General features: G+C 43.0%; 1 protein-coding gene across 2 annotated transcripts; it reads left to right on the top strand.

Moving 5' to 3' along the window:
* The first annotated feature begins 30,596 nt into the window (after window positions 1-30,596).
* Window positions 30,597-108,393, top strand: LOC139532204 (neuroligin-4, X-linked-like). Of its 2 annotated transcripts, XM_071329521.1 has the most exons (7): window positions 30,597-30,994; window positions 36,171-36,951; window positions 50,283-50,342; window positions 57,725-57,877; window positions 97,574-97,759; window positions 102,157-102,946; window positions 105,972-108,393. In XM_071329521.1, the coding sequence occupies exons 2-7, from the start codon at window positions 36,444-36,446 to the stop codon at window positions 106,864-106,866; spliced, it is 2,592 nt and encodes an 863-aa protein (XP_071185622.1). In that variant the 5' UTR covers window positions 30,597-30,994; window positions 36,171-36,443; the 3' UTR covers window positions 106,867-108,393. The 2 variants fall into 2 exon arrangements, with proteins under 2 accessions (XP_071185622.1, XP_071185623.1); XM_071329522.1 differs by lacking the exon at window positions 50,283-50,342 and having other exon boundaries at window positions 30,599-30,994.
* The last annotated feature ends 15,680 nt before the right edge of the window (window positions 108,394-124,073 follow it).

Below are 124,073 nucleotides of genomic sequence, written 5' to 3' on the forward strand. Positions count from 1 at the left end.
AGGTCAGGGCTTTGTGATGACCACTCCAATACATTGACTTTGTTGTCCTTAAGCCATTTTGCCACAACTTTGGAAGTATGCTTGGGGTCATTGTCCATTTGGAAGACCCATTTGCGACCAAGCTTTAACTTCCTGGCTGATGTCTTGAGATGTTGCTTCCATATATCCATGTAATTTTCCTCCCTCATGATGCCATCTATTTTGTGAAGAACACCAGTCCCTCCTGCAGCAAAGCACCCCCATAACATGATGCTGCCACCCCCGTGCTTCACGGTTGGGCACCCCAATGGTGGAACAAACTCCCTCACGACGCCAGTTCAGCGGAGTCAATCACCACCTTCCGGAGACACCTGAAACCCCACCTCTTTAAGGAATACCTAGGATAGGATAAAGTAATCCTCCTAACCCCCCCCCTCCCCCTTAAATGAGTTAGATGCACTATTGTAAAGTGGTTGTTCCACTGGATATCATAAGGTGAATGCACCAATTTGTAAGTCGCTCTGGATAAGAGCGTCTGCTAAATGACTTAAATGTAAATGTAAATGGATGGTGGTCTTCGGCTTGCAAGACTCCTCCCCCTTTTCCCTCCAAACACAACGATGGTCATTATGGCCAAACAGTTCTATTATTGTTTCATCAGACCAGAGGACATTTCTCCAAAAAGTACGATATTTGTCCCCATGTGCAGTTGCAAACTGTAGTCTGGATTTTTTATGGCGGTTTTGGAGCAGTGGCTTCTTCCTTTCTGAGCGGCCTTTCAGGTTATGTCGATATAGGACTCATTTTACTGTGGATATAGATACTTTTGTACCTGTTTCCTCCAGCATCTTCACAATGTCCTTTGCTGTTGTTCTGGGATTGATTTGCACCAAAGTGCGTTCATCTCTAGGAGACAGAATGCGTCTCCTTCCTGAGCGGTATGACGGCTGCGTGGTCCCATGATGTTTATCCTTGCGTACTATTGTTTGTACAGATGTTGAAATTGTGTTAGAAAGGTATTCATGAACTAAAGTGTATGTTTCCAGTGTCTTTAGTTTTCACAGAAAGGACCTTGAGAACATCTTGGAATTGAGTGACTAAGTATCTGTGATTTCAGGTTGTGTGTGTGTTTGTGTGTCCACACGTGTGAATGAGATCACCTGTATACATACAGGATAAAAAATGTCATTCACCTCAGAAGCTTGAGGCCATGGGTGACTACAGTCGTGGCCAAAAGTTTTTAGAATGACAAAAATATTAATTTCCACAAAGTTTGCTGCTTCAGTGTCTTTAAATATTTTTGTCAGATGTTACTATGGAATACTGAAGTATAATTACAAGCATTTCATAAGTATCAAAGGCTTTTATTGACAATTACATGAAGTTGATGCAAAGAGCCAATATTTGCAGTGTTGACCCTTCTTTTTCAAGACCTCTGCAATCCGCCCTGGCATGCTGTCAATTAACTTCTGGGCCACATCCTGACTGATGGCAGCCCATTCATGCATAATCAATGCTTGGAGTTTGTGTTTTTTTGTCCACCCGCCTCTTGAGGATTGACCACAAGTTCTCAATGGGATTAAGGTCTGGGGAGTTTCCTGGCCATGGACCCAAAATATCGATGTTTTCTTCCCCGAGCAACTTAGTTATCACTTTTGCCTTATGGCAAGGTGCTCCATCATGCTGGAAAAGGCATTGTTCGTCACCAAACTGTTCCTGGATGGTTGGGAGAAGTTGCTCTCGGAGGATGTGTTGGTACCATTCTTTATTCATGGCTGTGTTCTTAGACAAAATTGTGAGTGATCCCACTCCTTTGGCTGTGAAGCAACCCCACACATGAATGGTTTCAGGATGCTTTACTGTTGGCATGACACAGGACTGATGGTAGCGCTCACTTTGTCTTCTCCGGACAAGCTTTTTTCCGGATGCCCCAAACAATCGGAAAGGGGATTCATCAGAGAAAATGACTTTACCCCAGTCCTCAGCAGTCCAATCCCTGTACTTTTTGCAGAATATCAGTCTGTCCCTGATGTTTTTCCTGGAGAGAAGTGGCTTCTTTGCTGCCCTTCTTGACACCAGGCCATCCTCCAAAAGTCTTTGCCTCACTGTGCGTGCAGATGCACTCACACCTGCCTGCTGCCATTCCTGAGCAAGCTCTGTACTGGTGGTGCCCCGATCCCGCAGCTTAATCAACTCTAGGAGACGGTCCTGGAAAGAAAGTAAATATAACTAAAGTCAGGGCGTGACAGTACCCCCCCCCCCCCCCCCCCAAAGGCGCGGACTCCCGGCCGCAAACCTAAACCTATATGGGAGGGTCTGGGTGGGCATCTCCCCGCGGTGGCGGCTCTGGTGAGGGACGCAGACCCCGCTCCACCTCTGGCTTGGCCAACTTTGGTGGCGCCTCTAGAGTGTGGGACCTTCGCCACCGACCCCGGTCTGGGGACCCTCGCAGCGGACCCCGGACAGGAGGGAGACTCTGGCGGCGCCGGACAGGAGGGAGACTCCGGACTGAAGGGCGTCGCTGGAGGCTCCGGACTGACGGCCTTCGTTGGAGGCCTCGTGCCATAACTCCTCACTGGAGGCTTCGTGCCATGGATCCTCACTGGAGGCTTCGTGCCATGGATCATCACTGGAGGCTTTGTGCCATGAATACCTCACTGGAGGCTTCGTGCCATGGATCATCACTGGAGGCTTCGTGCCATGGATCATCACTGGAGGCTTCGTGCCATGGATCATCACTGGAGGCTTCGTGCCATGGATCATCACTGGAGGCTTCGTGCCATGGATCATCACTGGAGGCTTCTTGCCATGGATCATCACTGGAGGATCTGTGCCATGGATCATCACTGGAAGATCCCTTCCAGCCAGGATCTCCTCCCATGTTCAGGATCCCTTGCCGTCCAGGATGTCCTCCCATGTCCAGTCCTCTCCTCCACGCTGCTTGGTCCTTTGGTGGTGGGTAGTTCTGTCACGGCCATTTAAAGGAGTGGACCAAGGCGCAGCGTTTTGAGCGTATATACTTGTTTAATATAAGAATTCGCCACCAAAACAATAAAACATCAACCGAACACGTGAAGCCAACGTAGTGCTCACAGGCAACTAAACATGGACAACTACCCACCAAACCAACATGGAAAATGGCAACCTAAATAGGCTCCCCAATCAGAGAAAAAGATAAACAGCTGTCTCTGATTGGGAACCCACTCAGGCCACCATAAACCTACAACCCGAAGACAATACAAAATCCCCATAGATAACAAAAACCCTAGACAAGACAAAACCCTAGAAAATACAAAAACTAAACAAACCACCCCTTGTCACACACTGACCTAACCAAATAATAAAGAAAGCAAATATAACTAAAGTCAGGGCGTGACAAGTAATTTGATTTCTCTATCTAGCTATCTTTATGCATGGGAGAGAGAGAATGGAAGATTTATCACACCGTTTTCCATAGCCTCAACAGTGTATAAAACAGATTTTTCTCCTTTTAAAACACATTATCCTACAACAATTTTTCTAGCTCCTGTACATTGAAAAGATGTTATCGGGGTTGTACTTTTGAGTGCTTATTCCGCAACCTCCTTATTCCTACCATATCCATCTCTGCCACCGGTTGTATTTAATTGAAAACCTGATAAAATTGTAAAACCTCCATTTGGTACAATTTAATGTTGGCTTTTTTGAAAGCGACTACCCGTGGGACTTTGAAGTTCACATAGCCGAGCAGTGTCTGTAACTGAAAGAGGTCACTGGGTTATCCTTAACTCTATCACCGTGGTAATGTGAAAGAGGGATGGCTTCTATTAAAAAGAGGAGGATCCCATCAGCTTTCTATAGGTTAGGCCTACTACAGTGCATTCGGAAAGTATTCAGACCCCTTGACCTTTTCCACATTTTGTTACGGCCTTATTCTAAAATGTATTAAATCATTTTTTTCCCACCTCAATCTTCATTCAATACCCCATAATGACAAAGCAAAAACAGGTTTTTAGAAATATTTGCAAATGTATTTAAAATACAAAACGGAAATATCACATCTACATAAGTATTCAGACCCTTTACTCAGTACTTTGTTGAAGCACCTTTGGCAGCGATTACAGCCTCGAGTCTTCTTGGGTATGACGCCCCAAGCTTGGCACACCTGTATTTAGGGAGTTTCTCCCTTTCTTCTCTGCAGATCCTCTCAAGTTCTGTCAGGTTGGATGGGGAGTGATGCTGCACAGCTATTTTCAGGTCTCTCCAGAGATGTTTCATCGGGTTCAAGTCCGGGCTCTGGCTGGGCCCCTCAAGGACATTCCGAGATTTGCCCCGAAGCTACTCCTGCGTTGTCTTGGCTGTGTGCTTAGGGTCATTGTCCTGTTGGAAGGTGAACCTTCGCCCCAGTCTGAGGTCCTGTGCACTCTGGAGCAGGTTTTCATCAAGGATCTCTCTGTACTTTTCTCCGTTCATCTTTCCCTTGATCCTGTCTAGTCTCCCAGTCTCTGCCGCTGAAAAACATCCCCACATTATGTTTCTGTCACCGCCATGCTTCACCGTAGGGATGGTGCCAGGTTTCTTCCAGATGTGAAACTTGTCATTCAGGTCAAATAGTTAAATATTGGCTTTATCAAATCAAATAATCTTGTTTCTCATGGTCTGAGAGCCCTTTAGGGGCCTTTTGGCAAACTGCAAGCAAACTGCACATATTTAGTATAAATTAAGAATACTCTGATGGGTGACAATAGTAGCATTTCACTTATGAATGATATATTATCACTTGTGAATAATGCCCAGGTTAAGGCAGGAAAAAATGCATACCTTTTTTCCCCGACTTTTTCAAATCATAGTTCCGCAACTCATGTAGGCTAGCCCAACTAAAGTGGCCAAATAACTTCTTAAAATTAAGCACATTAATTTTCTTTACAATGGGTGTAGAGCCTAACTGGCATACATAAGCAGCACGTGAGTTTGTGGAAGATAATTGTCACCATAAAAACGCACCTTTTTAATAAAAGCATTACATGCTGTTGGCATTTGCTGTCACTTTTGATGGTGTTTTATGCTAATGGAAAATTTGCGTTTATAGCATACTACCATGTGCTCATTGTTGCTCATTGAGAAAAAAGTGTTTTTTATGCTAGTGGTTGTATTAATTTGGGATCTATCGCATTCCACAACTGTTCCAGACTATGTTTGGAACATTTCTTTCTCGCAGAGAATAGGTCAACTTTTGTACTATGGGGGATACTAGATTGACATAGCCTAGTGTTTTTTTCTGTTCATTAGGCCTACTCATCTTGTTGGTTGAGGAAAAGTAAATGTGGACAGTTCTTCCAATATCTTCAATATATGCCTCCGAATTAGATAAGGACGCGTGAAGTTGCGTCCCCGATGTGTTGTCTTCACTTGTAGCCTGTGAGAAAGACCCGATCACATGACGGAGAGCAATGTGAATGAGAGGTGCTTCGGAGCAAGCAGCACGCAGGGAGAAGGGAATTCAATTATTATATTCAGCCCAAGGGCACAATGGCCACTGACCTAAAAGGCATGGATGTTTTTAGGGGGCATGCCAGACAAAGGGATGCAGCTGGGAATTTTGAGGCATTATCAAGTGCCTGTCAAATTGTGAATGAGAGACTGATGAAGTGTGTATAGCCTGCGTAAAAAAACAAAGCAGAGCTCATGTCTTTCATGCAACTTTTTTCAAATCATCAATATAAAGAATGTATTAAAAATCTAAACATATAGCCCACCGTTTGCATCACAACTAAAGTTTATATAAATACCTCTAAATGAAGCATATAGGAGTACCTGTTTCTTTGTTAACCGCTCAACACAGAATAGTGTGCACTACCTCAAATCATTTGGAGAAAATATCCTTTCTATTTTATTCAGCTTTGTTCAATTGTATTCTTCGTACTATAAAATACTACAAAATAATGCCACGTAATTCTAAGCAAATCTTGTCTGCTAAATTTACTAGGGTAGCGCACAACCATATGGCATAGCCAATTTTTTATTTAACCTTTATTTCAGGAAAAGCCCATTGAGACCCAGAGTCTCTTTGTTCAAGGGAGACCTGGCCAAGACAGCAACAATCAATACATTACATAATTAAAACATACAAAAATACAATACAACAACATGATCCAGCCTAAAAAAAGCATGTACACTCCTCTGTGAGAGGGAGAGTCTCCTATCAATATTTGAAATTCATTCAGTGGCACTAACATATCTAGATGAAGCATGGATTGTAGATTATTCCATGCATCTGGTGCACAAGAAGAGAAGGCAGTCTTGCCTAATACTGTGAATGTTCTGGGGACTTCAAGTAGCACCACCTATCAGACCGGGTATGTTAACTGCTGGTGGTGAAGGAGACCAGACTACAGAGGTAAAGAGGGAGTTTACCCAAAAGGGTTTTGTAGATGAAGACATACAAATGTATCTTTCTGCGCATATAAAGTGAGGTCCAACCTACCATTTGGTACAATGTGCAATGGTGGGTGAGTGACTTTTGTAATAAAGTGCAAGGATGCATGATTAACAGAGTCCAGTCTCTGTAAGATGGAGGAGGTTGCAAGCATATACAACAAGTCACCACAATCCATTACAGAGAGAAAAGTATCCTGAACAAGCTTCTTTCTAGCCATAAGCAAGCCTTATTACGAAGCCTTATTATGAAAATAAAAACCCCATTTCAATGTAAGCTTTGTCACAAGATTATCCACATGAACTTTAAAGGACCACTTGTCATCCAACCAAATACCTAGGTATTTGTAGGATGACACTTTTTCAATGGATAAGCCACCTGATGTGACAATGCTAACGTTCTCTGGCAGAGTTCTAGCTCTGGTAAAGGTCATGAATTTAGTTTTTTGTACATTCAAGACCAGTTTGAGACCATAAGGGAGGCCTGCAGTGACTGAAAAGCACTCTGGAGCTCTTCAACAGCCTGAACCAGAGAAGGAGTACATTAATATATGACTGTATCATCTGCATATAGATGTAACTTTGCTGGTTGCATCCCATTTCCCAAATCATTAATAAAAATTGAGAACAACACAAGAGCTAAAATGGAACCCTGGGGCACACCTCTATTAATCTCAAGAAAGCTAGACTTGTGATTGTCAGAATATACACATTGTATTCTGTCAGAAAGATAGTTCCTAAACCAATTTACTGCCCCTTCACTGAGACCAATGTTTCTGAGTCTAGCTAGCAACAATTCATGGTGACCTGAATCAAAGGCCTTTGATAAATCCACAAACAGAGCAGCACAATGTGGCTTTTTATCAAGTGCATTAATGATGTCGTTTGCCACTGCCATAGCTGCAGTCGCGGTGCTGTGCCCCGATCTAAAGCCAGACTGAACCCAGCTCAGTATGTTCTTTTCAATGAAGACGTTTTTTTTCACTAGGGGTTCATAGACCTAACATAAGGACAACTCAGAGTATGCTATTCTGTTCTTCTGAAATAGGCTACATTTTCTTCATGTCATGTTTTTATTTTTTATTTTTAGACATGGCTAAAATAAATAATGGATGTATTAGACTGTATATGTTCCAAAGGTCTGCATCAGTGGCTTGTAGGCTATGTGTGGAAGCCAGGAGATGCTAAATGTGTTTATATTAATTAGCGGTCAGTTATCGTGAGACTGGAAGTTATTTGCTTGGCAATCACCGTCTAACGAAATGACATGACAGCCACAGGCCTATCGCAGCCTATCTGCATATCTGTCAACCATCTAGAGTTTCTACCACTTTGTACAGAACGTGTTGAGAGCTGTAGCTGACAGTCAATTTGCTATACTGTTCTGCTTTCGGGAACATCCATATTTCTCTCTCTGCTGCCCACCCAAATGATTATGCTTGAGTCATGTTAAACTGTAAATTGCAGGATATTAGCTCAGAAACAGACAACAACAAAAATGTATGTCTGCCCTGTGCCCACCCAGAAATATCATCCTAGAATCAGCCTGGCCTATGACCATTCTGTATGGTCAGTAACAATGCAGAAGGAAAAGTTTGTCTCTCACTATAAGTATGAATGAAATTAAGAGAAGATACTTGAGGGAAATTTTCCCATTTTTAAAACAGAATCACTGAGGAGAGCAATAACACAAAATACATCTCTGAATAAATAACCCTGCTGTGATGATGTGGAGTAAGGAGTTTAAATCTGGCTGAATATGGCACTTTTATAAAGTGGACCATGATGTTCTGAAGTGGATTCTATTGTCCCTTAGTACGACCTCTGATCTCCACACATGTTCAAGGTAGTTACAGGAATCAATACTAAAAGGACAACCACGATTCTGTTTTGACACCAACAGAGAGACACTGATACAGAGACTAGATACAATATTGGTTGACGTACCACAGCAGTCTTTTTACAGCACAGAATAATCTGTGCTATTAAAATGTGTGGCCTGGATGACTAGGCTTTGGGAACACTAACACTGAAAGAGCCAAGGACTGTTGCACAAAGCGTTAGTCTCTCTTCTCTCCTTCAAACTCCCTACTTCACGTCACTGCTAGGGTTTATTTATTTCCGTTATTTGTATACTTTCTTTCAATACACAGAACTCTATATAGAGTAAGTAACCGTTGAGTGCGTTTCTGAGAAGGAGACCTATTTTGTGTTTATCACAACCCAATGATGTCTGCCTGAGCCAATGACTCACTTTCTTATTTCCATTGTTCAACACAAAAGGACAGTGTCTAACAACTGCTGCTCAGGGCACATCCATGACAACAGTGACTGTATGGGGCTGTAGCTATGGCTTAGTTTACTCTGCAGACAGTGAAACCAGTGAAAGAGAAAGAAGAGGTTGTTCTAGCTAGCATAAACGCATAACGTGGAGAACATTAGTTTTTTTTAAAACAGACTTTACATTTATAAGCTTGAATGGAAACTTGACATGAGTGAGTCACTATATTTTCAAGCATATCTTTCCATGTATTGAGTGACAAACTGCTGTAGATTGAAAAGCATAGTCCTAACAGAGCTGTAACTAACATCAGCCAACATCACGAAATAATGTTCCCATGGATGCAGAGTATGTTATGTTCTCTCTCTGTTGATATAATTGGTGCCAAAATGAACAAGTCTCCAACTGCACTGTGGTAGCTCTCTGTCCCTGTCCCTCTGACTCTGGTTTTCTCTCTGCCTCTCTCCGTCTCTCTCTCTCACACACACTCTCTCTCTCTCACACACTCTCTCTCTCTCACTCTCTCTCTCTCTGTCTCTCTCTCTCACACACTCTCTCTCTCTCTCTCTCTCTCTCTCACACACTCTCTCTCACACACTCTCTCTCTCTCTCTCTCTCTCTCTCTCTCTTTCAATTCAATTACATTTGCTTTATTGGCATGACGCAACAATGTACATATTGCCAAAGCTTACTTTGGAGATTTACAATATGAAAAAGATTATTGTCATCGGGACAACAGTAACAACAATAATCAAGGGTCAAAATAACCATACATTGAACAATAACAATGGCATAGAGGACATATGCAGGTTGGTTGGTCTGCCAACCCACAGCTCTCTGAGTCCTCCCCCAACAGGATGGGTAGCCTATTCTCATCAGAGAGGTCTAAGGGTTTCACATTTGTGGAAATGACACTCTCTAATTGTTTTATATTTTTGACATTTTGTCAGGAAATGCAGCTCCGTCTCGGGTTCTGCTGTGGTGCAGTGGGTGCGCAGCCTTTCCTCTACAGGGAGCCAGGTTTTCCTGTGTCTACCCTTCCCAATGGCAAGGCTGCACTGAGCCTGTACTTTGTCCAGGATTTTGTTGTTGTTGTTTATTTACCCCCTTTTCTCCCCAATTTCGTGGTATTCAATTGGTAGTTACAGTCTTGTCTCGTCGCTACAACTCCCGTACGGACCAAGTAGAGGCAAACGTCGAGAGCAGTGCATCCTCTGAAAAACAACCCAACCAAGCCACACTGCTTTTTGACACAATGCCCACTTAATCCGGAAGCCAGCCGCACCAATGTGTGAGGAAACACAATACACCTGGTGACCATGTCAGTGTGCACTGCACCCGGCCCGCCAAAGGCGTCGCTAGTGCACAGTGGGACAAGTACATCCCTGCCAGCCTAACCCTCCCCTAACCGGGACAACACTTAGCCAATTGTGCACCGCCCCATGGGTCTCCCGGTCGCGGCTGGCTGCGACAGATCCTGGAATCGAACCCAGAATCTCTAGTGGCACAGCTAGCAACTGTGATGCAGTGCCTTAGATCACTGCGCCACTCGGTAGGCCCGTCAAGGTCTTTCTAAGGTTTCGATCAGTAACCATGGTCAAATAGTTTGCCACGGTGTACTGTTGATTTAAGGCCAGGTAGCACTACATTTTGCTTTGTGCTTGTGTTTCCCAATAAGTAATGTAGTTTTGTTTTGACTGTGTTGTAATTTGATTTATTCTCTCTCTCTCTCTCTCTCTCTCTCTCTCTCTCTCTCTCTCTCTCTCTCTCTCTCTCTCTCTCTCTCTCTCTCTCTCTCTCTCTCTCTCTCTCTCTCTCTCTCTCTCTCTCTCTCTCTCTCTCTCTCATTGTTCATTGTTCAGGCAGCAGCAAGAGAGTAGACAGTTGTTCTGTGCTAATGCTTAAACCATGTATTGTTAATTGAAGTCTTGAAAGGAGTTCTTTCCAATGGGCTGTGTTCCTTCACATCACCCACTGCAAAAGTAGCAGACTACATAGGGAATAGGTTGCCATTTGGGATGCAGAAGAAAGAAGCCAACCCAGGAACTTGGGTAGCAGAGAGGGTGCATTCATAAATAATGCTGAAATTATCTTTAATTAAAAGTTTTCTCTCTGTGTGATCCCAGCTCAAGTGAAGCATATTTTCTTCCTTCCTTCCTTCCTTCCTTCCTTCCTTCCTTCCTTCCTTCCTTCCTTCCTTCCTTCCTTCCTTCCTTCCTTCCTTCCTTCCTTCCTTCCTTCCTTCCTTCCTTCCTTCCTTCCTTCCTTCCTTCCTTCCTTCCTTCCTTCCTTCCTTCCTTCCTTCCTCCCTCCTTCCTCCCCTTTTCCCTCCTTTCTCTCCCTCCTTCCTCCCTCCTTCCCTCCGTTCTCACCCTCCTTCAAATGGTGTGGGTGAGTAATCCAAGGAGAGAAGTTTCATGTTTTAGAAGTGGGGAACAACAAATAGTCTTTGCCTTTATCAATGAACAGTTAGGACTGTTTCCCTGGACACAGATTAAGCCTAGTCCTGGACTAAAAAACATTTTCAGTGGAGATTCTCCATTGAGTTTGCTTTCAGTGGAGATTCTCCATTGAGTTTGCTTTCAGTGGAGATTCTTCATTGAGTTCGCTTTCAGTGGAGATTCTCCATTGAGTTTGCTTTTTAGTCCAGGACTAGGCTTAAAAACTTCTTGTCAATAGGGGGGCGCTGTTTTCACTTTGGAAAAAATTGTGCCCAAATGAAACGGCCTCGTACTCTTTTCTAGATCATAGAATATGCATATTATTATGACTATTGGATAGAAAACACTCTCAAGTTTCTAAAACTGTTTGAATTATATCTGTGAGTAAAACAGAACTCATTTTGCAGCAAACTTCCATACAAGAAGTGAAAAATCTGAAAACGAGGCTCTGTTTCAGGGCCTGCCTATTCAACTGGCTTTTATTTATCAATATGCATGCACTTCATACGCCTTCCACTAGATGTCAACAGGCAGTGGAAGGTGGAATGGGGTGTCTAGCTTCATCTGAGCCCGAACAAGAGCTTTTGGAGTGACAGGTCCGGAATTTGCTTTGTCTTAGAAGGCGCGCGGCGGAGCTCGACACTGTCTTCTGAAAAGCGTTCGGTTTACACGGCGAATATCTCCGGCTCTGATTTTATTTTGATACATATGATAATAACATCATAAAGTAGTTTTTTTCAACCGAGTTTTATCAGTTTATTCAACGTTTATTGGGACTTTTGGAGTTTTCAAGAGAGGATGGGAATGTTAGCAACCTTGGCTAGCATTGTGGCGCGAATTCGACAGAAGAAATGGACATTCTAAAACCAAACAACGATTTATTCTGGACCAAGGACTCCTTGTACAACATTCTGATGGAAGCTCAGCAAAAGTAAGAAAACATTTATGATGTTATTTCGTATTTCTGTGTAAAATGTTGACTCCTATTCTCCGCTGTTTTGGTGAGCGCTGTCTCACAATAACGCAAGCTGTATGTTATGGTAAAGTTATTTAAAAAAATCTAACACAGCGGTTGCATTAAGAACCAGTGTATCTTTCATTTGCCATACAACAAGTATTTTTATGTAAAGTTTATGATGAGTTCTTTGGTCAGATTAGGTGAGTGTCCAAAATATCTCCGGAGATTCTGGTGAATCGATGCTACGTATTCACAATGTATAATCAGGATTTGTAGCTCTAAATATGCACATTTTCGAACAAAACATAATTGTATTGTATAACATGATGTTATAAGACTGTCATCGGATGAATTTGTTCAAGGTTAGTGATTCATTTTATCTCTATTTTGTCGGTTTTGTGCAAGCTATTTTTGCGGGGAGTAAATTGCGTTGTGTGTTTGGCTACTGTAGTGAGCTAATAGAAGTATATATTGTGTTTTCGCTGTAAAACACTTAAAAAATCGGAAATATTGGCTGGATTCACAAGATGTTTATCTTTCATTTGCTGTACACCATGTATTTTTCATAAATGTTTTATGATGAGTATTTATATATTTCACGTTGCTCTCTGTAATTATTCTGGCTGCTTTGGTGCTATTTGTGATTGTGGCTGCAATGTAAAACTATGATTTATACCTCAAATATGCACATTTTCGAACAAAACATAAATGTATTGTATAACATGTTATAAGACTGTCATCTGATGAAGTTGTTTCTTGGTTAGTGACTAATTTTATCTCTATTTTGTCGGTTTTGTGAAAGCTACCTATGCGGTGGAAACATGGTGAAAATATGCGGTTGTGTGTTTGGCTATTGTGGTTAGCTAATAGAAATACATATTGTGTTTTCGCTGTAAAACATTTTAAAAATCGGAAATGATGGCTGGATTCACAAGATGTTTATCTTTCATTTGCTGTATTGGACTTGTGATTTCATGAAAATTATATTATATGATATCCCTGTCCCGTTAGGCTAGGCTATGCTAGTCAGCTTTTTTGATGAGGAGGATCCCGGGTCCGGGATGGGTATTAAGTAAAGGTTATTAATCTATAACCAGGTGTAACGGTTCTCCTCTTCCTCTTCATCCGAAGAGGAGGAGCATGGATTGAACCAAGACGCAGCGTGATACTTAGACATGATATTTATTTAGACACGACAAAACAACGAAGACAAAAAACGAACTATACTTGAATTAACTAACAAAATAACAAAACGAATGTAGACAAACCTGGACGTAAGAACTTACATGTAACACGAAGAACGCACGAACAGGGAAATGACTACATTCGTTTTGTTATTTTGTTAGTTAATTCAAGTATAGTTCGTTTTTTGTCTTCGTTGTTTTGTCATGTCTAAATAAATATCATGTCTAAGTATCACGCTGCGTCTTGGTTCAATCCATGCTCCTCCTCTTCGGATGAAGAGGAAGAGGAGAACCGTTACAGAACCACCCACCAATCCAGAACCAAGCAGCGTGAGTTCGAGCAGTGGACATGGGAGGACGTGTTAAATGGAAAAGGTTGCTACACATGGGAGGAGATCCGAGCTGGAAGAGATCGCCTTCCATGGGAACAGCTGGAGGCGATTAGAAGAGCGGAGGCAACGGGAGAGAGAGACCGGATTTATGAAGGTACGCGGCTAGCACGGAAGCCCGTTAAGAAACCCCAAACATTTCTTGGGGGGGGGCTAAGAGGTAGTGGGCCAAGGGCAGGTAGGAGACCTGCGCCCACTTCCCAGGCTAACCGTGGAGAGCGGGAGTACGGGCAGACACCGTGTTACGCAGTAGAGCGCACGGTGTCTCCTGTACGTGTGCATAGCCCGGTGCGGGTTATTCCACCTCCCCGCACTGGTAGGGCTAGATTGAGCATTGAGCCAAGTGCCATGAAGCCGGCTCTACATATCTGGCCACCAGTGCGTCTCCTTGGGCCGGCTTACACGGCACCAGCCTTACGCATGGTGTCCCCGGTTCGCCTACATAGCCCGGTACGGGTTATTCCACCTCCCCGCACTGGGTGGGCGACGGGGAGCATTCAACCAGGTAAGGTTGGGCAGGCTCAATGCTCAAGGGAGCCAGTACGCCTGCACGGTCCGGTATTTCCGGCGCTACCTCCCCGCCCCAGCCCAGTACCACCAGTGCCTACACCACGCACCAGGCTTCCAGTGCATTTTCAGAGCCCTGTTCCTCCTCCACGCACTCTTCCTATGGTGCGTGTCTCCAGCCCAGTGCCTCCAGTTCCGGCACCACGCACTAAGCCACCTGTGCGTCTCCAGAGCCCTGTACACACTGTTCCTTCTCCCCGTACTCGTCCTGATGTGCGTGCCCGCAGCCCGGTGCCACCAGTGCCGGTACCACGCACCAGGCAAATAGTACGCTTTGAGAGTCCAGTGTGCCCTGTCCCTGCTCCCCGCACTAGCATGAAGGTGCGTGTCCTTAGCCCGGTGCCTCCAGTTCCGGCACCACGCACCAGGCCTACAGTGCGTCTCAGCCGGCCAGAGTCTGCCGTCTGCCCAACGGCGCCTGAACTGCCCGTCTGCCAAGCGGCGCCTGAACTGCCCGTCTGCCAAGCGGCCCCTGAACTGCCCGTCTGCCAAGCGGCGCCTGAACTGCCCGTCTGCCCAACGGCGCCTGAATTGCCCGTCTGCCCAACGCTGTCTGAACTGTCCGTCTGCCAAGCGCCGCATGAACTGCCCGTCTGTATTGAGCCTTCAAAGCCGCCCGTCTGCCATGAGCCTGCAAAGCCGCCCGTCTGCCATGAGCCTACAGAGCCGTCCGCCAGACAGGAGCCGCTAGAGCCTTCCGCCAGACAGGAGCCGCTAGAGCCTTCCGCCAGACAGGAGCCGCTAGAGCCTTCCGCCAGACAGGAGCCGCTAGAGCCTTCCGCCAGACAGGAGCAGCCAGAGCCTTCCGCCAGACCGGAGCAGCCAGAGCCTTCCGCCAGACCGGAGCAGCCAGAGCCTTCCGCCAGACCGGATCAGCCAGAGCCTTCCGCCAGACCGGATCAGCCAGAGCCTTCCGCCAGACCGGATCAGCCAGAGCCTTCCGCCAGACCGGATCAGCCAGAGCCTTCCGCCAGACCGGATCAGCCAGAGCCTTCCGCCAGACCGGATCAGCCAGAGCCTTCCGCCAGACCGGATCAGCCAGAGCCTTCCGCGAGCCATGACCAGCCAGAGCCTTCCGCGAGCCATGACCAGCCAGAGCCGTCAGCGAGCCATGACCAGCCAGAGCCGTCATCCAGCCATGACCAGCCAGAGCCGTCATCCAGCCATGACCAGCCAGAGCCGTCATCCAGCCAGGATCCGCCAGCCAGCCAGGATCCGCCAGAGCCAGCCAGCCAGGATCCGCCAGAGCCAGCCAGCCAGGATCCGCCAGAGCCAGCCAGCCAGGATCCGCCAGAGCCAGCCAGCCAGGATCCGCCAGTCAGTCCGGAGCTGCCGTTCCTCAGTCCGGAGCTGCCCCTTATCCTGGTGCTGCCCCTTATCCTGGTGCTGCCCCTTAGTCCGGTGCTGCCCCTTATCCTGGTGCTGCCCCTTAGTCCGGTGCTGCCCCTTAGTCCGGTGCTGCCCCTTAGTCCGGTGCTGCCCCTTAATCCAGTGGGGTTAATTTGGAGGGTGGCCATTTGGAGGAGGCTACGAAAGCGGGTAGTGACTATGGTGGGGTGGGAACCACGCCCAGAGCCTGAGCCGCCACCGTGGACAGATGCCCACCCAGACCCTCCCCTAGACTTTTGGTGGTGCGTCCGGAATTCTCACCTTGAGGGGGGGGTCCTGTCACGTTCCTGACCTGTTTTATGTTATTTTTGTATGTGTTTAGTTGGTCAGGGCGTGAGTTGGGGTGGGCATTCTATGTTTTGTGTTTCTATGTTTAGGTTGTTGGTAATTAGCCTTATATGGTTCTCAATCAGGGACAGGTGTTTAACGTTTTCCTCTGATTGAGAACCATATAAAGGTAGGCGTTTCACACTGTTTGTTTGTGGGTGATTGTCTTCCGTGTCTGTGTCTGTGCACCCCACGGGACTGTTTCGGTTTGTTCGTTTGTTTTATGTAGTCTGTTCCTGTTCATGCGTTCTTCGTGTATATGTAAGTTCGTTTGTTCAGGTCTGTTGACTTCGTTTTGTTATTTTGTAAGTTATTCAAGTGTTCTTCGTGTTTCGTCTTTAATTTAATAAATTCATTATGGCATCATACCTCGCTGCACATTGGTCTTCAGATCCCTTTCTCCTCTCCTCGTCCGAGGAGGAGGAAGAGCTAGAGAATCGTTACACCAGGAAACTGCACCTTTGCTTGTCTTTCTATTTATACGTCTTTTCAGAAAGTGCTTGATATCATGGTGTACATTTTTTTATTGTTTGACATGGAGTTTTCATTTGTTTCAATGAATCATGGCTACATCTGCTTTTCCAAACTCAACCTGCATGTCAGATCGCATATTTTTCCGTTGTACACTTTTGGGTAGCAAATGTTTTCTTCAGTTTTGATAGAGACCTTGAGACTTTGTTGGTGTCTGCAGAGGCCATTGGCTTTTAATGTGCAAAACACACAATGCATGTTGTATTCATGACCAAGACTGGATATATTTGAAGCATGGTGGATGTAAAAATTGTCAGCAAACGTGATCACTGCAGCCAACAAACACACATAGCCCATCCCCACCTCCTCTTCAAGTTTCAGTCACGTCAATTGCCTTTTACTGTACAGACCGTTCATCAAACATTCAATTGAATCCAGTCTGTCTAAACCTCCTCACCAATGTCACATATGGCATACTTTCCGCCAAATCTTGATCTGCAATGAAAAAGACAATGTTCCATCATGGCTTACAAATGAGTTTTGTGACATCGGGCAGATAGCTAGGCTACTGTTCAGATATAGGCTGTGTACCGAATGGCACCCATAGTGTTTATAGACACTGTCTGCAGTCGCTGCTTCATCCTCATGCTCTGACTCGAACTGAATTAGACAGGCTTAATGCCAGAGGGCACTGGATTTGGGGAGGCTTTTCACACTGTTGCAGATCTAGAACAATGCAAAGCGAATGAACAAAATAATGAATAATCTTCTTTCTGAGAGTTTGAAATGGATATTTCAATGAGAATAAAATGGGCCGGCTTAATGAATTATTATCCAGAATCAGAAACGCTTCCGTTGGGCTATTCTGTAACTTAATAGTATAATGAAGCAAATGAATATCCTTTTATTTTCTCTCATTACAAGCAAAATAAAGTATTGTTGGCTTGTGAGTCATTTGTTGGTGTGAGACGAGGCTAGTTTAGAGACCAGCTGGTGGAACATGGTACCCAAGCCAAATTGAATTATTCTAAAATGTAGACAGCCATAAGATCAATAGCAATTAAAAGCCTACTACAATTCACTTTATTCGGCTTGATTAATAATTAGAATACTGCAGGAACGTTTACAGGGTTGAGTCGCGTTTAATGTGATGATGGATGAACTTGATAGTTACTTCAAAATAAAGAAAAGATCGCAAAGCACATTAGTCCACACATACTTTTTGTATTGGTGGAAAGAATTGATCCCATGATCATGGCATTGCAAGCACTATGCTCTACCAACTGAGCCACACAGGTGTAGGATCTTAAGTTGACTTACACTGAGTACAGTATACCAACATTAGGAACACCTTCCTAATATTGAATTGCATGCCCGCCATACCCTGTTTAAAGGCACTTCAATATTTTGTCTTGCCCATTCACGCTCTGAATGGCACACAAACACAATCTATGTCTCAGTCTCAATTGTCTCAATGCTTAAAAATCCTTCATTAACCTGTCTTCTACCCTTCATCTACACTGATTGAAGTGGATTTAACAAGTGACATCAATAAGGGATCATAGCTTTCACCAGAGAAAGAGAGCTGGGGGAAGAGAAGAGGAGAACGAAGTGTTCAGACTGTGAGAGAGAGAGAGAGAGAGAGAGAGAGAGAGAGAGAGAGAGAGAGAGAGAGAGAGAGAGAGAGAGAGAGAGAGAGAGAGAGAGAGAGAGAGAGAGAGAGAGAGAGAAGCGTTCAGACTGTGACAGTTAGACTGAGAGAGAGGCAGCTCAGCTCGACAGAGAGGGAGAGACCAGCTGCAACACTACTGTCAGCCAACAGTCCAGCTCAGAGATATTATTGTCAACCATTCACTACGGCTTAAGCATTGGATCATTTTCAGCACAATTAAAATAAATATTTGATGATTATAACCTGAAGCATCATAATTTAAAGGACGGTCTCTTGAATTGTGATGACTAATGTGTCTATTCACTGTAACATAATAATACAAAAAGCATTGAATCATTTTGAGTATAATTCAAAATAAATGATGTGTTGATTATTTAATTGTGTTGTCTGATGTGTCCTTGGCTGTGGAAGACATTTCAGGAAGAAGGGGGAGGCAGCATCTGCCTGTCTGTCTTGTGTAATAACCCTACTTCATGGCTGTCAAATCCAGGACATGTTCTGTAATTGTTGACAAATCCGCCTAGCAACTACTATAGTCCACGCGGGGATTAGTTTTCCACCTGTGATCCAATTACTTATTTGCCCATAGGGTTCTGAGTAAGTATCACTGGAACTCCTGAGCATGGGTAGTTCCAGGCACGGTCGAACCGAGTTCATGTAATATCAACAGACTTTCACATAGTAAACTTACATTTGATACTTTCTAGACACAGAACTATAAAGCTGATGGAATTTACTCAGTGGCACTCACACACGCACTCAGAAGTGACTGTTCTAATCTCCACACACAATATCCACCTTCAAATGAAGACATTGTTGGCAGCATCCCCATGGGTTGCACTGTATTTCTAGATAGATCCAATGACTGACCATTACTGGATGGGAGAGTGTATCTGGGGACATTATGCTCAGCCTCTCCTTGTGATCCTGTGGCTAGAGTTGGATAGAGTAATCAGTAATGCCTGTGAAGGATTGGGACACACACACACACACACACACATGCAAGCACGCACATATGTACACACCCACACACACACACACACAAACAGATTGTGATTTATGCAATCGCCAAATGTCTGAATAGTCTGTTTAGGCCCAGTTAAATGGTTGCTATTAGCCGGAGGCTAGTTCAATACTTAACTGAACCTCTCAACCCATGGAGTCTACTATGATTATTCAATCAGGACCATGTTAAGATGTTTCTGATTTATATTGCATGACTTCCACACTCTCCTGTTAAAGTGATGCCTGTTTCCTTATACAGAAATGTCAATGAGTGAAGATTTGTTTGTCTGAAGAGATAACAAGAAGTGGCTAATTCAGAAGCTTCATTTGGCATGAACGGTTCAATGAAATGTGTCCTTTCGAGTCTAGAAGTCACCAGAACACCTCCGTCTGAATGCATCTTGATGGAAGTAATGGTGCTGTACTACTGCTTCCCTCAACGTAGGCTCCTGTAGCCTATAAAGAGAGCCTGGTAGAGTTGATGGGCGGTCCAAGCTAAGGCCCCGTTGCTAGCTCAGCAGAATGGAGACGTTGTATTGGCCAGGTTAGCTCAGAGGGCAAGGCCTCCCTCCCATCACACGGTTCACATATCTGACACCCATTCAAAAGTAGTTAAGTATCTTTGTCTATATGTCACATTTTAAAGAAGCTAATTTCAATAATGGGAGATAAATGATGAAACGTTTGTCTTACTCTATTTTTCCAAGATTGATTATGAATGCACAAGCCAGAACAACAAGTACAAAACAGGAACCAGCGTAACGAAGACGCAGGGAGTCAGGAAGCAAGTGCAGTTGGTGAGTTTAATAACAAGGACATGAAGATATAGAAAACAAGAGAAGCGTACTGGACATAAAAGCAAAACCAATACCGCCTGAAGACTGAGGCCACTGAGGGCCGGTAGTTAGTGGACCGCCGGAGCGGGAATAGGCGTGACAACCACATCCAGAGCCATGACTATACATTAAGGCTATATATGGATCTGATCCCCATTGCCCTCTTAGCAGAGGAAGTTGTAACTGCATGTACAGGGAGCTTTCTCCAGGAGAAGCTGCAGGGTTAGAGAGGCGGCACACAGGTGTTAACGTGAGGGAGGGAGCCAGCAACACATTACAGATGGGTAGCAGGTGGTGACTGCATCGACCCGAACCAAAACCCATCAAGTCATTCCAAGAAAATGTCCCATGGATCCTACACCCTGTTCATGGCTCGTTCTGGATGTATCCCAATTGGCCCTACAATAGTACACTACTTTTGACCAGGGACCATAAGGGGATAAAGGGGCTCTGTTTAAAAGCAGTGCACTATTTAGGGAGTAGGTGTCCCACCCTGACCTTAGAGAGCCGTTTTATTTCTCTATTTGGTTAGGTCAGGGTGTGATGTGGGGTGGGCATTCTATGTTTTGGTTTTCTAGGTTTCTGTATTTCTATGTTTTGGGTATGGTTCTCAATCAGGGACAGCTGTCTATCGTTGTCTCTGATTGAGAATCATACTTAGGCAGCCTTTTTTCCCCACCTAATGTGTGGGTAATTATTATTTTCCGTGTGTGTGTGCACCTCGGTTGGGTCACGTTCATTGCTGTTTATCTGTTTGTTTTTGTTTGTTAACGGTTCACTCCTATTAAAAGATGTGGAACTACATGCACGCTGCGCCTTGGTTGATTTATGACGGGGAGTTTGAGGATAGCGAGCGTGACAGTAGGTTGTCATTTGGGATGCAGCCTCTGTGATCTGTTGTCCCTTACTGATGTGTACTCTGCTGTACATCATAAAAGGACATAAGCCAAGCTATCCTATCCTTCTTTGATGCGTTTGGATGAATGATTTTTCCCCTACCTTGATCGGCTTCTGTGACCCTAGAGTAATATCCTCGTGTACAATATCTAACCTCAAGATGTCATATTACTGCAGACACTACATACAATACACTACATAGAATGTACCCAACAACAGAAATACTCGGTACTCTCCTCATTAAATATAGAAACAAATACACGCCAAGTCGTAAAAAAGAACGTTTTTTTTTACACTGCATACAACTCCCAACATGTTCAGCAGCGTATCCTTTCCTCTCTTGTTTTATAAGAGGTTTTCTGTGTCAGTGAATTTTCTGCGTCTGTGCCCTCGTCCACACACTAACCTCTGGGGCTCAGCTCAGTCTTGTTTTATGCATGTCCTCTCTCGGCGCGGGCGGGCGCGAGAGAGAGGACATGCATAATGCTTTCACAACGGAAGGGAGAAGTGGGGCAGTGCTGCGAGCCAGTTACATGGGGGTGTGGAGAGCCATTGGTTGTTGAGGGATGCTGCATGTCTGAGGGAGTGTTGCCCAAAGCAGAGCCTCTGAGTCTGAAGTGAGGGGTGGGCATTCACTGCCTCTCTCTTTCACGGCCTGGATGGCTCTGAGTCAGTCATGGGCCAGTCATGGGCCAGTCATGTCCTCACATCATGTCATGCACAGTATGAGAGCACAAGGTTCGAGACAACAACAACAACAACCAAAATAACAACAAGAGCTAGACAACTACAGTTACATTGTCCCAGACACATGGAAGACCTAAGAGCTTTCAAAGACTTTATGACTTTATGATGAATAAAAAACTAATGGATAGAGCGAGAGAGAGAGAGAGAGAGAGAGAGAGAGAGAGAGAGAGAGAGAGAGAGAGAGAGAGAGAGAGAGAGAGAGAGAGAGAGAGAGAGAGAGAACTTCTGGGAAGTGTATAGGTTGGACCCTATAGAGAGAGAACTTCTGGGAAAAGTGTATAGGTTGGACCCTGTAGAGAGAGAACTTCTGGGAAAAGTGTATAGGTTGGACCCTGTGCACCAGGTGCACCTTGGCTGGCCATGTTCACATTACCAAGCCATGTGGAAGAGCAGTGCACATTGTGAGTTGAATCTGTACTCCCTGTTAGCTGGTTGTTATGTTTAGTAAACTGACCGTCATCAATTCACTGGTACACTAGGCTACTATAATGCTTTAGCTTTGCTTTAAAGACCAGAACCCATGAGCCCGCTCGGCCTCTACCTTAAAGATGTTCACAGTTGAAGTCTTAAAGATGAATTGTGGGTGATATAACTGGTTTGGTGATGTCATACATGACCAACTATCTGCTCTTTTTCAAAATGCATTTTATAAATAAAAAGTTGGTTCCCTGTGTGTTCGACTGCAGCAAAGAGAGCAGGAATAGTTGAGGTTGAGTTTGTGCTACACAGTATTAGACCAGGTCAGAATGTTCTGGTCAAACGGCGAGATATGAAGAAGCACAGGTTGCGTCACAGAATGGCACCCTATCCCATATGTTGTGCACTACTTTTGAACAGAGCTCTATGGGTTCCCCTACAGGCTCTGGCCAAAAGTAGTGCACTAAATAGGGAAAAGGGTGCCATTTGGGACACAGACACAGTCTATTACACAGGTCTCTGTGACAACATGTATAAAACATGGGAGTGAGATGGACTCCTACAGGAATAGTATACAGCATGGGAATGCCTCAAACCTTACCATTAACACGTTCACAGTGTGAAATACATGACAAGAAGGGGTTGAGGGGTGATGGTTCTTTTTCAGGGAGGCTATTAGTCCCAATGCAAAAAAACACATGCTGGTGAAGGATTTCATGCTTGGTGCCCATATCTAAATATACTGTAGCTTCAGTGCCATATTTCATGGTATTTCACTGTAAATTGATACAGTCATTGATATAGCAGTAATTGTTTTATGTCATGTCTGTCTTTCATAATAGGTCATGGGTTTCTTCTCAACGAGTGGAATAGTGTTGCCAAAACAGACAATTACAGCAGATGATAAATTGGAACCATGTATTTAACGGTGTTTGGTGATCATACTGTATTTTGGTTTTGCTTGGAAAAAATACAAGTCCTGCAGCTATGGGTTTAGGAACCCCTTCCCCTGATCCACGTTCAGTGGGAATCTCTTTTTATTCCGTATATATATATACAGTGGGGAGAACAAGTATTTGATACACTGCCGATTTTGCAGGTTTTCCTACTTACAAAGCATGTAGAGGTCTGTAATTTTTATCATAGGTACACTTCAACTGTGAGAGATGGAATCTAAAACAAAAATCCAGAAAATCACATTGTATGATTTTTAAGTAATTAATTTGCATTTTATTGCATGACATAAGTATTTGATCACCTACCAACCAGTAAGAATTCCGGCTCTCACAGACCTGTTAGTTTTTCTTTAAGAAGCCCTCCTGTTCTCCACTCATTACCTGTATTAACTGCACCTGTTTGAACTCGTTACCTGTATAAAATACACCTGTCCACACACTCAATCAAACAGACTCCAACCTTTCCACAATGGCCAAGACCAGAGAGCTGTGTAAGGACATCAGGGATAAAATTGTAGACCTGCACAAGGCTGGGATGGGCTACAGGACAATAGGCAAGCAGCTTGGTGAGAAGGCAACAACTGTTGGCGCAATTATTAGAAAATGGAAGAAGTTCAAGATGACGGTCAATCACCCTCGGTCTGGGGCTCCATGCAAGATCTCACCTCGTGGGGCATCAATGATCATGAGGAAGGTGAGGGATCAGCCCAGAACTACACGGCAGGACCTGGTCAATGACCTGAAGAGAGCTGGGACCACAGTCTCAAAGAAAACCATTAGTAACACACTACGCTGTCATGGATTAAAATCCTGCAGCGCACGCAAGGTCCCCCTGCTCAAGCCAGCGCATGTCCAGGCCCGTCTGAAGTTTGCCAATGACCATCTGGATGATCCAGAGGAGGAATGGGAGAAGGTCATGTGGTCTGATGAGACAAAAATAGAGCTTTTTGGTCTAAACTCCACTCGCTGTGTTTGGAGGAAGAAGAAGGATGAGTACAACCCCAAGAACACCATCCCAACCGTGAAGCATGGAGGTGGAAACATCATTCTTTGGGGATGCTTTTCTGCAAAGGGGACAGGACGACTGCACCGTATTGGGGGGAGAATGGATGGGGCCATGTATCGCGAGATCTTGGCCAACAACCTATCTTGGCCAACAACCTCCTTCCCTCAGTAAGAGCATTGAAGATGGGTCGTGGCTGGGTCTTCCAGCATGACAACGACCCGAAACACACAGCCAGGGCAACTAAGGAGCGGCTCCATAAGAAGCATCTCAAGGTCCTGGAGTGGCCTAGCCAGTCTCCAGACCTGAACCCAATAGAAAATCTTTGGAGGGAGCTGAAAGTCCGTATTGCCCAGCGACAGCCCCGAAACCTGAAGGATCTAGAGAAGGTCTGTATGGAGGAGTGGGCCAAAATCCCTGCTGCAGTGTGTGCAAACCTGGCCAAGAACTACAGGAAACGTATGATCTCTGTAATTGCAAACAAAGGTTTCTGTACGAAATATTAAGTTATGCTTTTCTGATGTATCAAATACTTATGTCATGCAATAAAATGCAAATGAATTACTTAAAAATCATACAATGTGATTTTCTGGATTTTTGTTTTAGATTTGTTTTAGATTCCGTCTCTCACAGTTGAAGTGTACATATGATAAAAATTACAGACCTCTACATGCTTTGTAAGTAGGAAAACCTGCAAAATCGTCAGTGTATCAAATACTTCTTCTCCCCACTGTATATATATATCGCTAAACTTGCCCAGATCTTCTTCCTTTCTGTGACACTTCACGCTGTTTTGAGGAAGAGACCGTTAGAGTCATTAATAACGAACAACCCAGAAAATCACAGCAACAGTAATAAACATGTACACAAGGCAAATGTAACTGTTAAATGCAATTAAAAGCTTTAAAATCTCTATCGCATTTCTCGGAAGTTTATCTGTCACACCCCGCTCTGTTTCACCTGTCTTTCTGATTGTCTCCACCCCCCTCCAGGTGTCACCCATCTTCCCCATAATCCCCTGTGTATTTATCCCTGTGTTCTCTGTTTGTCTGTTGCCAGTTCTGCTTGTTTGTGAAGTCAACCAGCGTTTTTGTATTCAGCTCTTGCTTTTTCCCAGTCTCTCTTTTCTCATCCTCCTGGTTTTTGACCCTTGCCTGTCCTGACCCCGTACCTGCCCGCCTGACCACTCTGTCTGCCACTGACCCTGAGCCTGCTTGCCATCCTGTACCTTCGCCCCACCTCTGGATTACCGACCTCTGCCTGACCTGACCCTGAGCCTGCCTGCCGTCCTGTACCTTTGCCCCTGTTACTGTAATAAACATTGTTTCTTCGACACGGTCTGCATCTGGGTCTTACCTTGATCCCTGATATTATCGGTGTTCACAAATGTGAAATGAATGAATAAATGAATAAGTATAGCTGTTTTGCTACTTAATTCAGCAGCTGCAGCATTTTGACATCCCTAGATAGACACCACCAATAGGCTGCTTCAACAAATTAGCTTTCAGATTGCTTAAGGCAAATACATACATAAAATATCAGTTTTTCATGGCAGTGGCAATCATAACATGTTTGGCATAGAGCCGACGGTAAGTACATGAGCATTTCCATGAACAGTGTGTTTTCTCAGGTTACAGCCCGTCAGGAACCACTCCAAGTTGCCATGTTTGTCCCGCTGCCCCTCAATGATCTTGACATCGATGCTACTGATCCAAACTAACACCCTTAAACCATCAAACTCTAGGGCCGGTTTGCCAGATACAGATTAAGCCTAATCGTAGACTATAAAGCACTTTAAATGGCGAAAATCCATTAAATATGCTTCTTGCTAGGCTTACTCTGGGTCTGAGAAACCGTTTCCTAAAACAGTGAAAGACAGGACTCTGTGGATAAATGTTGAACGAAGCTGTCATCCACTGAGGCCCACTCTGTAAGACCCTCTCAGTTTTGCCTTTTAGATCATAATGAATAAGACTATATTGACAGAGAAGACCTGATCCTAGATCAGCACACTGTTTTATGTATACGGGCTCAGGTGTTCTGCAAAGACTCGTCATGGAGGCAACAGAACCTGAGGCCTCCTGTGGATTCCACACTCCACAGTCACCTAGGACAAGAGGTGACTTAGGGGCTTAGGTAAGAGCATTGCATGTTATATTAGGTAATCACCGACTGAAGTGGAAGGTACAAGGGTATAGCGCGAACATTCATTTTAGAGGCCGGTTTACACTTTACACGACAGTAATGTTCGAAAAACAATGTATGAAACCATACAATTAAACAAATCTTCACAGAAATATGGATATGGAGAAAGATTGAAGGCTACCCCTGTGACAACAGAAGTCATTGCTCCTAATGATTTTTCAACATGTTCCCGAGTCCAGTCACTCATCATAAACCCCATTTAGGAGGGGATTTTGAATCCACATGGTCAACAGTCCTCGTCATCTCATTCCCCTGATTAACAGAGTCCTTTATTGAGCATCCCAGGCCTTATTCACAGTCCAACCATTGAAGGGGCCTCTCGTTGACAAATTAGCTAGGCTAAAGACTTCCTAATCACCCTCAGAATGGAGGAATTTCACACTCCTCCCCACTGTGTTATAGATCAGGGATCAACATAATCTGGCTGAAAGCCATTTTACTGTAGACCAGACATACAGAGAACTTCATTAATTCACCACACTGTGATCCAGTATGTTACTGTAGGATCCAGATTCAGTCATAGAAGAGGGTGTGACTGGAGATGACTTGTGGTGATCATAGCCAAGTTGACTGGGAAATGGTGAGTCAGTAGAGGTCATGTTTGACCAGGATCCAACATGTACACTATAGTCAAGACATCATAGATGCGGCTAAAGGGGATCAGTGGTGCAGTAAATGAGGAGAGAGAATCCAGTAAGAAATACCTAACAGCGATAGTCAGAGGACTTTGACCTTTCTTCATTATTGTGATCGTGGTCTTTTGTTATGTTGGATATCTACCAAACCTATTTCTATCTGAGTGTATAATAAACCGTGTGTCTATCGTGCTCACTTGCTGTGGCAGCTGCCATTTGTGATTTTGATCAAAAGGTCTGGACTTTCCATGGTCAGAGGTGGGGCTGGGGAAACCCTGATGGGCATAAAATCACTCCAAGTTCATGAGGCTCAGAGTCGTCTAGGAACCTCACTCTCCTCATTCAAATACAACGATCACAGTAAGATCAGGGAGGAGCCCAGGCCAGAGTCCAGAGAAAAAGAACACAATTGAAAATCCAGAAATAGCTTTGTCTTTTAGAGTAAACAGACCACTGACATGCAGGGGCAGATACCAAACAGTTTACAAAGCCCCTTAGCTCCTTACTGTATGTCTACCGGTGTGACCTTTGACCTGTTGTGTTCCTGTTCGTTTTATTAAAAAGGAAAATGACATGAATATTTCATTATTAAAGTAGCTTTAGCATCTCTTTCCTCCAGTAACTGTTTTACTTAACCATTTGCATAACATTATAATCCGAAAGAAACCTATAACCGTTGAATAGTTTCTTGCATTAAAGAATCCCTTTTCATTTATCTAGGCAGAGCAAGTTCATAAATAATGATGTAATCATGAATTCATTCATATTTAACAGACATTCGTATAGCAGCTCTGCATTTTAGATATTTACTAAGCCAAGTAGATACCCAAACTCAAGACTGTAAGTAATTCCTGTTTCAATATAACTTAGACTGGTGAGCGGTCTGGTGTTCAATGCTCAACCCAAATGATACAGCTGTTGGACGTTTTTTCAAACATTATTGTGGAGATAGAATTGGGGTCTATGTTTTATGTAAATCATTCGTCCGAAATAGGAAAAAAGGAAAAAGGAAAAAGTTGTTATAATTTACGCACAATGCGCTTTGCAATGCCGTTGGCAATGCTGCGTTTCTTGGAGAAACTCAAACATCCCAAATATTGTATGAGTGAATCTATGTATGGTGGTAGATACAGTATACACCCGAGGCTGGTGGGAGGAGCTATATGAACTCTAGGGAGCCAAACACACTGTTTCCATTTGTTTGATGTGTTTGGTACCATTCCATTCCAGCCATTACAATGAGCCCGTCCTCCTATAGCTCCTCCCATAGATTCTTCAGGAAGGGGAAACGTTTTATTGAGATAAGAACAATGCATTCAAAAAGTGAAGAGAGGAAATGGTTGTCATCTACAGACTAGGCAAACGTTCAGTTTCAAAGCAGTTAATTGGCTAAAAATGATTATCAGAACACATCGGATTTTGTATTAACATTTTTTTTTTATGATGTCATTGTTAACAAAATGATGTCATTGTTAACATGTGATGAGAATGATCATGTTTATATTTCTGACTAGAAAGTTGGATGGTTCTGCATGACACTTACCTTACATAGACTGTACAGGTGTGTGTGTGTGTGTGTGTGTGTGTGTGTGTGTGTGTGTGTGTGTGTGTGTGTGTGTGTGTGTGTGTGTGTGTGTGTGTGTGTGTGTGTGTGTGTGTGTGTGTGTGTGTGTGTGTGTGTGTGTGTGTGTGTATGTGAGTGGCCTTAGATTAGAAGAATATGTTCAGTGATGTTTTGTCACCTCTATGTTTTAAAACAATGTGTGCTTGGCAGTGGCTTTCAGATTAAAGGGATAGGGATTTTGCCAATGAAGCCCTTTATCAACTTCTCCAGAGTCAGATGAACTTTGTGTCCAGTATGAAGGAAATTAGAGCGGTAGAACTATCCCTTTAAGGCTAGATGTTTCCATAGACTTGGAGTAATTGCGCTAATGCTAGTTGGCAACTTCCTTCAAACTGCACGCAGAGACATTAAAATGATATCCACAAGTTCATCTGACTCTGAGGAAGTAGATGAAGGGCTTCATTGCCAAAATCCCTAATAGTGCACTATGTAGAGAATAGTGTGCCATTTGGGACACATAGTACGTGATTCTGTCCACACTGACCTCTGACTGGCGACACCCATGTTGTGGTGAGGTGTTGTAGTGATTATGAGGAATTTGGCAAGCCAACCCTAGGGGGACATGGTAAACATGACTTGAAGGCAATTCATTAGCCTACTATAGTGACGTTTCCGTGTGTAGAAAGTTCAGATGTGTAGGCCTGAACAGACAAGCAAATAGTGGTTAGAGGTTATTTCAGCACCACGGACAGCGGCACAATTTGGAATCCACGATCTAATGTTCAGCTCCAAAGGACATTGGGCAGCGACCGTAAGGTGCAGTCAGAGGATCCTTGAAGAGAAAAAAAATCAAGAAAATCAATAAGAAACACAGGAAGTCTTTACCTTGAACAAACTCATTCAGCACAGGCTACATGCTAATGCACCGTGGTGAATTAAAGACTGACTCACACAACATTCATTGACATCTAGGCTACTTTGTAGGCTAATCTCTGCCTTAAATGGACAGAAATGTCAAATGTTTGACATGGGTTCGGTGCGCTAGCTAGCTCAGTGGGATAATTGAATGAGGGAATAGAGGGTTTCCTTATTTCCTTATTGCCGTCTCAATAAAGCTGGGCGATGCGAACATGGGGACGGAAGAGTGAACCGCGTGGGACCAAAGTTGGGGAAAGCTGGACTTTATATAAATACTCCGTGACATTGCGTTGCTATTGACCAATCGAAGCTCACTATAGTTTCCTGCCCCTACTGGATTGGCTGTTGATACCTAGTTTGCTTGCTTGCTAGCTTGCTAGCACCAACACGAAGTCAAAGCAAGCTTGGCTATCCGTATTTACTTTAGTCTGCCCGAGGCGACCACATTCATCTATGCTGGAAACAGAACTCAGAGGGAGATCTCCTGGTCCCTTTGATCATGTCTCATGTGGTCTGTTTTTCTGCATGTGTGTGATAATCCACACTATTATACTTAACTTTGACATGTTTTCCCTGCAATGCAGGATAAAATATGTATAGCGTTGGGCCAGTAACAAAGGTTGCTGGTTCGAATCCCCGAGACAACTAGAAAAAATCTAGTTGTCCTTGCGCCCTTGAACAGGGCACCCTAATTGCTCTTCTAAATCGTTCTGGGTAAGAGCGTCTGATAAATGATTCAAATGTAAATGTGTGTTTACATATAATTGTTTCTTGCGTTTTGGCTCTGTTGGCTTCACTCTGCTTGTTGAAAATCCCAAATTACTTTTCACTTTGTGTTATTTTTCAGTTATTGATAGCTATAGGGAACGGTGTCTCCCCCAGTTTAAGGGCAGATTACCTCCATTTAACCTTAATGAAATATATAGGAAAACACTAACAGTTCAAATAAGATATGTTAATGCTTGGCTACTGGATCGATACTTTGCTTAAGCTGAATTCATGTTGCATATCAGGTGTGATGAATTGGCTCATTGTATAGCTGAATAGTTAGTTAATAGATTTTTGATACACGTTTCATTACAGGTACCTACATGGGTCGAACAGCCAGCCTGGGCGAATATGATCAGCAAAACAAAAACCACAGTATGCCCTACTACACCTGCTACCCTCCTGTCCTTTCCTCACGGATGCCAAAACTGGTCCATACTGGCAGCTGGTTAACAGTGATGGAGAGAATGCGGCAATCCATTGGCTGCAGGCTTTGTACATTTCATTTAGTGTAGTCCAATAGCAACTGGAGCTAGAGAGAGGGAGAAAGTGAGAGAGAGCGAGAGAGAGAGAGAGAGAGAGAGAGAGAGAGAGAGAGGGGCGCGACTGAACAACTCTGGTCTTTCCATCCTTTCCAATCTCTCGTCTTTGCTGTCCGATCTCTCCGCGCTTTCTCTCTATTCCGGCAATTAGATTCAGCACAATTGACCGTGCTACTACAATGACTCACTGAAATGACCGTATATGCTATGTGTGTCATTAACAAACGGAAAACTCAATTTTTCTTTTCTGCATAGAACCTGAAGCGGAGTTTGACTCTTGTTATCTGGACCGCACTATCACGTTGGGATTTTCAGAGGAGCGCACACTGTTGAGATTTATTTTTTCCTGTGTGGTGGTGTATATTTTAGTATCACATCCTTTGAAGTCAGGACTACGAGCTAAATTCATACAGTGGGAATACCGCAAAGGTAAGTATTGTTATTAGCCTACAAATAGTCAATAAACCCATTTTCTCTTTTATACAGTTTAGTTGAATGTGTTTGTTTTCTGGCTGTTTTCTGGCGGCTTTCCCGTTATATGGCTTGTCCGGACTCGCGCTGCAGACATTTTGAGAAGAGCTTGCTACCACAGGGAATTCATTCTGTCATTTGCTTAAAGTGCGTGGCGCGCAACCAGTTTTTCAGAAATGTGTATGACCATCATTCAATGTAATTATGAAAATAAGCCATGTGTTGAACGAAATCGCCTGGCATTGCAAAGACGATTGATCCACGTTCTACGCACTTTAAAGACGTGTTGAGTGGTTTCTTTGCTCAAAGCCAGAATGATCAAATTGGGGTTTATTCGCTTCTTATGTAGAGCCACAGCAACATGCGTTGGATTCGATAATGACAAATTGGCTGTAGAGAAAAACGCGCAAAAACGCATAGCCTAAGGGACATGCCATTCATAACCCCAATCGCCTGTGGCCACATTATTTCACACAAGCCCTAGGAAAGGGCTATCTGTGTTTGAACAGAGAGCAGCACCCATGATGTCCAGTGCTATTTAATCCCTGCAGACGACAAAGCGGCTCTTGGCAGCACTGCTATGGAGATGCCATAATTAATGCCATTTAAGAAAATAGACTGCCATGAGTGCAACTGGAACCATACACTCACCATCAGTGTTGAGGGGCCAGGTCCACTGTCTGTCTGCCATCTAGATTCCATACAATAGCAGGCTTTTAGAATGGAAGAGGAGCGTCTTGCAGTGAATGTGTGTTTGACCCACCATTCAGCATAATTGGAACACCTCCGTATACCTATTAAAAGGTGCGAGGTGCATTGTAGACTGCAGATTCCCATCCAGGCTGAAATCTGGCACTACATTACCAGAGTGAGTTCAGCGGAGAACCACAAGATGGTACTGTGGATATCTGGTGGATATTTGGGGATGAGACGAATTGGGTAAAATGGTTTGCTACTGTTTTGAACACTCACCTTAAAGAATCCTGCTATGTTCCGCTACATTGCACACGGGAAACCCTTTAAAAATATTGGTTGCATTCTAGTGAGCCATTTAAGATTTCTAATCTTTGGGATAGCAAGATATCCTATTCTCATGTCTATGTAGGCAGTGACCTACAGTACGTAGGCGGGAAAGCATGAGAGAAGGCTGTCACTCTCCTACGAATGATTCGTCAAGCTGTCATCACGTCTATTCCACCAGCCCCTTGCCTTCTGCCAGATTATAAATAGGTGTGCGCTATTCGAATTGACACTGAGAATAATATTATAGACATTGTAAGAAATGTAACAGTCTTTAACAATATTATTTTTTAATGAATGAAATGTCAAAATTGTAATATTACATCAATATAAAGGCAATCACAACCAATACATTCAATAGGTTACACCTGTTCCCTAATACTGTAGGCCTGCATGCATTTTGATTAGATGTGATGGTAGGCTGAACGCTTTGGAGAGGCATCAGGTCTCAACCTAAATACTTATTGTAAATAATTGGTCTAAGTTGTCATAACACAATATAAGTGTATTAATGCATTACAAGTGTATTAATGCACAAAAAGACGTTATAAAGCATCGTAGGTATGTTCTTTATGGAAAGTGTTACAAAATAGGCCTACTTTTCACATTATTTGAACATTAGGCCTATTTCAAATACACTTTACATATTTGGAGTGACATACTGTCATCATAGCTCTACCAGTTGGTGACATCATTATAGGCCTATTTGAGGCAGGCCTCCCCATCAGATAATAAGACATTTGATTCACAATTGGGAGACATTTTACCTCACTAGTGCAATTTCCCTCAAGAATAGGCCTATGGGTGACAGGCCTATGGGTGACATCCTGGTTATAATATGGCATAAGTGTCAAAATAGAACGTAGACCTGCCTCTCCAAATATTCTGTGCAGCATTTCAATTTGCAATCCAATGTTAGGCATAGTCATTCACTGTAAGACTGCATAAAACAACTGTATTATTGTAATATACAATTATACATCCTTTAGCTAACATTTTTCTCCAAAGTGACTATTGTGCCTGCATACATTTCTGTATGGGTAGCCACAGTGGGAATCAAACCGACAACTCTGGCAAGTGCCATGCTCTACCAACTGAGCCACACAGGACCTACACTGTGTTAGCCTACTGAAGTAAAGTTCAGTAGTTCAACAACTTTGTTCCACGTATCCATGTATATTTGGATGTTACTGGAAGACACATTTTACCCATGTCTGCTGGCATGGCTACGTAGAGCAAGGTTATTACAGTCTCACAACGTCATGATCTATCCTTATCAAATCAATCCTGTTTAAAAAAAAACAAAACAAGTGTCTGCTCTGTCCAAGTTCAACATGAATTGTCAACAAAACTATCATTACAAATGTACCCACATGCACGCACACGCACATACACACACACACACACACACTTTTTTCCAGTGTGGGCTCAGCGGTTGACAATATCTTTGTGTTCAGTACTGTCAACGTTGATAAATATCATTCCTTTATTGGTTGTCAGGGGTCTCTGTTGGCCCTCTATCTCGTTTTAGGGAGGGAGGAAGTCTGGCTTCCTTTCTATTGTGCAGTGTTTATCACCATCTTTAAGAGGCCAGTAAAAGATGTCCTGTATGTGCATCATGAGAAGGTCAAGTAAAGTTCATGTTGAATTTTGTTTTGCGCGTCGCAAATGGCACCCTATTCCCAATGTGCCCTGGTCAAAAGTAGTGCACTATATACAGAATAGGGTGCCATTTTGGACGTCACATAGTGATGTTTTATTTTTTGTCCGTTCAAGGACATTGGGACCTGAAGAGTGTTACAACATTTTCTACCGACTACCTACTTCAGTGAGGAGATACAGCTCCCTGAACCACATGTTCTGTAATAATTAAAATGCAAATGATGGATTCAGCCTTTATTGAAATTTAAAAGACTAATCTCTTGTAATCATACAGAGAGTGAGAAGAGAACACACTCTTTCTTGTGTGTTACTGGTAAAGAGGCAGACTGAATGTATTTCATTTATACAGGAACTGCTGAAATATATGAACATAGTCCATTCCATCTTATTATTTCCTCAATTAACATTAAACTGGACCATATTCTTGGATCACATTCTTTATCCTGTCTTTGTTTAGATTCTGTTTCTGTTTCTCACATTAAACTTTCACTTATTTATTGAATTATTCCATTTTTGATGTCAAACAGAACATAGGAAGTCAACAATGGCAGTTAGGCATCAGATGTAATCCCCCCCTGGCAGTGTGAGTATCATTGCCATGCTGTGTTACAAGAGTGGGAAAGTAATTCATCGACGTCCCTGATTTGACTAGCAGACCACCATCGTCTCAGTCTCAACACCATCCGAGGGCATGTAGCGGAATGAGGCGAGAGAGGAGAGTCTCTTCTTCCTCCCCCGAAATGAAATTACCTGCTGCATGCATAAGCCATCCGCTTCTGACACAAATGTCTGTGAGAGGCTTCTTAACCGGCCACCTCCTATAGCTCCTATCTCCTATTCATGAGGGTTCACACGTAAGCTCCTTGGTGGAGTAAAGTACCCTAAGAGAAATAATCTACTCAGTAGACTGGAGTATATCCCCCCTTGCTTGGCTATGATACTACTAACAGAATACTTATAGGTTGTATTGAAGTGTAGGAGGACCTAAGTAGGCTAGTTTTGTGAATGGGGTGCTCTGGTTTTATATGGATAACCATGAGGGAATGTTTCCTACACTGTGTAGTGATTAGGCACCTTCCCATATGAAAAAAAATATACTATAGTGTATATACTATGGTAGGAATACAATAGTATTCACTGTAGTGTTTGAGGACTTTACTGTAGTATTCACTGTAGTATTTTTGCGACTGAAGTCCTCCAAAACATTACAGTGAATACTGTAGTATTTACAGTTTACTATAGTATAAATACTGTAGTAAAAAAAGACTAGTATGTACTATAGTAATTACTATAGTGTTCTTTCGGACTGTAGTGCGGTATACTGTAATATTTACTCTAGTGTGTTTGGGGACATTACTGTAGTATTTAGTATAGTGTTTTTGTTTTATTATATTTTACATAGTAGTGGGGGGCTTTTTCCTCGAGGAAACCTACTGGAGAAATGCTATACACTGTAAGCACATTTTCCATAACCTGGAAGTAGGTAGAATTGGGTTCTGAACAGAGATTTCAGAGCTTATTCTCTTTTCTATAATCATAGGTTATACAATATATGGTTTATACTTGGCATGTAGGTTTGTCACTTACAGATGGCACAATTTGTGATATGGGAGAGAGAAATGGGTAGGGTATATGCAAATTAAATACTGTCGTATTTATTGTAGTTTTTTATAGTGTTTTTGCGGACTGTAGTGTTTTTGCAGACACTTCTGTAGTATTTACTACAGTTTTTTGTGTGTGTGGATAATACTGTAGTATTCAACAGTACTAAGTACTATAGTACACATGATCAAGGGATACTACAGTGTGAAGTAATGTTTTCTACAGTATCCTACAGTTAACTACAGAATTCTATAGTAAGTACTGTAGTATTCTATAGTAAACTGTAGTATTTTTTTGTGTGTGTTGTCAAATTTTGGGCGGCATCCTTTTTCTCCCCCCTTTTCCAGAAGTGTGTACTTGCACACTTCCGGTCATGAATTTGCAAGCATTGGATTGGTGTAATCATTGGCTAGAGAGTTTCCACCATTGTTAACTCAATAATGGCAAGTGTGCAAGTGCACACTTTGGGAAATGGGTAGAGAATCATCGGGACGCAGCCTTGGAGTTTTCTTTTATTGAAACGGCTGCTATGTGCAACGTTATCCTGACCATAACGATGATGTCACACAAGGAAAGCAGTTTGCCAATATAGTATCTCTGTTGTTGATTCCACTCGGAACCACACTTTTATTTTGTTGTCTTTTCCAGGCTATTGATTTGTTAGAAAGATACATTTTCATGCCTTGCGTCTCTTGCACATTTTGATTATACACAGAGGGGACTTGCAGTCATATATTTGCTATATGCTCAACAAGTGGACATCTATTGGAAGGGATTTGGAAATCATACTGTATGTAGCCTTTGATGTGTCGAGGATTAATTTACATGTTCCATTCTGTCTTCCCTGCAGGGTAACCAACCAAGCTGGAATTGGGTCGACGAGCAGAGACATCTGGAGACAAATACAGGCACTGCTCCCAACCAACAATCTATAAGTAGACCCACTCTCTTAGGATGGGGGGCACCGAGTTGCACAAAGCTGCTCTGATTGGCTGGAGCTCTGTCTGTCAGTTGTCAATCACAGCCTGAGGAGCAGGTTATTGGTCTGGGAGCTGTGGGGGGGTGGGAGAGGAGTTCCAGAATTTCCAGGACCACAATCTGCTTGGCTGACCGCAGCAGGAGCATGTTGAGAGGAACCAGGCCAGGGGGAAGCAGTACCTCTCCATGGAGCTCTGGAGGAGCCACTATAGCCCATGGAATGGGGATGGTCTACCTATCCAAGGTCTACCTTCTCTTATGGATTGGCTTCCTGTTAGCGTCTGTGTGTCTGCCGGTCGTGGCTCAGACCCCAGTCCACCCTGTTGTCACCACGAATTACGGGAAGCTGCGGGGGTTAAAGACGACGCTGCCCAATGAGATCCTAGGGCCCGTGGAGCAGTACTTGGGGATCCCGTACGCTTTGGCTCCTACAGGGGAGAGACGCTTCCAGCCCCCCGAGCCTCCCATGTCCTGGCCTGGGATCAGGAATGCTACCCAGTTCGCCCCTGTGTGTCCACAGTACCTGGAGGAAAAGTTACTCAACGATATGCTGCCGGTGTGGTTCACAGCGAACTTGGATACAGTGGTAACCTATATGCAGGATCAGAACGAGGACTGCCTGTATTTAAACATTTACGTGCCAACTGAGGATGGTATGTCACACCTTGATTAACACAAATATCTTATTATCCTCTGTTTGCCTTTGTGTTTGCATTGGCATTTCACTTTGCAGGTCCATTTGTTCTGAGGCAGTTCAAAGTGGCTGGGATAACTTCTTGAACCAGAAACGTTGGTGCACTTTTGATCAAAGTGCAATACTTTTAGCAAAGAGCAAAATGCTTTTTTTGACTGAAGGCTTGAAATGAATGTGGACTACTGTATGTGGTCTAATAGAGAGAGAAAAGAGATATTTAGACCTCCCTACTGTCTGAGGGCGTAGGATGTCCTACTCCTGCCTTCTCTCCCGTTGATTAGGTGCAGTGCAGAGGTCCCGTTAGAGTGAGCACTCCTGACTCAGAGTAGTCCTGACACTTACACCACTGATGTAATGCACGTACCCCCTTCAGGCCCCACTATCAGACTCCTACAGCAAGATAAAATAAAATAAAGAGTTGGTTAACTTAGTGCAACTGGAACACAGATGTTTAAGGTCAAACATGAACTGTTGCTGTCGCTGTCGCTGTCGCTGTCGCTGTCGCTGTCTCTTCTGAAGAGACAGACTCTTTCTGGTCTATGAAGGTCAATGGGAAGAGAATTCTCCAATGTGTTCGTACCGAACTCTACACCTCTCTATGCTACATTTAGTCTGAGCTCTTGCTAGATTATTAAATACCACAGGAGCGGATAGATAATCTGACAATCCCAGTGCGGATGCACAGCCTGGGTCGTTACTCTGACATACTATTCCACAATCTCCAGAGAATTTGAAGGAAAGTTCTTATAAATCACTGACGTGAACTGAAATCCCCGTGTGCTCTTTTCATGTACATGTAGGTAACTGGACTCAAATATGTAGGATGTCCAAGTTTATCCATTATATCCTGTCATTTCTGTTGTATTGTGGCTTTAGCAATAATGTGATAGGAAAGCAACGTAGAAGTGGAGTGGATGGATCAAGGGTTAGAATTCTCGTGGACAGACAGTGCTGCTGCCTATCCATTGGTTTAACAGAGGCATCGGAACTCCTTGGTCTGTGTATTGGTAATATTATACCCTCAGGTAATGTAACTAGCCTCAGGTATCTTTCATTTTGATACATTATGCCTTCTAACCTGAATTCATAGATGTCAATTACAGAATGAAGGCAGTATCAGTATATTGCGATACGTTTGCTGGCATTAAAATGTATGAATGCAGAACATGAATGTTGATGTATTAAAACTCAACTGAAGTTAAGCTACAGTTCTTAGCTTAATGTAATTGGCCTGAAGGAAAAACTCAACAGCTCCTCTTCAGGAGTCAAGACGACAACTCTCTTTTTGTCTGCATCCCAAAATGGCGCCCTATTCCCTACATAGTGCACTACTTTTGACCAGGCCCCTATTCCCTACTACATGGCAAACGTAGTGCACTATTTGGGACACAGGCTCTGTCTCCTCTTGAGGAGTCAGTCAGTGCTTCATGGAAGACAACTCTCTCCCTGTTCTGTTCATCTTCTTCTTCTCCATACTGCCGGCTGCCCGTCATCCTTACAGACGCCCTCAGTGTTGGCCTTTTCAAATCCTGTGTAATGTGGAGACATCCTGCCAGCCCAGGATCAGAAAAGAGGATTTATAGTTTTATAGTTGTCCTCTTGAAATGGACTGACGGATTAAGAAAAGGCCTTCCATTGTGTCGTCTGATTTAAGTACAAAAGACTACGCCATATATAGTTAAATATTGTATCACGACACAAGGCGAGACCCAGATGCAGACACAGGAGGCAGATGGTTTGAGCTCTGGTATTTATTATAATCCAAGGGATAGACAAAAGGCAGGTCGGGGACAGCCAAGGGGACAGGTCGGAGACAGGCAAGCGCTCATAGCCAGGGCAGAGTCCAAAATGGTACAGGGCAGCAGGCAGGCTCAATGTCAGGGGCAGGCAGAGTGGTCAGGCAGGCAGGCTCAGAGTCAGGACAGGCAAGGGTCAAAACCAGGAGGACGAGAAAAAGAGAGACTGGGAAAACCAGGAGCTGAGAGAAAAATGCTGGTTGACTTGGCAAACAAGACGAACTGGCACAGACAGACAGAAAACACAGGTATAAATACCCAGGGGATAAGTGTGGAAGATGGGTGACACCTGGAGGGGGGTGGAGACAAGGACATGTGAAACAGATCAGGGTGTGACATATTGATAACCTGCACAAGTTCTGTTCTTTTGTATCCTTTTTGATTGTGCAGTGTGGGTGGTGAATGCCATTTTGGCTAGCAGGGGTTAGCTTGTGAAAAGTGGCACATTTGGGATTGTATTTTAATGCCAGAGCTACTTTAATTTTGGGTGCTATGTTTGTCTGTGCAGACAAAAAGCTGCAGGGTCTCTGTGTGTGTTTGTGTGTGTGTGTGCGTGCTAGCTCCTGGAGCTGTTGCTGGAGCTGGCTCTATCTGCCTCTGCAGTGGCTGCAGACTGGGTACTACTGCGGAGACCCGGGAGGTGATCCTGTTTTATTGTGAATTAATCAGAGTGAATAGGGAGCCTCTTGAGGGCTCTTCTGAGTGAGAAGACAATACCACAGCAGGGCCGCGTCCCAAATGGCACCCTTTTCCCTATGTAGTGCACTACTTTTGGCCAGGGCACACAGGGCTCTGGTCAAAAGTAGTGTACTATGCAGAGAATTGGGTGCAATTTGGAATGCATGCCAGGCCTCATCTCTTTCTCCCTCCATCTTTAATTATGAACACTGTCCTACATTAGTTCTGTTTTAGTATTCAACACTGGAACAGAAATAGAAAGCAGAAATTACAATAAATCTACTGCTTGTTACCTTCATGTGCGCTCCCAGAGATAATGGCCTCTCTACAATTCAATGGCGAGCTGTGATTTATCAGATCTTTGTTGGTTATAGGGGTGTATGGCTGTGGCCCACACCTTGGCTACAGTACATCCAAAATGGCCCCTGGTCAAAAGTAGTGCGTTCTATTAGGGAATAGGGTGCCGTTTCAGACTCACATCCATCAATGGGATAGTGCAGCAGATAACCTGTATTATTGTATTTCATTATGAATCTAATTCTCCTTTGCATAGAAACACAGGAGGGAGAAAAGCTACAGTGCATTGAAGAAAGAGAACAAATACATTGACAGGGCTTGAACGACAGCTCAATACAGTGTTATAGTAGGTTTACCTTGTTCTAATGCTTTTTCGTGTGTGAGTGGCTTGTGTAAGAGAGAGCCGTGCTCTTTGGGCCCTTCCCAAATGGCACCCTATTCCCTATATAGTGCACTACTTTTACCAGGACCCATAGGGAATGTCCACTAAAAAGGAATGGGGAGCCATTTGAGACACAGGCCCTTCTCTGAGCATAAGTAGCCTGCCAATGCCAGTTGGGTTCACAGCACTGGAGCCTGAGCTATTAGCTGCCAGTCTGTCTGTTGTGAGTGTGTGATTCAGACAGCCAGTCATATGCATGGAGGGGCAGGCAAGGCCAGGCAGGCAGAGAGGGGACAATATCTCCAGGCTAGGTCATGAGGCAGCACAATTGTGCCACAGAGGGCTCTGGTCGAAAGTTTGTAAACTATAAGGACTAGAGGTCGACCGATTAATCGGAATGGCCGATTAATTAGGGCCGATTTCAAGTTTTCATAACAATCGGTAATCGTCATTTTTGGACACCGATCATGGCCGATTACATTGCACTCCACGAGGAGACTGCGTGGTAGGCTGACTACCTGTTATGCGAGTGCAGCAAGGAGCCAAGGTAAGGTGCTAGCTAGCATTAAACATATCTTTATAACAAACAATCAATCTTAACATAATCCCTAGTTAACTACACATGGTTGATGATATTACTAGTTTATCTAGCTTGTCCTGCGTTGTATATAATCGATGCAGTGCCTGTTAATTTATCATTGAATCACAGCCTACTTCGCCAAACGGGTGATTTAACAAGTGCATAAGCGAAAAAAGCACTGTCGTTGCACCAATGTGTACCTAACCATAAACATCAACACCTTTCTTAAAATCAATACACAAGTATATATTTTTAAACCTGCATATTTAGTTAATATAGCCTGCTAACATGAATTTCTTTTAACTAGGGAAATTGTGTCACTTCTCTTGCGTTCTGTGCAACAGTCAGGGTACATGTAGCAGTTTGGGCCACCTGGCTCGTTGCTAACTGTGTGAAGACCATTTCTTCCTAACAAAGACAGCCAACTTCGCCAAACGGGGGATGATTTAACAAAAGCGCATTTGCGGAAAAAGCACAATCGTTGCACGAATGTACCTAACCATAAACATCAGTGCCTTTCTTAAAATCAATACACAGAAGTATATTTTTTTTAAACCTGCATATTTAGTTAAAAGAAATCCAGGTTAGCAGGCAATATTAAACTAGGGAAATTGTGTCACTTCTCTTGCGTTCATTGCACGCAGAGTCAGGGTATATGCAACAGTTTGGGCCGCCTGACTCGTTGCGAACTAGTTTGCCAGAATTTTATGTAATTATTACATAACATTGAAGGTTGTGCAATGTAACAGGAATATTTAGACTTATGGATGCCACCCGTTAGATAAAATACGGAATGGTTCCGTATTTCACTGAAAGAATAAACGTTTTGTTTTCGAAATGATGGTTTCCGGATTTTACCTTATTAATGACCTAAGGCTCGTATTTCTGTGTGTTATTATGTTATAATTAGGTCTATGATTTGATATTTGATTGAGCAGTCTGACTGAGCGGTGGTAGGCAGCAGCATTCATTCAAGCATTGAGCTGTTTATGACTTCAAGCCTATCAACTCCCGAGATTAGGCTGGTGTAACCGATGTGAAATGGCTAGCTAGTTAGCGGAGTGTGCGCTAATAGCGTTTCAATCGGTGACGTCACTCGCTCTAAGACCTTGAAGTAGTTGTTCCTCTTGCTCTGCAAGGGCCGCGGCTTTTGTGGAGTGATGGGTAACGATGCTTCGAGGGTGGCTGTTGTCGATGTGTTCCTGGTTCGAGCCCAGGTAGGGGCGAGGAGAGGGACAGAAGCTATACTGTTACACTGGCAATACTAAAGTGCCTATAAGAACATCCAATAGTCAAAGGTATATGAAATACAAATGGTATAGAGAGAAATAGTCCTATAATTCCTATAATAACTACAACCTAAAACTTCTTACCTGGGAATATTGAAGACTCATGTTAAAAGGAACCACCAGCTTTCATATGCTCTCATGTTCTGAGAAAGGAACTTAAAAGTTAGCTTTTAATATTGCATATTGCACTTTTACTTTCTTCTCCAACACTTTGTTTTTGCATTATTTAAACCAAATTGAACATGTTTCATTATTTATTTGAGGCTAATTTGATTTTATTGATGTATTATATTAAGTTAAAATAAAAGTGTTCATTCAGTATTGTTGTAATTGTCATTATTACAAATAAATAAATACATTTTAAAAAATCGGCCGATTAATCGGTATCGGCTTTTTTTGGTCCTCCAATAATCTGTATCGGTATCGGTGTTGAAAAATCATAATCGGTCAACCTCTAATAGGGAATAAGGTGCCTATTTAGGGAAGAGGAAGAGGGCTCTGGTCAAAAGTAGTGCACTATATGGAATGGGGTGCCATTCGGGATTCAGCCTTGGACAACTCTGCATGCTCTCAGTTTTCCCTTTGACTTTTTCAAGGGCAACCAACAAACCAAAACTCAGTCAAACACAGAGACTGGATTCTTCTTTCATCTGTTCTGACAGATGTGCTCGGTGTCTGTCTGATGGCCGTACAGTGAGTGTGTGCGCGAGTGCATGCATGTGTATGTGCACGTGTGTGGGTGTGTGTATGGACATTCTGTACAGGACAGATGTGGGAGTTTATGCTTTGCTGCGTTAAACTGACATGCCACTTGCCTTTGTTTGTACAGCTTGAGATACCGTTAACCGTGAGATTACAGGCCTGTTCAGTTGTGTGTGCGTGTGTGTTAAGCCTTAGGCCTCATTATGTACCAACCAGCTAGCGATCTAGAGCCTCAGAGATAGCAGACCAACATAGTGTCAAAACAAACAGTTATCATAGCAATATTTGTTGCTTTCTTGAAATGAGATAATATTTTAATTGGTACTAGAATGCAATCCAATTGGCATCCGATACCCTATATAGTTAACTACTTGTCACCAGGGCCTATAGGGCTTTGGTCAAATGTAGTGCACTATATAGAGGATAGACCCTTATGGAAAGATCACATGAATTTCACGTGAAGTGTTCCAAAAACACATGTTTTCATGTGATCACGTGATCTTATGTGAAGTTATTGTGATAACGTGACAACATGTAAAGCGACACTGTGAAACTACATGTGAAACTACACGTGAAAACATGTGATCACATCCCACTGGGCACAGATGTCAATTCGACGTCTATTGCACGTTGGTTCCACGTGTGTGCCCAGTGTGATACAAAGTGTTCCAGAAATAAGTTTTCACATGTCAAATCATGTGGTTTTTCTTGAAGGCGGGTGGGATGCAACCACAGTCTAAGACCAGCAAAGTGGCTACTCAATGTTACAGGATGCTACTCCTGTCTCAGCTGTCTTAATCTTAATGATCATCATTATTACTCTGATGGGTCTGTCAGTGAGTCGATCTGCAGTGCTTATCTGAGAATGAAGTCTATTATCAACCAGGTATTCTCACACCACAGCAGGCTAAAGGTCCAGTTGAAGATCTAGCAATGGCTAATCACGTCATCTAAATTTAACAACACGCCCACCTCAAACAGCATAAGACCCCAATCAGACCCCTGTAGAGAAGGGGTCTAACACTACCTGCACACGACAGTACAGAATATATACAAACCATACAACACCCGTATTCATATTTCGCACACTGTTACCGGGTTGGCGAGGGAAATCACCTCAGTGTCTCTAAGGTCATGAGGTCATAACACTACTAAATCAAATCGAATGTCATTTGTCACATGCTCCGAATACTAGAACCATTCAACGCTGGTCTGACCAATCAGAATCCATGCTTCAAGATTGTTTTGATCACATTGACTGGGATATGTTCCGGTCAGCCTCAGAGAACAACATCGATATATACGCTGACTCGGTGAGTGAATTTATAAGGAAGCGCATTGGAGATGTTGTACCCACTGTGACTATTAAAACCTACCCTAACCAGAAACTGGCATCATTGGCGCAAAACTGAAAGCGCGAACCACCTCATTTAACCATGGAAAGAGGTCTGGGAATATGGCTGAAAATAAACAGTGTAGTTATTCCCTCCGCAAGGCATTCAAACAAGCGAAATGCCGGTACAGGGACAAAGTGGAGACGTAATTCAACGGCTCAGACACCAAGGTCTACAGGAAATCACGGACTACAAAAAGAAGACCAGCCACGTCACGGACACCGACTTCACGCTTCCAGACAAACTAAACGCATTCTTTGCCCGCTTTAAGGATAATACAGTGCCACCGTCACGGCCCGCTAAGCCTCTTAAGAATCGGTGTCCCGCTAGCAGGACAACTTCCAGTGAAACTGGAGAGCGCGTATTTCAAATAAATTCAAATAGTTAGTATGGATTTGAAACATTTAGGTACATATAAGTGTCTTATATAGGCTGAAAGCTACAAATGTTGTTAATCTAACTGCACTGTCTGATTTATAGTAGCTATTACAGCGAAAACATGCCATTCGATTGTTTGAGGACGGCGCCCCACATAAAAATATTTTTCCACCGGCACAGGGTTCATACATTCACATATAAAGATTCAATATTCACTTACTTTTTGAAAATCTTCCTCTGATTTGTCATCCAAAGCGTCCCAGCTATAACATGTCGTTTTGTTAGATAAAATCCTTCTTTATATCCCAAAAAGTCTGTTTAGTTGGCGCCATCAATTGGAGTAATCCACTCGTTCAACTTGCAGAGAAAGGAATCCAAAAATCTTCCCCTAAACTGTGTTTCAACAAGTCAAAATACGTTTCTATTTACTCCTCAGACACCCTAAAATGTAATCAAACTATAATATTTTTTTTAGAAAGAAGTATGTTCAATAGGAAACCGATTTTAGCAGGTGCGCAACTTCATCATGGCGCACAAAGACACGGATTTCCAAGTGTGTCATCATACAAAAACTGTTATTTCTTATTCGATTTTGAAGTTACAAGCCTGAAACCTTGAACATAGACTGCTGATACCCTGTGGAAGCCATGGAAATTGAAACCAGGGAGCTATTTTACAATATGAGCTTTCTCTTGCATTTCTAAGAGGATGTTTCTCATTTCTAAGAGGATGGTTTTTCTTTGGATTTTCTCCTACCATATCTATTGTGTTATATTCTCCTACATTATTTAAACATTTCTACAAACTTCAAAGTGTTTTCTTTCCAATGGTACCAAATATATGCATATCCTGGTTTCAGGGCCAGAGCTAAAGGCAGTTTACTTTGGGCACGTCATTCAGGCGGAAATTGAGATTAAAGGCGCCTAGAAGCTAACAAGGAGTGGGCCCCCCCTCTCCTTCTCCGTGGACGATGTGAGGAAAACATTTAAACATGTTTACCCTCGCAAAGCTGCTGGCCCAGACAGCATCCCTAGCTGCGTCCTCAGAGCATGCGCAGACAAGCTGCCTGGTGTATTTACAGACATATTCAATTGCTACCTATCCCAGTCTGCTGTCCCCACATGCTTCAAGATGGCCACCATTGTTCCTTGTACCCAAGAAGGCAAAGATAACTGAACTAAATGACTACCGCCCCGTAGCACTCACTTCTGTCATCATGAAGAGCTTTGAGAGACAAGTCAAGGATCATTTCACCTCCACCTTACCGGCCACCCTAGACCTACTTCAGTTTACATACTGCCCCAACAGGTACACAGACGATGCAATCGCCATCACACTGCATACTGCCCTATCCCATCTGGACAAGAGGGATACCTATGTAAGAATGCTGTTCGTTGATTACAGCTCAGCATTCGATGCCATAGTACCCTCCAAGCTCATCATCAAGTTGGAGGCTCTGGGTCTCAACCCCGCCCTGTGCAATTGGGTCCCGGACTTTCTGACGGGCCGCCCCCAGGTGTTGAAGGTAGGAAACAACATCTCCACTTCGCTGACCCTCAACACTGGGGCTTCACAAGGTTGCGTGCTTTGCCCCCTCCTGTACTCCCTGTTCACCCACGACTGCGTGGCCATGCACGCCTCCAACTCAATCATCAAGTTTGCAGACGACACAACAGTAGTGGGCTTGATTACCAACAATGACGAGACAGCCTACAGGGAGGAGGTGAGGGCACTCGAAGTGTGGTGTCAGGAAAACAAACTCTCACTCAACGTCAACAAAACAAAGGAGATGGTTGTGAACTTCAGGAAACAGCAGAGGGAGCACCCCCCTATCCACATCGAAGGGACAGCAGGGGAGAAGGTGGAACGTTTTAAGTTCCTTGGCGTACACATCACAGACAAACTGAAATGGTCCACTTACACAGACAGTGTGGTGAAGAAGGCGCAACAGTACCTCTTCAACCCCAGGAGGCTGAAGAAAGTTGGCTTGTCACCCAAAACCCTGTCAAATCTTTACAGATGCACAATCGAGAGCATCCTGTCGGGCTGGTACGGCAACTGCACTAACTGCAAGGCTCTCCAGAGTGTGGTGCGGTCTGCACAACACATCACCGGGGGCAAGCTACCTGCCCTCCATGACACCTACAGCATCCTAAGTCATAGCAAGGCCAAAAAGATCATCAAGGACAACAACCGCCCGAGCCACTGCATGTTCACACAGCTACCATTCAGAAGGCGAGGTCAGTACAGGTGCATAAAAGCTGAGACCAAGAGACTGAAAAACAGCTTTTATCTATCTCAAGGCCATCAGACTGCTAAACAGCAATTCAGAGAGGCTGCTGCCTACATTGAGACCCAATCACTGGCCACTTTAATTAATGGATCACTAGTCACTTTAAACAATGCCACTTTAAATAATGCCATTTTAGTAATGTTTACATATCTTACATTACTCATATCATATGTATACAGTCGTAGCCAAAGGTTGTGAGAATGATACAAATATTAATTTCCACAAAGTTTGCTGCTTCAGTGTCTTTAGACTTTTTGTCAGATGTTACCATGGAATACTGAAGTACAATTACAAGAATTTCATAAGTGTCAAAGGCTTTTATTGACAATTACATGAAGTTGATGCAAAGAGTTATATTTGCAGTGTTGACCCTTCTTTTTCAAGACCTCTGCAATCAGCCCTGGCATGCTGTCAATTAACTTCTGGGCCACATCCTGACTGATGGCAGCACATTCTTGTATAATCAATGCTTGGAGTTTGTCAGAATTTGTGGGTTTTTGTTTGTCCACCCGCCTCTCTTGTTTGTCCACCCGCCTCACCCGTTCCCCGAGCCACTAAGTTATCACTTTTGCCTTATGGCAAGGTGCTCCATCATGCTGGAAAAGGCATTGTTTGTCACCAAACTGTTCCTGGATGGTTGGGAGAAGTTGCTCTTGGAGGATGTGTTGGTACCATTTTTTATTCATGGCTGTTTTCTTAGGCAAAATTGTGAGTGAGCCCACTCCCTTGGCTGAGATGCAACCCCACACATGAATGGTCTCAGGATGCTTTACTGTTGGCATGACACAGGACTGATGGTAGCGCTCATCTTGTCTTCTCCGGACAAGCTTTTTTCCGGATGCCCCAAACAATCGGAAAGGGGATTGATCAGAGAAAATGACTTCACCCCAGTCCTCAGCAGTCCAATCCCTGTACCTTTTGCAGAATATCAGTCTGTCCCTGATGTTTTTCCTGGAGAGAAGTGGCTTCTTTGCTGCCCTTCTCGACACCAGGCCATCCTCCAAAATGCTTCGCCTCACTGTGCGTGCAGATGCACTCACACCTGCCTGCTGCCATTCCTGATCAAGCTCTGTACTGGTAGTTCCCTGAAGCCTTCTTCACAACAATTGAACAGCTCTCCTTGAAGTTCTTGATGATCCGATAAATGGTTGATTTAGGTGCAATCTTACTGGCAGCAATATCCTTGCCTGTGAAGCTCTTTTTGTGCAAAGCATTGATGACGGCACGTGTTTCCGTGCAGGTAACCATGGTTGACAGAGGAAGAACAATGATTCCAAGCACCACCCTCCTTTTGAAGCTTCCAGTCTGTTATTCGAACTCAATCAGCATGACAGAGTGATCTCCAGCCTTGTCCTCGTCAACACTCACACCTGTGTTAATGAGAGAATCACTGACATGATGTCATCTGGTCCTTTTGTGGCAGGGCTGAAATGCAGTGGAAATGTTTTTGGGGGATTCAGTTAATTTGCATGGCAAAGAGGGACTTTGCATTGAATTGCAATTCATCTGATCACTCTTCATAACATTCTGGAGTATATGCAAATTGCCCTCATTCAAACTGAGGCAGCAGACTTAATATTTGTGTCATTCAATAAACTTTTGGCCACGACTGTATACTGTATTTTATACCATCTATTGCACCTTGCCTATGCCGCTCGGCCATCGCTCATCCATATATTTATATATACATATTCTCAGTCACCCCGTTAGATTTGTCTGTATTAGGTAGTTGTTGGGGAATTGTTAGATTACTTGTTAGATATTACTACACTGTCGGAACTAGAAGCACAATCATTTCGCTACACTCGCATTAACATCTGCTTAACCATGTGTATGTGACCAATAAAATATGATTTGATTTGGTGTGGACCTTACCAGTCTACCACGTCTTATATGAAGGCAAGGGACAACACTCGCATAGCATTTGGTGATTTAAATTTTTTAAACATGGAATTTGACCTCGGGATATTTGATGAGTTAGTGATAGAATCTGATTATATTTGATCCTTGATCCAATTTAGGAGGAATATTGGAGTGGACTTGATTAGCCTTGATGTTCTGTTCTCTACTTATCAGTGTCCTTCGCATGAGTTCTTAGTATGTTGTTGTGATTTCTGCCCTAGTGTGAGGGATGTAGTCTATACAGTATCGTGTCTCTGACTATGATTAAATTATATGACATGCTATTTTATCAAATCGATTACCTCACGTTTAATTGATTACGTGATTGAATTAAACCATGCAACAATTAAACCATTAATAGCCTGGGGCACCACGGAAGCATTCATTTATATAGAGATGGAAGACTGGTTTACCCAGCAGAGCTCGCCATTGTCCTTTGAAGAATCTTTCTGGTCGTAGTGTTGTAGAGTGGATGCGTTGAAGTGTCCTGTCGTTCTTAGGAGATTGTCTGTTTTTTCTTGGGCCACGTACGTTTATAGCTGAACCTGATCATTCGACTTTTAGGATGTATCACTTCTTCTTTAGTGAATAATAGTTAAACGTTCATACCAAGTTGCCATAATCAGCTCTTGCTGTATTCTGGCTGGTCTAGTCGAAATTCACCATTCCAGCGTGGTGATCGTCACCTCCACGTGATCTGGTCTCATGTACATTTTGTTAGATAGAGTAGTTGTTCAACCCTTTGCAACCACAGCTCACACCGGGGTTTGCTTAGTCCAATGTGAATTTAGGTCACGGGGGCTTTTGTACTGGGGAAGAGAAGGATATGTTTCATCCCTCTCCAACCAATATCTGTTCACTTGGGCGTGGCCACTGAGTGAGCATAAGTTTACTTATGAAAACAATTCTCTCATTTAGGAGATAAAATCACATTTCATCTTCTCACAAATAGTTTAATCTTTAAACATTTAAATTGCACAACAATTTCATGTGAATCTGATAACTAGAATGTGTAGACTTTCCAAGATTCAATTTATGTCGTCCTATCATCAGATATAATGTCCCAGACAACAACTGATCTGACATCATATTCTTTAAGTATCAACTGACACTTTCAACTGGTTGAGAAAGGGAAATATTGTTCCATTCCCCAACCTTTTGATGTTACTATACTTTCTCTGTGGTAACACAGGGCTTTCCAAGAGTCCATTCTGTAGAGTGGAGAGAAAAGGGGGAAAGGTATTTATGGGGGGGTCATAAACCTCACCCAACAGGGAAACGTCATGACAACAATGTCCCTAAGGGGCAATTCATTGTAAAAGCTCCTATGCCCTTTAGGGCCACCATATCTATTGTCTAATAGGAAGGCGAGTTGTTCATTAGATATACTTACCTGTACTAAACAGCTGTGTTTTGTGAAAAGTTCTTATTAGAATACTGTGTTGGTGCTCCTAATTTTGTATGTCATGCTATCCAATTGGTTGACTCACTTACTGTTAGAATGAATATGTTTCCACCCCCCAAAAAATGTTTGGGTTTTTATAAGAGCCTGTCTCCCCTCATCCCCTCTACTTTTCTCCCTCCTGTTGTTGACCGTAGGAGCCAACTCAAACAGTCAAGGCGGTGATTTCACCAATAATGATGGTGACGAAGACAAAGGTATTTTTCTGTCTTTTTACATTTTTGACCCCAAAAAAAGAAAAGCCTGATATTCGTGCATGAACTAAACTATTTATAGATACATTTTTTCTGAATTTTTTTGTTTATTTTTTCTCTCTCTTTTTAACCCTTGAAGTGCGTATCAATGGGCACCTCTGGGATCTTCCTTTTTTTTAACAACCTCTTTCCTCTTTGGAGATGGAGATCATAATTTACAGCGAATCAGAAGGTCGTGTACTAAGGGTGAAAGGTCACCTCTAAATGGGGAATGAGGTGTACGCTCCAATAGTCACCACTTACAAAAATCTCCCCCCTCACTCCCCCTTTGCTGCAAAGTGAAAGATGTTAAATTGAAACTCTGCATGTATATTCTCTGGCCTCCTCGGAGGTGAAGTTATTAAATAGTCATGTTTTCCCTTTAGTTTATTTTCTTCTTTCTTTTTCTTCATTGCTCGGTGAAGCATGAGCACTACACTAACCCACGTTTGTTCAGTTTTGACAGTTGGAAACCTTGTTCATTTGTAACTCTGTCAAAATCTCTGTCATATGTTTTCTGCTCGCTTTCTTGTGCATGGTACTATTAACCCAAAATGGTGGTTCGATTATGTTTCTCTAAAGACCTGGGGATGCCTAGGAGATGAGTGAAAGCACTGGGGAAATGTTTCAGTGATGTTAAGGCACAGGTTGTCTTCATGGTTTTAAAATCAAAGGGCAGAGCGCTGACATTTTTAGATCACTGTGCTACGACGGTTGACGTTCTCTTTCTCAAAATCTGCAACACTAGAAAGTGCCCTTTTTATCTCCTCAGTACATACCAGGCTTTATCTAGGCATTTTCTACCTCTCAATGATGTACTGTAAAAAATAAATCCAGATTGCCTTCTTATAGCCGCCTTGATGATGTGAAATGGTAATAGGCTTAGATAGGTAGGAGTGAAAGCTGTGAATAAGGTTCACCTTAAAATCCTTATTAGGGGAGATTACTAAAAGGGCATGTGGTGTGCATTACCTTTTCTTCATAACCTTTTTCTCTTGGCATTATCAGATATGTTTCTTTCTTCTTTTTGTTCCCCCTCAGAAATGGTCAAATGGTTTTTCAGAAAGATCTATTGTAACCTTTAGAATCTACTGATCATTACCACGAATGCATTTATGACTGTTTTCTCAATGTGTATTGTCTGATCAGCTGGGTGAGAATCTATCTCTCGGTGTGTACTTGTGTGTACAGCTACACCATGTTAACTAAACGTTCAGACTAACTAAACGTGCCTGGATTTTAAGAACTACTGCCGTGCCGTGTCAAACCCACACCTGTGTTTTCAGGAGTGCTACGACCAGTGCAGGCGGAGGATCGATGCTCACTGACTGTTTGAGCGTCTGCCCTGGTGATGAATTACACCCCCCCCCCCCCCCCCCCACCAGTTCCCCTGAGGTTATAACCCTGCTGCCATAGAGTGCAGTGCTGCGGAGCAGAGACACCTGACGTATTTCCATGACGCACGGAAGGGACACACGCGCACGCATGCACACCTCGCTCACAGCACAGCAATGCAGCTCACCGAGTCCCTCCTTCCTCTAACTCCCACCTCCTCTGCTGCAGTTCCCTCGCTAAAAACACTCACCTCAGGCTTAAATGAGATAGAAGCGTATTCCTATTCTCTTGGAAGTTTTAAATGGCTGCATTTGAAAACCGTTGTTTTGCTTTTGCCCTCCAGGAAACTTTGAAATGAGCGATCAAATATATCCTTATTATTTCATGACTTAGTTTGGAGTAAGAAAGGGTATTATTTGAAATGTCTCTGTAATTGAGAGCATGTCTAAGTACATTAGAGGTGTGGAGTGTGTACGTACGTACTTCAATACTCTATAGTGTGGTAGCTAATATAATGCCTTTGCGACATCTGACACTAAGCTTTCATTTTGGAACTCCTCTTCTGTTTTCCTTGACAGGTCTCTGTATGGAACAGGGAGACGTGTGTAGAGATTGTGTTAAAGCAAGATCGTATCCATTAGGCACCAAACTGGGAAAAAAAAGTACTGAAACAGGGAGGGATTACCTTAACTTGTCCAATAAGAAACACTAGTTAATGGTTGTGAAACATTTTGCTACAATGTCCTCTCATGATTATGACCCAGCTCTATCAAACAGGAACAGGAAGAGTGACCAGCTACTTCCTGTCTGACTGTGGGGTTGGAGGAGTTCACTGTTCCCATTAACTGCCATCTTCCGACCCTCCATCCCTTCCTTTCATCCCTCCCTTTCATCCCTCTATCCCATTACTAACACTTGGAAAATGCAGAAACCAATGGAAAATTCTGATGACCCCCCCTACTCGATCCCTCCCTTCTCCCCCTTTCTCCCACCTATCCCTCTCTCCCTACTCTCCCTCTCCCTCCTCTCCCTCCTCTCCCTCTCTCCCACCTCTCCCTCCTTCCCACACCATGTAGAGATGAGTAATGTGTGCGGCGCCGCTGTGCCCGTGGAGGAATATATTATCCCCCCGGCCCGGTGTGGCAGTGATGAATATCTAGGGCATGCTCACTGCAGACTCACCCAGCCAGGCAGCTCTCAGCTAGGCAGCTCCATGCAGCTCCTCTACAGAGAGAATAGAGAGAGAGAGAGAGAGGTGTTCTCTTCTCTCTTCTCTCTCTCTTTCATGGCACTCTCTCTCCCTCATCTCTGTCTCCACTCTCTCTTCCCTCTCCCTCTCTCTCTATTTCTCTGTTTTAAGTGCACTGCAGTGACCGGATGGGGACACGCTGGGACAAGGAGACCCTAAGACAACCCCTTCCCGAAACGATCAAAAATTAAAACCATGCTCCTAAAAATCTGTCATGCTCTTTTGGAATGGATCAAAGTTGCTTCTCTGTCTTAATCTCCTCCAGTCCAACCTCCCCAGAGCAAGTCAACATTCGAGATGTAGAGTGACAGCCAATTTGCCTTCTCTGTTCGATCGAAGGCCCGCCAAATTCCATCTCAGAACATAGAACTCAGAGCCTAGCTTTAAAGAAGAGCCTGCATCAGATCAGTATCTGTTTTAGACTGGAGCCACTGACCACTTTATGTACTGCCCCTCTTGTTTAATGTGCATCTGGAATGTTCCACTTGGTTTCAGCAGCTCCTATCCTACCAACGAATACAAGTAAGAACCTCAGCGTGGAATGGAGAAAGTGGCCCGTTAAATAAGTTAGAAGATATGAGTTAGTTACCCTTCCTCCAACTCGTCTCGTCGACCCAGTCTATCTGTGAAGTGCACTGTATTTGGCCGCCTGCCCAAGAGGAGCGTGGCGGAGGTGAAGGGGGAGGGTTCCTTCTCAAGAAGGCCTCGGCCACAACAGCAGACTGCAGGCTACACACTGCACAGGCTAGGCTGGTGCTAATAGATACATTCACATTGTCGTAGCACTAGGCGCCCACTCAGAACACAGCGGAGATTAATTACCACCGTGGGTTGTTTATCACCTCTCCTTTCTATATATTGGTGGGGTTTTTTTGCGGAGGAGGGGAAGCGATATAAACACACGCACGCGTGGCACGCACACAAGCGTACACATACGCACCCACACACACTCAGCTGAGCTCCAATGCAAGGCAGTCGTCTGTCTGCCCATAGGCCCTGCTACTCACTGCCAAGCCTGCGGAGGCAGAAGCAATGTGACCTAGAGGCCAGCCAGGCAGCTGGCCCGCCCCCTTGCAGCAGCAGCCAATGGCGGATCCAACAGAAACCAATAATCGGAGTGTACTGAGAAGGCCTTGGTTGAATACCAATTACATAGTTCGGGTCATGGCTGGGTAAACCCTGACTTGTTCAGCCCGCTGCCTGCTTCCATGACCAATAGTTTGGCCCCTGCAACACTAGACCAAGTGGAATCTTATTTATTTGGAATTCCATGGTTTGAAATAGCATTGCAGTACACACACGTTTACATCGCTGTACACGCTGGCTAACATTATTTCACACATACTCACGTTGAGGATCATCATACATACTCCAAAATACATTGGTGAGTCACACATACGCACATTCACATTGACTGTTATCCAATCCTGTGGAGGGGCCGTGCTATGATGTTCCATCGTTGATGCTCTCATCCTTGGTGACATTTTGAAGAATTACATAGAGCCCTGATGATATGGTCACGGATGATGTATAACCCCACTTGTTCAGCCAGTGTAGTAGATATTTACGAGATACACTACAAGGTCAAACGTTTGTGGACACCTGCTCGTCGAACATCTCATTCCAAAATCATGGGCATTAATATGGAGTTGGTCCCCCCTTTTCTGCTATAACAGCCTCTACTCTTCTGAAAAGGCTTTCCACTAGATGTTGGAACATTGCTGTGGGGACTTGCTTTCATTCAGCCACAAGAGCATTAGTGAGGCCGGTCACTGATGTTGGATAATTAGGTCTGGTTGGCAGTTGGCGTTCCAGTTCATCCAGAATGTGTTCGATGTTCTTGAGTTCAGGGATCTTTATACCTTCACTGGAACTAAGGGGCCTAGCCGAAAACCACGAGAAACAGCCCCAGACCATTATTTCTCCTCCACCAAACTTTACAGTTAGCACTATGCATTCCGGCAGGTAGTGTTCTCCTGGCATCCGCCGAACCCAGATTCGTCCGTCGGACTGCCAGATGATGAAGCATGATTAATTACGATAGAGAACGCGTTTCCACTGCTCAAGAGTCCAATGGCGGCGAGCTTTACACCACTCTAGTTGACGCTTGGCATTGCACGTGGTGATCTTAGGCTTGTGTGAGGCTGCTCGGCCATGGAAACTCATTTCATGAAGCTCCAGACTAACAGTTATTGTGCTGACGTTGCTTCCAGAGCCAGTTTGGAACTCGGTAGGGAGTGTTGCAACCGAGGACACATGATTTTTACTCACTAGGCGCTTCAGCACTCGGCGGTCACGTTCTGTGAGCTTGTGTGGCCTACCAATACAAGGCCGTTGTTGCTCCTTGACGTTTCCACTTCACAATAGCAGCACTTACAGTTGACCAGCTCTAGCACGGCAGAAATGTTTCCAACTGACTTGTTGGATAGGTGGTATCCTATGACGGTGCACCGTTGAAAGTCACTGAGCTCTTCAGTAATGCAATTCTACTGGCAACGTTTGTCTATGGAGATTGCATGGCTGTGTGCTCGATTTTATACACCTGTCAGCAATGGGTGTGGCTGATATAGCCGAATCCACTAATTTGAAAGGGTGTCCACATACTTTCGCATATACAGTGCATTTGGAAAGCATTCAGACCCCTTTCCCTTTTCCACATTTTGTTACATTACAGCCTGATTCTAAAATGTATTAAATAAAACAAAAAATGATAATCAATCTACACACAATACCCCATAATGAAAAAGCGAAAACAGGTTTTTAGAAATGTTTGCAAATTTATAAAAAAACAGAAACACTTATTTACATAAGTATTCAGACCATTTGCTATGAGACTCGAAATTGAGCTCAGGTGCATCCTGTTTCCATTGATCATCCTTGAGATGTTTCTACAACTTGATTGGAGTCCACCTGTGGTAAATTCAATTGAATGGACATGATTTGGAAAGGCTACTTTTATCCGAGACAGGATTGTGTCGAAGCACAGATCTGGGGAAGGGTACCAAAACATTTCTGCAGCAACGAAGTTCCCCAAGAACACAGTGGCCTCATCATTCTTAAATGGAAGAAGTTTGGAATCACCAAGACTCTTCCTAGAGCTGGCTGCCTGGTCAAACTGAGCAATCTGGGGAGATGGGTCTTGGTCAGGGAGGTCACCAAGAACCTGATCGTCACTCTGACAGAGCTCCAGAGTTCCTCTGTGGAGATGGGAGAACCTTCCAGAAGGACAACCATCTGCAGCACTCCACCAATCAGGCTTTTATGGTAGATTGGCCGACGGTCATTGAAAGGTACATGACAGCCCGCTTGGAGTTTGCCAAAAGGCACCTAAAGCACCTATGGTGGTGGCAGCATCATGCTGTGGGGTGGTTTTTCAGCGGCAGGGACTGGGAGACTAGTCAGGATCGAGGGAAAGAAGAACAGAGCAAAGTACAGAGAGATCCTTGATGAAAACCTGCTCCGGAGCGCTCAGGACCTCAAACTAGGGTGAAGGTTCAACTTCCAACAGGACAACGACGCTAAGCACACAGCAAAGACAAAGTAGAAGTGGCTTCGGGGCAAGTCTTTGAATGTCCTTGAGTGGCACAAAAAATGATAAAAAACAGTTTTACTTTGTCGGTGTGGGGTATTTTGTGTAGATTGATGAGGGAAAAAAACAATAAATCCATTTTAGAATAAGGCTGTAACGTAACAAAATGTGTAAAAAGTCAGGGGGTCTGAGTACTTTCCGAATGCACTGTAAATTGAGGTTTAGATAAGGTTGGTTTGCACTGTATAGTATTTATACCCAGAGACTAGAAGAACACCTTTAATTGTTTGTGTTGAAGTAAGGAAATCCTTGAAAATCCCTCCTTCCCCAAGTCATTGATTTCTCCACCAACTCATTGCTTCTCCACCATGTCCTAAGCAGGTAGAATGTGAAAAGCAGTGGTAGAATGTCGAGCTATGACTTCTGCGATGCTGGACCCATAGGAATCAACTATAAGTCATTGAAAAACACCCTATTGAGGCCTGTGACTGCTGGCTGAACTGACTTGTGATTTATCCTACTAGCAGGCTGGTTGTTTGTGGAACATGATATCCCTCTCCAATCTTCTCTCATGCTAAGGCTCTACCCTCTTAATTTATAATCAACTCCTACACATGTACTAATCACCAGCTGTAATCAGAACCAGAGTAGGGAAGTTCCAAAATAAAGTACTCACCCTGCCTAATTGTACTGTAGCAGTCATGTTTGGCCGTGTCTCAAATTACACCCTATTCCCTATATACGGACTCTGTTCAAAAGTGGAGCACTATATAGGTAATATGGTGCCATTTGGGAAACAGTCCTTGTGTGTTGGTGTAACTCCAAGAACATAGACCCTGATATCTGCAGAATGATGCCGCTATCACATATCTAAAATGGCAAGTTTCCCCTCTTACAGTATCTCCAATACTACAGTACTTACAGTGGACCTATCTCGTCCAATAGCGTTTACATATGACACCCACTTTGAACTACCAATATTCCATTGGCCTGCTGATTTTTAAAATGTAAAAAAATAACGTATGCATCCAAAGTAAAGGATGTGGCTGGCTCCTTCCTAACCAACCAAATGACGCCCTATTCCCTGCGTAGGAGCCTGCACTACTTTTGACAAAGGTCCATAGGGCGATGGTCAAAAGTAGTGCACTATTAAGGGAACAGGGTGCCCTTTGGGACGTACTACCAGACTCTGTGTTATCTACAGGCGCTCATGCTCGTTGCTCTTCTTTCCAGACATCCATGATGAGAACGGGCTGAAGCCGGTCATGGTGTACATCCATGGTGGATCCTACATGGAGGGAACGGGGAACATGATCGATGGGAGTATCCTGGCGAGCTACGGAAACGTCATCGTAATCACCATAAACTACAGGCTCGGAGTGTTAGGTAAGTCACAGCATAACATTTGGGTATTCTTGGCGCTTTGTGTTGTGAATTCTATGGATTGATGGATTCGTCCATGTTGTGCGTTTGATGTGTGTTTTGGTTGGCTGCAGTACTGTAAATGCTGGCGATTAAAATTGTGAGGTGGTATAATTTGTATTTTCAAAATGTGTATTCTTTGTAAAATTATATTGGATTGTAATTCAGTATTTTCTCAACTGATGGCACAGCAGGAAATAAACCCATACAAATTGAATGGGGAGTAAAAAAGTAGAGAATTTTTAGATTTAGTTTTTACTTCTATCTGATTTGGCAGAAGTTGACATCTCAGATAAGATTGCTCTAATAGACCAAGAGAGGAGAATGTGATGGTAGGAGAGAATATTTATAATAGGAGAGGTTTCTGGTAACACAACGTTAAATGTTCCGACATGGAATTAAGCTATTTTCCCCCAGCATATCAACTCCTGTAACTCCAGTATGAAGTCTGGGGACGATGGTGTCGGAGAGGTTATCAAGCTGATAGGCTTTGTCATCCCAGTCCATGGTGATACTGTGCATGCTTTAGCAAATTATACTAGACCTACGAATTGGAAGACATCCAAACTCAAGCTATACTGTCTTGATTATACTATGTGGGCGCACATTATGCTTTGTTCATGGATCTATTTTTACCAACAGCTATATTAGTCAGAAGCATCTGCAAGGTTTATCCATGTCTATTTTCTAAATCCACTGTACAGTACATTTCGCAGTTCTTTCTGCAGTGTTCGGATAAACTCCTAATCTCGTCCACCAGCCGTCTCTGTCTCTGTCACACCTCTCTGTCTATGAGTACTACACCTCACTGTCTACACACGGTAATAATTGAGCCTGGGGACGAGCTGAGACTAAACCTGGTAGTTTCATGGAGGCCAAGATGCTGAAGTGTTGTTAAGCCCATAAGAAAACCAAAGCTACATCCAGGGTGTTCAATTCCTGTTCACACCCCGGTATCCACTGCTGCTCTGCTTTCCATTTACTATAAAGCTGAGCTGTCTGCACCGCTCGCTATATTTAGTTTCGCGATTGAGAGCCAGGGGAAAAAGGTGTTCTGGAAAAGTATGCACTGCGGAGGAGAGAAGAAAAAAAAACGTAGAGAGAGGAGAAAGAAGGCCCTTGTTAAGTCTGTCTCTCAGCTTCTTTGATAGACTGGGTGAGGAGAGAGATGAGGGGTGTGTGTGTGTGTGTGTGTGTGTGTGTGTGTGTGTGTGTGTGTGTGTGTGTGTGTGTGTGTGTGTGTGTGTGTGTGTGTGTGTGTGTGTGTGTGTGTGTGTGTGTGTGTGTGTGTGTGTGTGTGTGTGTGTGTGTGTGTGTGTGTGTGTGTGTGTGTGTGTGTGTGTGTGTGTGTGTGTGTGTGTGCGCACAGCACATTTTTGTGGGTACCTATAAATGCACTATGTGTTTGTGTGTCTCTCAGAGTAGAGGTTCAGGCTAGAGCATCCCTCAGCTACATGGCCTCTATTCTGCCATAGAAATAGAAATGTATTCATCCCAGATAAAGATAAGGACCAGAATGTAAATTCTCCTCAGACACGCACCAACTTCCTCTCCCAGAACATTGGGCAGTCTCTTGCTAGATAGTCTGACGTCTGAATAGTGTGTTCAGGTAGTCTGACGTCTGAATAGTGTGTTCAGGTAGTCTGACGTCTGAATAGTGAGTTCAGGTAGTCTGACGTCTGAATAGTGTGTTCAGGTAGTCTGACGTCTGAATAGTGTGTTCAGGTAGTCTGACGTCTGAATAGTGAGTTCAGGTAGTCTGACGTCTGAATAGTGAGTTCAGGTAGTCTGACGTCTGAATAGTGTGTTCAGGTAGTCTGACGTCTGAATAGTGTTTTCAGGTAGTCTGACGTCTGAATAGTGTGTTCAGGTAGTCTGACGTCTGAATAGTGTGTTCAGGTAGTCTGACGTCTGAATAGTGTGTTCAGGTAGTCTGACGTCTGAATAGTGTGTTCAGGTAGTCTGACGTCTGAATAGTGTGTTCAGGTAGTCTGACGTCTGAATAGTGTGTTCAGGTAGTCTGACGTCTGAATAGTGTGTTCAGGTAGTCTGACGTCTGAATAGTGTGTTCAGGTAGTCTGACGTCTGAATAGTGAGTTCAGGTAGTCTGACGTCTGAATAGTGTGTTCAGGTAGTCTGACGTCTGAATAGTGTGTTCAGGTAGTCTGACGTCTGAATAGTGAGTTCAGGTAGTCTGACGTCTGAATAGTGTGTTCAGGTAGTCTGACGTCTGAATAGTGTGTTCAGGTAGTCTGACGTCTGAATAGTGTGTTCAGGTAGTCTGACGTCTGAATAGTGTGTTCAGGTAGTCTAACGTCTGAATAGTGTGTTCAGGTAGTCTAACGCCTGAATAGTGTGTTCAGGTAGTCTGACGTCTAAATAGTGTGTTCAGATAGTTTAATGTATGAATAGTGTGTTCAGATAGTTTAATGTCTGAATAGTGTGTTCATTTATTTCAAACTAACATAAGACTCCGCTTGGTTTGAAGAATCAATTCATTTTATAAACAAGAGAAGTGTTGTATTATGTAACCAACCAGTGCTATATTATGTAACCAACTATCATGGTGACGGATGGTATCTTTAGCCTCTTAATCTCACAAACGCGCAGAAGGATGGCATGGTGTCAGTGCAGCAGAGTGTGTGTGAGATGGAATCAAGAGCAGTAGGTGGGTCATCTGTGCAGTGTGTGTGTGTGTGTGTGTGTGTGTGTGTGTGTGTGCGTGTGTGTGTAGCATCTCCGGCTCTGTTTCCAGTGGCTGGCCCTGGCTGTGACCGCGTTGGTACCATGCCATGCTGCCACGCTGTTTTCGTAACACTGCACCATCTGTGTCCAAGCTCCACATGGGCCGATCTGTTTGACGAGCTCTCCCTGAGCTCCATTACTCTGAGCTGGGATGTGTCAGAGCCACATGGCACTCCGCTCCTCTCCTCCTCTCTCCATCCCATTATGGCGAGACGTGAGGGGCCTGCTGATGTCTCCCTGATTCCGACGCATGTGTCTTGGCTGCCTACACTTAACCCTCTCTATCCTTACCTTCCCCCACACCTTCTCCACCTCTGTCTGTCTGTCTGTCTGTCTGTCTGTCTGTCTGTCTGTCTGTCTGTCTGTCTGTCTGTCTGTCTGTCTGTCTGTCTGTCTGTCTGTCTGTCTGTCTGTCTGTCTGTCTGTCTGTCTGTCTGTCTGTCTGTCTGTCTGTCTCTCTCTCTCTCTCTCTCTCTCTCTCTCTCTCTCTCTCTCTCTCTCTCTCTCTCTCTCTCTCTCTCTCTCTCTCTCTCTCTCTCTCTCTCTCTCTCTCTCTCTCTCTCTCTCTCTCTCTCTCTCTCTCTCTCTCTCTCTCTCTCTCTCTCTCTCTCTCTCTCTCTCTCTCTCTCTCTCTCTCTCTCTCTCTCTCTCTCTCTCTCTCTCTCTCTCTCTCTCTCTCTCTCTCTCTCTCTCTCTCTCTCTCTCTCTCTCTCTCTCTCTCTCTCTCTCTCTCTCTCTCTCTCTCTCTCTCTCTCTCTCTCTCTCTCTCTCTCTCTCTCTCTCTCTCTCTCTCTCTCTCTCTCTCTCTCTCTCTCTCTCTCTCTCTCTCTCTCTCTCTCTCTCTCTCTCTCTCTCTCTCTCTCTCTCTCTCTCTCTCTCTCTCTCTCTCTCTCTCTCTCTCTCTCTCTCTCTCTCTCTCTCTCTCTCTCTCTCTCTCTCTCTCTCTCTCTCTCTCTCTGCCTGGTAAAACAGGTTCTGAGTGTTTGGCATCTAGGTCTTAAAATACAATTAAATACCGACTTAATCCAGTCCAGATATAGGTCCAGATGAGGGCTTTTACATCCCTACAAGGTCTGGAAATATAACGGGGGATTACCAATAGTTTGTTCTACTGGTGAATCTGGAATTGAATGGAAATATTGTTTTGGGAACACGATATGTCCCAGATTCCAGGCCTATTCAGTTGGACGAGGAGAACAATTTCAGCACAATATTATTATAGCTGATTGATCTCGATACAGTGTCTATATTAGGATAGCCTCTGCCTCAGCAGGACTTGTCAGTCTCCGTAGATTAAATACAGCTTGAAGCCTCTTTTCCTCCTTGCCCCTGCTGATTGTGTCAGATGACACATATTTAACTGCAGTTTCCTGCACTGTGAAGAGTGTTACGAGAGAGAGCATTACATTTATTCAATGTTATTATATCAAAGAAAATGTCATGTAAAATTGTGTGTCTATCGTTGTAGTTTTTTTAAATATATATACCGTATGGTATACAGTGCATTCGGAAAGTATTCAGAACCCTTGACTTTTTCCACATTTTGTTACAGCCTTATTCTAAAATTGATTAAAATGTATTTTTTCCTCATCAATCTACACACGATACCCAATAATAACAAAGCCAAAACAGGTTTAGACATTTTTGCAAATGTATTAAAATAAAAAACTGAAATATCATATTCAGACCCTTTATTCACTACTTTTTCCTTTGGCAGTGATTACAGCCTCAAGTCTTCTTTGTTATGATGCTACAAGTTTGGCACACGTGTATTTGGGGAGTTTCTCCCATTCTTCTCTGCAAATCTTCTCAAGCTCTGTCAGGTTGGATTGGGAGCATCGCTGAACAGCTATTTCCAGATATGTTCGATCGGGTTCAAGTCCGGGCTCCTCCTGAGCCATTCAAGGATATTCAGAGACTTGCCCCGAAGCCACTCCTGCGTTGTCTTGGCTGGGTGCTTAGGGTCATTGTCCTGTTGGAAGATGAACCACTCTGAGGTTCTGAGCGCTCTGGAACAGGTTTTCATCAAGGATCTCTCTATACTTTGCTCCGTTCATCTTTCCCTCGATCCTGACTAGTCGCCCAGTCCCTGCCGCTGAAAACATCCCCACAGCATGATGCTGCCACCACCATGCTTCACCGTAGGGATGGTGTCAGGTTTCCTCCAAACGTGACGCTTGGCATACAGGCCAAAGAGTTCAATCTTGGTTTCACCAGACCAGAGAATCTTGTTTTGCATGGTCTAAGAGTCCTTTAGTTACCTTTTGGCAAACTCCAAGCAGGCTGTTATGTGCCTTTCATTGACCGTCTGGCCAATCTACCATACAGGCCTGATTGGAGGAGTGCTGCAGAGATGGTTGTCCTTCTGGAAGGTTCTACCATCTCCACAGAGGAACTCTGGAGCATTGTCAGAGTGACCATCAGGTTCTTTGTCACCTCCCTGACCAAGGCCCTTCTCCCCAGATTGCTCAGTTTGGCCGGGCAGCCAGCTCTAGGAAGAGTCTTGGTGGTTCCAAACTTCTTCCATTTAAGAATGATGGCCACTGTGTTCTTGGGACCTTCAATGCTGCAGAAATGTTTTGGTACCCTTCCCCAGATCTGTGCCTCGCCACAATCCTGTCTTGGAGCTCTACAGCTCTCCTTTGACCTCATGGCTTGGTTTTTGCTCTGACATGCACTGTCATCTGTGCAACCTTATATAGACAGGTGTGTGCCTTTCCAAATCATGACCAATCAATTGAATTTACCACAGGTGGACTCCAATCAATTTGTAGAAACATCTCAAGGATGATCAATCGAAACAGGATGCACCTGAGCTCAATTTCGAGTCTCATAGCAAAAGTTCTGAATACTTACGTAGATATTTTTATACATTTGCCAACATTTCTTAAAACCTGTTTTCACTTTGTCATTATGGGGTATTGTGTGTAGATTGATGAAGAACATTTTTTATTTAACCAATTTTAGTATAAGGCTATATTTTAACAAAATGTGGGGTTATAAATACTTCCGAATGCACTGTAAGTCTGTAATGTCTATGCCAACAACTGAGAGAGACTGTGAATGATGTGTCTCACAACAACATCTCATAGTATTTGTTTTTCCACTATCTACAGATATACTGCTATGTTTTTTGTGGTTTCTCTATGCTGATGTGTTTTATTAGGGCTGTTGTTGGTCTTTGGTGGTGGCCCTGGGGGCCCCCAGGGGGCCTAAAGGGGGCCCCCCAGGGGGCCTAAAGGGGACCCTGCTTGACTCCACTCACACTGGGCCAAGGACAGCTAAGTGCCAGGAGGAGATCTGAACCCCCTGTTGATTTCCCCCAGCCAGTGAGGGATGACAACATGTCGGCCGTATCACCCTTGTTTGGGAATAGAATATGTGTGTGGCTGGGAGGCTGTTCATGACATATACTGTACAATAAACACACTAATTCTGAGTCACGGAAAGGAGAGAGGAGAGGTCGCTTTGACGTGACAGAGAAGGGAAGAGAACACAGAGGCAGCCAACTGCCTCAGTGTTGATGACTGGTCAGCTCTCTTTCAGCAGCCCCAGCTCATTTAAAAAGGAGAAAACAAACAAACATACATACATTTCCTTTAGGCCTGCACACGCAAGGAATGGGCCGGGGCAGGAAAAGGAGGGCAAAGCATTCGTTAGCATGACAAATGGTCCTCTCTCACTACGCTCCTTTTGAAAATGTTCCCCAGTCTCATGCCTACTTCTTCAAAAGCCTTTATATCAGATTCAGGTCTGATGTGTCTCAGGGAAGATGGCGGTGTGTGATAGATAGAAAGAGAAATTGACGTGCTCAGCTCAAAAGTTTTCGGGTGCCGGGTTCAAAAGGCATATCGTGGAAGAAAGTTAAAAAAAGTTCTTTACGTTGCAATGTATTTTTTTAGCAGCGTAGGTCAGAATATTCTGAAACCATTAAAATGTAATATTTCAATGAGTGAGTTTTTCCTTTCTTATGGTGTGTTATAAATCACATTGAGCTACTGTTTGTTTGATTTCGTGCTCCACTAGGCTAGTTGGTTCTTTATTTCACACTAGTTGATTTGGACTTAAACTGTAGTAATGGTAAATAATTGTAAAAGAGAATACATTCTCAGTCAACTTACCTGGTAAAATACAGTAAGTGTATATAAAAATGGCATTGGCGTCATGTTGACTGTTTGTTTATTATTTAATGGTTCATTCAGATCCATGTATAACAATTAATTATCACTATTTTTTGGAACTTTTACCTTTTAGATAAGAATGAATAAAGCATATGACTACAACAACAAAGGAGTTGTTAAACATGACTTTGCAAATCAGAAATGAAAAAGTTAACAGTTATTTCTGAGTAATTGTCAGACCATTATGGATTACGGTTGGCTTTTATCGTGAATATTAATAGATTGTTTTTGTTTGGAAGACCTTTAGAGGAGGGGTGTGATTGAGCTTTTCACGTCCTGCTTTTTGTAACAATATTTAGCAAAATAAGGCTGATCGCAGACAGGTTCACTTTTAAAGGTCATTGCTGTCATGATGGTTCGGTAGAAGAGCATCCATTGTAATTGTAAACAAAACACTAAAATATATTGATATTGATATCTTCTGTCTCTTCTCTATGTTCCTTTCAGGGAAAAGAATAGTTACTTGGCCAAAAAGAATGTTCTCATAAGGCATATAAATATAAAAATAGGCAGTAGCTAAACACACAATGTAACGATTCTCGTTGGTGGAAGGAGAGGAGGACCAAAATGCAACGTGGTAAGTGTTCGTCATATTTTAATTTCAAACTGAACACTACACAAAATAACAACGATAAGAAAAAAGAAACAGTTCTGTGAGGTGAACAGACACTAGACAGAAAATAAACACCCACAACCCATAGTGGGAAAACAGGCTACCTAAATATGATTCTCAATCAGAGACAACGATCGACAGCTGCCTCTGATTGAGAACCATATCAGGCCAGACATAGAAATACAACATAGAAAACAGAACATAGACTACCCACCCAAACTCACACCCTGACCAACCTAACACAAAGACGTAAAAAGAAACTAAGGTCAGAACGTGACACACAAGCCAGCTATGTTTTTATGGAAGTGGGCATGCAGGCTCTCTCCAAGACCGCCAGAGATATTTTATCACATTCACATTCATTCACCTTGAAGTGTTTTCTTAGCTTTTGAGCTGACACAGTTGTGTCAAGCAAAGCTACAGTACACCAGATGCACTGGAGAGATTTGGGTAGTGCCACACAGGCCCAGATGGAGAGATGGGACATGGACATCATCAGTGTGTGGATCAACACACACACACACGCACGCACAAACGAACGCACGCGCACACACTTACACCACACATTACATACACATACAGATATTACACACACACACACACACACACACACACACACACACACACACACACACACACACACACACACACACACACACACACACACACACACACACACACACACACACACACACACACACACACACACACACACACACACACACACACACACACACACACAAACACAAAGAGTTGTACTGATGACAGCATATACTGAATCTCAGAAGTAGAAAAAGTAGAAAGATCGAGGGATGATAAAAAGAAAGAAAGTTGGGTGGTATTTTAAATTGATTTGGTCAGTGGCTCAGTAAATCTCCACGTTCTCTGAAAGCATCCTTTTTTGTTACGCCAGAGGATGAGTGCATGGCTGATGCCCTCCTCTCTCACCCTCTCTGTCTTCCTTTCCTCTCCCTAATGCATTGTTTATCCTGTACAGTTTGTTTTAAGTAAGTGGTCTGGTACACAGAGTATAGGGAATGGAATTGCACGCTGCATTGAATTTTGGCAATTACAATCGGTTGATATGACCGAGCATCGCTCGCTCATCTCCCTCCATGGTTTAAAAAAGCTTCAGCCGCCGCTATCCAGTCTGGTGGATAATGAGGCAGGATGGAAAATGCCACGGTAAACATTTTTAAATGGGACTCAGACTGACGAAAAATGACTGATTTGCAAATGGCTAAGTGGAATGGCGTGGTGGCCGTAATAGCTGTTTAGGTTTGACAGTCACAACACAATGGGGAGTTGATTTGATTCTGCTGGGGGCTAGTAAACGGGTAAGGATGGTGGCAATGTTTACACCTCTGGGTTAACCATTATGGCGGACTGTGCGGCTGAACAACACCAGGTCATCACAGTCTATTTCTCCCCGTGACTCCCTCCGTGTTTGGAGGTCGCACATTTCACGACCCACACGCTCCAGGTTCAATTGCTATTATACCAGCTGTAATGTGAAGCAGTAGAAGCCTAGGCGAGTGTGGTGGGTGGGTGTGCCTGCATGTTTCTTGTGGATAGTGTTTTCTATAGTTGCAAAAAAATATATATAATGTGTCTCTTACAGTTTTACGTATAAACGTAATTGTCAGAGAGTAACAAAAAGAGCCTAAAACCACAAGACGGGTTTAACATAGCAAACGCGTCATCAGTTGATGATCACTATCGTTCTGAGATTACAGTGAGTCCGTTGACCTTAGAAGACATCAAGAGACAGATTAAATCAGAACCCACCCCACCAAGCAACAATAAACGTATATCGCTCAATGTTACGGTTCCACAGTATGGGACTTCGCTGTAGAGTGGCACTGAATTGAATACGCATACAGGTTCTAAATATCTGTGACGTTACAGCTATATTAAGCCACATGAGTTGCAACCCAGATATGATTTCCTGTTGCGGTTTACTGAAATATGGCCATACACTTGTATATGTAAGGGAATAGTGAAGAAAGGTTGTCATATTATTGTTATTAAGTTGATCTTCATCATCATCATCATCATCATCATTATTATTATTATTATTAATATTATTATTATGTCAACTCCCAGTGTAGTACCAGTACTGATGCTGTTCATTTCTGCTCAGCTGTGCTGTAGTCTTATTGTAAAAGCTAGGAAATGAGAGAAAATGTTTTGTGTTTGACCTTCTCTTAAACAGTATTCATTTTTTAAAGGTTTTGGGAGCCTCTAAGCATCACAATTTAGCAGTGTAAAATGTCTTGCATATTCATGTTCAGAGTTTTGTTTATTTGCAAAGCTCAAAGTGTTAAAATGCTTCAGTTCCTGAGGTGGTGATGAAGACTCAATTTAACAGTGACAGACTGGCAATGTATTAACACTGAGGAAAGGAATTGAGCAAGACTAGATAGTGTAATTTTACACAAAATTACACTAATTACACTGCATTATGTATACTGTAGGAGGCATGATTTCAATCATATTCTAGATTTTCTGCTACATTTAGCTATTGACACAACCAACATCTACATTTTTTAAATGTTAGACGCCTTTTTATCATCCTCTTCTCTCCCCTACATGATTGAAGACCGGGCAGTGTGAAACATCCTATATCTCACTTAGTTGGATACTATTCCTTCAAATAGTCTACTTCGCCCGTAACATCCAGGTGTGCAATTTTCACTGGGGACGGGGGGGGGGGACCCCCAACCCCCCAGCTGTGGGGCGGCAGCGTAGCCTAGTGGTTAGAGCGTTGGACTAGTAACTGAAAGGTTGCAAGATCAAATCCCCGAGCTGACAAGGTACAAAGCTGTCGTTTTGCCCCTGAACAAGGCAGTTAACCCCCTGTTCCTAGGCCGTCATTGAAAATAAGAATTTGTTCTTTACTGACTTGCCTAGTGAAATAAAATAAAGGTAAATAAAATGATGAAATGTCATTTTTGTCCCCCATCAGTTTTATAATTGGAATGTGATAGAAAACTAGGCCACGTGTGCTTTAGGACCATGCGGACGCCTCCGAGCGGTCGGGTAGGCTGTTTGGAGTGTTTATCCGACTAGATAAGAACAATTTAAATGATGTCCCCCCCACTTGCGCCCCTGGTAACATCAGAGACACAGCGCTTCATCCAGTGTAGACTTCTTAAGCTTCTTTTAGAGGATATTACGAAAATGCTCTTATCTGTTCACGCTTATTCCTACACTCAGGCGAAAGTGGTATGGAAATGAGAGAAGGGATATTTCCTTCCATAGCCATATAGACACAGGGATTATTTGATCAGGTTGTGAACTGTACATGTACCTGTGGGGACAGCCAAAGAACCCTTTAAGGTTCTCGATAGGCAATTTTATTTTTCTACGAGTGTTGTCAACGTTGCTGTGATGTTCTACACAAGTAAGGGATGAAGACATTTTGAATTATGACAGTACAACGGCACCTAGATGAGCACTTAAATGACAGCAAAGCCACACGCAGTACGGCCTGGCTGTATAACTCTGGAAATGAGGAGAGAATAGATTATTCTTGATATCTGAAAAATTATGGCACTTAAGTACCAGGGAGATGCAACAGGTACTTCGGCTTTATGTAAAAAAAATCACTGTTTTGCAGATAATGGATTTTTCTAGATCGTGCTTGGTTAAAGATGTGTTTGATTTGTTGATGAGTATGGTATTCCCATGTCAGGGGATTATAGTTGATGTGCCTTATGTGTTCTCATAACACATATCGATGCAGGGCATGTATGGCACTCTGATTAAAATGAAGTCTATAGTGCCGTTCAGTTTGTGTAGGATGTTCATGATTCAAGTAAAGTCAATGTTTAAGTATTCAGTTTACAGACATATGAAAGAAAGTTAATAGCTTGACACTAATTACAGCCTGATCCCTGCTGAGTCATTTTAATTTCATGAGCTTGAATCCGATTAGCACTTTTCCTGGGTGCGTGCTGGAAAATATTGATCCCGCCGGCTTTTAAGTATTGTTCAAAGAAGCTACTTGTTGAGAAGTAGGGAGAACGTAAAAAAAAGAAAAAAAGATGAAGAACGTAATGAAAAGATGATTTAAGACAAAGTTTAAGAATGTGGATTTATGCCTGGTTGTTAAAGGACCGCGTTACATTGCTAATTAAGGACACTTGAGATATTCTCTTTGCATGCGTTAAAAATCTTCTAAATGCTATGTTGTTTACTTCGGGTGACAGATTTTATCATAGCATTTGGGTACTAAGTCAATGATATACTGCAGACGTTTTACATATGCCTACTTTTTAAAATGTTATTCTTTTAACTTATTATTTTGAAAAATATTGCCACTGAATATAACGTTTACCAGTTATCTCACTTGGAAATACAAAGCAACAACATTTTAACCCCAGTAAGGAACAAACTGTATTTTTCTGACAGCTAAATACAGATGCTAGTTTACTGCAATAAATCAACATGAATCAACTTTGTGTTTAAAGCGTTCCAGTCTTTCCTTTTAAATGTTATCTCTGCTAGTTTGTTCCTTCCTTTACCACTGTATTCAGTGAGTAAAATGTGATCATGAACTGGGCACATACAGTACAAGATGTGTATAACCTGAAAGAAAAGTCTTAAAAAGGTTTAAATATAGCCCCAAAATACATCTTCGAATGCATTTTAAGATACCATCTAATGGTTCACTCTGTCCTCTACAGTTAAACAAACATAGGCTACACAATTATCTTTGCCTCATACTGCTCTGAAATGTCAGGGCCATTTTGTCGTATAATATCTTCAGAAAGGATATGATATTGTATTTCTTCAGGCTCTTCCTATACGATAGGAACATCCAGGAGGTCATGGCTTTATTCTGTCTGGAACATTTGCCAGTACATTCTGCTGGGGCTTGCTATTGTTGGCCATAGACACACCACTAAGACTTGATAGACAAGGGGGAGGCACAACAAGCCAATGCGAGCGTGCTCACTGAACCAGGTGGCCACCCACACTGTGTGTGTGTGTGTGTGTGTGTGTGTGTGTGTGTGTGTGTGTGTGTGTGTGTGTGTGTGTGTGTGTGTGTGTGTGTGTGTGTGTGTGTGTGTGTGTGTGTGTGTGTGTGTGTGTGTGTGTGTGTGTGTGTGTGTGTGTGTGTGTGTGTGTGTGTCCACCCGCCAGACACCTCTCTGGAGAGGAGCGTCGGCTCACTTTCACTCCATCCAGCTGGAAGCTCAAACACTATGCCCAGAGCTGAATTGGTGGGTTAAGGGGTACAATTCTGTTCCTCTAAGGCTGGGGAATAACAGAGGAACTTTCTTATTGGTCAAACTTAACCTGGGCAACCAACCTGAGATATTATGTCCTCACACAGCTGGATACAGTATATACAGTATGTATATTTAAAACCTTTCACTGCTACCAAACCCGGATCCGGGAGCACCCCCCACAGTAAAAAAGCTGACTAGCATAGCCTAGCATAGCGTCACAAGTAAATACAAGCATCTAAATATCATTAAATCACAAGTCCAAGACACCAGATGAAAGATACAGATCTTGTGAATCCAGCCATCATTTCTGATTTTTAAAATGTTTTACAGGGAAGACACAATATGTAAATCTATTAGCTAACCACGATAGCAAAAGACACAACTTTTTTTTCTCCACCATTTTTTTCCTGCATGGGCAGCTATCACAATTTCGACTAAATAAAGATATATATAGCCACTAACCAAGAAACAACTTCATAAGATGACAGTCTGATAACATATTTATGGTATAGCATATGTTTTTTTAGAAAAATGTGCATATTTCAGGTATAAATCACAGTTCTACATTGCAGCTGCAATCTGAAATAGCGTTGGAAGCAGCCGGAATAATTACAGAGACCGACGTCAATTACCAAAATACTCATCCTAAAACATTTCTGAAAAATACACAGCATACAGCAAATGAAAGACCAACATCTTGTGAATCCAGCCATCATTTCTGATTTTTAAAATGTTTTACAGGGAAGACACAATATGTAAATCTATTAGCTAACCACGTTAGCAAAAGACACCACTTTTTTACTCCACCAGTTTTTTACTCCATCAGTAGCTATCACTAATTCGACTAAATAAAGATATATGTAGCCACTAACCAAGAAACAACTTCATAAGATGACAGTCTGATAACATATTTATGGTATAGCATATGTATTTTTAGAAAAATTTGCATTTTTCAGGTATAAATCACAGTTTACCATTGCAGCCACTATCACAAAACTTACCCAAAGCGACTAGAATAACTACAGAGAGCAACGTGTATTACCTAATTACTCATCTTAAAACATTTCTGAAAAATACACAGCGTACAGCAAATGAAAGCCCAACATCTTGTGAATCCAGACAATATTTCTGATTTTCTAAGTGTTTTACAGCGAAAACACAATATATCGTTATATTAGCATACCACATGAGCTAACATCACCCCAGCATTGATTCAAGGCAAAAAGAGCGAAAACGTTATCACGACCAAAATATATTAATTTTTTCACTAACCTTCTCAGAATTCTTCAGATGACAGTCCTGTAACATCATATTACACAATGCATATAGAGTTTGTTCGAAAATGTGCATATTTAGCATCACAAATCGTGGTTATGCTATGTAATCAGTCAAAACATGGCATGCATTCTGGGCGGCGCCATCTTGGAAGGGCACCTAAATTTACGATTATTTATCGATTAGATTGACTAAAAAAATACAGGTTGGACAGCTAATGAAAGATGCATTGGTTATTAATGCAACCGCTGATTTAGATTTTTAAAATTAACGTTACTAGACATACAGTGTGCGTTACAGCCAGACTAGTGCCGCAATAATGGCCGAAAAATGCGTTTACATTTTTCCACATAAATACGGAATAAAATCATAAATAGCTCTTACTTTTGGACGAGCTTCCATCAGAATCTTGGGCAAGGTGTCCTTTTGTCCAAAAGAATCGTTGCTTTGTTGTAAAACGTCCACTTCAACTTCGGAACTAGCAGCTAACATTAGCTACGTGGCACACACATGTCCAAATCCTCAAACGCAATATACTCCGAAAATAGCAATATACTCGCATAAACTGATATAAATCGGTTTCAAACAACTTCGTTATGATGTTTCTAACACCTATATCGAATTAAATCACAGACGGATATATCTTAGCCCGATAACAAGAGCTATTCAACATGCCATTCTGATGTCCTCTCTTGCGCCTTGGCGAGCGTCCAAAAGAACGTACATGTCACTCCATTGCCTTTTATAAACTCTGAGAAATACGTAGAGACTCCATTCCATTTCTCATTGGTTACTGACATCCAGGGGAAGGCGGGTGCAGTTCATTTCGATCCATAGGGCACACACAGAGCTTTAAACTGATCTGAGAACAGAGACTATTTTTGCATATGCATATTGCATATGCATATTGTACGAGCAAGAATTGAGTACGAGGCAGTTTAATTTGGAGACGCAAAATGTCGAAGTTGAAACAGCACCCCCTGTAGTGACAAGATTAACAATACTTTATGACAAAGATATAACGTGAAACTTTGAGTACCAATTAACTACAGTCTTTGCCACAGTGATTCCTCAGATTTAAGAGGTCAATGAAGCAAAGAGTTTTGGGTTGGGTTCATTTGCATCAGATTTCTTTAGGGTAGAATTCTCCTCCCCAGATGAAAAGCTTATTAAAATGTAATGTCGTTCAAAAACTGGAGGGAAGATGGAGAGAGAGAGAGCGATAGAGAAAGGTAGGGGAGAGAGTGTGGGTGCAGGAGAGAGCGAGAGAGAGAGAGAGAGAAAGAAAGCGAGAGAGAGGCCAACCACCAAGCGTAGAGTCTTGGATGTTCAGAGACTGTTTGTAATTTCCCTAATTAACCAGACTGAATCCAAATGAATGCGCTTACACACATACAGTACATTCTCACTAGATAGCTTTTCCTCTCTGATAGATATTAATTTGGTTAGGAACTCATGTAAATCTGCTCTTTTACAAACAATGCATATTTCTAAAAATGTATTTATCCTTTCACTGCAGTGGGCTAAATCAGGGTCACAAAGAGGGATTCTTGGTAGTCTTAAACAAATCTACTTTTAAACAAAAATATACACCTGACACACATGGTTATGGGCTCAAAAAAAGAAGACACCAGTACCATGTCAGATATAGAGTTGAAATGTATTCCATTTTGAATTTGCATCCCAACATTACACTTTATATACATCACAGAAGACTGTAATATAACAAAGCCGTTTGATAAACCCCAGATTTTCAGTGTTTAAAAAAGAGAATGTTTATTAATTATGAAATTAAGAAAAATATGAATAACATTCAACCTATGAGGCCACCAGAGGGTAATTTGGTCATGTGACTGCAGGAAAGGCCTATGCTCACTCAAACAGATGAGATCTAGCTGATCTAGCTACTGTTGTAGCCTATATTTACTTTGAAATTGTTAATTGTTGTTTAGTTTGCTTAACAAGCGCTTTGAGATTCTGTCTGTAATGAAAAGCGCTATAAAAGTTTAAGAAATTATAATTATTGCTCAAAGTAATAACCTATTCTTGTTCACAGACAGCGAGTTCGTCATAGTAACAAGTGAGCCGAGCATTCATCAGTTGTCATATACAAGGAAAAGGCTGTCAAAAGCAACAGTCTTTGTCAATCACATCAAAACAGTGCAAAGGTTGTATGGAGGAGAGAATGAGGTGTTCCAAGAAAATGATCGACGCGTCACCATGACAATGTCACCATGAAAAAATAAACTCAGCAAAAAAATAAACATCCTCTCACTGTCAACTGTGTTTATTTTCAGCAAACTTAACATGTGTAAATAGTTGTAGGAACATAACAAGTTTTAACAACTGAGACATGAACTGAACAAGTTCCACAGACATGTGACTAACAGAAATTGAATAATTTGTCCCTGCACAAAGGGGGGGTCAAAATCAAAAGTAACAGTCAGTATCTGGTGTGGCCACCAGCTGCATTAAGTACTGCAGTGCATCTCCTTTTGCCAGTCCTGTCTGGTCCAGCGACGATGGGTTTGTGCCCATAGGCGACGTTGTTGCCGGTGATGTCTGGTGAGGACCTGCCTTACAACAAGCCAACAAGCCCTCAGTCTAGCCTCTCTCAGCCTATTGCGGACAGTCTGAGCACTGATGGAGGGATTGTGCGTTCCTGTGGTAACTCGGGCAGTTGTTGTTGCCATCCTGTACCTGTCCCACAGGTGTGATGTTCGGATGTACCGATCCTGTGCAGGTGTTGTTACACGTGGTCTGCCACTGCGACGACGATCAGTTGTCCGTCCTGTCTCCCTGTAGTGCTGTCTTAGGCATTTCACAGTATGGACAATGCAATTTATTGCCCTGGCCACATCTGCAGTCCTCATGCCTCCTTGCAGCATGCCTAAGGCACGTTCACGCAGATGAGCAGGGACCCTGGGCATCTTTCTTTTGGTGTTTTTCAGAGTCAGTAGAAAGGCCTCTTTAGTGTCCTAAGTTTTCATAACTGTGACCTTAATTGCCTCCGGTCTGTCAGCTGTTAGTGTCTTCACGACCGTTCCACAGGTGCATGTTCATTAATTGTTTATGGTTCATTGAACAAGCATGGGAAACCGTGTTTAAACCCTTTACAATGAAGATCTGTGAAGTTATTTGGATTTTTACGAATTATCTTTGAAAGACAGGGTCCTGAAAAAGGACGTTTCTGTTTTTGCTGAGTTTATAACTAAGAGCAAGAGAAGACAGGGTGTTTTTTCTGACAAATTACGGTTTGATTATTGAAGGGCAAATTTTTTTTTTACATGTCGTAATGGGAAACCAAGGACAAACAACAAAATAAACAAATAACCATCTATGCAATTACTGTATGACAGGCTTTTTTATCACTCAATTAGAGCACTGTGGCACATCGATTTTCTAGAGAGGGTTTTTGGAAGCCTCCTCTTCACCTCATTTACACACAGCACTTGTTCCATTCCAAATGGCACCCTAGTCCCTAGTGCACTACTTATTACTAGGTTCAATAGGGCTCTGGTCAAAAGTAATGCACTTGTAGGGAATAGGGTGCCATTTGGGATGCAGTCAGCCATCAGACAGAGTTGTTGTTGGATTCAGTCACTGTAAGAGCTGTGTCTCTTGTAGACAAAAAGGATTATCCACTTCTTGACATGGTTATGTATTTGCTTAGTATCGATTCCCTGTGTAATGTGTTCTCTGCCTCGATCCCAGGCACCTACTTCTGTTGACTAAACATTGGTGGAGAGGACGTGTGGAGTTGCACCCTATGTACTGCCAGGCAAGCCAATAAAAAATACTGCAACAACCAATGACACGTGCACTCTTCGATCAGTGTCACTTTGGGGTCCTTTGACTGTATTATCCTCAACGATTCCCATTTTAGATAAACAGTTTGGTCGTATTTCTTTATGTTTTGCAGACAGTTGCTTCATACAGGGGTGTCTTGATGTTTTTTATTGGTTAAACTATTTGGGGTAAATCATGCTCAGTGTGGGTCTTGGAGAACCACTCAGAAGGTGCTATAATGGTGCTATAACACATTATCTGGCAGCATGCTGCTTTGGGCTACGCATCTACAGTACTTGGGCCAACGCCTGGTTGAGGAAAAACAGATGCATTTCTGTGTTAAGGGTTTGTATGGATGGACCAGTCACAGCTAACTGGCAGTACACCATTGTCAAACAGCATTTTATGTACAGCAAATGTATAATTTGGTTTCAGACAATACTGTGTCGTCTTATAGTCTTGTCTGTATAGAAAAGATAGTGATTACTGCTGTTTCATGTTTTCCAAAACTCGCTCGCCTCATCCTGACTGGAACAAATAGATGTATAACTGCTGTACCCCATATACTCCATTTATCAATTCCAAAGGAAGGATATTTGGAGTCCCTTATCTCTCTTTGAGCTGTGCCGGGGTGACAATCCATAGGAGCTCCTCCGATGCGTTTATGTGCCACTAAATCATTAAGCATCTTATTCTGCTGGCTGGCTTGCAAACCTGTTTGCTTTGAAGGGTGACAGAGACACTGAACTCCCCCCGTGCTGTTGAGCTTGAGCTGCAAGTTAATGAGGCTATGCTGGTTCTCCTTATTATGCTGGGGGGGGGGGAAACATTACGCAAATTGTACATTTAAGTTAGCTTTTTGCAATGCTTTTTGAGTGTGGACTTACTGTGTTTTTGTATTTCTGGATTAAATGGTTTAACCTAAACCAACTAAGAGACGTCCTTTGTGCAAGCCTGGGAGAGTGTGATGGTTTCCACTATGTAGATATTGATCCTTTTAGGACTCCAGTTATAAACGGAAAGCAATAGCATGGCTAACAGAGGTCTGGAATATCTTTATGATGCCCTTTCATTTGTTTTCTTCAAAACTCAGTGGGTGTATATCATATATATAATTGAAATGACTATTGTACCGCTATAAATATTGCATATTGTACCTATAACTGGGAAAGTGGACTATTTTGGCCTTGTATATTGTAGCATGGCTAACAGAGGGGTCAGGGTAGTTTTAGCTGTAGCACAGTTAACAGAGGGGTCAGGGTAGTTTTAGCTGTAGCATGGCTAACAGAGGGGTCAGGGTAGTTTTAGCTGTAGCATGGCTAACAGAGGGGTCAGGGTAGTTTTAGCTGTAGCATGGCTAACAGAGGGGTCAGGGTAGTTTTAGCTGTAGCACGGTTAACAGAGGGGTCAGGGTAGTTTTAGCTGTAGCACGGTTAACAGAGGGGTCAGGGTAGTTTTAGCTGTAGCACGGTTAACAGAGGGGTCAGGGTAGTTTTAGCTGTAGCATGGCTAACAGAAGGGTCAGGGTAGTTTTTGCTGTAGCATGGCTAACCTGTGGTGTAATGGAGGGTATACGCAGGTGTATGACTTATATAGACTTTTCCCCCGGGCTGTCACGATCGTCGTAAAGTGAAAGAGAGGAGGACCAAGGTGCAGCGTGATTGCAATACATCTTTACTTTAATAAAGACGAAAAAACGAAGAACACTATACAAACAAAATCAAAACAATAAACCGACGAACGTGAAGCTATACAAACTAAGTGCTAACATGCAACATAGACATAGACAATCACCCACAAACTACCTAATGACTATGGTTGCCTAAATATGGCTCCCAATCAGAGACAACGATAGACAGCTGTCTCTAATTGAGACCCAATCTAGGCAACCATAGACATACATACACCTAGATTAAACACTGCCCCATAAACATACAAAAAACCCTAGACAATACAAAACACATACTTCCCCCATGTCACACCCTGACCTAACTAAAATAATAAAGAAACCAAAGATAACTAAGGCCAGGGCGTGACACGGGCATTGTGTTTACTCACTTCTTAATCCCCCCAATGCGTATCAAAGTAGTGTAGTGGAAGAATACACCATATCAATAAATAAGGCTGATAGATCAGAGCAGAATGTTTAGCTTAAAATGTTGGTCAACTTCTATTTCTTCACATTAGAAGCGCAGCAATGTGCACATGCGCGGATGTTCCAAAATGCAATTTGTGGGAAAACACCGTTCTAAAATGTACACTGCACATGCGAGCGTTTTCATGGACAGCGATGGAAATATCCATTAGAAATGTAAAAATAGGGGAGATCTAAAGATGCAACAACTATCATGGGTTGCTAATGTGACTAGGATAACCTGTTATGACTGCAGGGGGCGTATTGAAAAACTGGAAATATGTGCCCATTTTCAAACGGCCTCTTACTCAATTTTTGCTCGTACAATATGCATATTATTATTACTATTGGATAGAAAACAGTCTCTAGTTTCTAAAACCGTTTGAATTATTTCTCTAAGTGGAACAGAACTCTTTTTACAGCCCATTTCCTATCCGGAAGTGAGATTTCCAAAAGCGATGTCTCTCTTCAAGAGCTTGTCTATAAAAGGGCATGTCACTTAGGACTGTAGAAACACGTCATACGCCTTCCCCTAGGTGTCATGCGGAAGTGAGAGCAGAAATGACTTGATTATCTCGTCCTGGGATTGAACACAACCTCTTGGAGTGAGAGTTGCGCACTTTATTTTTTTTTCTGGGCGCGAAGTAGGACCTGGACTCGGCTCCTGGAAAACCCTCGTTAAAGGTGAATATGATCTCCGGCTTCGATTTTATTTGATACATGTCACAATATCATCCTAAAGTATGTTTTTTCAATATAGTTTAATTATATTATTGAAATTTATTCTGGACTTTAGACGTGATGCGACGCAAGAATTTTGTCAAGAAGGAGAGGTTAGCGCCGCACGGCCAGTGTGCTTGCTAATTCAAGAGGGAAATCGTTCGTTCTGGATCCAAATAAAGACGGTTCTGAACAAAGGACCCCTTGGAGAACATTCTGATGGAAGATCAACAAAGATAAGGACCCAATTTGGGATGCTTTTTCATATATCTGTCGAACTGTGCTATCGCTACCGTTTGACTAGAATCAATGCTGCTGTGTGCTAGCTATTGTAGTAAGCTAATATAACGATATATTGTGTTTTCGCTGTAAAACACTTCAAAAATCGGAAATATTGGCTGTATTCACAAGATCTTTGTCTTTCATTAGCTATCCACCATATATTCTTCTGAAATGTTTTATGATGTGTAATTAGTAGTTGACGTTGGTGTCTGTATTTTCTCTGGCTACTCCCGTGCGATTTCTGACTGTAGCTATGATGGTAGCAGTAATGTAAAACTGATTTATAGCTAAAATATGCACATTTTTTGAACAAAACATAGATTTATTGTGTAACATGTTATAGGACTGTCATTTGAGGTAGTTTTTTCTAGGTTATTTAGGTTGGTTCTAGGTTAGTTAGGTTGGCTTGTGCATGCTACTTGCATCCTACTTGTGCTGTGAAAAATGTCTGTCCTCTTTTTTATTTGGTGGTGAGCTAACATAAATATATGTGGTGTTTTCTCTGTAAAACATTTTAAAAATCGGACATGTTGGCTGGATTCACAAGATGTTTATCTTTCAAATGCTGTATTGGACTTGTTAATGTGTGAAAGTTAAATATAAAAAAAAAATAGATTTTGAATTTCGCGCCCTGCACTTGAGCTGGATGTTTTCATAGGTGTACCGGTGTCGGGCTGCAGCCATAACAGGGCAGCTTGAACAACCATTTTTCTAAAGGCTACTTTGAAGCAAGGTCAGACATGGCAGAATGATATCATGATTATTTGCACCAATCCAGTGGCCATTTGTTTTGCAAACTCCATTTTATGTATGCTACAGAAACACCACTAACAAAACAACAGTGCTAGATGTCTGGGTAGTTGAATTAAAGAGTAACTACAAAGAAATAACTCAATTTCTTGGATTTTTCCAAGACCTCAAAAGTGGTCCCCTGATGTGGTTTAAGCATTGTTGTGTACTTAGAACATCCATTTGTGTTGTTTTTCTATTAGAAAGTGTGACTTTAATCAGAAACCTGGGAATTTCTGACAGACTCATTTATGTTTCGATAGTAGGCCTACTATTAGCCTACTTGCAAAGTACAGCTTGGGTTGGCCTGTCTGTGAAAGACCAATATATGGGATTTATTTCCAAATTAGAGTATACCCACTTCTCCAGGAACCACTGCACCACTGCGGCTAACAGGTAGTTCAGAGCAGTTCTGGCTGTAGCATGGCTACCAGAGAGCCCAGGCTGTCTATCAGATGGCTGGTTCATGTGTTCCGTTCCTGTAGAGGAAGAGAGACCTGTCTGTGATGCCGCATTCACGTCATGTTGGAAACCCTGGACTTCCGAGTTCAGATTAAAGTAAGTAATTTGCATAGAGCTTCCTATTGGTTGATTCTGATACTTCCTAAGTGGGAAACATGGTATCATCTTTCTTTCTACAATGTCCAAGTTTCCGAAATGTCGTGAACGCTGCATGATGCCCTAATGGATTTGGTAGCCCAGCTTTGGAGGACAGATGGTGTGCATTGAGGTGATGGGCTGTGGCTGTGTGTGTGTGTGTGTGTGTGTGTGTGTGTGTGTGTGTGTGTGTGTGTGTGTGTGTGTGTGTGTGTGTGTGTGTGTGTGTGTGTGTGTGTGTGTGTGTGTGTGTGTGTGTGTGTGTGTGTGTGTGTGTGTGTGTGTGTGTGTGTGTGTGTGTGTGTGTGTGTGTGGAGGAAGGGGATTTAATACTCCATGACCCAGATCCGCACTGAGCAGGGATGTTTCCCCAGCATGTGTGTGTGTGGTGATGCTCAAATAAAGTGAAGGAAGAGTGACATAGACATTGTGTGTGTGCATAACATGGTGAAGCTGAAGGGAGGAGTGACTGGGACAACTGTGAGTGTGTTTGTATGTGTATTTGGGTGTGTGACATCTGGGACGTGTGGCAGAGTGTGTGTGTGTGCTTGAGCTGCTCTGTATCCCTCCTCCTCCATCACTGTCACACAGCTGTCCCCTACCTGGACGACCTGTCACTCCACAGAGTCTGTTATATTTTTCCTCTCTCTCTCTCTCTCTCTCTCTCTCTCTCTCTCTCTCTCTCTCTCTCTCTCTCTCTCTCTCTCTCTCTCTCTCTCTCTCTCTCTCTCTCTCTCTCTCTCTCTCTCTCTCTCTCTCTCTCTCTCTCTCACCTTACAGTGAAATGCTTACAGGCTCTAAACAATAGTGCAAAAAAGGTATTAGGTGAACAATAGGTAGGTAAAGAAATAAAACAACAGTAAAAAGACAGGCTATTTACAGTAGCGAGGCTACATACAGACACCGGTTAGTCAGGCTGATTTAGGTAGTATGTACATGTAGATATGGTTAAAGTGACTATGCATATAGGATGAACAGAGAATAGCAGTAGTGTAAAAGAGGGGTTGGCGGGTGGTGGGTGGGACACAATGCAGATAGCCCGGTTAGCCAATGTGCGGGAGCACTGGTTGGTCGGCCCAACTGAGGTAGTATGCACATGTCATATTACTACTACAGTACTGTTTTGTCATACAGTACATGCCATCTGTAGTTACAGCCTCAGTCAACATGTACTGAACATGTGGAGAAGCTGTGTTCAGTCACAGAGTGTGTTGATGCAGCGCATCACCTGGCCAGAATGGTTGATAACCTCTCTTTATCGTGTCACAATGACAAGCACAATAAACTAAGCAAAAACAGATGCAAATGGAGATTTATTTTGTAAACCCTTTACATTTGTCCTGCATGTCATTAACTATTAATTATCTAGGGATTAATAACAGCTAGATAGGGATTATCAAATCAAATGTATTTATATAGCCCTTCGTCCATCAGCTGATATCTCAAAGTGCTGTACAGATTATAATTTTATTAGACTTTGGGTCCATTACTCATGCAAAACTCACAGCACAGATATGCATGATACCGTCCAAATCATCACGATCATCTCTGTGTCCGTGTGGAAGGTCCAAAAGGTAATTCTGTCTATATGACTAACCGGCTAGCATCATACCCCCGATGTTATGGAAAAGAGACAGGGCTAGCATGTTAGAGGGCCAGGGCTTCCGTAGCAGGGTAGAGTCAGTCAGACACGTGGGTGGGTGAAGGAGGCCATTCCTTCCTCTTCAGTGATCGTGTTTGGAAGTATGGAGGTTTGTCAGAGATACTACATACTTCATGTTCTCGGTCTCTTGGCAGAATATCATCAGTCATGTGGAGTGCTGTGACTCGGTTGTTTCCAGAATGTTGTCACATGGAGTTCTGTTCTGAGACTGATGATTCCACAAGACTTGATACCATGTGAGAGTCAAAATTAGAGGAGAGCAAACAGCCCTGCCTCAGGCTAAGGGGTAATGGATGTGTCATAAATGCCATGCAGGCACAGAATGACAAGAAATAAGTAGGAAGTGGCATTGACTCAGGCATGGAGAAGCGGGGTCGTCAATACTTGATTTACATGGCTATTTTTAGAGTAGGGCAACACTTGAGAAGTCATAACTTGTAAACAGACAGACGTGTCAAATCGTCAGGGGTGGAATTTAGTATACCGTTATTTTTCTGATATTGATTTGTCTTTGGTTATTCTTTTATACATTCACAGTAGGCATACATAAATTAGGCTTACAAGTACTTAAGCTGTTGAACACACTGTACTTGTGTCTTACCTCATACTGCAGCATTTCCTGTAAAACAGTTGCTACTGTAATGCAGTTCAGAGCTATGCGGCCTGGGGAATGTTTGTGCAGTTCTGAACTCTGCAAGCAGTGCAAATGTCTCTGGTCTGGTGTCCGATAGATTCTAATTACCTCTGCACAATTTAATGAACATACGCTGGTGGATCGCAGGGGTTGTTCCCTAACTCCGTGGATGTAACCAATTGCACTCTTCACGGTTGGGAGAAACATACTGCTCTCTCTCTCTCTCTCTCTATTTCTCTCTCTCTCTCTCTCTCTGTATTACGGAACTTAATTGATTGTTTGCGGGAGGAAAGGTTCTCAAATTTCATGCACATTCTAAGGTATTTCAAATGAGCTGTTCTAATGGTAGGATCTCAATTTGAGCCAGTTTGCTACAGCAGCAATATATTCCTGCAGCAACAGGAAATGTGAAATATAATGTGGATTATAATTCATGGACAATTTTTGAAGGGGTTGACACGTTTTTCATTAGGGCAAATCAAATCTGACATTTTAAAGTGGAAATTAGAAACTTTAGATACCCTTTTAAACCTTGAATACACTACAAGTTTGCATTTCCTGCCGTGCAGGAAAATTCTCAGCAACAAACAAGATCCTACATCTGAAAACGTTCTAATAAGGCAGAAAAAAAGAGAGAGCGAGAGAGAGCGAGAGAGAGAGAGAGAGAGAGAGAGAGAGAGAGAGAGAGAGAGAGAGAGAGAGAGAGAGAGAGAACTGCAATAGTTATTGTCACATTATTTGAATGAATGTTATTCATTAAAAAGCACAAATGAATATTATTAAATCTGTCAAAAAGTCAATCAAAATGTTAATTTCCTCTTGAACCTAATGTTGCCAAATCCATATATTTTCATGAAGGTAACATAAATGCTGCTGTTTTGACAAGTGAGACATTTGGCTTCATACTGAGAGAGAAGTCAGCTCTCATCGAAAGATGTGTCTTCAAAAACCCACATCAGGTATGCATTGTTCAGCAACATCAAATTGCTTCCAGGAAATAAACACATCTACATGTCACAATAATAATGTAACTCTTAGGAAGAGAGTTTTCCAGATTAATGAGTCAGTCATCAATCCCAACTTTCCATTAAAGCAGAACACGATGACAGGATGTATTTTTTCCATTTATTGTTACTACTATGAATTGTTAACTTAGCTCCTGATTTGACAACCCAGAGTGACCTGTAATCTTTCCCCTCATCAAAAACCTCTAATATGGCGGATTTATTCCAAATTATTCTGTATAGCCCCTGGCCTGCCTGCCTGCGCAAACTGAACACACACACACAAACGCGCAGCAGCAGCAGCAACCACATTAGGGCACATCCTGCTGAATGTGTAAACGATGACGGCCGGGGAGGAGAAGAGAAAAAAAGAACTGGGAGGAAAATGTCCACATTTGTCTTTTTCACTCATAATTATAATGCCATTTGGAGTGTGAGTAATCGCTCTGCTGTTATTTTAAATCCGCCACCACTAATATCGCCAAATTTACCAGCATCAGTGAATGCACTTTGACAGCTGCTATGTTTTGCTTCCCCGGGTCGCTGTCTGTCAATCACTGGGGATTATGGGTAAATACGACCAGCCCACCTGCCTCTGGTGTACTCTAATTCTGTACCATGATTATAGACTCAAACTGAACAAGATAGATAGAAGGACAACGCCTGTTTCCTTTGTATGGATTATCTATTACGTTCCCATTTTGCACATTTCCACATTTTCACACACATTATTCCGTCGCTATATTATACAAACAGATACAGGCTCTACTTCAACATAGCCACTTGACAAGATAGACAAATATAGCCAATGTCTTTCATTGTGATGGGGTTATTTGGTGGCTTGCAGACGTACATCTATAAAGGATTCTAAACCACTGTACATACATTTGCGTAATGAGGGTTGATATGACAGGCTGGCCAGTGATGGCAATGTTGTGAGAGTTCCCAATTCCCTGGGACTCGCCAGAGAGATTCATTTTTGACAGACATACAGACAGAGGTTGAGATTCAATGTCAGCATCCCTAATGGCACCCTATTCCCTATATAGTGCACTACTTTTCACCAGAGCCCTATGGGATAAAGGGAATAGGGTGCCATTTTGGATGCTAGCCAATCACTGGCTTTCACTGAGCTAGCTATAGTTGTGACCTGACCTCCTTGAGCAGCTAATTCCAAACATTCCTGTCACATCTCTCCCTTTGATAATTACCACTTCGTCTGGGAGCCACGGGGTGGATTATTCTCTGGACAGAGAGCACAATTAGACACTATTACCGCCACAATGAATGTCTGGATAGATGGTTAGACGCAGGTCAGAGCTTTTTCTTCCTTGCTCCCATGTGTTCTGTTGATACAAAGAAAGTCAGGCTTGTCAATTCAATACCAACTGTGTTTTTTTTTGTCTTGGTGAAAGACAAGGCTTGTGAAAATGAAAAGACTTGTCTCTCTCTATTAATAAGAGAGGCGTACAATAGGAAAGGCCGGTGCTATTAACTGGTCAGATCAAGGTGTATATACAGGCTATGAGGCGAGCACCAGCTGGTGGCAAAAAGCTTGAAAAACACTGTCATGTTTGGAGTCAAATCGAAATATATTGCTCCAGAAATATAGCAACTTCATATTCTCTGTGCATTGACTTCCATGCATTTACAGACGTGATACAGCAGTGTACTATACATTGAGTGTACAAAACATTAAGAACACCTTCCTAATATTGCGTTGCACCCCCTTTTACCCTCAGAACAGCCTCAATTCATCGGGGCATGGACTCTGCAAGGTGATGAAAGCCAATGTTGTGTAAAGTTGGCTGAATGTCCTTTTGGCCGGTGGACCATTCTTGATACACACAGGAAACTGTTGAGTGTGAAAAACCCAGCAGCGTTACAGTTAAATCGTTGTTCTTGGCCATTCATCCTCTGAATGGCACACATACAGTGGCTTGCGAAAGTATTCACCCCCTTGGGATTTTTCCTATTTTGTAGCCTTACAACCTGGAATTAAAATAGATTTTTTGGGGGGGTTTGTATCATTTGATTTACACAACATGCCTACCACAAACAAGAAATAAGACAACAAAACTGAAAACTTGATTGTGCATAACTATTGACCCCCCCCAAAGTCAATACTTTGTAGAGCCACCTTACAGCTGCAAGTCTCTTGGAGTATGGCTCAATATGCTTGGCACATCTAGCCACTGGGATTTTTGCCCATTCTTCAAGGCAAAACTGCTCCTTCAAGTTGGATGGGTTCCGCTGGTGTATTCCCCTTAAACCACTCAAGTGTTTTTTAGCAGTATGCTTAGGGTCATTGTCTTGCTGGAAGGTGAACCTCCGTCCCAGTCTCAAATCCCTGGAAGACTGACACAGGTTTCCCTCAAGAATTTCCCTGTATTTAGCGCCATCCATCATTCCTTCAATTCTGACCGGTTTCCCAGTCCATGCCGATGAAAAACATCCCCACAGCATGATGCTGACCACCATGCTTCACTGTGGGGATGGTGTCCTCGGGGTGATGAGAGGAGTTGGGCTTGCGCCAGACATAGCATTTTCCTTGATGACTAAAAAACTACATTTTAGTCTTATCTGACCAGAGTACCTTCTTCCATATGTTTGGGGAGTCTCCCACATGCCTTTTGGCAAACACCAAACATGTTTGCTTATTTTCTTCTTTAAGCAATCGCTTTTTTTCTGGACACTCTTCCATAAAGCCCAGCTCTGTGGAGTGTACGGCTTAAAGTGGCTCGGCTTAAAGCGGCCCTCTCTTGGCAGGTTTATGGACAGATACTCAATCTCCGCTGTGGAGCTTTGTAGCTCCTTCATGGTTATCTTTGGTCTTTTTGTTGCCTCTCTGATTAATGCCCTCCTTGCCTGGTCTGTGAGATTTGGTAGGCGGCCCTCTCTTGGCAGGTTTGTTGTGGTGCCATATTCTTTCCATTATTTAATAATGGATTTAATGGTGCTCTGTGGGATGTTAAAAGTTTCAGATATTTTTTATAACCCAACCCTGATCTGTACTTCTCCACAACTTTGTCCCTGACCTGTTTGGAGAGCTCCTTGGTCTTCATGGTGCCGCTTGCTTGGTGGTGTCCCTTGCTTAGTGGTGTTGCAGACTCTGGGGCCTTTCAGAGCAGGTATATATATACTGAGATCATGTGACAGATCATGTGACACTTAGATTGCACACAAGTGCAGTTTATTTAACTAATTATGTAACTTTTGAAGGTATTTGGTTTGCACCAGATCGTATTTAGGGGCTTCATAGCAAAGGGGTGAATACATATGCACGCACCACTTTCTGTTGGGTTTTTTTTTCAGAATTTTTTAATACAATAAAAATTCACCAATTTGGACTATTTTGTGTATGTCCATTACATGAAATGCAAATAAAAATCCATTTAAATTACAGGTTGTAATTTAACAAAATAGGAAAAACGCCAAGGGGTATGAATACTTTTGCAAGGCACTGTACACAATCCATGTCTCTATTGTCTCAAGGCTTACAAATCCTTCTTTAACCTGTCTCTTTCCGTTCATCTACACTGATTGAAGTGGATTTAACAAGTGGCATCAATAAGGAATCAGAACTTTCACCTGGATTCACCTGGTCAGACTAAGCCATGGAAAGAACAGGGGTCCTTTAATGTTCTGTACACTCAGTGTATGTTGTGCTCTTAGCCTACATTGCATCTGGCCAATAGGCTAGCACAGTACATGGAAAATATGCAGACCCATGGTGTGTAATCGGTGCAATCGTCCTGTCAATGCACAGCATGGTTCCACAGGATCAATACCATTTAGGTAAAGTGTCCAACACAGGAGGTTGGTGGCATCTTAATTGGAGAGGACTGGCTTGTGGTAATGGCTGGAGCGGAATGGTATCAAATACATAAAACACATGGTTTGATGCCACTCCATTCATTCCGTTCCAGCCATTATTACAAGCCGTTCCCCCCTCAGCAGCTTCAACTGGTGTCTAAACATATCCAATAGACAGCAGCACCAAATGGCCTGAACATGGAAAGGATGTGTGTGTGTGACTACAGTATCTTGACATTTCAATGAGAGTACATGCATTTGTCATAGTCCTGTATCATACTGTAGGCCTTTGGCACACACAGTATCAAAGAAAGACAACTGTGTGAAAATTGTAGCTTGTATTTCCTTTTAATACTTCACTCACCTCCATACTCACAATAATTCTATGTCTACACAAAGCACAGGAAATGCATTCTGGAATAAATGCCCCCCCAAATTCCTTAGGCAATGCATGTGTCACCCAGTATCATGCAGGGGAGAATGAATGCTTTATTGTCCCATAGAGACTTTTGCTTGGTAACATCACATTTTACCAGTTGCTCTTATCCAGCGCAACTAGGGTAAAGTGCCTTGCTCAAGGGCACATCGGCAGATTTTTCAACTAGTTTGCTCGGGGACTCGAACCAGCGATCTTTACTTGCCCAACACTCTTAACCGTTAGGCTACCTGCTGCTACATGCTTGGTAACATGGATGGAGCCCTATACTTGCCTTACAAAGTGGCATTAAATGACAGTGTGGCCAAGCAGACCTCTTATGTCACTGCTGCCATTCAAACCCTAATCTGTACTGTTGTGAGGCTGAATGATGGCTGTCCGCCTTCCATTAAGCTTGCAGCCCCTGCCCTGCCGCAGCATCAGCATTAGTACAAGGCTGGCTGAAAGAGAGAGAGAGCGAGAGAGAGAGATTAGTCTGATGGTGCAATCTCCCTCTAAAGGAGTCAGCATGCTTCAGTACGGCTGGCAGCTAGCCGAAGTCGGCTAGGCGAACCAAACTAGTATGCTCGCATACTATTTTAAAAGACCTTCACTTGAAAAAAAAAAGTCAATAGTTCTGTTTGGCCATTTTGAGACACCGTAGCCAGTATACACTTTCTCAAAGTAGTAATAATTAATAACTCAAGAAATCTCTTATGTTTTTTTGTCGAGGAGATCTTAGTCACGCAATTTTACATCTTAACTAATATGTTTGGTGCAGTATTTTGTAATACTCTTGTTAAAACCAAGTATAGAGTTTATTTGTTATAATTAATTGGTATTAGATTTAAAAGGTGATCGAATTGCTGCTGAATTATAATGTCGTTAATGCATTTATTTTGAATAAATATTTATTTAATGTACAAGAGAATAGGTTGGTTTTTCCTTTAAGTTTAAGTTTTGAGAAATGAGGTAGCTTGTTAAGCTGAGGACAATGGGAGAGTTGACCTGGTTAACAGGAGGCCTGGGAAAGAGACGTTGAGAAAAAAGAGGGAGAGACGTTGAGAAAGATGGGAATACATTATCAGTGTTGGTGAAGAAAAACAATAAAAGAAGACGATAAAAATAGAACAAAACCCATACCTACAAGTTTTAAGGGAAATATTGATTTTATTTTATAAGAGAGTTATTATTGTTTTGATAAGAAAGACTTAGTAAAGACTGAAGCTACCGTTTCCTCGTGGAGGTATTTGACAGCCTCAAAGTTAGCCTAGCATCGTGCGAGACCTGGAGAGAATTGCTTGTGGAAGATTAACGAGTTCATGTTTCCATGGGATATCTGTTGCTGCTAAGGAGTACTGTCTGCATTAATAGCTGTGCTTGCTGTGGATCTTGTGAGGACACCTGCACGGTCGGAACTGTTATACTTCGCTGAATAAATATATACAAGTAGTGAGTAACTACAATGGTGGGGTGCTTCGGGACTTTGTGTTGTCATTTTTTGTTTAGCTCCAACGCGCGCCGACGGGTTTAAGCAAGCTTCCAAGTAATTTGGACATGGATTGTGAGAAACCATGTGGTACATAAAAAATGTGATAATATACATCTTGAACCTTGTCTGTTGCATTGGTGGAGTTATTTACTGTTTCAGTTTAATTTAAATGCATATCCTTATATAATAACAAAAATCTATAATCATTCTATCTGAAGTTAATACCCTGGTTGTCATCGCCCTAGTGAGTTTACAATAGGGATTCTTATTGGAGATATCCTTCTCACCTACTATCCCATGCTGTTCAGATATTCTAAGTAAGGTAATATTGTGAGAGTCAAATTCGAGCCTGGTGAGAAGGTTACAATTTCTAAGTGAAAAAATGTGCATGAAAAACGAGTCGTCTATAGTTGAATGACAAAATAGACTTTATCGAAGAAACCCTACAGTTGACCAATCAGAGACGAAGGGGCGTAGACTTCATGTCCTTAAAATCTATGCAGTTATTTGTTTTTTTATTAATTATTTCTAACATTGTTAGCCCAGAAAATCTCAAGTGTTATTACATACAGCCGGGAAGAACTATTGGATATAAAAACGATGTCAACTTACCATCATAACGACCAGGAATACGTCTTTCCCGAAGCGAATCCTCTGTTCGGACCTCCACCCTGGACATGAGCTCTTATCCCAGAGGCCGAGCCAAAACAATGCGGTCGCCGCAGGAGAGGCAGGCGGAGCGGTTTACTGGTCAGACTCAGAAGGCGAGCACACCATCCACCGCTTCCGAGCATATTTCTCGCCAATGTCCAATCTCTAGATAACCATTCACCAGGCGCTCTCATTTGTTGACTTCTGTAACCGTAAAAGCCTTGGTTTCATTCATGTTAACATTCGAACCCCCTTCCCTAAGTTTGTTTTATTCACTGCTTTAGCACACTCCACCAACCCTGATGGACTAGCCGTGTCTGAATCATGGCTTAGGAAGGCCACCAAAGATCCTGAAATTTCCATCCCTAACTATAACATCTTCTGACAAGAACAACTGCCAAAGGGGGCGGATTTGCAATCTACTGCAGAGATAGCCTGTAGAGTTCTGTCATACTATCCAGGTCTGTGCCCAAACAATTCGAGCTTCTACTTTTAAAAATCCACCTTTCCAGAAACAAGTCTCTCACCGTTGCCACTTGTTTCAGACCCCCTTCAGCCCCCAGCTGTGCCCTGGAAACCATATGTGAATTGATTGCCCCCCATCTATCTTCAGAGTTCGTACTGTTACGTGACCTAAACTGGGACATGCTTAACACCCCGGCCGTCCTACAATCTAAGCTAGATGCCCTCAATCTCACACAAATTATTAAGGAACCTACCAGGTACAACCCTAAATTCATAACCATGGGAACCCTCTTAGATATCATCCTGATCAACTTGCCCTCTAAATACATCTCTGCTGTCTTCAACCAGGATCTCAGCGATCACTGCCTCATTGCCTACGTGCATGATGGATCTGCGGTCAAACGACCACCCCTCATCACTGTCAAACGTTACCTAAAACACTTCAGCGAGCAGGCCTTTCTAATCGACCTGGCCCGGGTTTCCTGGAAGGATATTGACCTCATCCCGTCAGTAGAGGATGCCTGGTTGCTCTTTAAAAGTGCTTTCCTTGCAATCTTAAATAAGCATGCCCCATTCAAAAAACGTAGAACTAAGAACAGATATAGCCCTTGGTTCACCCCAGACTTGACTGCCCTTGACCAGCACAAAAACATCCTGTGGCGTTCTGCATTAGCATCGAATAGCCCCCGCGATATGCAACTTTTCAGAGAAGTCAGGAAGCAATATACTCAGTCAGTTAGGAAAGCTAAGGCTAGCTTTTTCAAACAGAAATTTGCATCCTGTAGCACTAATTCCAAAAAGGTTTGGGACACTGTAAAGTCCTTTGAGAATAAGAGCACCTCCTCCCACCTGCCCACTGCACTGAGGCTAGGAAACACAGTCACCACCGATAAATCTACGATAATCGATCATTTCAATAAGCATTTTTCTACGGCTGGCCATGCTTTCCACCTGACTACCCCTACCCCGGCCAACAGCTCAGCACTCCCTGCAGCAACTTGCCCAAGCCCCCCACCTCCCGCTTCTCCTTCACCCAAATCCAGACAGCTGATGTTCTGAAAGAGCTGCAAAATCTGGATCCCTACAAATCAGCCGGGCTAGACGATGTGGACCCTTTCTTTCTAAAATTATCCGCCAAAATTGTTGCAACCCCTATTACTAGCCTGTTCAACCTCTTTTTTGTATCGTCTTTGATCCCCAAAGATTTGGAAAGCTGCCGCAGTCCTCCTCGTCTTCAAAGGGGGAGACACTCTAGACCCAAACTGTTATGGTCTTATATCCATCCTGCCCTGCCTTTCTAAAATCTTCGAAAGCCAAGTTAACAAGGAGATCACTAAACCATTTCGAATCCCACCGTACCTTCTCCACTATGCAATCTGGTTTCCGAGCTGGTCATGGGTGCACCTCAGCCTAGATCAAGGTCCTTAACGATATCATAACCGCCATCGCCATGGCCAAAGCTTTCGACTCTGTCAATCACTGCATTCTTATCGGCAGACTCAATAGCCTTGGTTTTTCAAATGACTAACTCGCCTGGTTCACCAACTACTTCTCAGATAGAGTTTAGTGTGTCAAATCGGAGGGCCTGTTGTCCGGACCTCTCTATGTAACATTCTCTGTTTCATGGAAACATGGTTCACTCGGGATAGGTTGTCAGAGTCGGAAGAACCACCCAGTTTCTTAACGCATCGCTCCGACAGAAACAAACATCTCTCTGGTAAGAAGGGCGGGGGTGTATGCCTTATGATTAAACGACTCATGGTGTAATCACAACAACATACAGGAACTCAAGTCGTTTTGCTCACCCGACCTAGAATTCCTTACCTTATCAAATGCCGACTGCATTATCTTCCAAGAGAATTCTCTTCGATTATAGTCACAGCCGTGTATATCCCCCCAAGCAGATCCCTCGTCGGCCCTGAAAGAACTTCACTGGACTCTATGTAAACTGGAAACCATAAATCCTGAGGCTGTATTTATTGTAGCTGGGGATTTTAACAAGAAGAAGAACCATACTTCCTAAATTCTATCAGCATATCGAATGCGCGACAAGAGCTGGTAGCTTTCTGGATCATTGCTACTCAAACTTCCGCGATGCATGCAAAGCCCTCCCCCACCCTGCCTTCGGCAAATCTGACCATGCCTCCATTTTGTTGCTCCCAGCCTATAGACAGGAACTAAAACAGGAAATGCCCGTGCTCAGGTCAATACAACACTGGTCTGACCAATCGGATTCCACGCTTCAAGATTGCTTTGATCACGTGGACTGGGATATGTTCCGGATAGCCTCAGACAATAACATTGATGTATACGCTGGGTCGGTGAGCGAGTTTATTAGCAAGTGCATCGGAGATGTCGTACCCTCTGTGACCATTTAAAACCTTCCCTAACCTGAAATCGTTGATTGATTGCAGCATTCGCGCAAAACTGAAAGCGTGAACCACCGCTTTTAATCATGGCAAGGCGCTTGGAAACACGACCGAATACAATCAGTGCAGCTTATTCCCTCCACAAGGCAATCAAACAAGCAAAGTGTCAGTATAGAGACAAAGTAGAGTCGCTATTCAACGGCTCAAACACAAGACGTATGTGGCAGGGTCTACAGTCAAATAAAACCAGCCCCATCGCCAGCCCCAGCCCTGTAGAAAACCAACCCCGTTGCGGACATCGAGATCTTGCTCCCAGACAAATAAACAACTTCTTTGCTCACTTTGAGGACAATACAGTGCCACTGACACAGCCCGCTACCAAAGCCTGTGGGCTCTCTTTCTCTGTGGCTAACGTGAGTAAAACATTTAAACATGTTAACCCTCGCAAGGCTGCCGGCCCAGACGGCATCCCTAGCTGCGTCCTCAAGAGCATGCGCAGATCAGCTGGCTGGTGTGTTTACGGACATATTCAACCAATCCCTATCCCAGTCTGTTGTCCCCACATGCTTCAAGATGGCCACCATTGTTCCAGTTCCCAAGAAAGCTAAAGTAACTGAACTAAATGACTATCGCCCCATTGCACTCACTTCTGTCATCATGAAGTGCTTTGAGAGACAAGTCAAGGACCATATCACGTCCACCCTACCTGATACCCTAGACCCACTCCAATGTGCATACCGCCCCAATAGGTGCACTGACGATGCAATCGCCATCACACTGCACACTGCCCTATCCCATCTGAACAAGAGGAATACCTATGTAAGAATGCTGTTCATTGACTACAGCTCAGCATTTAACACCATAGTACCCACCAAACCATAGTACCCACCATCATTAAGCTGGGTCTCGACCCTGGGTCTCGACCCCGCCCTGTGCAACTGGGTCCTGGACTTTCTGACGGGCCGCCCCAAGGTGGTGAAGGTAGGAAACATCTCCACCCCGCTGATCCTCAACACTGGGGCCCTGCAAGGGTGTGTTCTCAGCCCTCTCCTGTAATACCTGTTCACAAATGACTGAGTGGCCATGCACGCTTCCAACTCTATCATCAAGTTTGCAGACAAAACTACAGTGGAAGGCCTGATTACCAACAACGACGAGACTGCCTACAGGGAGGAGGTGAGGGCCCTCGGAGTGTGGTGTCAGGAAAACAACCTCTCACTCCACGTCAACAAAACAAAGGGAATGATCATGGACTCCATCCACATCAACGGGACAGTAGTGGAGAAGATGGAAAGTTTTAAGTTCCTCGGCGTACACATCACGGACAAACTGAAATGGTCCACCCACACAGACAGCGTGGTGAAGAAGGCACAACAGCGCCTCTTCAACCTCAGGAGGCTGAAGAAATTTGGCTTGTCATCTAAAACACTCACAAGCTTTTACAGATGCACAATTGAGAGCATCCTGTCGGGCTGTATCACCGCCTAGTACAGCCATTGCACCGCCCTCAACCGCAAGGCTCTCCAGAGGGTAGTGCGGTCTGCAAAACACATAACCGGGGGCAAACTACCTGCCCTCCAGGACACCTAGAGCACCCGATGTCACAGGAAGGCCAAAAAGATCATCAAGAACAACAACCACCGGAGCCACTGCCTGTTCATGCCGCTATCCAGAAGGCGAGGTCGGTACAGGTGCATCAAAACAGGTACCGAGAGACTGAAAAATTGCTTCTATCTCAAGGCCATCAGACTGTTAAACAGCCATCACTAACAACAGGCTGTTGCCAACATACAGACTCAAATCTCTGGCCACTTAAATAAATTGACTTAATAAAGGTATCACTAGTCACTTTAAATAACACCACTTTAATAATGTTTACATATCCTACATTACTCATCTCATATGTATATACTGTATTCTACACCATCTACTGCATCTTGTCTATGCCGCACGCCATCACTCATCAATATATTTATATATACATATTCTTATTCATGCCTTTACATTTGTGTGTATAAGGTAGTTGTTGTGAATTTGTTAGATTACTTGTTAGATATTACTGCACGGTTGGAACTAGAAGCACAAGCATTTCGCTACACTCGCATTAACATCTGCTAATCATGTGTATGTGACCAATAACATTTGATTTGATTTGAGACTTCGGTTCCCGAACTTCGGCTGGCCTCGAGATAAAATGTTGTGTGCCCGAACAGCGGGGAAAAAAACCTACCGAAGTTCAAAACGAACAAAAAAGTCACAAAATGTCTTGTATGCGTGCGGATGCGTTAAGCCAGACACGTGAAAAATGCATTGGAAAGACATTGTCATTTCTGCGTCGACCCTGTGATATTGTTGTTACAATATTAACATTCTGCACATTGTGAGGCCAACCCTGCAAATAACATTTTACTCAGATGCATTCCCAGGCAGAGTAAGATCAATACTAAAATAATATTGCTCAAGGAATATTTTATTTCTGAAGAGCATGTTTGATTAGCTACATTTTTATGGAGGTTTAATCTGTGTTGTCTCTGACAGTGAATTTAATCAGGCATTGTGTTGCACTTCTTTTGATACAGATGAAGATAGGCTCTTCCATGCAAAACATTGATATTGATGTTAAATATACTAGCATAGCGTGTTTTAACAAGCTTTGTAATATCAGTTATAGCAGTTATCAATCAATATCAGTTCAAATTGTAGAAAATAGCGTCAAAGCTCATGTCCATAAATACATCTTAATGCAATGTTCTCCTCAGTAATATCTGCAGCAACTTCTTGAAATGGAAGCTTTCACTAATATTTTCACACACCCTGAGGAGTTACTGGTGGGCTATCCTCTCTTCTCCGGTCGCCTTCTCCCCGGCTCCTCTTCTCAGACAGGGGTGGTGAGTGGAGACTGAGGAGAGAGAAAGAGAGAGAGGGAGATGGGGAGAGAGAGGACCAAGCTGAGGCCTGGAGGTCATACACCCAGGAGTGTGAGTCCTGCCAGGGGCCTTGTAATCCCACAACACCCTCTGCTGCTATCCCTTCCACCACCCGTCTGTCCTCTCCCTGTATCCCCCTATCCCTCCTGCATCCCCCTATCCCCTCCTCCATCCCTTCTACTCCCCCCTCCATCTCTCTATCCCCTCCACCCCTCATCCAGCCCCTCCACCCCTCCTCCATCCCTTCTACCCCTCCTCTATCCCTCTACCCCTCAACCCTCCTCCATCCCTTCTACCCCTCCTCCATCCCTCCACCCCTCCGCCATCCCTCTATCTCCTCCACCTCTCCTCCATCCCTTCCACCCCTCCTCACCCCTCCATCCCTCTATCCCCTCCACCTCACAGCCAGACCATGACCAACTGGATCTACTCCCTATCACAGGGCCACAGGACATCTTTCCTCTTCTCCCTTCTCCTCCTTTTCCTTCTTCTCTCCATCCTTTCATCCGATTTGTTCTGTAGCCTGTAGACTGCTCTGTCTAGGCTCTCCCCCCTGGGATGGAGGCCGAGAGCTGAGCCTGAGTCCCAAAGGGAACCCTATTCCCTACATAGTGCACTACTTTTTTTTGCCAGTGCTCTGGTCAAAGTAGCGTACTATGTAGGGACTAGGGCACCATTTGGGACACTGCCTGGGGGCTGTCTGTGCCAGGGACACGGCTAAGACATCCAAGGCCTGGCGCTTGCGAGGACCAGACACCCCGGTGGCCGTCTCACGCAGACTCTAAAGGCCCACCACCTAATGGGTTGAAACTAATCAGCTAATTTGACAACAAGTTTCTGATTTCGACAAGCATATCAACAAGCTTGTCTGTCTGGCCTGACACTCGGCTGTATAGAGTCGAATCCAAGTCAAAGCCGTGTGGTTGAATTCAGACTATGAAAAGGGAACTTACCTTCTCTCTCTGTCTGTCTCTCTATCTGCACATTCGACTGTATAGTCGAAGCCAAACCAAGTGAATGTTGACTATGAAAAGGACCTTTGCCTCTCTCTGTCTGTCTCTCTGTCTTCTCTTCCGCTACTCTCAGTATAATGGTGGTTCGGTTAGAATCACTCCTGCCAGCTCAGGTTGAATGACTGAGGGAGTACAGTCCTACATTATCCTACATTATTCTCTTGATCTAAACAGCAAGTGATGATTCCCAGGTCATTAGGAACCACTGTGACTTACTGAAGAGTTTTGCTATTTGACTGGATAATAAGACTAGAAGCATGCGGGTGTTGCTGACTCGCTGAGTGCTTAAATTCTTATAGAACAGTAACAATTGGTTCCATAAGAAGGGTTTATTGAGAATGCCAGGTAACTCCTTCCTGTCCCTTTGTGTTGTGTTGTACAGGCCATTTATCCCTGGGTGGGGTCATCCATTATTTCACTGACCGTTGGAACTTCAATGTATTCACGTCACATTTACCTCCATTCGTTGTGGTGATAAATATAGGGCGGGCTATTACTATATGTTTTGAGACACCCCCTAGGGATGTAAGTACTGTTCTTTGTGTGTGTGTGTGACTGTAACTGTACTGTGTTTCTTTGTCCCATGGTCACAAAGACAACAATATCTACAATGAAAAGTGTTAGCAGGTGCAATAATGTATTCATTTAAATTCAATTTCATTGTATTTACACTTTATGCTTTATTTAATTTGCTTTATGATACATTTCTAAATCACCACCAGGTACAGAATATTGTCCAATAGGAATTGTCCCTCTGTCTCCCCTCTGTTTCAATGACAAGCTGTTTTTAGAGGGAGATCAAGGAGGTGATCAATGAGTTTGTTCTGTCTCTTGTTGTTCACACAGGCTTCCTAAGCACAGGGGACCAGGCAGCCAAGGGGAACTATGGACTGCTGGACCAGATCCAAGCCCTGAGGTGGATCAAAGAGAACATTCAGGCCTTCAAAGGAGATCCAAAGAGAGTGACAATCTTCGGCTCTGGTGCAGGGGCATCGTGTGTTAGCTTGCTCACCCTCTCTCATTACTCAGAGGGTATGTATAGTCCCCAAAAATATTCCTTGGAAATCATTGAGATTATATAATCTTTTTTATATAAGTCAGTGAATACAATTCCTTTTGAATTTTTTATGAATCAGAACATATATAAATCTCGGCGTCCACTGTGAGATTTATACATGTCACGATCGTCGTATGGTGGAAGAGAGGAGGACCAAAGCGCAGCGTGGTTAGAATACATCTTCTATTTTTAATGAAGACGAAAACGAAGAACACTTTACAAACTAAACAAAAACAACAAACCCGACGACCGTGAAGCTATAATAAACAATGTGCAAACATGCAACATAGACATAGACAATCACCCACCACATACCCAATGAATATGGCTGCCTAAATATGGTTCCCAATCAGAGACAATGATAAACAGCTGCCTCTAATTGAGAACCAATCTAGGCAGCCATAGACATACAAACACCTAGACTAGACAAAACCCCATAAACATACAAAACCCCTAGACATGACAAAACACCTACATCCCCCATGTCACACCCTGACCTAACTAAAATAATAAAGAAAACAAAGATAACTAAGGCCAGGGCGTGACAGTACCCCCCATTCCCCCCCTCCCCCCAAAGGTGCGGACTCCGACCGCAACACCTGACACAGAAGGGGAGGGTCCGGGTGGGCCTTCTTATGGCGGCGGCTCGGGTAGGGGACGTGGACCCCACTCCACCATAGTCATTCCCCGCTTTGGTGGCCTCCTAGGAACGGCGACCCTCCTAAATGACCCCACTGGACTGAGGGGCGCCTCTGGACTGAGGGGCAGCTCCGAACTGAGGGGCAGCTCCGGGCTGAGGGGCAGCTCCGGACTGAGGGGCAGCTCATGACTGAGGGGTAGCTCATGACTGAGGGGTAGCTCATGACTGAAGGTCAGCTCATGACTGAAGGGCAGCTCATGACTGAAGGGCAGCTCATGACTGAGAGGTAGCTCCTGACTGGCGGGCGGCTCTGGCAGCTCCTGACTGGCGGTCGGCTCTGGCGGCTCCTGACTGGCGGACGACTCTGGCGGCTCCTGACTGGCGTGCGGCTCTGGCGGCTCCTGACTGGCGGGCGGCTCTGGCGGCTCCTGACTGGCGGGCGGCTCTTGCGGCTCCTGACTGATGTACGGCTCAGACGGTGCTGGGCAGACGGGCGGCGCAGGCGGCGCTGGGCAGACGGACAGCTCAGACTGCGCTGGGCAGACGGGCAGCGCAGGCGGTGCTGGGCAGACGGGCAGCGCAGGCGGCCCTGACCCTGACCCTGACCTAAGAAAACAAAGATAACTAAGGCCAGGGCGTGACAATACACTGCACTGAATGATTATTAATTATATTCATATGGTCATATGAACTTCAGCAATAATTTTAGAATATGGTAATTAAATAAATACCTGTGGGGAAATGTTTTATTATATGTATTGCTTTATTTGATAGATATCTACAGAGAGATTTTGTTTCAAACAGGAATATCTCTCTCGCTGGGAGGGTATGGCTGTGTCCCAAATGGCACCCTACTCCCTACATGGCGCCTGATCAAACATACTGCATTACATAGGGAAAACGGTTCAATTTGGGACGCAACCTATGCGTTATTTAAACAGTCAGGATGCACCATCCCGACTGTTCAGAGAACGTAGCGTCACATTTGATGGCCACATAGCAGAGATAACAACTAGAGTGTGTTCACAGGTTCACTCAAGTGTACAATATTGCCTACCTCAGCCACTAGATATTTGTGTGACCAGCCAGAAAAAAGTGGTAGGTGGATATCAAGAATATTAGAATGGCTCACCGCCGTAACATTTTACATTTACATCTCGCTGTTTTTTTATTATCATTAGAAAATAGTATCCTAGAAATGTGAGTTTCATTAAGTGTCATTGTTGTTCTCCTCAGCCCAGTGCACAGCACATTTTAGAGAGGCAAACAAAGACTGCGTCCCAAATGGTATCATATTCCCTATAGTGGTCAAAAGTAGTGCACTATATAGGGAATAGGATGACATTTGGAACGCAAACAGAGATAGACAATTGAATAGCTAGCTGTACTTTCTCGTTCTCTTTCTATGCAGCTGAATCTCACCAGGAGCTATTTGAGTAAATGACTGTGAAAACAGCATTACCTACTCAGTCTCCATAGGGCAAAGCCCCAGATGGATCTTAACCGGCACATCTCGCAACTTCAGGCTTTATTTCCATCAATATAAGTCAATATCAGTTACGGCAGGAAATAGACATGTCTTGCACTCGTCAATGGACTTTAATTTCTCTCCATGCCCGCTGCTGCTAAAAAAACATAAATCCTCTGCTTTCAGTCCTTTCTTTCATCGTCGTTCTCACAGAAGTCCAATTCAAACAATGAATGCCAAGAGTGTGCAAAGCTGTCATCAAGGCAAAGGGTGGCTACTTTGAAGAATCTCAAATCTCAAATATATTTTGATTTGTTTAACACTTTTTTGGTTACTACATGATTCCATATGTGTTATTTCATAGTTGTGATGTCTTTACTATTATTCTACAATGTAGAAAATAGTCAAAATAAAAACCCTTGAATGAGTAGGTGTGTCAACTTTTGACTGGTACTATATATATATATATATATATATATGATAGGGACGGAAAAAGACACTCAAGTTGGGAAGAGATGTTACCAGACAGATTCAGGGATCTTCTTGTCCCTTTTAGCCCAGTAATTGTCTCTCCTTAAAGGAATAATTTGTTTCATTAGTCCACTTTTGATACTGTCCCAAAATGTTTTGCATTTCAGCAATCAAGTTTTCAAGATATAGAACTTTCAAAATCCTAATTTCCACATCATCATGATGATGTGTTTTGCATTATGTGATGCATTTTGCATTATCATTATGATGTAGTAAGTGACAATTAGCGTTTTGAAAGTTGTCTATGTTGAAGACTTGATTGCTGACGTGCAAAACATTTTGGGACTGTATCAAAAGTGGACTAATGAAACAAATTATTCCTTTAAGAAGAGACAACTACTGGGCCAAAAGGGACAAGATAGTTTTTGAGTGGATTATTTCTTTAACATCCGCCAGCCTGGTTCCATCACTCACACTAGGCCAAACATTTTACCAATTCCTCCCCCCCCCCCCACCCCCCCAGACTAAAATCCCTCTCACTAGATTTGGTTCTGGGTTACCGAGGTCAGCCCAGTATCCTATCACCTGGATTGGTGCTAGGGCTGTTGTTAGTCAGGCAGCTATGTTCCTGCATCACTCCCTTTAGCCAGACCCAGGTGGCATGGGAGCCGTAGCCCCTCATCGCTGCTCCCTTTGTTGGACATGATATGTTTCTGTTTCACGGCTCCACAGGCACGCCTCAGCAAGCAGAATGAGGTAAACACAGGAGGCAGATGCAACATATTTAAATTAACTTCTGGTGAGTCAGGCTTTAACTGATATTCTTTAACCAGAGGAAATGGGGGGAAAAAAGCGAAATAAACCTCTGTTGCTAACTAGGCCTTGAGGGAGACTTCGTCTTCTGCGGCTCGGAAACATACTTTTCAAGTCGTCCTTGTTGAGTCACCATCACAAGGATATAAATAGAACTTAGAAAATACTGGGGGGAAAATGTAACATGTTCCTAGTGCGCTGTGGCCTATTTGCAGAGTGGCAGTGGCAGACAGATCGTGAAGCTACATGCAGCTCCAACATAAATCAGGATGAATAAGTGGCCCGAGGCCTCATTTCAGAATAAACAAATGTGTCTTTTATTTTCAGTCTGATTAATTTATTATGACCAGCGTTGACAAGATGTGGTGTCCCTGTCCATGTCCTTAATCATCCTTTTGCTGCATATTTTGTCAGTACAGGAGGATATGCAGTAAACATGTATCTCTGTCTGATTTCTATGGCACTCACCGAAGATGTTACATCAGAATTACTTAAATAATACCGAATTAATGAATTCAATTTTACTTTTGCGTCAAATCGTCAATTGGCAACCCATCCCTTATGGGATTAATTGACACATTAACAAACATTACAATAATTCACTATGATAATTCAGTGATAATTCTTCTTGTGGCGTTCTCTGCATTGAGCATCACATAGAATGAAAATAATACAATACATCAATACATAATAGTCAGTAAGGTTATCCAAACAATAATTACATCCCTAGAGCAGTACAATAATATACCCATACACACTGCATACATACATACATACACACTGCATATACACACATACCTAGCATAAACAGACCAGAAAATAAAAAGTATTAATATACTGAGTAAATACCAATGTGGCTGTTCCAGGTGTGTATTTTCTTTTAGTAGTTTTATTGCATTTTTTTTTTTTTACATTTGTGAAAAACAGCAAACACCATGTGTGAGATTTGTTGTGTCTAACATCAGTTTTCTCCCTTTCAGATCTCTTCCAGAAAGCCATCATCCAGAGTGGTACAGCTCTGTCCAGCTGGGCGGTTAACTACCAGCCTGCCAAGTACACACGGATGCTGGCTGAGAAGGTGGGCTGCAACATGCTGGACACCATCGACCTGGTGGAGTGCCTCCAGAGCAAGAACTACAAGGAGCTGATCGAACAGAACATCTTACCCGCAAAGTACCACATCGCCTTCGGCCCAGTCATCGACGGCGATGTCATCCCGGACGACCCCCAGATCCTCATGGAGCAGGGCGAGTTCCTCAACTACGACATCATGCTGGGGGTCAACCAAGGCGAAGGGTTCAAGTTTGTGGAGGGCAGCGTGGACAGCGAGGACGGCGTCTCGGCCAACGACTTCGACTTTGCCGTGTCGGACTTTGTGGATCACCTCTACGGCTACCCGGAGGGCAAGGACACACTAAGGGAGACCATTAAGTTCATGTACACTGACTGGGCCGACAAGGAGAACCCCGAGACAAGAAGGAAGACGTTAGTCGCACTCTTCACCGACCACCAGTGGGTGGCGCCGGCCGTAGCCACAGCGGACCTCCATGCCCAGTATGGTTCGCCAACGTATTTTTACGCCTTCTACCACCACTGCCAGAGTGACATGAAGCCTAGCTGGGCTGACTCGGCACATGGAGACGAGGTGCCCTATGTGTTCGGGATCCCGATGATCGGACCCACGGATCTGTTCAACTGCAACTTTTCCAAGAACGACGTCATGCTCAGCGCAGTGGTTATGACCTACTGGACTAACTTCGCCAAGACAGGGTAGGTTGTCCAATTTAGTTTTTCGACTGTCTGTCAGATTGTTTATTTGAAGTGGATAAATATCCGTCATGGACCGAGAAGACACGTAGCAAGTTATGGGAGCGTAGCTTCAACTAAACTGAACAAATCAGTGCTTCTACAAGTCTTATAGAGGCTTTGGTTTTCATTAAGGCTTTGCCGTTTGCAGATATCACTTGATATTTGGATCACGTCTTTGTTTCCTGAACCCTGGGATTAGCCAGGTAGCAGGATGTTTGCGACCCAGTCACACTGAAAATTAATTTTAAGGTGAATAAATAAATTCTTGAACAGCTTCATAGGCTGTAGCATTTCCTCCCCCAGCTCTCCGGCTTGGCTAGCGTCCAACTGATCCCAGTTCAGCAGGGGATAGATTGGCAGCGTTATTGACATGGGGAGGATCTTTTACTCTGAGTGCTTTTTGCTTTCCCATAGTGCTTCTTCAAACAAAGCAGGAACCCAAAGCAAATTCATGGCATTCGAGAGTGTCCATTTTTCACAAGAGTCTCTCCAACTGCAGGCAAACACTCCCGTTGCGATCCTCAATTTCCTCGCTCGATTGAGGGTTTTCCAGAAAAACGGCTCCCGACAACAGACAGGGGATTCGGAGGGATGAGAGGCACATCATTAACTTCTCATCTCAGTGCTTTGGAATGGGGGTGATGTACAAAATACAAAAGTACAATACACAGGGAAGCTGAGGACTGAACAATGAGTGAGGTTTCTGTGTATGTGTATCCGTGCGTGCGTGTTTCTTAGTACACACTGCACATGCAGGCTATAGTCAGCTAAAAATGAAGACAGCTGGGAACACATGGCAGACTGGAAAAGCAGATTTTTTATTTCACCTGCAAAGAGAGGCTTTGTGTCAAACAGAGGGAGATAGGATTGGATACATTTGTGAGCATCTGAGTAGATACATGTAAGTATTATGTGCAAGCCACCTCCCTCTGGCGAAAAAGCAGAAGCCGGGTAGACCGACATGCGGTTTATTTTACATCTATGACTTTGCTATTTCCATAAACCTGCGACGACAAGTCTCTTAGGAGGTGTAGACTAGCCTCCATCTGAATGTACTTCTGTTATCACACAAAACAGACTGACAGCATGGTGAAAGCATATGTTTTATGGACCTTCTGAGATACATGTGAATAGCTTGCTAAGTATTTATCAGTCCGATGGGCATGGGATGCCTGGAGCGTTGTCTTAATTCCAAGTCTTTGGTTTTGGAGAAAATGGCATATTGTTACAGCAGACGCTTCCCTATGCTGCTATTAGGGCTACAGGCCTTAAGTGATACTGTACTGGGATTCACAACTATTACTAGACAGTCACTGAATCCATTTCAGGGAGATTAGATTAATTTACCAAGAGGTGACATTTTGACAGTGTAAAACATGTAAAACATGCAATATACCCATTTTGGTAACGTCTTTGCAAATGTGGGATAGTGAATGTGGCCCATGACGTTCAGAGTGACTCAAACAAATATACAAGTTCTCTCAAATAGAATGACAAAGCAAAATGTCACAAGATTAGCTTTGTATTGAATAATAGCATATTGAATCAGATCTAATTGAATCCTACTCTCCAGGGATGCACAGACATAGTTTCCAATTTTTTTCTCTCTCTGCCCACCCTTCCATTTACAAATGAACGACATACTTAGATCCTGCTGTGATCGGTAAGGACAGGATTAAACAGTGCTCCATCAGCCGGAGATACTGTCATGCTGGATTAGCCAGTTAAATGTATCCTGATCCCCTGAGACCACTGTTATCTAGTAGGCCACCTGATGGACGGATGGAGCTGTGCTAAAAGCGGCCTTCTCCCAGTCTCCCAGTCTCTCTGTACTCTTAGAGCTCGTTTCGTGAGCAGAGCAGAACTCTGGGTACATACCTATTTTGACGTCTATCAAATGTATTTTAGCATTGGCTCTAGTCCGCCTGGAGTGCCAGGTGGGCCGAGTTTGCCGTTTTCCGCCTAATCAATCGGTTTTATTGGGTCAGGCAAGCAAAATCAAACCCAGCTAAAGTATTTTAGATGATTTCAAATAGTGTTTGAACCCAGGTCTGCATCTGAGGTCATCTTGAATGGTCTGATGGGTCCTGAGTGTCCCCTGGTGCCTGAGTGCAGTGTATGACTCAAGATGAGGCCTTTTTTTCTGTTCAGCATTCAGCTGGACATTCCCCCTTCCCCATCCATTCCTTTCACACTTCCACTCACTCAACAGTGTCAGGCTCCAAGGTTGTCGTCTCGATTGTACTCCTTGCCTCTGTCTCCCTTTGAAAGTTAATGAAATCACAGTCACAATGTCACAGGAAAGTTGCTCGATTCCAACTCTGAGGCAGTCCACTATAATATCTACTTTAAAATGTCAATGGGAGAATAAAAAGGCTATGCTACAGTAAAATGTTAACATGATCTAGGATATTGGGACATTTCATACTATTGCAGATTTGTTCTATGAATAACAGAGGTGTTTGTTATGAACGTTAAACATGGGGGCACAGGATATGCTTTGCATTAATCAATTATATGAGTCTTGTAACTGTACAGTAGGATGACTCAGCTCTAAAGTGAATCTAATGGGTAGTTTTAGTGGCCATTTGTGACTTGATCTTCTTTTTACTTTAATGAAGATTCCCTTCAGTGGGCTTAAAGAAATATATATATATATATATATATATATATATATATATATATATATATATATATATATATATATATATTACAGAGGTAATAATGACCACATTGACTCACTTGGGAGGAATATAACATAACATTTCTTTCTAGTATATTTTAATATTTGGGGTCAATAATTTTCAATTTCACGAGCATTGACTTCACAAGCCTAGAGATAAAATAATGCTTAGGTGGCCATTATTCAGAATACTGCCCTTTTTTCTCTCTATTTTTTAAACATTTTGTAGAACACTGCCCTGGAAAGGACAATTGTATAATAATTTCATAATTACTCATGTTTTTTTAATCTTCTCTATTTCAGAGATCCAAACCAGCCCGTTCCTCAGGACACCAAGTTCATCCATACAAAACCCAACCGCTTTGAAGAGGTTGCCTGGTCGAAGTACAACCCCAAGGACCAGCTCTACCTGCACATCGGCCTGAAACCCAGGGTCAGGGACCACTACCGGGCCACTAAGGTAGCCTTCTGGCTGGAACTAGTTCCACACCTCCACAACATAAACGAGTTGTTCCAGTATGTATCCACAACGACGAAGATACCGCCGCAGGACACCACCCCGTTTCCTTACACCAAGCGTTTCCCGGGGAATCGGCCTTCTACCACCCGCCACCCTGGGGTTCCCTCCGCTAACACCAAGCAGACCACTGACCAGCGGAAAGGTGAGGACCTCACCGACGAATCAGCCGTGGTTATCGAGACTAAACGGGACTATTCCACGGAGCTGAGCGTCACCATCGCCGTGGGAGCGTCGCTGCTCTTCCTCAACATCCTGGCGTTCGCTGCGCTCTACTACAAGAAGGACAAGCGGCGGCATGAGTCAAACCGGCGCGGGCCAAGCCCACAGCGTATCTCCGCCGGGCCGGCCAATGCGGCGGCCAACGCCAATGACATCGCCCACCTGCAGAGCGAGGAGCTGATGTCCCTGCAGATGAAGCAGCAGCAGCAGATGGATCACGAGCACCACCACGAGTGTGAGTCGCTCCAGGCCCACGACACGCTGCGCCTCACCTGCCCGCCTGACTACACCCTCACACTACGTAGGTCTCCAGACGACATCCCCCTCATGACGCCCAGCACCATAACTATGATCCCCAACTCGCTGGCCGCCATGCAGCCGCTTCACAACTTCAACACGTTTGGCGGCAGTCAGAACAGTACCAACCTGCCCCATGGACACTCCACCACCAGGGTATAGCTCTTTGTGGAGAAGTCAAACGTCCATTTTGCCTGGCCTATGTTGGACAAGCACTAAGAAAAGAGAGCAGAGTGACTGACTGTGTTTCACACAGAACTCATCTCAGTGGATGAGATGTTATTTTGCTACCATGCCTTCTTGAACAGTATATCAAAGTCAAATATGGACTTCTAATGACATGTTTGAAAAGTGAATGTTACTACAGTAATACTGTTTTCGGAGTGAAGTTTCTCGAATGAATCGAAGAGAGTTTTACCGAAAGAGCAACACCTGAAGACAAGTCGAATAATCTGCTGTCGAATGCTTGAATAGACAATAAAAAACAATGAGGGGTTACAGTGATGATAAGGATTACTCAAAAAGCTTTTTGTGCCATCAAGTACATCATAGGACAACAACACACAATTGTACAGTGAATTACCACTCTACTGCATTGGTAAAGTATGACAGACTAGTCATGGGCACTGAATTTAAAACGCCCCCCAGCCTGACATGTATTTATGAAAACTTTGTAAAAAACAGTATATAGTTGTGAGTAAAAATAAACAAAAAATAGAAATTTAAAGAGCTTCTATTGTTGTTTGAGTTTAACTATGGCTTTTCCAAGCGTGTTCTTACTGTTGAGGTGCATGTAAATAAACAGTATCAGTCATTAGCCATTGTTTTTGTATTAAAATCTGTGTTTCATTGTTTTCACAGCAGCAGATAAAAAAGTGCGAACACTATCCATTTTTGGGAGCATACTGTGCATCGTCTAGACAACCATTATATTGTCCTGTGTGTCCTTTGTATCCATTTCTGACACAATGCATGTCTGATAACTGCTTTATAACCTACATTTTCAGACAGCATTCTGATTCTGTCTCAAAATTAGGTTTGATAGCGTGAGTCCATGTTTTGTCACCCGATTCATATTGTTCTGCTTTTAATCACTTGGTTTGTTGGCTATTTATGTCTAGCAGCAATCTCACCACTGTCTGAGCTTCTAATGTGACCAGCAATGTATTACTTAGAAAAAAGGCAGTGGATTTTGGTATCAATATTAGTTGGATATGTTTGTAAAGAAGTATATGTTAGATATTTCAAATTGTCATATGCTAGCAATATGTAAAGTATTGTGCCAGGCTTTTGATATGTTGGGTTACTATAACACAAGTGAATGAGTGTAAATAATAATAATGATAAATGATATTATTAATAATAACAATTATAAGTACAATACAAAGTCAACATTAACCCAAATGATTTCCGTTCCGCATCCTATTACAGAAAAAACCGAAAGCAAGTACATATAAAAATGTTTATAATAATGCCTCATTTGTAAATTCAATGAAAGATGTATCCTTACCATTGGTCCATCAACTGTCAAGATACCAAGGGTTTTGATGTAGGATTTGAAATGACTTAGTTTGTCTGATATTGTTTGCAGTTTGGCCTTCAGTGATAGATGATATTTCTGGCTGGACACCTGTATAAAGATTTTCTGCAGCATTTTTAATAAAATATCACAGTATTTTCTAAAGAAAAGCTTCATGGACATTTTTTAAACGTGTGTGTGCCAGTCTGTGTAAGAAATGTTGCATGATATGCAGGATTTGGAACACGTGCTATTGAATACGACTCCTTCATTTGCTATCTAACACAATGAAGACATGCGTTTCCATATAAATGGATATACTGTATCTTGTTGCAATTCCGTCCTCTACTCCTATTCACTATCAACACTGGCAATTTAACAACCAAAACTTTTAAAATGTTATATCGGAATTTGTAAATAGTTTAGCAAAGACAAAACCACTGACTTACAGACTTGATAAATTGCCACTTTGCTCAGGAAGTGGAAAGGAAAAACAGACACATGTATGAGCTGAATAGCCAAGTGTGTAGCTGCATTGGGTTTGCAGGGTCTCTAGTGGTATTTGCATACAAGGGTTTGCATCCTGTATGGTGTAAAATTGCTTTGCAATGCTGTCCTTCCTTCCTTCCTTCCCACGGGTCAATGTATGATCTCTCTTCAAACTAACTTGACAGAAGGAAAAAGGAATCTCTTTGACATTTGTAGACCTACAGTGTATAAGGCCCTGATGCAAGAGATTGGGGGCAAAGAAAATTGGTATTATGAGGCAGAAAAAAAACTTTGCCAAAGTGCCAAGATCATTTAATATGTTGTCTTCATTAACTACATTATCTGTCTAGTCTGGTTATGTCTCAAACTGCATGTTAAAATATGTATCTTAAGACAACCAGTGAAAACACACGACCATGCATGGAGTGTGTCTGTAGAGTAGACCAGGCATCCGTCCCAAATTGGACCCTATTCCCTTTACAGTGCACTACTTTTGAAGAGCCCTATGGCCCTATAAAGTGAGTAGGGTATCATTTTGGACGCGCAAACAGCTCTTCTTCTTAATTGGTAGGTTGTTTATGCTAGGGGTAATGGGGTGGGGTTCACTGAGCATTAATACTCCAGACTCGACTGGAAGTTAATTAAGCCAGCTACAGCGTTCCATCACTCAGCTCAGAGTCAGGCAGCTCAGCCTGGGACATGCTCAGCTCGGTCCCACCACTGTCTGTCATTCAAGTCCCTCGGCTCTTCCAAGCAGCCATTACCGAGTGGTATCGATCGCCACGGTGACAAGGTAGCGAACCAAATAAAGAGTGGGCAGGAATGAGGGAGGAGTCTGACTCAATACCATTGGGGAAGGGCCCATGAAGGCATAAAGTCAAGCCCACTGTGACCAGCCTATAGCTCGCTAGTACACTGCTATTGCTACTACTACACCCTCCCTTCACATTATTGCTGTGTGTGGTGTTTTTCTTCCAACCATGAATTAAGATGCAGGTAAATACCTCTTGCATGGAAGTCAGTTGATTGCATTCCCTCCCTAGGTGGAAGGACCCTAATAGATGAATATGAAATCTTCTGAGCCAATATATATGCTGAACAGTTAAGTGGAGAGGAACTCTCATCTGTGTGTGGTGGAGACCTGACCGGCTGCCAAGGTAACGATAATGGCCTAGAGAAAATTCCCTTTAACGGTTTTCATGATTTTTGCTTGGAGAAAAATATTGTCCTCTTTTCACATTCGCAGTACTTGTCAATGGTTTTCAAATCAGTTGTGCAGGGAGAAAGAGAGAGAGATATGGAGCTATTTCAGTGCCAACCAAAATTGTATTTGAATTCCATAATGTCGATTTTATATTAGGATGTTAAATAGAATTCGACAATTTAGTATTTGTATTAGGATATCGAATAAGAATTCCATAATTTTGAATTTGTATTAGGATATTGCATTTGAATTTAAAACTTTTTAATTTGTATTGCCCAAATCTAATCATTGAATTCATAAATCAAGCTTGAATGAACGTTGCAATTAGTTTTAAAATGAAATGTGTCCCGTTTAAAGAAGCTAGGCTTCACAGGAGAGGAACGTACGCTACCATTCAAAAGTTTGAGGTCACTTAGAAATGTCCTTGTTTATGAAAGAAAAGCAATTTTTTTGTCCATTAAAATAACATCAAATTGATCAGAAATACCTTGTAGACATTGTTAATGTTGTAAATGACTATTGTAGCTGGAAACTTTTTTATTTAATCAATTTTTAATGGAATATCTATGTAGGTGTACAGAGGCCCATTATCAGCAACCATCACTCCTGTGTTCCAATGGCACGTTGTGTTAGCTAATCCAATTTTATCATTTTAAAAGGCTAATTGATCATTAGAAAACCCTTTTGCAATTATGTTAGCACAGCTGAAAACTGTTGTGCTGATTAAAGAAACAATCAAACTGGCCTTTTTTAGACTAGTTGAGTATCTGGAGCATCAGCATTTGTGGGTTCTATTATAGGCTCAAAATGGCCAGAAACAAATAATTTTCTTCTGAAATTTGTCAGTCTATTCTTGTTCTGAGAAATTGTGAGAAATTGCCAAGAAACTGAAGATCTCGTACAACGCTATGTACTACTCCCTTCACAGAACAGACTAAACTGGCTCTAACCAGAATAGAAAGAGGATTGGGAGGCCCCGGTGCACAACTGAGCAAGAGGACAAGTACATTAGAGTGTCTACTTTGAGAAACAGATGCCTCACAAGTCCTCAACTGGCCAATAAAAATTAAATATTAAGATGGGCAAAAGAACACGGACACTGGACAGAGGAACTCTGCCTAGAAAGCCAGCATCCTGGAGTCACCTCTTCACTGTTGACGTTGAGACTGGTGTTTTGTGGGTACTATTTAATGAAGATGCCAGTTGAGGACTTGTGAGGCGTCTGTTTCTCAAACTAGACACTCTAATGTACTTGGCCTCTTGCTCAGTAAACCCTAATTTATTCCAATTAGTTTTTTTCCTGCCAAGAAGTTTCCTTTTCTTTATTCTGACACTGTCATGAAGCAGTGACCATCCTGTGTCACTTTACCTGGACTAAGAAAATACACTTTATGACACTGTCATGTTAATGGCAGATAGGCCTATCACGTGCATGCCCTTATACCAGTCATCAGTCAAAAAGAGGGTGACTTGTCATGCTCCTAAAATCTGCTCCTGCATTCATCCCAGCCATCAGCAATATAGATAGGCACGTGTCTGACATCAATGTGTGAGCAATTACAATTATCAATTAAAATGGTCAACTGACATACTGTTGACATGTAGGTTATGGTGTAATGGAATGTTTTGCCTTGTGTGGTAGGTTTTGTGTGTTTTTACACTCTTATGTAGGTGTCATAAGCAGCCATATAATAACACAATATATGCAACAACAGGTCTAAATGCACTACCGGTCAAAAGTTTTAGAACACCTACTCATTCAAGGGTTTTTCTTTATGTAATATTTGTGTTGTGGAGAAATGACCAGGCAGGAGACGGGAGTACAGTTAGTTTTCGTTTAGTCAAAACCTCTCCTGCTCTACAGTTTTTCCGGGCACACTCGTGCGCATGTGCATTTCCTATTAGGTGTAGTAACGTACACTGTCGTAATACATCACTGCTTAGTAACAGCATAGTAACTAATATAAACAGATGTAGATCCCAGATACTACACTCCTCCCCCCATAGTTTTTAACTCCCAGAGAACAAGGTAAATATGTTAGGGAACTACTAATGCAATATCTGAACAATGCATTCTTAACATTTTTCAACTACTGGGTTGAAGCAGACTTTTCAGAGCCCAGCACAAATCCAGGGGATTATTCTGCCCCGAAGATGGAGTTTGTGTCCTAATAACAAACCCAGGTAATGTCCTTTTTCTTTCCTTTTATCTAGGACATATTAAAGTGTTTGTTTGTTTTATTGTCTGTTACCTTAAACAGTTCAACTCACAGGTCAAGCTTTTGAGGTGCCCTTCGCTGTCGAATAGGATATCTCCGCTCCTCCTGGGCTTCCGGTGGTGGGCCAGGTTCGGGTGGAAGGTCAGGCTCTGTCTCTCCCGTACGTCCACAGTCAGGAGAATAGTCCTGGGGGTCGTTATTGTTCTTTCGGCGTGTCTCTGCTGGGGCGTTGGACCGTAGCAGATGATCCACATGAACGTTGACCTGGCGATGACCAATTTGGACTTGGTAAGTCAAAGGTCCTTTGCGTTGCAAGATCACACCTGAATTCCACAGGCTCTTGGGGTGTCTGAAATCACGTACCATCACCCTCTCTCCCTCTTTGAATTCTCTGACAGTCTTTGAGTGTCTGTCATGAGCTTTCTTCTGCTGTAGCTGGTGCTTTGCCACAGTGCTTGACAAGTCTGGTTTCAACAATGTCAGGCGGGTACGTGGTTGGCGTCTCAGAAACAGTTCAGCCGGTGTACATTCCGTTACTGTGTGTGGTGTGTTACGGTAAGTAAACAGGAACCGGGGAAGCCTTAGGTGGGTGGGCACAGACTGAACCTCGAGTCTAGTCCAGGCCTTCTTTAAGGTTTGCACGGCTCTTTCCGCTGCTCCGTTTGATGCCGGATGGTAAGGTGGTGACCGGATGTGCCTTACCCCATTGTTCTTGAGAAACATTTCAAAATCGTTTGACGTGAAAGGAGGGCCATTGTCCGATACGAGCTCCTTGACTAGTCCAAAGGATGCGAACAGGTGTCTGAGAAGATTGATGGTCTTCTCAGCTGTGGTCAGTTGAGTAGGGAACACTTCCATCCACTTGGAATGGACATCGACGACAACAAGGAAATGTTGCTTGTCAATCTCGGCGTAATCCACATGGATGCGTTCCCAAGGTGTCGCAGCCCAGGACCATGGATGAAGAGGTGCAGCAGCAGGCTTGTTGCGAACAGCTTCACAAGGTGAGCAGTGGCCTACATGCTGTTGAATGTCCTGATCCAGTCCAGGCCACCACAGATAACTGCGAGCGAGTGCTTTCATTCGAGTGATCCCTGGATGTCCCTCATGCAGGTCAGATAGCAGTCTCCTCTGGAATTTTTGAGGTACCACCACCCTTGATCCCCATAGAACACATCCTTGATCAGTGGACAACTGGTCTTTCTTGTCGATGAATGGACGAAGTTTATCGTCATTTACGAAGTTTGGCCAACCTCCTAATGTTAAGTCCAAGACTTTGGAAAGCACTGGATCTTTCCTTGTTTCCTCTGCTATGTCTGAAGCAGATATGGGCAGTTCGTCAATGAGAGAGATCTGGAAGACTGCTCTATCATCTTCACTGTCGGAGTCACTATTGCATGGTAGTCTTGATAGTGCATCTGCATTTGCGTGATCACTGGATCGTCTGTACTCAATCTCGTAGTCGTAGGCTAACAATATCAGAGCCCAACGTTGCATTCGAAGTGCAGCAAGGGTTGGTATAGCTGATTTTGGTCCAAGGATGGCCAACAGAGGCTTGTGATCTGTCAGCAGTTGGAACTTCCTTCCGTACAGGTATTTGTGAAACTTCTTCACTCCGAATATTATGCTCAGGGCTTCCTTCTCAATTTGAGCATAATTTTTCTCACTTGGTGACAGAGTCCGTGATGCAAATGCAATAGGGTGTTCTTCACCTGACGATAGAACATGTGAGATGACGGCTCCTACTCCGTATGGAGATGCATCACACGCGAGTCTCAGCTTCATCTCTGTGTTGTAGTGGGCAAGCCACTTGCTCTTTAGCAGACGCTGTTTGCAAGTCTTGAATGCTTCTTCGCATTGTGGGGACCAATTCCACTTTGTATCGGCCTGCAGCAGTTGGTGAAGCGGATGCAACAATGTGGACAAGTTTGCCACAAACTTTCCGTAATAGTTCAGGAGCCCCAAAAATGACCTCAGCTCTGAGATATTTGTGGGTGCTGGTGCGTTTACAATTGCTTCCACCTTGCTGTTGGTTGGGTGCAGGCCTTGTGCATCAATCTTGTATCCGAGATACTCCACTGAGTCCTGGAGGAACTCACACTTGCTGCGTTTCATTCTCACTCCGTATTTCTCCAGTCTTGACATCACTTTGTCCAGCACTACAAGGTGCTCTCCAATGGTTGGTGCTGACACGAGGATGTCGTCCATGAAGCACACAACGTTGTCTATACCGTCCAAGATCTGATCCATTGTGTGTTGGAATATCGCTGGAGCTGTCGAGATTCCATAGGCCAAGCGATTGAATCTGAATAGCCCCTTGTGTGTATTGATGGTCAGATACTGTTCTGACTCCGGATCCAGCTTCAGTTGCTGATAAGCGAATGCCAGGTCCAGCTTACTGAAAACCTTCCCACCAGCTAGAGTGGCAAACAGATCTTCAGCGTTTGGTAGTGGATATTCCTCTGGTAGTATGCAGCGATTTACTGTGACCTTGTAGTCACCGCACATTCTGACGGTCTTGTCTTTCTTTGGGACTACAACAATCGGAGCGGCCCAGTCGCTCCTCGCTACTTTCGTGATTATGTTATTCTTCTGTAGGCGGTCCAGTTCCTTCTCTACTGCTTCCTTAAGAGCATAGGGAACTGGACGTGGTTTGTGAAAGATAGGCTTGGTTCCTTCTTGCACTCTGACTTTTGCTGTGAAGTCTTGTATTTCGCCGTAGCCATCTTTGAAAAGTTCTTTGTGCTTCTCCAGCATGTTAGTGAGTGTAGCTTGACTCACTGGTTTGTCCTTTCTCAGACTGAAGATTTCTCCCCAGTTCAACTTGATCTTTTGTAGCCAGTTTCTGCCTAGCAAGGCTGATTTTTCTCCTTTAACAATGACAAGCGGTAGCGTCCACTCCTTCCCCTCATACCGGACTGGTACCTGGATCTGCCCTAACACAGGAATAGTGTCACCAGTGTATGAAGAAAGGCGGATGGACGCTGGCTGAAGAGGGCACTCTTTCAGTTTTTCTTTGTAGAGTCTCTCTGGAACCAGAGATACAGACGCTCCGGTGTCCAGCTGCATTTTTACCGGTTTTCCCGCTAACTCCATGGTGAGATAGATTCCATCTTTTTGTTGTTGAGCTGTGTACACTGTGGACAGTACTTTGTGCGCTCTTGCTGTGCGTTTTGAGGCTTTACACACTTTCTGTAAATGTCCAACCTTTCCACAATTGTGGCACTTTACATTTTGGAATCGACATTCACTGTGCTGATGATTATCTCCCCCACATCTGTAGCAACTTGGCTTAGACCTTTGAGATGTGGGCTGCTTTGTTCTTGTGTAACCTTGAGGACGGGACTGAGAAAAGTGTGACTTTTGTGAGCCTTTTTCACCACGTGCATCACTGACCTTGTGAACACCTTTCTGACGTTCAGCATATCCCGATAGCTCAATAGTATCCCTGTGGGCAAGCTCGAGTCCAAGTGCGATATCACAGGCTTTCCGAAAGGTCAGGTCCTTCTCTGACAGAAGCCTTCTGTGATATGCTTCACCTGTGAGACCACATACAAACTTGTCTCGAAGAGCATCATCAAGAAATCGTGCAAACTCACATGTACTTGCCAGCCTTTTCAAAGCAAGGATGTAGTCTGCCACGGTTTCCCCTTGACTCTGGTGACGTTGGTAAAATCTGAAACGTTCTGCAATGAGAATTGGCTTAGGCTTGAAATGCCTTGAAAGAGTTTCAGTCAGTTCTGCATAGTTCAACTCCACTGCTTTTATTGGTTCAATGAGACCTTTCAGCAATCCATACTCAGTTGGACCCAAAACACTGAGAAATACGTCTGCTTTCTTTTCATCTTTGATTTCATTTGCAGCCAGCCAACGCTCAAAACGCTCCAAATAGGAATCAAAATCCTCTTTTGTAGCCTCAAACTCTGGTACTCGACCAATGGTTGCCATTTTCACAGTTAATTGTTCAGTTTCCTTATTCCTTGTATTCTTTAATTTTCATCTAATTCTTCACTTCAGAAGTTTCTGCAATTACTTCGTTCACTGCACTCATTGTAATAATGTACACACCGTGTTACGTTCCTTCTTCCTTTTTTTTTTCTTTCTTGATAATATTTCTCCACTGAGATCGCCTAATTTCAATGGGTTCAATGACAGTTCTTTTTATTTTACCACCAGAGGGCAGTGTCGCTATTCTGGACTCCAATAGTCTTGCTACTTGGCAGCTCCTGAACACTGTATCTGCTAGCAGTGCTTAGCCGTTTTTTACTGGCGAAAGAAAATAAAAAATAACTGACGAATTACATAATTATTTTGAGTGTCATTACTCACGCAACATTCTTCCCTTCAAGCAATGTCCGTTAAAGAAGTTGAATCACCTCGTCGCCACTGTAATATTTGTGTTGTGGAGAAATGACCAGGCAGGAGACGGGAGTACAGTTAGTTTTCGTTTAGTCAAAACCTCTCCTGCTCTACAGTTTTTCCGGGCACACTCGTGCGCATGTGCATTTCCTATTAGGTGTAGTAACGTACACTGTCGTAATACATCACTGCTTAGTAACAGCATAGTAACTAATATAAACAGATGTAGATCCCAGATACTACACTTTATTTGTACTATTTTCTACATTATAGAATAATAGTGAAGACATCAAAACTATGAAATAACACATGGAATCATGTAGTAACCAAAAAAGTGTTAAACAAATTGTCACGTTCTGACCTTAGTTCTTTTGTTATTTCTTTGTTTTAGTATGGTCAGGGCGTGAGTTGGGTGGGTTATCTATGTTTGTTTTTCTATGTTGGGTTTTTCGTTTGGCCTGATATGGTTCTCAATCAGAGGCAGGTGTTAGTCGTTGTCTCTGATTGGGAACCATATTTAGGGAGCCTGTTTTCTATTGTGTTTTGTGGGTGGCTGTTTTCTGTGTCTGTGTGTTCCACACGGAACTGTTTCGGTTTTCGTTCGTTCACTTTATTGTTTTGTATTTCAGTGTTCAGTTTGATCCATTAAATATTCATCATGAACACTTACCACGCTGCGCTTTGGTCCTCCTCTCTTTCTCCCAACGAAGATCGTTACACAAATCAAAATATATTTTTATTTGAGATTCTTCAAATAGCCACACTTTAACTTGATGGCAGCTTTGCACACTCTTGGCATTCTCTAAACCAGCTTCATGAGGTAGTCACCTGGAATGCATTTCAATTAACAGGTGTGCCTTCATAAAAGTTAATTTGTGGAATTTCTTTCCTTCTTGTTGCTTTTGAGCCAATCAGTTGTGATGTGACAAGGTAGGGGGGTATACAGAAGATAGCCCTAATTGGTAAAAGACCAAGTCCATATTATGGCAAGAACAGCTCAAATAAGCAAAGAGAAACGACAGTCCATCATTACTTTAAGACATGAAGGTCAGTCAATACGGACATTTCAAGAACTTAGAAAATGTCTTCAAGTGCAGTCACAAAAACCATCAAGCACTATGATGAAACTGGCTCTCATGAGGACCACCACAGGAATGGAAGACCCAGAGTTACCTCTGTTGCAGAAGATATATTTATTAGAGTTACCAGCCTCAGAAATAGCAGCCCAAATAAATGCTTCATGGAGTTCAAGTTGCAGACACATCTCAACATCAAATGTTCAGAGGAGACTGTGTGAATCAGGCCTTCGTGGTCGAATTGCTTCAAAGAAACCACTACTAAAGCACACCAATAATAAGAAGAGACTTGTTTGGGCTGGAGTCCAAATTTGAGATTTTTGGTTCCAACCAGCGAGTCTTTGTTAGACGCGGTGTGGGTGAACGGATGATCTCCGCATATGTGTTTCCCACCGTAAAGCATGGATGAGGAGGTGTTATGGTGTGGGGGTGCTTTGCTGGTGACACTGTCTGTGATTTATTTAGAATTCAAGGCACACTTAACAAGCATGGCTACCACAGCATTCTGCAGCAATATGCCATCCCATCTGATTTGGGCTTAGTGGGACTATCATTTGTTTTTCAACAGGACAATGACCCAACACACCTCCAGGCTGTGTAAGGGCTATTTTGTCAAGAAGGAGAGTGATGGAGTGCTGCATCAGATGACCTAGCCTCCAAAATCCCCCAACCTCAACCAAACGGAGACGGTTAGGGATGAGTCGGACAGCAGAGTGAAGGAAAAGCATGTGCTCAGCATAGTATATGGGAAATCCTTCAAGACTGTTGGAAAAGCATTTCAGGTGAAGCTGTTTGAGAGAATGCCAAGAGTGTGCAAAGCTGTCATCAAGGCAAAGGGTGGCTATTTGAATAATTTAAAGTATACATGTATTTTGATTTGTTTCACAATTTTTGGGCTACAAGATGATTCAATATGTGTTATTTCATGTTTTGAAGTCTTCACTATTATTCTACAATGTAAATAAAGAAGAAAAAAATTAAGAAAAACCCTTGAATGAGTAGGTGTGTCCAAAATGTTGACTGGTACTGTATATGTGTCATGACAGTGTTAATACCATATTATAACAGGTTATGACAAGTTATGTCAGCTGTTATGACATATCATAACTTGGTTAAGACCGTGTCATAACGTGTTATGACGCTGGGTGTCAAGTAAAGTTTTACCAATTTCTTTCCTTATGTAAATGGATTTTTCTGTATTCTATCAGTGCAGCTTCTGTCATAACAAACACACTCACACCCCCACAGAATAACCATTAGCCGACTGCCTGCTGTTTGATGACTCAGATAGTAATACATCAGGTGTCTGTGTATATGTGTGTGTGTATGTGTGTGTGTGTGTGTGTGGGTGTGCGTGTGCGTGTGCATGTGTAAGTGTGTGTATGTGTGTGTGTGTGTGTGTATGTGTGTACGTGTGTGCGCATGCATGTGAGTGGTGCGTGGGTGTGCACAATTTTTCATTGGCATTTGCAAGTGTTTCTGACTGGTATGTTGTCTTAATTAAAAAATCTGCAGCATTGCAAACTAATGACACTCCCTGATAGCTTTGTCTGTCTCATTGAGGCCTCCCAGCTTGTCTGTTGTTGTCTTCCCAGCTGACAGGCCTCTGAGGAACACAGAATGCGCTAAATTGATGTAGATGTTGATGTAACTGGATGTGGTTTCATACCAAGTGATATCGAAAGACCTAAAGGCCTTTCATGTTCTCTCTTTGGTTTGCAGTCATTCACCATTATACAGTGCATTCGGAAAGTATTCAGACCCCTTGACTTTTTCCACATTTTGTTGTCTCATTTACCTTGTTCTAAAATGTATTAAAATACATTTTTTCCTCATCAATCTACACACAATATCCCATAATGACAAAGTGAAAACCGGTTATTAGACATTTTTGAAAATGTATTGTAAATAAAAAACAGAAATACCTTATATACATAAGTATTCAGACCCTTTGCTATGAGACTCAAAATTGAGCTCAGGCATCCTGTTTCCATTGATCATCCTTGAGGTGCTTCTACAACTTGATTGTAGTCCACCTGTGCAAAATTTACAACACTTGTTGTAAATCCAGCCACAGTGTCCGATTTCAAAAAGACTTTACGACAAAAGCACACCAAACAATTATGTTAGGTCTGCACCTAGTCACAGAAAAACCCAGCCATTTTTCCAGCCAAAGAGAGGAGTCACAAAAAGCAGAAATAGAGATAAAATGAATCACTAACCTTTGATGATCTTCATCAGATGACACTCATAGGACTACAGCGCTCAGAGCCATAAATAAGCCATAAAGATATCTGCCATGTTTTGGAGTCAACAGAAGTCAGAAATAGCATTATAAATATTCACTTACCTTTGATGATCTTCATCAGAATGCACTCGCAGGAATCACAGTTCCACAATAAATGTTTGTTTTGTTCGATATAGTCCATCATTTATGTCCAAATACCTCAATTCTGTTTGCGCGTTCAGTCCAGTAATCCAAATTTATGACGCGCAGGTCAGACGAAAAGTCAAACAATTCCATTACAGTTTGTAGAAACATGTCAAACGATGTATAGAATCAATCTTTAGGATGTTTTTAACATAAATCATCAATAATGTTTCAACCGGAGAATTCCTTTGTCTTCAGAAATGCAATGGAAAGCAGGTTGCTCTCACGTGAGCACGCATGTTCAGCTCATGCCAGACACCTGACTCAAAGAGCTCTCCTTCCCTCATTCTCACAGTAGAAGCATCAAACAAGGTTCTAAAGACTGTTGACATCTAGTGGAAGCCTTGGGAAGTGCAATATGACCAATATCCCACTGTATAGTATATTGGATAGGCAAACCTACAAACCTCAGATTTCCCACTTCCTGGTTGGATTTCTTCTCAGGTTTTTTCCTGCCATATGAGTTCTGTTATACTCACAAACATCATTCAAACAGTTTTAGAAACTTCAGAGTGTTTTCTATCCAAATATACTAATACTATGCATATCTTAGCCTCTGAGCCTGAGTAGCAGGCAGTTTACTCTGGGCACCTTTTCATCCAAGCTACTCCATACTGCCACCCAGCCATAAGAAGTTAAGCACACAGCCAAGACAACACAGGAGTGGCTTCAGGACAAGTCTCTGAATGTCCTTGAGTGACCCAGCCATCTGGAGAGACCTGAAAATAGCTGTGCAGCAACGCTCCCCATCCAACATGATAGAGCTTGAGAGGATCTCCAGAGAAGAATGGGAGAAACTCCCCAAATACAGGTGTGCCAAGCTTATAGCGTCATACCCAAGAAGACTCGAGGCTGTAATCACTGCCAAAGGTGCTTCAACTAAGTACTGAGTAAAGGGTCAGAATACTTATGTAAATTCTGTATTTCAGTAAATTCTGTATATTCTTTGTTTATACTTTTGCCAAAATTTCTAAAAAACTTGTTTTGCTCTGTCATTATGAGGTATTGTGTGTAGATTGATGAGGGAAAAAAACGATTTAATACATTTTAGAATAAGGCTGTAATGTGAAAAAAGTCAAGGTGTCTGAATACTTTCGAAATGAAGTAGTGTGACTGTACACTCACAAGTGGATAAAACAAGTCTTGTTTGTGTCTAGTACAGTATTTCCTTTATAAACAATATATTTGAGCCTTGGCTCAGGGATTTCGCTTGTTATTCACAGCATTGTTACTGAAAGGATACTATCATGACTACACAGTTGTTTCTGATTTCCTGTTGCATTGATTTGCTTGGTATTAAGTAGTGAGGCTGAGCAAATACTTTTTGCAGGACATTTTGCTGAAAAATGTTGAGATTGACCATGCATCCCAAATGGCATCTTATTCCCTATACAGTGCACTACTTCTGATGAGAGCCTTGTGGGTCCTGTTCAAAAGGAGTGGTAATATGGTACCATTTGGAACGTATAGCTCTGGGCATCTGGACAGACAGCAGTGCCTCCTTAATGTAGCTCGCTCCTCTCAATGTTTAACTTTCCCACCGTCTCATCACAGCAACATTCGACTAATACCAGTCAATTAAATAACGTATAGTGTACATAGCAAATGCGGAGAGTGAGAGAGAGAGAGAGAGAGAGAGAGAGAGAGAGAGAGAGAGAGAGAGAGAGAGAGAGAGAGAGAGAGAGAGAGAGACAGATGGATGGATGGATACAGAGAGAGGGAGAAAATGAATGAGAAACATTTTTTCAGGGGAGATTAAATATAATTATGTAATTGGAAGTGTGTGACTTCACAGCACAGATGCAGTGCCATCTTGTGTGCTAAGCAGCTCTGTCTTGGATCTGATCCAACTTTAGCGATCCGCTGATCGACTTTAGCGGATGGCAGACATGTGTGAGGCGTTAAAGAGAGATAGACTGTATTATTATGGTTTGCTCTTCCATTTCTATAGTTGTCAGAAGAATTGCATCTGCTTTTGTGGATATCTGTCTGAGCAGCCTGGTCTCATAGAGTAGACGTAACATAGTAAACTAAATCCGAGTCGCTTAAACTGTACTGAATAAAACTATAAACGGATATTTTCATGAGCTGAAATAAAAGATCCCACACATTTTCTATACGTACAAAAAGCTTATTTATCAACATTTTTGTACACAAATTTGTTTACATCCCTGTTAGTGAGCAGTTCTCCTTTGCCAAGACAATCCAACAACCTGACAAGTTTGGCATATCAAGAAGCTGATTCAACAGCAAGATCATTACACAGGTGCACCTTGTGCCGGGGACAATAAAAGGCCACCTTAAAATGTGCAGTTTTGTCACACAACACAGTGCCACAGATGTCTCAAGTTGAGGGAGCGCGCAATTGGCATGCTGACTGTAGGAATGTCCATCAGAGCTGTTGCCAGAGAATTTAATGTTAATTTCTCTACTATAAGCTGCCTACAACGTTGTTTTAGAAAATTTGGCAGTACGTCCAGCGGCCTCACAACCGCAAACCACGTGTAACCACGCCAACCAAGGACCTCGAAATCCGGATTCTTCACCTGCGGGATTGTCTGAGACCAGCCACCCTGACAGCTGATGAAACTGTGGATTTGCACAAACAAAGAGTTTCTGCACAATCTGTCAGAAACGGTCTCAGGGAAGTTCATCTGCATGCTCGTCGTCCTCATCAGGGTCACCAGGGTCTTGACCTGACTGCAGTCTGGCGTTGTAACCGACTACAGTGGGAAAATGCTCACCTTCGATGGCCACTGGCATGCTGGAGAAGTGTGCTCTTCACAGACGAATCCCAGTTTCAACTGTACCGGGCAGATGGCTTTGTGTGGGCGAGTGGTTTGCTGATGTCAATGTTGTAAATAGAGTGCCCCATGGCAGAGTGCCCCATGCACAGAGATACCGTGACGGGATCTTGAGGCCCATTGTCATGCCATTCATCCGCTGCCATCACCTCATGTTTCAGCATGATAATGAACCCTGTCGCAAATGATCTGTACAAAACAAGCTGAAAATGTCAAAGTTCTTCCACGGCCTGCATACTCACCAGACATGTCACCCATTGAGCATGTTTGGGATGCTCAGGACCGACGTGTATGACAGCGTATTCCATATCTAGCACAGCCGTTGAAGAGGAGTGGGACAACATTCCACAGGCCACAATCAACAGCCTGATCAACTCAATGCGAAGGAGATGTGTCGTGCTGCATGAGGCAAATGGTAATCACACCAGATGCTGACTGGCTATCTGATCCACGCCCCAACTTTTTTTGTAAAGGTATATGTGACCAACAGAGGAATATCTACAGTATATTCCCAGTCATGTGAAATTCATAGATTAGGGCCTAATTTATTTATTTCTATTGACTGATTTTCTTCTATGAACTGCAACTCAGGAAAATCTTTTAAATGATTGCATGTTATGTTTCTATTTTTATTCAGTGTATGTTATGTTACGTTTGGTATGTTACATAAGACAGAAGGTTACTTATGGCAAAATTGAAAGTAGAGTGGTTGGTCGGGGTGGATGGGTGGCAGTATAATGAAAACGTTGTTCGAATCTCATCATGGACAACTTTAGCATTTGAGCTAATTAGCAACTTTTCAATGACTTACTACTTTTGAGCTACTTTGCAACTACTTGGTATGTTAGTGAACCCTTCCTCTAACCCTAATCCTAACCCTTTTAGCTCATTCATAACCTTAAACCTAACCTTAACCCTAACCCCTAACCCTAACCCCTAGCCTAGCTAACGTTAGCCAGCCAGCTAATGTTAACGTTTGCCAGCTAGCTAACGTTAGCCACAACAAATTGGAATTAGCAACATATCATACGTTTACCAATTCACAACATATTGTATGAATTGCAATTCATAATATATCATACGAATTGTAATTCATAACGTATACGAAATGGATCCACAAATTAATACATGCCATAAGAAACGCAACAAATCATACTAAATTGGGTTTTTCGGATTTACGTATTGAATAATATGAAATGCTCTGAGACTGAGTTGGTCTGAGACCAAGAATGTCACTCATTAGATAAGCTCTTGTTTTTTTTTATACA

This window comes from Salvelinus alpinus, chromosome 10 (assembly GCF_045679555.1).
Source record: "Salvelinus alpinus chromosome 10, SLU_Salpinus.1, whole genome shotgun sequence".
NCBI classification, from domain to species: Eukaryota; Metazoa; Chordata; class Actinopteri; order Salmoniformes; family Salmonidae; genus Salvelinus; species Salvelinus alpinus.

What these genes read in the sequence shown, in the direction of transcription:
- LOC139532204 (XM_071329521.1), top strand. Translation starts at nt 36,444, where the DNA reads ATGTTGAGAGGAACCAGGCCAGGGGGAAGCAGTACCTCTCCATGGAGC. An exon ending in TTACGTGCCAACTGAGGATG is followed by an intron (nt 36,952 to 50,282) that starts GTATGTCACACC and finishes TGTTGACCGTAG; the next exon opens with GAGCCAACTCAAACAGTCAA. An exon ending in TGATGGTGACGAAGACAAAG is followed by an intron (nt 50,343 to 57,724) that starts GTATTTTTCTGT and finishes TCTTCTTTCCAG; the next exon opens with ACATCCATGATGAGAACGGG.